The 135,413-nt window shown below is 41.7% G+C and overlaps 1 protein-coding gene across 8 annotated transcripts; it reads right to left on the bottom strand.

Moving 5' to 3' along the window:
• Positions 1–23,364: 23,364 nt before the first annotated feature.
• On the bottom strand, positions 23,365–123,668 carry ALDH1A2 (aldehyde dehydrogenase 1 family member A2). 8 transcript variants are annotated; one of them, XR_006704668.1, is made up of 15 exons: positions 122,854–123,667; positions 86,105–86,209; positions 85,782–85,922; positions 82,612–82,741; positions 70,312–70,373; positions 68,169–68,297; positions 67,929–68,042; positions 37,081–37,183; positions 35,183–35,367; positions 33,662–33,826; positions 32,592–32,749; positions 32,175–32,249; positions 27,541–27,602; positions 25,304–25,471; positions 23,365–25,210 (listed from the first exon to the last, which is right to left on the bottom strand). XR_006704668.1 is itself a non-coding variant. In XM_045449608.1 (15 exons), exons 4-15 carry the CDS (start codon positions 85,854–85,856, stop codon positions 25,138–25,140), a joined length of 1,437 nt encoding a protein of 478 aa, XP_045305564.1. In that variant the 5' UTR covers positions 85,857–85,922; positions 86,105–86,209; positions 119,394–119,521; positions 122,854–122,967; the 3' UTR covers positions 23,365–25,137. The 8 variants fall into 8 exon arrangements, 7 of the variants coding, with proteins under 7 accessions (XP_045305564.1, XP_045305563.1, XP_045305559.1 ...); XM_045449608.1 differs by lacking the exon at positions 27,541–27,602 and adding an exon at positions 119,394–119,521 and having other exon boundaries at positions 122,854–122,967; XM_045449607.1 differs by lacking the exons at positions 27,541–27,602; positions 122,854–123,667 and adding exons at positions 119,394–119,521; positions 121,338–121,475.
• Positions 123,669–135,413: the final 11,745 nt, after the last annotated feature.

The raw sequence follows: 135,413 nt of genomic DNA, 5'->3' as shown, positions 1-135,413 counted from the left end.
TACTTGTGGGATGGGGGTGGGATTAGAAGGGTAGAGGATGAGAAGTAAGGGATGGGGTGGCATAATTAGGTTTTCCTTTCAGACTATCTACCCTGTGTAGGGTAGATAGCAGGGGCCCCGTGGTGGGAAGGTAGATCTGGGGGGCGGGACTACAATGGTGCCTGCAAAAGGTGATGATTCTGCTGGAGACCAGGGCAGTGGAGGTGGAGATACCTAGGGAACAAAATCAAGAGGGTCTGGCAAGGGATTGGTCATGGGGAGTGTGGGATTTGAGGACGACTCCTGGGTTATTGGCTCCCACACGGTGGGTGGGGGTGCTCTCTGAGATGGGTAGGACCCCAACAGGACCTGGTGTGGGAGGCCAGATCATAAGTTCTTCCTGTAAAACCGACCCGGCACTTAGCACTGTTGTAATTAATCATTATCTGGGTAGTGATGTGTTCATTGTATGAATTTTCTGGAAATTATTATCTCCGTGAGGGTGGGACTTGAATTGGTCTTATTCACCAGGAAATCCACAAGGCCTGACTTGCTGGCATTAAGCAAATGTTTGCTGAATAAATTAGTGACCATCTGCCTCACTCTATCTGCCCATGGGAAATCACCGTTTGAAACATTCACCATTTCTGTAGCCTCCATGCATCCCAAACAGAGTTTGTTACTAACTTCACATGTTGGAGTTGAAAAGCACTGGGCTGAGAGTCAAAAGATCTGGGTTAGAGTCCCACTAGTTATGTGCTGTGCTAGCAAAAGGTCTATAGACAACTCAGAAATATTCAGAAATATGTTTCCTCTGGGGTAGAGGAACCTGGAAGCCAGGCCAGTCAGAGTATAAACACGGTGAACCAAGAAGCAAAGATTATTGTTCTGAAGGTGTTAGCTCTAACACGTCCTTCAAGGGCTCATTTTATTTCATTTCATCCTTTATTACTTTTCAATTGTGGGATCCTAGAGGAAGCTGGGAATGGATCAGGGATCTCCCAGAAGGGGGTAAGTTTTCCCTCAGTAGTGGGGCTGCCCCAGAAGGAATTTCTCTAGGAGACATTTCCCCAAGAGACATTTACGTCTCATCATTCTTTCTTTGGGAAGAAGTCGGATGTCAGAGGGTTCAGGGTGTGAGCGTTGAGTCATGGGGGGAGGGGAGGAGCATTGACCCAGCCTCAGGAGTTCTGGCTGCAGACCCGACCTGCCCTATGACTAAGGACATGCAACCCCTGTCCCAGCAGGGCCTGAGTTTCTGCACAGAGAGAATGAAGAATTTGCAGTACTTTAATGCTCATTCCTAGGGTGAAGCTGTATTTGAGGGTGTTGTCACAGAAGCAAGAAGAGATGGTAGTTTACAAGATCAAAGTCAAGGTGGGATGAGGCTGTTGACCTGAGACATTAGGAGGCATCCGTTCAAATTTCCAGTTGCCTGTTAGCTCATCAAGAAGATGCCCCCTGAACCAGTGTAAAGTAGGTCCCCCATTATTTCTTGTCATAGTGCCCTACTTTAGGAATAAACCATAAAAATTACACCATTTTAAATGAAGTATTATTTGTTTGATTATGTTTTAAACATGTCTCTTATGTTTTAAACAGGGTATAAGTTTTATGAAATGCCTGTTCTATATGAACAGACTTTAGCACAGGGCCTGCCAGGCATGGATTAAGTGGAGGTCTGTTGGGTGGGTGGATGGATGGATGGATGGATGGATAAGCGAGCATGGAAACAGTTCCCAAGCCTCAGCATGCCCTATTGTGCTGGGACATCTGCCTTCTCCTTCTTGATGAGTTGACTCCCTCTTCCCCCAAAACTGCTCTCCCTCCCTGAGGGAAAAAGACTCAGAGCTCCTCAGCTTGCTTCCCAGACTTGGCAACCAGACTCTTTTTACTGAATATGTGGCTGCCATCCTGACAGTCTTTGCTTTTATTATTAGAGGGTTAGAAATTAGGCCAATCCTGAAGATTATTTCAGGGGGACCGGCTGGCCCCCGATTTCTTGTTCGCCAGAAGTTTGTCAAGACCTCCGAGACTGTGGTTCTGACAGTGACAGCGGGCCCATTATTTGCGTCCTTAGGTGTCAGGCCCGTGCTGAGCATTGCCATCCATTCTCCCAAGCCACCCTGTGATGTAGATGCCATTCTTGCCTTCGTTTCCCGTATGTGAGAGCACTGAGGGGAACTTGCCCAGGTCACGCAGAGAGCAATGGGCTGAGCTAAATTTGGATCCAGGCAGTCTCGGTATAGACACCACTCCCTTACCCATTAAAATAGATTTCTTCTTGGGGCGCCTGGGTGGCGCAGTCGGTTAAGCGTCCGGCTTCAGCCAGGTCACGATCTCGCGGTCCGTGAGTTCGAGCCCCGCGTCGGGCTCTGGGCTGATGGCTCAGAGCCTGGAGCCTGTTTCCGATTCTGTGTCTCCCTCTCTCTCTGCCCCTCCCCCGTTCGTACTCTGTCTCTCTCTGTCCCAAAAATAAATAAATGTTGAAAAAAAAAATTTTTTTAAATAGATTTCTTCTTGTCCTAAAAGTGTGTTCCTTTCAGTTGAGTTGGGCTCCAGCTGTGAGATTTCTATTCTAGGGTTCATATTGGGTCTCCAAGTAATGCCCGATTGCACAGTGAGCGGGTGTGGAGAGGGCTGCTGTGTCCCAGGGAGAGGAAATATTTTGATTTCTGAGTGTCAATGGTGCATACAAGTTCTGCAGATTGTCCTCCAGGGGTGACAGGCTGTGCTTTCAGGAAAGGCTCAAGTGTCTGCTCTGGATGCAATCAGCCCAGGAAGGAGGGGCAGGTGCCCAGCCCCCGAATGCCCGGTTTGGGCCTGGGCAGCTGTGGCTCCCACACCATGTCTTCTCTGACAGAAGGCCTGATGCTGAAGGTGTGCTGTAGCCGAGGTCACCTCTTTCTCAGTGCATGTATTTCAATTTTTAAAAACAAGGATAAAAAAGGAGCAAATTCAGGAGTTAAGTTCAAAAGTGTGCCAAACAGCAGACTATAGCATGCAGAGGATTGATGAGTTTTTCATACAGCACCATCTTAAAGTAACAGAAACGCTCCCAAATTAGTGCTTTTAACCCTTTTTAAAAAATTGCTTGGATTAAGATCAAATCTTAAACAAGCCTGGAACCAATATGCTGTTGTTTCTTCTGTTTGTATCAATCTTACAGCTGTTGCTTTGCTAGGATTAATTTGTCTCTGAGGGGTTTCAACACTATCCTCCCTGGTGTATTTTCAGAGCCCATAATGTCATGTAATCGGGACCATGTTATTTTTGTCTGAATCTCTAGGAGTGATGTAAGAGGAAAAAGGAAACTAGCTAACTCCCAACCATTTGACCAAAGGTTAAATTAGTCTTGGCCTTTCCCCAGCTGGACAGAATGCTGCTCAGTCAAACATTTATTCCACCCAGCAGAATGGAAGTCCTCTTCCTTTCTCCCTGAATTGTTTTCCTTAGATATCCCTCCCCCATAGTGCCCCCAAGTAATACGGCAACATTCTCGTGCCCCTCCCCTTCCCCACCATCTTCTTGTTGCGCATTATGGGTCATTAGCACTGGGGTAAACTGTGTTAGAAAAGTCAGACCAGGTGGAAACAGATCCTGACGTCAGAACTGGAAATAAGCTTTTCCTTAAGAAAGCCTTCAAGCCATTAAGTGGATGTGAGGAGGATCCCCTGCTTGCCCCTTGGCCTCATCACTTGCGCAGACACCCAGTTTTGCCGGGATCTCAGAAACACCCTGATGACTCTGATTGTAGGTCCTTCTGAAGCTGCCACGCAGGGCAAGTCAAACACCCCACCCAAGCCTGGTAGTTGATCTTCTTGTAAGACACATAGACATGTTGACTTTCATTCTATCAAACTTACTCTTCCTGCAGTTACAGGAAGCTCTCTTGGGGCCTGAGGGTGGGTCTTGAGAAATTAACATCTCTCTATTGACACTATCTGTTTTGTGCTTGGAGACACTTCCCGGCAGGAGTTGTGGCTATTGAGTGATATGCCAGGCCCAGGGAAATAGTCCTGTTTCTTTTTGGCATTTTTCTTTAGCTGGCAAGCAGAAATCCATCCAATGGCAGACTTCAGCTTTCTGAAAAAGTGTCTTCTCTTCCAGGAGTAGGGACACGGTGGTAGAGGAGAGCTGAGGCAGAGAGTCTCTGGTGCTAGGAGAACTGTAAAAGCAATAGCTAACACTTATTAGGACTTCACTAGGTCTGGGCCAAGTGCTTTCTGTGCATTGCTTCCTGGAGCCTGTGCAGTGATCCCAGGAGGCAGGTCCTTTTGTGGTCCCCATCTTCAGAGAAGGAAACTGAGACTTAGAGCTTGTGTCATGGGTCTAACATCACAGAGGCAGTAGGAGACCAGTCTGGGATCGCTGGGACAGGCTTCTAGGCTGCTCCACACAACTTCCCCAAGAGTGGTCTGTGCACTGAGCCTCAGTTTCTTTCTCCCTGAAATGGGAACAGTAACGTTTGTCTGTCCTACAAGGGTGCTTGTAAGACTGGAGTGAGGCACAGCAGAGAAAAGAACAGCACTGCGAAGCAGCATGCAAATGTTTTTGCTTTTATTTTTATGGCTGAGAAATGATGAGCACCAGGGACCCACTGCCTCACAAGCTTCTGTTTGTGGTCTGAGCTTTTATAATTTGCAGGATAGTTTTTGGTGATGGGGGCCCATGTGATGGTGGTGGTGATATTTTAATTCTTAATGGATGAGTGTAAAAAAGTGGGGACAAGAAAACAGAAAAGAGATCTAAGAAAACAAGGGCCGCGTGGTGGCCAGGAGAGAGGAGACAAGATGTTTAAGAATCAACCCTTGATCAGTTATTTTCCCTCTCACCTCCTAGCTTGAAGTCCATTTGGTCATCCACATCCAATCAAATTCTGTCAAGTGCATTCTCCAAAGAGCTCTTAGATCTGATTTTTCTCCTTCCTTTCTGTCACTGTTTTGGTTCTGGTGCCCATCACTACTCACCTTGACTTTTCTTACCTTTTTACCTGCTCTCCATGCATCCAATCTTATTTTCTTCCTCCATTCTGCCATCAGAAATCTTACCTTTGAAGGGCCACACCATCTATCTCCTTAAAAAATAAAATCTAAATTCTGAGCATGAGTCCTTACCCTTAATGCCCTTATGACACAGACCCTGCTAGGACCTGCAGACTCAGGCAAATGACACCTTAGTCCTGTATTCCAGCCACACTGAACCACTGGCCACTGCCCGTGCATGACATTGACTCTATGCTTTTAAGATTCAGAAAGTGGGAAGGATGTCCTTCCCTTCCTTATCCAGCAAACTCCTATGCATCTTGCAAATTCCAACTCATGAATTGTCCTTCTGTGTATTCTGGTGGCACTGTATTTGAATTATCTAATTATAGTATCGTAATTATTTAACACTTGTCATTCCTCCTGAGGGTTTCTTAGCTGTGGGAGCTATTTATTAGTCTCTATCAATCCCCTGTCTTAGAGATAGAAGGTACTTGGTAGAAGCTGTCTGAAAGGTGAATGAACCTCTAATATTGGGGTTGGGTTTGTGCAAGATGGTTGGTTCTTCCTCTTGTCTTTACTCAGTTCACTGGCCGTGTTCTCCTACAAATTTTATGATTTTTCCAATGACTGTAGAGAATGTATTCATGCCTCATGATGTGGTATGGCTATTTCTGATTCTTCCTGAGTTGGGGAGGTGGGTGGTATGTAAAATATCTTAAAGCATGAAAGCAAAAAATGCTTTTTCAAAATGTGATGTTTATGCCCAAACAAACACTTTTATTGAACTCTGAAGAGTCTTGGAAAAGAGTTTGGTTCAGCGCAAGGTTTGAACAAAATCTCTGCCAGCAAATTAATCCAGGGAAATGAACCCCCACACCTCCCTTATTCTGCCCTTCTCATTGGTTTAACAAAAAGGAATGGAATGTCGTTGACAACACTGTGTTATCCCAAGGAGCGAGATTCAGAGCTATTCTTTCCATCAAAAAGAAACAATATAAACTCTGCAAGCTGAGGCATATTTCTGTTATTTTTTCATGAAAACCTATTCCAGTTCAGTGGGTTAACCACAGCTATTTTGGAGATACGCTGCATTAAGTGCACAGCCCCAAAGCCAAAATGTCATAGAGGTTTTAATATTTTAATTGTTCTATTGATATTCATTGATATATATAGATATAGATATAGATAGATGTATACACACACATATACATATGTATATATGTATCTGAATTTTCTCCACCAACCAGCATATATAATCATCTGAAAATAGAAATAGATTTAACTTCTAATTTTTACTAGTCTGACTACAAATGGGAATTAAGTTGTGTGTGGTTAAAAGCAACAGTGACAACTTGAGCCAAGTTAAAATGAATAACTTCCACAGAAAGCTTCTCCTTAGAAATATTTCTTGGGCTTATCCAGAATTCTAGGTAAAACCAATTTATTTTCTGGGAAGTTACTATACTAAGAATAGTTATCTGGTTCAGTGATTCCCAAACCCTAAATCCAGGATTAGCACAGGGTAGTGGACATTTGAATCTCAAAAGGAGATTTTCACAAATTCCCAGACCCCACCCAGATCCATATTGATTTGATGTGTCTGGGGAGAGTCTGGAAACCTGTATTTTGCAAAGCCCCAACTGATTTTGACGCAAAGCTGGGTCTGGGGTCCACCCTCACCCCTCCCTTACCTTGCACAGATATAACTTAAGGTCGAACCTTCGTCATTCTTTAAGTGGCAGCTGTGTCACCGACCCAGAATGTGTGTGGCAATACCCTGCCTGTTGGGGTTCCATAGCAAGAGCCACAGACTCAATGAAAATGTGTTTGTCATTCAGAGAGCTGGAGTTTGGTGTTCATGGTTCAATCAACAGCCTCTTCATATGTAAGTGATTTGTCACAGATTACTCTGGAGTTATTCTGTTGTGCAAGAGAACTGGAATGGCCAAAGTAAAACCACTCCTCAGCAGCATCTGCTCTCACGAATCCTGAAGTTTTTCTCAGATCAGAGTGGGAAGGATCGAGGCTTTCAAGCTAGACTCTTCTCTTCATCTGGTACAGATCTGGCCCATGCATCTAAATGCAAGGGCCTATTCTACAAGGCCAGCAGAAACCAGAGACCTCAGCCCATTCTCCATGCTGCAGGACAGAGCCTGCCTGATGGATAAACTCACTTGGGAAGCTCCTCAGGGGTGAATGGGGGTACAGTTACTGTAGAACACCCAGTAAGGGCTGGACCCTTTTATACTGAAAGCTGGATGAAGCAGAAACATAGCAAGTTACTGGAGGATGGCTCAAGTTCAGGGCAGCAGGTGACCACTGGACATCAAATCATGTCCTTCACTATGAATCATGGAGCATTTTAGAAGTCCTTCTTTGTCATCAGATATGCATAACAGATTTTAAAGAATACTTTAAATATTTAAATTATCCACACACAAAAAATGGAGAAAAAAATGGTTTTAAAAAAATCATTCTGACTGAATGTACTATTCCCATCTAGGCAGAGAAAGTAATCTAATTTTGGAAAAAGATAGCTTAATCTTTATCTTCATCTTTCTTTTAGAGATAAGTTGGAATGGGTAGACAGAGATTTGTGTTTTTGCTGTGAAATTTTTTTTAATGTTTCTTTCTATTTGAGAGAGAAAGGAGCATGAGTGGGGGAGGGGCAGAGAGAGTGGGAGACACAGAATCCGAAGCAGGCTCCAGGCTCCAAGCTTCCAGCGCAGAGCCCGATACGGGGCTCGAACTCACATATTTGGAGATCATGACCTGAGCTGAAGTCAGAGGCTTGAGTGACTGAGCCCCCCAGGGGCCCCTATTACTACTTTTTAATAGCCCCTTGATTTCTTATTATGAAATGCATTTCTCCGGAGGAAAGACAATTATAGACCTTGAAGTAGCACGAATCCAAGGGTTCAGCAGACTTACTCTAGTAGCAGAGACCATTTCAAAACCTCAACAAATTTTACAAGCTTCACCCTTGACCCAGGTATTTATTATATCTAGAGTTGTTTAGAGACAAATCTGAGAAGCATTGGTCTTCAAGGTGAAACGAACCTCAGCAAGGCCCTTATCCAGTCTGAACCTCAGACGAGGTACCAGAGCCCCGAGTGGCTGTGTCCCGTCTCACGCCACAGGGGTGCTGGTGGCCGTCTGGCTCTGAAGTCTGGGATCAGGATAACGCGCTCATTGCATGGCCCTTCCTTTTCAACCGTGAACAGTTAACCCTGCAGTGACAGCTTAAGACCCTTCTACCAAAGGAAACAATTGTGCTGCTTACATGTGTTTGCTGACACATTAAGTCTGACAATTAAGTCTGACAATTAATGCTGACAATTAAGTCTGTCGTTGTATAGTCTAGTTTCAGGATCTCCTGCTTCTGCCCAGTCTCGAGAAATCGGCAATTTTTAAAAGAAGCCCTTTTCCTGTACCATGTTTAAGGCAAAGGAAGTATCTGAACGGCCAGCACATGCTCCATCTTTCTGTTTGGTAGATGTCAAGAACAGTGCCTGCGAGGATTCACCCCCTTTATCTGGTCACCACCTTGTTCTCCGCTTGTCCTTCACATCGGAGAGCAGCTCGGAGTACTATCTTTTCACTCTGAGGAGACCCCATGGACTCCCGCCCTGAGCAGCTGTCATGGAGTGTAGGCAGTCACTGTCTTTCTTGTTTCCCTCTCCCTTCCTTCCTACTCTTCCCCTCTTTCTTTCTGAGAATTTGCTCCACCCCCACCCCCTGGGCCAGATATCTGCAGCCTAAGGTGCATTGAGTGAATCCCACACCACGTGAGGGCGGCTGGAGGCTCCCCTCACACTTCTCCCCACTTCACCTCATATTGGGGACATTTGCAGTACAGCCTGCCACCAACGGGTAGCTCTTGCCATCTGAGTTGCCTTTCGCTGCTAATTTGGTATGCATTCTGCTAACAGCGCATTTCCTGTTTTTTAAAGAACTTAGTCTCTTTCGGTGGCTGCATGAGTACAATTTTCCTCAAGGCTGGGGTACTATCTTCTTTCCTTTTCCTCCTTAGCAGTTTTTCTGTGACGGTTGCTCTGATGGGCCGATGCCCTGGCTCCGGGGTCCAAGCCGAGACAACCACCCCATCCCCAAAGGGAATTCACTTCAGGAACAAGCTTTCGAAACAGGAGTTCTTGTCGGTGGCACTCACTGGTTATTGTTACAAATGTGTCTGAGTTCTTTTTTAGGGTGGAGAATTTCAAAAACCTTTCTGCATACAAAGAGCTATTCCCTGACATCCACTGGCCTCACCAACAAGCCCCGAGTTAGGGGAGAGGTGCTGAAAGTAAATCCCGTGTACCGATGCGTGTGCTCAACCACTGCTGGAGGCGCTCAGACGCTGCAAGAGGAATATATGTCCAACCACACTCTCCCATCCGCGTTTGAAATATGGTAGACCTGACCCAGAAACACAAACATGCTCAGATGCTATTGTGAGAATCTGGTCGCCCAAAGTCCTCCAGGAGGCAGTGGGCTTCTGAGAGCTGGCTGCGTGGAGAGGTCAGGGCTCCATCTATCACCTTCACAGCCGCATCCTGAGCCGGGGTGCTTCCCGGGTGGGGGGTGGGCTCTGCTGGGCAAACAGGCATCCCATTTGCATTTCTTTGTTGCGCTGTTTGCATTTTGCACTTTACCACCTGTCTACCTAAAGGTAGAAGTTCATTAAAATGTCCTCCAGCCTGCGCAGTCCTCCTTCCCAGGAGATAGGGTTTCCCTTTTCCCACAGGAATCTCCTCCTGGGCTCAGTCCTTACTTCAGGGAAGCCCAGACAGCTCTTTTTCTTCCAGAAAGCAGAACTTTCCACTCAGAAGCTTCTCCTTTGTTTTCTGAGCCCCTTCTCCTTCTTCTCATTTATATCGGGAGTTTATGTCTCCCTGGACATGCCTATCCCCACTCTGAGAAGCCTCCCTTGATAAACTTTGTGGATTAGAGTTAAGCTCTCGGCTCTATTCATATAAAGTCTTGGATGGACAGTGGGTCTGACTGGATGCACAGCCAACACATCTCTACATTTGAAAGCTGAGCAACTTTGTTTCCAGAGACTTCTACCTGGAGGCAATGCACACTAACTCCCATAGAGAGGAGTACTTTCTTCTGCGTCCTCTCCAGATGCTTCTGGACCTATCTACAGATGACACCCTGTGAAGGGGAGCCCCTCACATAGTTCACCCTGTGTCTGGATGAGCTTTTGAAACTTTTCTTAAAAGTTTACTTGGTGGTCTGTATCAAGTTATATCTATCTGCCACCCCAAACTAGTATAAAGGTGTAACAGTTAGAAACAATGATCACTGTTTCATAATGATACTTTGGACCTTTAATATATCTTGAGTGGAAACATTTTTCTGTAGGAATGGTAACTGGGGTGCCTGGGTGGCTCAATCGGTTGAGCGTCCAACTTTGTCTCAGGTCATGATCTTACGGTTCGTGGGTTCAAGCCCTGCATCGGGTTCTGTGCCGACAGCTCAGAGCCTAGAACCTGCTTCTGATTCTGTGTCTCCCTCTCTCTCTGCCCCTCCCCCACTTGTGCTCTGTCTCTCTGTCTCTCCTTCATTCTCTCTCTCTCAAAAGAAAAAAAAAACATTAGAAAAAAGGAATGGTAACTATTTTTTGAAAAGCATTAGGACACATACTCTGTCAATTAGTCAAGGTACTTGAAAATGGTTCTGCCAGAGAATATCCGAAGTGTGTGCAGTTACCACACAAATGTATGTTCTCACAACAGATATTTTAACCTGTCTCTGTCCCAACTCCACAAAAACAAAAACAGCATTCCAAACTTTTTCATTGTTTTTGGGATGCCTGGATGGCGCACTTGGTTAAGTGTCTGGCTGTTTGTTTTGGCTCAGGTCATGATCTCATGGTTTTGTGAGTTTGAGCCCCACACTGGGCTCTGCTCTAATAGCACAGAGCCTGCTTGGGATTCTCTGTCTCCCTCTTTCTCTGCCCCTCTCCTGCTCACCCTATCTCTGTCTCTCTCAAAATAAATAAATAAACTCAAAAAAATTTTCCTTTTTTTTTTGAAGTTAATTTTAAAGTTGCCATTTAATTTAGTAGAAAGTTAAGTCCTCTCTAAAACTCTCAGGCATACTACTTAAACTCTGAGTCTCAGCTTCTCCCTCTGTAATTTGGGGATGACACCTGCCTCACAGAGTCTTGGGGACTAAATAAGATAATAAGTGAAAGTGCTCTGAAATGCAAATGTTGGTTGTGAGTGATTTATTTCCTTTGACCGGGAGCAAAAAGATCCCCATAATCACCATTTGCCTCTGCCAACAAGCAAAATATTCATGCCATGAGTCAAGCTTTTACTGGAGTTGTACTTTTCCTAAGGAAGTCTGGTGATACGTATGTAAAGAAAGAGACATTCATATTTCACAGGCACAGAAACGAAGCTGAGTCTGAGTGTTTTTATGCCTTGGAGAATTTGATTTTGTATTCTTAGAGCACTAAGTCTTGGGAACCAATGGAAAGCTCACTAACTGTGTTGCTTGGACAAGCCATTGAATCTCTCTGGTCTTAGTTTCCTTACCTGTAGAAAGACTTTGGGCTAAATGTGGACCTTCCCAACTCCACTATAGGTTGACTTTTGCTGACCCGTTATAGGAAGGAGGGTAATAACGGTAAAAGCTACGTTACTGACCCTTTCCGCATACCATTCTGTCAGCTCATCTATCCGCACAACATTCTCACAATAACTACTATTACGTTTGTATCAAGGATAAGGAAACTAAGGCAAGACAGGTTCTATGACTTGGCTCAATCCACACCGAGAAAGCCATGGAGCTGGGGTATGTACCCAGGCTGTGTGCGTTTTCACCAGGAGTCTCAACCACACTCTATGCTGAGATAAATTTTATCTATGTTAAATTTGTATTCATTTAACTTACCCATTTAAACAAATCTATGGACACGTTCTTAAAAGAAATGAAAACTTTCCTGATAAAGCTTGACTGCCATCTGACAACCCCACGCCTATGCCAACCTCTTCTCCATAGGCAACCAGTGATAGACATTTGGCGTGAGTCTACGTCTTTTTCTATACGTTTAACACAATGCGTGTGCACTATGCACATATATGGCATGTTGGTGCGTGTGCCTTAATCTACATGGCATCGTGCTTCATGTATTGTTTTTGAATAGCTTTCTTCACTTAACATTATGTTTAAGAACATATCGTTTCCCCTCTTCCTGGTACATGGAAAGGAGCCAGTAGGTGTGGTTTATTCTCCGCAGAGCTACACAAAAGTCTATTGAACTAGTATTGATGGCATCACGTCATTGTGAGTCTGCAGTGTCATGATTACTAGTGAGAATGGGGATCTTTTCGTATACAGACTGAACTGGCCTTTTGTATTTATTCTTCTGCGAATTACTATTCATATTATTTGTCCAGTTTTCTATTGGCTTGCTTTTTTCTTACTGAGTTCTAGGAGCTCTCTATATATTCTGGATGCTGATGCCTTGTCACATATATTGCAAATCTTGTCTCCTAGTCTTCCGGATGAATATATTTTTTAAATCCCATCTATTAAAACGCTTACCATGTTCTAGGCTTTGATGTGCATTGACCATAATCCTTGTAATGCTGCAGATTATTTGTTACTCTCCCGCAGGTTCCGAGAACGACATGAGCTGCGAAAGATAAGCATCTTGCCACAAGTCATACATAAATGGCAACACCAGTATTTGAGGCCTGCCTGTCTGAGTACAGACCCAGTCTTACTACCACTCTTGATCTTATCTATTCAAACAGTTTCATGTGGCCAAACACAAGGATCCTTTTTAAAAAAATTTTTTTTTAACGTTTATTTTTTTGAGATAGAGAGAGACAGAGCATGAACGGGGGAGGGTCAGAGAGAGGGAGACACAGAATCCGAAACAGGCTCCAGGCTCTGAGCTGTCAGCCCAGAACCCGACGCGGGGCTCGAACTCACGGACCGCAAGATCGTGACCTGAGCTGAAGTCGGCCGCTTAACCGACTGAGCCACCCAGGTGCCCCAAGGATCATTTTTTAAATATCAGGTCATTCTTAGAACACAACGAATTTAAACTTTTAAATTCAACTAGTAAGTTCCCCTATTTTCCGTTAAGGTCATTTGGTGTGGCAATATGCAAGCAGGCCCCGGAAGTATAAATGCAACCACGAAAGCTTTGCGGGTTGAAGCCAAGTCTTACTCATATGGTGCTATTGCTGCAGTGCCTGGCTTGCGGGGGCTCTCGATGACATGAAAGGTTCTGACCACAGCAGGCAGAATTCTGCCTGCCTGGTGTTGCCGCCGTGGAGGGACTTGCGTTCTTCAGTGTCCCTGGGAACGTGTTTCCACCCTGGATCCTGGGCTGAGACCTGTGGGTGGAGATCCACCTGCAGGGAGCTTCCTCTTCTGTTCCACTCGCTGCTCCTCCTGCATTCCAGAAGAGCAGCTTGTGGCTTTCAGTCCACTCGCCAGCCTGGCACACTTGAGAAGCCTTGATCAAAACCAATGTATCAGGGTCACAGAGCAAAGGACAAGTAGACTGTTGTACTGAGTTTCTCTTCAAGAGCCTCTCTCCCAAAACATGCCCCACCTTCCTCCTCACAAGTTCCATTAGCATTTCAGAGGAGAGTAGGGTAGCCATCATTTTTATTGGCTGTCGTTGACGCCTGGCCACCTTTCCCTGCTTTTCCAAATCAGTCTTCGAGGCTCTACAGGCACGTTCTGCTTTGCTTATATACACTTCGGATCTACCCTTGCCTGATGGACAGATGTTTTCCTCTTGAGGCTGATCCCGGGTACTCTGGGTTTTCTCTTCTTGCTTATATCTGCACTTTGGTTTTTTTTTGTTTTGTTTTGTTTTGTTTTTGTTTTCCTAGAAGCTACTGTACTAGAAGGAGTGTGTATGAGGCTAAGTAAGATTCTGGGCTCTGGACATACCTCTGAATGCTCTGCGAGCCATGTAGCAAGTAAAAAAAAAAAAAAAAGCCTGATATGTAGATGGCTACATAATAAAATCAGAATGTTCTCACTCTCTGGTCCCTGCCCTTTATTCACCCTTCTAAAATCCTCTGTGGAAGCAGGGATGTATTTAAAAAACTCCAATGTCACCTACTCTATAAAATTCTCCCCACCGCCCTCCCCCCAAACTCAGTCTAGCTCCTGCTCACCTATCAAAATTGACCACTTCCCTCCTCTGCCTTCTCACTGCAGTTTTTTCTTCTTCCTGGTACAGCACTTATCCTATGACATTAATGTGAGTGATTTATTTCTCTGTCTTCCACCTTAGAAGGTGGGCTTCAGAGGACCAGCTCCTCCCACCCTCTAGGTGTTCCCAGAACCTAGTACAGCGCCTAGCTCACAGGCAAGGAGCGGTCATCCTGCTGAAAGTATCAAGGAAGGACAGAAGGAAAAGGGAAGTCGGGGAAGCGGGGCTGAGTTCAGGCAGAGGGAGCAGGTGCCAGGGGAGCTAGGAACAATAGCCGTCGGGTCAGCCAGGGCTAGTGGAGGAGACAGTGGAGGGAGGACAGCGGTAATGGAGATGTGTGGCTGGGCAGAGGCCGGCAGGTGAGGGCCCCGACAGACACTCCACCTGCTCGCCTGGAAGGAGACTGGTCCCCGGATCCTGTGCTGCCACTTGTGATTTCTTCTCCAATCTCAACGCCATCAACGAAACAGGATTGGCCAAGCCCCTCATAGCGGGTAGTGCTGGGACTGAAGTGGAACGTTGCCAATGAGGAGGCCGGCCGGCTGAGGGCAGGGCGCCAGCACACGGCCGAGACCAGAGCCCGGGTGCCTGGCCTGCGAGTCAGGGCCCTCCAGCCTCAGGGGGCTGCCCCTCGGGCTCCAGAGCAGGAACCATGACCTCAGGACCTCAGAAGATTCCACGCATATGCTCGCACACAAAGCCGGACTCACGGCCAGCTACGAGGCAGGCCAACTGAATTGGATGCTGAGAAACAGGAAACAACCAAGCCATGAAGTAAGCTGATCCGAGTGTTGAAAAGATAATTTGTCCAGAAACAGACCCCTGGTGAAGCTTCCCTGTGTTATTTATTAGCTAAGGGCAGAAGGCTGTGGAAGTGACGGTTGCTGGGACCATTACTGGGAGATCTTTAAGGCCATTACTGACTCAAGTATCAGGAACGAAGAAGCTTTCGTCTCTAGAATTTCCAGCTCCTTTTCTGGGACGGTTTTTCAGATCTGAAATCGGTCAGCTTTGGGAAAAACAATCCCTATGCGTAAATTTGGGGTGCCACAAAGGATGGGAAGAGGAGGGAAAGAGGCAGGACCCACAGCAGAGCTCGAGTCTTCCTGGGTGCTGGGGAGAGGCAGGTTTTACTTGTCAAGTTTCCCTCCGGGGCAGCGCCGGGATCCCCACAGTCTTCTCCCAGCACCCCTGAAACCATGGCCGGGAGTTGGGCCTCTAGTGCAGGAGAAGCCCTTCCTGGCCTGGCTCCATGCTCGGGGAGAACTCAGCTCTCCTGTCCACCCAAGACGCACCAGAGCCCTCCCGTCCCTGACAGCAGTGGCCGTGAGCAAGACAAGGACACCAGCAAAGGCCAAGCATGGAAGTAAGAGCACCGTGTACGAGAGCCTGTCATTGCCCTACTGCTCCGTGAGGCGTGATGTTTTACTGTGTCTAAGCCTCAGTTCCCTCATCTGTAGGGTAAGGAGGCTCTGGAGTAGACCCCCGTCCCCCCGACGCCTGTCTCGAGATGAGCTGTGCCACAGTCACTTGGGCCACATGTTAACAATGTCCATGGCATCTAGGGAAAGATACCAAGAAACCGATAAGGGGTGTGCTTCTGGAAAGAGGGCTGGGGACTACCAGGACAAGGCTTTGGAAGGAAATCTTCCAATACACAAATCCTCTTTCTTTTTCGTGTATGATTAACGTTTGAGCTTTAAACCGAACACATGCAAACAGCTGTTCAGTAATAACCTGAAGCGATTCATGTTTAAAGCAAGACAAACCACACATACAGATTTCCAGGCCAAACCTCAGTCCCACTGAATCAAAATAGCCACAGAGGAAATGGAGCAGTGTTTTTAACCAATTCTCCAAAGTGAGTCTGATGCCAGGTTCAAGGACCCCTGCCTCTCCCCACCCACGACCCGTAATTTACAGATAGAAAACTAAGCTCTGCGAGGGGCCAGGATGGGGCCAAGTCATACTGCTGCTCAGAAGCAGAAACAGCAAGAAAATCAGATCTCCACACCATGACACCCTCCACCCTCACCCTGCTGCGGCCCCCGGCGTGTTTCCCTCTTCATTCTACTTCTCTTCTCAAGAAAGACTTTCCTCATCTCAGCTCCCTCGCCCTTCAAACCCTGCTTTCTTTAAGCTGATCTGGGAAACTGAGTGATGATGTGTTTAGTGGGTACTAATGGGCTAATGTGTTCTATTAAAAGACTCTGCTTGAACCCTTCTGGAAACATTTGCAATTAATGGCTATGTTTTACTTCTGTAAAGTAAGATTGGGGATTCAGTATAACAAGTTTCCAAAAATTCTATCCCAAGTGGTAGAGGAGAAAAAGCATCGGACTGAAGTTCTGGGCTGAAAGGTTTATTTACCGTGTGGAAGTCATTTCTCTCTTTGGCTCATTTTCTACATCTGTCAAATGAAGGTATTAGACTGGATAATCTCAAAGGTCCCCTTTAACTCTTAAAATCCCATTACATAACCCTGTCTAAATCTTCCCTTTCTGGCTAAATCTGTATCTTCAACGATAGACACTAGAAAATACAACTTCCCCTTTGGAAAACAGTTGCCGGTGACCAGATTTTAATGAGGGTGGGAGGACCATATGTGGTAGGTTGGGGCATTGAGGACCAACTGCATGCTTCAGGTTTTTTCACAGGCTTTCCTTGGATGAATCCTCTGCCCTCAGCCCTTCAGATCTGTTCACACCTTGGCATCCACCCACCAGTGAACCTTCCCTAGTGAGTAGCTGTGTCCAACACCCCCGGGCTCTCCTTCCTGACGATGGAGAGCCCTGGCCCTGCACAGTTTGGTGGCTGCGGGGGCCTTCCTGTCTTCCTCAGCTGAGGACATGGATGTGTGACTCAAACTCACGTATAAGCACATCTTCCAAAGTCTTAACGACCTTCAAAATAGGAAAGAATTTAATTGGAGGGTATGGGAACTTCTCTCCTAGAGTAGGGCTTTAAAGGTTACCAAAACATTTCTGAACAATGTGTTGAATAGACAAGACTAAAACTGTGGTTTAGTTTCCTGAAAAGAATTCCTGACAAGCTAATTTGTTACAAAGTCCTTGATATCGCTGAGGGTAAGTGGAAAAACATAAAGGACAAGTGTTTCCAATATGTATGTGGCTTTGCGCATTAGTTTATTTGTTATCTTTGAGCGAGAAATGAAAAAAAAGAAAAAAAAAGCCAAATCAGAATCCTGGGTCACCATGGCCCTTGGGATTGAGTGAATTTCCAGGGTGGTTTTATTTTCCTTAAGTTTTTTAAGGTTATCTATTCTTCTTGTGGGCAAGCCTTGTAACTAGTTTGGAAGAATAACAGTTTCTTGTGGGAATGAAGCAAACAGAAGAAAGTGTTCTGGGCAGTTTTCAGTTTTGTTTTCTGCGGTCCTTTAGGCTTAGCTGATTGTACCAAGGCCTCTGCTTGGGAGAGCGTTCTTGTTTTCAACATCTGGGCCAAAGCAGCCCCCGCTCCTCTGAAAGGGCCTAGAATTTCAGAGTCACATTTTGTAGCTCTGGGGAGAGGTGAGGCCTTCCCACAGTTATTGCCCTTCCAGAGGTGTTACCATCGCCTTCCTGAGAACCTGGGCTTCAGTTTAAATGTTCAAACAGGCAGGTGACTCCCTCTAGCACACCTAGGCAAAACCCCTACCCCAATGTTATCGGAAGCAAAGATAACAACAACAATAATGTTGTAATAATAACCTCAACATAGCAAACACTTAGCACAAGGCAGCAAAAGCCTCTTCTGAGTTAGTAATTGCCTCCTTCACCAACATGGCCCCACTTGCTACCTGTTCTTTTAAACAAATGGGAACTGGAACCACATCTTCTGTGGGACACAATCTCTAGATCTTGGTGACAGGGCATGCAGAATAGAACTGACTGGTCACAGACATGTGATTTTAAATGATTCTATCCTGCCATCCTTCCAGCATTCACCAGAGTTCCTGGTTCCAATGCCACTATTTAAGGCCACCAGAGTGCAGGTGTCCTCCTGCCTGGCTTCTGCATGGGGGCCCAAAGCCATGGATGTGCTAGACTGAACCTAAGGGACTGTGAAATTTATGACCTCTATGGGACTAGAGCTCTCCTGACTATGGATTTGTTTATTCATCTTTATTCATCACTGCCATTTTTTTGAGCTCTTACAGTGGACCTCAGTAAGCATTTTACACACATCTCTTATTCCACTCTCATGACAACTGTGTGAGGTAGGTAATTTTATTACCCCCATTTTCCAGGTGAGGAAACTGAGAGCTTGGATAGTTAACAAATTTTCCAAAGCACACAGCTAGTGAGCGGTGGAACACTCTAGAATTTTGCTGCTGCTTTGCCCGCTGGGAATCTCTTTATGTTACTAGCATAACTGTTACTAACAGTTACTAACTCCAATTCCTGGAATCAGAGTGTGTCAGATCTGAACTTAAAAGAGTAGTCATGTGGTGGGTGGATATCATGTACACACACACACACACACACACACACACCCGTGGTCCCCAGCCTTTGTCTGACAAGCTCCTGTCCCCACCTCTCTTTGGCAGGGCACACACAATTAAGGGCTGGGAGTGGACATTGCAGCAGCCTCCGGGAGTGTTTGTGGCCATCACACCTCCCTCAGGGCCACTAGGGAACATGAGCTAATTGTATTCACAACTGGCATCTGGAATTTATCCAATTTTACTCGAATTCTGTGTTGTTTATGAATGAACCTAACTTGGGAAATGGAGACTGAGATCTCAGCTGTTTAACCAACAAAACTTCCCTTGGGTTTGCCAAACTCTGGCAAACTTAAGAAGCACGATGGGTGCTTGTTCATTGCTGCTTGGCTCTCATGGGAATCTCTGAAAGTTCTCCCTCTAGGTCCCCAACCAAGAGGAACTGGGAAACGTTCTACATTATCCTTCCATAAATTGGATGTATCTGCTTGGAATTAGAAGAGGTCTTCCCAGAGCCCTGGAATCACTGCCTTTGGCCCCAGATGGGATGGTGCCTGGAGGAGTCTCTATTCTTTGCAGCTCACGAGTGCTTGGGCTTAGAGTACTTTTTATCCTGCTCATAACATAAAATAGGAAGCCTATGGCACATCTCTGAAGCAGACTGGGGAAACCGCTTCATAAAAGAAATTCGGCAACTCGAGCCCACTTGATAATAACATCTATTTTGGGAGAAGGAGAGGAGGGACAGGGACCTGCTCTTGAGAAACAAACCAAAAAAGCAAGGCTCAAAGACCTTGAAACCATGAAGAGGCGCTCATGCTCCAGCAGGAAGGGGGCCCAGGCTGGGCTGGTTTCAGGTTCCTCCTTGCTACATAGATAAATGGCCAAAGGAAACATTATCTAAGCAGTTTCACATCAAAGGCTACATGGCAAGCTGATCTTCCTGTTAATCTGGCCAATAACCAAGTGAGAATTAGACCATGTACGTGTTTAGGAAGAGGGCTCATGCCGTTCTGGACTGGACTTTCCCATGCTCTCACTCCCAGCCAGCACCACTGAGGAGCAGTTGTTGTGTGAGACATTCGGGGAGGCACCGGCAGTCCGGCCAGAGCCTGCCGGCCTCGTCATCACCCCACGTGGCGTCTGAACAATGTGTCGAATACACAGGACCGAAATCTGGGGAATGGCCGGAGTTACGTGCATCCCCCTCGGTCCTAGCTGGCTTGAGGGCTGCACGTGTGGCCCAACTCCAGGCAAGGCGGCCTCCCCGGAGACCCGAGGAATCCCACTCTAGAGAGTCAGGGTCTGGGTGGTGGCCTTAAAGCTGAGTGAGAAATGACAAATTCTGGTGTCCTACAGATTGATCAGCAAAGCAACAGGGTCACTTTGTTATTACTTTTTGTAGCTTAGAGCTGTGTGTGCGCATGACGCTTCCGAGCAACCGAAGAAACTGACCATTCATGATGTTTCATCCCCGCACGGCATGGTGCGAGGCCCACCTAGGTGAAGGGACTTCCCCAAAGACACACACAACTTCCTGTAAAGGGACTACAAGGGAGGGCTGCTGATCACTTTTCTGACCCTCTCATGCAACGTGCTTTTCCCCACACCGCGTTGCTAGTTGGCTGTCACTCTGGATTACCGACAAGATGATGTGAGAAAGGGTCTGTGTGATCCTCCCATAAACTGGATGTATGTGCCCGGCAAGGAGTTACAGTGAGAGAGCAAAGCAGACGTCCCACAGTTATGGTTATCCTGTTAGACTGGAAGCTTCACAAGGTAGGAGCTGTGCCTGGCTGGCTTTGCGCCCCAGCATCCATGCCAACGCCTGGCGTCATAAACATTTGTGGAGGGAAGGTGATGGAGGACAGGGGAGTGGTTTCTTAGGGTCAGTGGTCTGCAGTGTTAGCTCTTTCCTGATCGGATTAACAGCGACCCCTACAAACAGCGAGAGCACCTTGCAGAATGTTATTTTCCAGCCTCATTCTGGCTGCACTTGTTTCCCACTGTTGTTTTCTTTTCATCCCATTTTTAATTCGTGTGATTTTGTAATTGTTTGCATTATTCCTAGTGTATTTCAAGCACTGTGATTGACTTTAAATATCTTGGGGATATTTGTCAACAGCGCTCTCCCAAAAAATACCCTAGAAAAACTAATAATTACAACATAAATACACGTAACTGGCAATGGACATTTGTTCTGCCCTCAGCTGCAGAGGATGCAGCCAGGATGGCACTAAAACTGTGAGACTTTCCCCAACAGTCCCGCTATGCCTCCTCTCTAGGCCTTCCCCAGCTCTACCCACTTTTGGACACTTGTTCCGAGGCCATTCTCCCCCTCCTGACCTCAGCTAGCTAATCCAGCTCTAGTTTCTTCTAATCAAAGGGGGCAAGTATCGAATGGGAGCTCACATCCTCTGTTTCCAGGGGGCTCTAGGGCAGACAAGAGCGCGGAGCAGGATGGAGCAGAGCAGGGCAGGGCAGACGTAGACAGACGCTGGCTGCTTGGTTACGAGCCCGCACCACGGCTCAGGAGAGGCGGGGGCTCTGCTGGCTGCTGAGCACCGTGGAACTCTGAGAGGCCTCCCGGCTCACGGCATGAAGCGTGTGCGTGGCAGTGGCTGCTTATCACCTCTCTCAACTGACGGCCACCACCAGCCTCCACTTTGTAAATGAAGAGATAAATTCAGAATCCCTTAACGTGGGGCTCCTCAAACCATCAGACTCTCAAGCTTTTGGCTGCTTGCCCTCCTTGAATTCTCCCTCCCCTGGGTTTCTGGGGACGACATGGTTTCCTCCCAGTTCTCTGACTGCTGCCTCCATTTTTTTCACTCGGCTCCTCCTTGGCCCTGGTTGTTTCTATTCTTGCATTCTCAGAACCATCGCTTTCATAGTCATGCCCCAGTTCAGTGTCCCGGGCCAGGTTCCAATCTCTTATCTCCACCTGCCTGCTCCTCTGGCTGGATATTCCTTCATCACCTTCAAAATTACATGTCCAAAGCCTGATGTGAAGATCTTTCCCTAAAACTTTGTTCCATGTTTCAACTTCTGCACTGATGGCACTGCCATTTCCTTGTCATCCGGGCTTGAAGATGTACTCATTTACTTTTCCTTCTTTCCTATTCATTCACTGAGTTCTCGTGACTTCCCCACTGATTTGTTTCCTCCCTTTCCATCCCCTGACCAAGCTGGGGTAACACCACACTCATCCTGTAACCAGTCTGCTTCTCTGCTCCAGACCAGCATGCTCTAACCACCGCTCCGTCATTCTCCAGCCCCCATACCACCAGGGACCCCATTTTCTACTACAGTACCTGGAGCTCTGGCTGACCCTCAGGGCCCTCCACAATCTCAATGACTCCCATCTCCTCACAATCACAAGAGCATACCTCTGCCTCACCTCTGCGCCTGTGCAGATTACTGCTTTTACCAAGGACTCCTTCTTCTCACTCCCCTGCCTACTGAAATTGCACTCCTTCCTCAAGCCCAGATCAAAGCCCACCTCTTCCGCTAGCTTCTCCCGGAGTGTCCTCTTTTCTTGGGCATCTTCTTGTTTTACTGTAGTCTAGTGTACTTACTCTTTCTGTTCTTTAGTCCCTACCTTATGATTTTCTTGCCCGTTAGGGTCTAAAATGTCATGAAAAAGAATGAGATCATCAATACGAAGGCGCTGAAAGTGTTTTGGAGGAAAAGGTAGAACGGAAAGCTCAGGGATTAACAGTAAAAAAACGTACAGTGGTGATGACAAGGATCGAGTGTCTCTGTATTAGTTTCATTACTGACATTTGTAATGCTGTCTTTATTTGCCTTTATATTGATACCATAAAGGGATGAGGTTTGAGGATCTTTATGCTTTGAAGAACCATCAAATTATGTCTCTCTTATTCTGGATTCCCATTATCTAGAAGCTCTACAGTGCCAGCTTCCAAAGGACTTTTCAATGATGACTCTATGCCCATCTGGTTCTCATTTTCTTCCTGGTGACTGAAAGTAACGAACATGAAGTAGATTCATAGGGAGCCTGCATCTTATATTTCAGAATACACCCCAGTGCCCTGGGGACTGCGCTCCCCAGACTCAGTTTCCTCCTCTGAGGGACGAGATCTCAGCAGTCAGAGAGCAGTACGACTCTCCACCCAGTCTGATCCCCTTTGCGGCCAAGTCATCAGTTTTTGTTTTGTCTCACATGACTAGGGCTCAGGTGAAGATTCCAAGCGTTGGAAGGAGGGGACGTGCAGGTCTGAAGAGTGGAAAGCACTCCCCCAAAGCTCAACTCTGAGAATGCAGAGCAAACAAACTCTAGCCGGTAATACAGTCACCATTCACAGCTTCCTTCTTACAGCTGCCAAAATACTGCATCAGGTTGTCAGCTTTTGACTTCATTGCACCACAGTAAATAAAAATAAAACCACTGCCAAATACCATCAGCAACGCAAGCTCTGTCATGTAGCCGTGACGGCGAGGACGAGGCCCCGAGGCTCCTTTGCGTTTTGAATGAAGTCATTTCCCAGGCTTCATAAATGATTATACTTGTTTGCCACACAAAACTGTATGTATACACCAATTCTGAATTGTGTCAGAAAACAAGGGTCTTGTTCACTTTACTGCATTCTGTAAAAATACTCGCCCAGACTTCTGGTCAGTAACCAGAGAAAACAGCCCAGCTGAAAGCCCCAGCCACTGAGAGAAGGACCCAAGTGTACTCAGTATGACACAAAGATTTATAAACACAGCCAAATAACCCGAAGGAGTACACAATATAAATGCTTTATTGCTAGCACAGAGGTTTCTTTTTAAGTAAATTAAAAGAAATAAATCTTCATTTTCACATTCTATACCGCAGTTGAAAGGTAACTAGCTGGTTAATGGATATGTTCACTTGGACACAAGCTATAAGGAGAGCATGACAGTCACATGGAAGGGCTCAGAGATGTGGCGTCTCTCAAGGCATCGGGCCACTGAATGCACTGCCGTTCGTAAATAACAGCGAGGAGGGATTTCTTTTAAACATCATGAATAGACAAGACTTATAAATAGAAACCCGGGATGGTTAGAAAGCAGAAACCCATTAAATACAGAAGGCTATATATGTGTTGGCCATATTCCATGTACTCTAGGCTATGTTTGGTACTTTTAAATAAATGATCTCCATCTACGTTACAGACCGGACTGACTTCGGCAGCCAGGAAAGCGGAAGGAGGAAAGGAAGGTGATGCTGTCCATCAACCGGTGGATGCGGTGGATCCGTTGGAAAGCAGGAGAGGAGGGTGTGACTGGAGGGGCGGGAGGGGCACCGCTTAGTGCCTCCCCCTCAGGAGGCTCCTGGGGAGGCTGGGAGGGAAAATGCCGCGCGGACGTGGACGAGCTGCTGGACGAGTCGGCGGAGGTCTGGTGGAGCGTGGCAATCGTGGCACGCTGCAAGTCTGCGAGTGACACGGAATCTGCAGGCTTGCTCAGGTTCTCCAGGGTTACTGCCAGTGGATTTAGGGCAAGATAGGCCAAAGTGACAGCCAGAGCACTGGGAATAGCAGTGCCGGGGCAATGGGGGGCGGGGGACAGAGGCTGAAGAGTCCAACTGCAGAGATAATTCACTTAGTAAGAATTGTCAGCCAGTACTGAAAATGAAATTATTTCTGCAAGGCCCCCAGCATTACCTTTTACCAAATTCTTGAGCCCAGCCATTCGTTTCTGGGTTGTTAAGATAAGCTTTGGAAAAAGATCTTATCAATCTATGAAAAACAACCCCCCCCCTGCCCCCACCTTATTCCAGAATCACCCAGAAGGAAGTAAACACACGCGCACCCACACGCCCTAAAGCCAAGCAGCCAGATCAGAAGTTGTGAACTACATAGGATGATCTCCAGATCTCCATCTTCCTGCTCTTTTGCTCATGTTATTTATGGATGTAAGAAAGCCAGACTGGGTCAGGAACGTCCCCAGTTCTTGCTTCTTGGTACATCTGCAGTGTACCAGCTCCTGGCATTTTCAGTCTGGTCTGGCTCTAACTAAAACCATTTCATGTTTTGCTTTGAAGAAGTGGATAACATGAAATGGTAATTTGGCTGCAAAACCTTGGAAAATTGTTCCCGGCCCAAACATCTGCCCCAAATGAGCTCAGCTGAGATCTCCTTGGAGGGGTGGGAGGGACGGGTGAGCAGAGAGAGGCTGGAAAGGGGAAAATGAAGACAATGGAAGGACAACCTTCCCTCAGGAGGAAAGTTCTTTGTGACAAAAGGCGCCAGCCCATCCCTCTGGAGAGATCGAAGTCCCTGACTGCTACTCCTCTGCTCTCCGTCTCCTTTCCCCAGTATTTGGTATTACTCAGGTGAACCCTTACAGAGTGCCAGGAAATGGTGCCCACATGGTCTGCTTTCATTACCCACTGACTGGCCTGGCCTACGTGTCATTATTTCACTTTAAATAAGGACCAAGTACGGACTTTGGATTCCTGAGAGCCGGGCCCCCCAGGGAGAGCAGAGAGGGAGAGTCCTGCGGGATGGCCTCCACCTTCCCCCTTGGCCTTCTTAGGAGTTCTTCTGAGGGATCTTTACTGTCACCGTCTTCACCTCCGAGTACTCTCGCAAGCCAAACTCCCCCCTAAAAGGCAGAAATAGGCAGTATCAGACACCAGAGGGCTGGGCAGCCCGGCCTGAGGGACAGCAAGAGTCCCGAGAAGGGGAGGTTTATCACCTGCTAACAGCAGGCCCTGGGTTTCCATGTAGAAATGTCTGATGAGTGGACAACCCAGCTCTCCTCTGAGGAGCACAGAGAGCTGTCATATCCTGAGCAGTGACCGTTTCTTGACGGCAAAGACTGATCGTCTCCACAACATTGCACAGAAGGGTGCAGCACTGCCACCTACTCAGAGAAACAGGCATGTGGATTAGCCTGGGCCAGCGGTCACACAGGCCCTGAACTGTGCCCCTGGGTGGGCACCGTGGACAGCAGTGGACCAGGCCCAGGTCTCTGCCACCGCGTCTCTACTGCAGGCAGCAATGGCTCCTGGGGACGATGGTGTGCCTTCCTCCTCTAAAACCTGCTCCTGCCACTGGACACCCCCTCATGTGTGTTTTCCAGTTGCTCCCCTAGAGATCTAGTCTACTTTAGCTGAAAGAAAAGCATGAGATTTCCGGGCTGGGATCCCCTCTGTCTGATGTTCTAAATTCCTTTTCACTGGACCTTAGACTCAACAAATGGAAAGGAAGACCTAAAGGCTCACCAGGGAAGAGCACGGATCACCTGCAACGCTTAAAAACAATCCTGATACAAGCTGCCCACATGCCCACAGAGTAAGGGCAAAGAGGCAGGAAATCAAAATAACTGACAGAAAAGGAAGTGGTAGTCAGCTGGTCCCCCAAGACTCCGGGGAAACGTTTACTGACTGGGAGCTGGGTCACCTGCCTCGGTGGGGACAGGAGATACAGCCCTTCCCAGCCCTCCAGTCACTCAGCTTGGGTCTCCAACCACTGTCTTCAGGATGCTGGGGTGTGGCCACATCTCCTGGCCACAATGTTCCTTTTCTTCACCTGTCTGTATTCCCTTCTCATTTCACTTCATTGTCACTGCCCTTTCCCCCCACCCTTTTTTAAATCTCATTGTAAAATCAAGCACATTCTATTTTTTTCCGTAAAAAAAGTTCAACTTTTTTTCCTCTATTCTTTTTAAAGTCACTTCTCTGTGATGCTTCTCCTGGCTCTCTCATAAGAGCTCCTCCCTCCTCCGTGTTCACAGCCTCTACCACAGCCCCGTCACCTGCAACGGGGCTGCCTGAGCATCTGTCCCCTCCCATGGAGCTGTATCTTACTGATCCTGCTTTCTGCTCCCCCCCCCGCCCCCCCCCCCCCCCCCCCCCACTGCCAAGCCTAGAGTACAGCCTACAGCTCAGGCTCAAATACAGTACTTGTGGAAGGAAGGAAGAGAGGAAGGGAGGAAGGGAGGAAGGCTTCTCCCCATCCCCTCTACCCGGGTGGATATATCGCCTCTGCCAGGAAAACATAAAAGAACACTTAGAGATGTATTTGAATAAGAAAATATTAATAAAGGCCGTCTTTAAGAAACAGTCATGTGTACAAGATACCTTACAGTAACTGGGCTTAACAACCAAGGAACGATTCATTCTGCTTCCTTCCAGGAATTCCCATGCCCTCACAAGGCTCCAATCGCTTTGCCAGCAGCAACTCCCAGCACCAAGGTCACCTGGGTTGTTACGGCCACCCCCTCCCCACCAGGACATCAGAGGCAGCCAAGGAGAGACCAGGACATGTGCACTATTCTCTTATCTGCATTGGCCATCCTGCTTACAGGAATGAGAATAAATCTGGGACTGTCCCGTGCCATTCAGTATAAGATTCCCTCATTAGCTCTTTTCAGGCCCTGAGTCTTTATTACCAGCTCAGCTCTGGCTCTTTCTGGACTTTTTCCTGCCCTTGGGCAATTCCGAAAGTGTCTCTTCATCACAGACATCATCTGCCTCCTGTTTGAAGTGAGGTTACTCCCTTCTTGTTTTCTGACTTGTGCACGCACATGGGGCAGACCCTGAACCACTGTCCTCCCCCTCAGACCTCTAAGTAGGTTGTGACAAATGTAAGAAAGTCTAGAGTCAGAAGCGTGCTGGTATGGTCGCCTTCGAGTGTGGCTGTTGGGTCCCATAATCTTTGGGGGCGTGATGCCATGGAAAACCGTCCCGGACTGGAGGAGCTCTTCCCCTGGGTCCTGGGGCAGCCGTCTGCCACCACGGTCCACACACAGCCCACTCTGAGAATGAGGAGTGGGCTCAAATCTGCCAGAACACCTGGAGCTGGGGAATGCCAGCTCAGCTCTGCCATTAAGTGGCTGTATGACTCCAGGCGAGCCACCACTCCCACCCTTCTGGTGCCCTGTCACCTCATGGGCAGCAGTTCCCAAACCCCAGCAAACGTAAGGATCACCTTTGGAGCTTGCTTCGTTGTAGATTCCTGACCATCCCACCAAAGCTTCTGTCTCAGTAGGTCTGGGGAGGAACCCAAGAGATTATGCTGCAGGTTATTATTTGAGCCACCCTTTGAGAAACACTGCTGTAAAGTCTCTGAGAGCCCCCAAGCTTCTCAGAGCTATTTGACCACCTCATTCCAGGGTTTTTCTCTCAAATTTGCTTAATCCAGTTAAATTCTGTGGCACACAGGGTTCCACGGTGAAGGAAGCTTCAACCACACAACAGGGCAAAGGCAGACACATTGTCATTGATCTCTCTGTGTGGTCGCCTTCATGGCTCCACAGTGTGTCGGGGCTCAGGCACACTGAGATGCCTGTATCCCTACTTCTGAGCCAGACTAGGCTATATTCCCTAACATGAACCAAACTTGGCCTACCTACAGGTAAGGTAAGATGTTACATTTTGGGGTCTCTCAGCCAGACATTTTAGAAAATCACTCCTAAAACAAAAAGGGATTTCTGTTTAGGGTGTATCTTTCCCTGCTCTTTTCCCTCCTACAGCAGCATCGTTCAGAGCAGGGTCTCCAGATCACCTGCATCAGAATCATTCCAGAAGCCTGTTAACACTGCAGCCCCTCAGCCCTCGCCCAGACTTACTAGAGAGGGGGTTCCCATATAGACATGCCCAGCAAGCCCCTTCTCTGACTGCAGGTGACTTTTGGTGCGCATGCATGCTGCGACGCAAACTTGGGAAGCCCCAATTTAGAATACCCTAATAATGCTTCTCATCTTCAAAGCTGTGTCCTTAGTTTTTAAAATGTTGAGGCTCACAGCTTTCCTTCCACCCCCTTAGTTTGTGACATGTATTTTATAGCTTGTCTCAGGGAAGCTTAAATGAGGAGTAAGGGAGAGGACAGGAAGAATGAAAGTGGGGGGAGGGGTAGCTGCAGGCCAGAATTGAGGTGAGCTCGGCCCTCTCTCCGGCCCTGGGAATCAGTGGCCAGCCTATCAGGTAACCTGTAGAGGGCAGTCCTCCACAGCTCTCTGTGTGGGGGGTGGTGGGTGATGTGGGGGACACCTCAGGGGTTCCCACAGCTCTCCCTGGAGTTTGTCTCTAGAAGGTGCTACTTCTCTTCTCTGTGTCTCTTACAAGTGGGCAAGGAGGGGCCAGGAACCAGAGCCACATGAAGTTTGCAAGGCCATGAGATAAACACTACTGTCCAGAAGAAGGTAAGTGGAGTTTTAAGTGAGAAGGAAGAATGGGGGACCACGAGAGGCCAGGTTCGTTGACTTGAAACCTTTGTGACCACTCTACGTCATTTAAAGAAGGGAAAAAAAAAACCCATGTTTTGGGAGCAAGTAGGGACAAAGAATCATATAATTTAGACAAGATGAAGGGAGTCTCATCAAAGGGCACTGTTTCCTAATTATTTTTTAACTGCACTGGGAAGGCCAAATCATTATAGCACCAGGAAGACAAGTTGAGAAAGGCTGCTTTTCAGTCTCCTGGGCCACTGTCCTCTGTGTGGTTCTGACACAGCCAAACCATTCTCTGAGCCATCTTTCCAGGGGAGGGTAAGGTTTCTAGTGGGGACAGACGAGACCTGGACAATGTCACAAGCCTCCATCCTGCCCATGCCGAGGGCCAGGGCTAGCCTGGGACAGGCTCCATCAACCAGTGATTATTTATTATACTTTATGCTCATGATTCACTCTCTCAATGATCTGTAGCAAAACAGTGTGAGCAGCATTCCCAGAGCCAGTGACTGCCCCAACATTTCGGAGACGTGGAAAGCACAAACACAGAAGCAGTACATGAAAGGACAGGCTGAATACATCTTGAGAAGTGGAAGCAGAACGTTAAGGCCATAAGCAAGTTAAGAAGAGATACCTGAAGCACATGAAGACTTTATAAAAGCTGAAAAAATACTAATAACTGAGCAAACAATTCTGGTTCTGGCTGTAAAGCAAGTGGGAAGTACTGAAGGCCAGAAGCAAGGTTCAGGCAGGAGCCACCTCTCCCTGGCATTTCCAGAGATAGAGCGTAAGCGGATGATACTAGCTGGAACTCAGGAAAAGTTCTGCCACACTTCTGAGCTAAGACATGTATTAAGAAAAAGAAGGATTGCCTCCATAGCACTCATCTACTTGACCAACAGTGATGACAGCAGCTAACATTTCAGAAGGTCTGGATGTCTGGGATACTCAGTCCTACCGTTTAATCCTCACAGAAACCTTTTGGGGTAGGTGCGGTGATTACTCCCATTTTATAGATGAGGAAACAGAGGTTTAGTGAGATTAAGTGATTTGTCCAAGGTTGCACAGGTGTTAAGTGGTAGAGCCAGCATCCATCTCTGAAGCAATGTGATACCAGAAACTCTACTCTTCGTCTCAAAGCTATGCCTGACTTACAGTGGAATGGCCAAGGGCTAGAAATGACCAGCTAAAGTATGTGAAGCATGTAAATCCTCTGCACTGGTCTTACGGGTTCACTGTACTTGGTTGCAAAAACCACACTTCTTCCTCCCCCAATGCCTCTACTCACTCTTTCCCCACTGTACCTTGCTTTGCCCCTTAACCCTGCAGACATACTTCCCTCTCTCTGTCTAGTCAAATGTCCCTCTCCTTTATAGGTCAATTCAAGTCTTCATATTTGATCGTATCTAAAGGTTTTCCACACTTCTACAGTTCACAAGGATCTCCCCCCATCCCTAAACTCCACTATAGCTTTACAGTCTTTTCTGGAATTCTTTGGATTCTTTCAATGTTGTAGATTAAATTTATCCGGCAAAATTTCTAGTGCCTTAATGAGCCACATCTTCCCCCACAGGTCAAGCACAACGCTTTGCACATGGTATATGGCTCAATACTTTCAGTAGACTGATTATGGACTATTACTCACAAAAGGATGCATTTAAGAGTGGCAGAGGGGAACGGACATGGAAGATGTCTCCTCTTGTGAATCATAGGATTTTAAAAACATGGAACCAGCTGCTTTCAAAAGGAGGGAAAAATTTTTTTTGGATGGGGGGAGGGGGTGCATCAGCTTAGAACAACCCTGGCTATCATTTACCCTTGGAATGCTGCTCAAAAAATCCATTTATAAGGGCACCTGGGTGGTTTAGTCGGTTGAGTGTCCGACTTCAGATCAGGTCACCATCTCAGAGCTCGTGAATTTGAGCTCCACATCAGGCTCACTGCTGTCAACACAGAGTCTGCTTTGGGGATCCTCTGTCCCCTTCCCACTCTGTCCCTCCCCTGCTCACTCTCTCAAAAATAAATAAATCTTAAGAAAATCCATTTATATATGAAGGCTGCAAATAAAATCCCCTTGAGTGTAGGTTTTCTTTGTTACAGTCCCATTTTTCAGGTCCTTTGCTTGTCAGGAGGACTCTTCCCCACTCTGATCTGATCCCTGAAGACTGTCTGTACCTGGCCTGCCTGCTTCCTTGGTTGGATATCATGGGAGCCACTTGAAACCTACGTTCAAACCTCACATCTGCCACTTACTGGCTGGGTGACCTGGACAAGCTGCTTAACTACTGTAAGCCTCAGTTCCCCGTCCAAACCATGTGGATGTGAGGGGTTAAGTGTATCACTTCCATTTCATCATCGTGAAAGTTGAATGAGACAATGTTAGGAAAGAAGCTAACATACAACCAAATACAGAGCAGGCATTTAATTAATGATATCTATCACGGTTATTGTAAAATACTTGTAACCGGTCTTCCTCCTCTAGTCTTTGCCAGAACATCCTCTATATGCCAGAAATTTTGGCCTGAAGTCCTTTGATATCTCCTCAGCTCCCATAGAACACTTAAGCCCTCTGTGACTGGGTTCCAGCCACCCTTCCCACTTGTGTCTTCAGCAAGCCCCTTCTCGTCATCTTATGTCCAAACCTGTGGTCCCAGACTCAGAGAATCTACAGAGGCCAAGCAGGTGACATGAGCCAGTGGACTGGGTATGTGTAAAATGACTGACCACCAATATTCAGCCCCCAGAAGCCACAGGAGTGGTGGGGAAAGAAACAGACTCCAGAGCTCACAGCTGTAGTGATTTTGCTATGGGGGAATGAAAATAAGCAAGAAATCTAGATTTTATGGAGAGCCTCTTCATTTTTGAATGCCAGTTAAAGATTTTAAAATGTTGTGAGGCAAAACAAAACATTTCTGCAGGCCAGATTTGCCCTTGGGCTGCCAGTTGGTGACCTTTGTTTCAAACACACCAAACTCTGGGACGCTCTGAATTTGCTGTGTCTTCATGCCTGTGTTCCTGCTACTCCCTCTGCATGGGAGGACTGCCCTCCACCCTCCAAAACTGAAATGTTATTTGTTCTGTGAAAAAATTAATGGATTCTTTCCTCAGTACTTGCAAGATGTGTGACACGCTTCTATTAATAAAATAGCCCTTATTGTATGAAATAGATGGTGCATTAATTTTTCTCCATTCCCACTTAAGGTAAGGGAGCTGTGTTCTAGTCATCTTTGTAGCATGTAGTACAATGCTTAGCCTATAGAAGTATGTGCTCAACAAAATGTTTGTTTAATGAATGGATGAGGGTAAGAGAAATCAACAATTGTGTGACTACTCCTCTGTGCTGGGATCTGCAATCCCTATTTCTCTGCAGGCACCAGCAACTTTGGACACTTACATTTCTCTCCCATTTCCAGACATCTTGAATCCCCCAAAGGGGCTCTGGGCATTTAAGGCATTGTAACAATTGATCCTAAGGGAAGAAAACATAGTACCGTTAGTGCTGAATTCCACTTGCACAGAAATAGTACCACTGGCATAGTATTTCCTTTAAAAGTTTTTTTTAATTCCTTTTTTTTTTTTTTTTTTTTTTTTTTTTACATACGGAACATCTTTAATCTAAAATTTGCTTTGATTTCCCGATCTGGCCAGGAATGGGTGTATATCCATTCTCGGGGGGGAGTCTCCTTGCCTTTGGTATTCCCATCCCCCCAGAGAATGTGCTTACTTCACTCAGGTTCTAGAGATTATGAGGTCCCCACACAGTCACTGGCATGCGTTACAGCTAGAACAATGACGCTGACTCTGATCTTACCAAACAGTCCCCGCCTGCATTGCAGAAGACACTGTGAGGGCCTTGTTGATGTCATTAGTGAAGACAGCTGCCACAAGTCCAAAGTCTGAGTTATTGGCTCTTTCGATCACTTCATCCATTGTCTTAAACCTCAGAATCTCCTGAACGGGGCCAAAGATCTGCAACAAAATCATTTGACCCAACACAGGGCTGCTTTGCCAGCACCTTTACAACTGCTTTCCACAATGCAAAACAAGTTTGCTCTGCTTTCATTATTTAAACTTCATTTCTGCTTAGCAGCACAGAACTGTAAAATAACCTTTGGCAGAATAGGACTGTACATGTGTCTAACCTTAGAGTTTGTTCAGGACCCTGACTCCTCCACCCTCCCTGCCATCACTCGATTCTACTGTTAAAGCTGCCTTCTCCATGATTCTCCAGACACTGCTCCAGATCTCAGAACTGCTGGTCTGGACTGTTGGCTGATGTGCTCCTGGTTCCTCTCTCGCATGAACGTGAGGATGCTTGGATGCCTTCTCCTTCCTGGGGAACAGCTTAGTAACCTACATCTGAAGGAACAGACCTGTTGCAAGTGTATTACTAAGGCCAATGATTGGCTATGGTGACTGTCCTCTGGGCTAATAATAATTGCAATCATTTAGCAGGTCACCTGGCCTCCATCTAGCTTGCTTGCGTTTTTTTTTTTTTTTTTCAACGTTTATTTATTTTTGGGACAGAGAGAGACAGAGCATGAACGGGGGAGGGGCAGAGAGAGAGGGAGACACAGAATCGGAAACAGGCTCCAGGCTCTGAGCCCTCAGCCCAGAGCCCGACGCGGGGCTCGAACTCACGGACCGCGAGATCGTGACCTGGCTGAAGTCGGACGCTTAACCGACTGCGCCACCCAGGCGCCCCAACTTGCGTTTTGATTTAACATTTTCTTGAAAGTGAGATTTTTCATAGTGATGTTTATAGCTGTTACAGAATATATATAAAATATAAAGAGCTAAAGCTAGAACATCATGTACTAGAAGTGCTCTGGAAACCATTCCAGAAAGATGTGGCTTTTGTTAGAACCCCACATTGGATACCTCCTCTTTGGCAATCCGCATATCATCGGTGACATTGGAAAACACCGTGGGCTCTATGAAGAATCCCTTTCGGCCCAGTCCTTTGCCTCCACATTCCAGCTTGGCACCCTCTGCCACACCACTCTGGATGAGTTCCAGGATCTTGTTGTACTGTTTCTTGTCAATCTACAAAAGAAATTTCCTAATGACTCCGTGTAAAGTGAGTGGGTTCTCAAGAATCTCTCATCTGCGATTTTGTTTCAAAGCTCCATGATATCTAGTCATATCACATGGAACTGCTGTCACTTACCCATTCTTCACCAACAAAACACGTGGTTTTTTTATGGTTCCACCCAGCATGTTGGGAACTTCAGTAAATTACTGCACTGATGACAGTGTGAGAGCGCCAAATCAGAACTATCAGACATAGGCCATGTTTTCAGATGACAGAGAACTTGGCTAATTGATTAGTCATTGTTTACAAATGGGGGAAAACTGACCTCTACATCCAAATGAACAGTTCAGCAAGTTGTACTGATACTAAAAAGATGAAAACGATAGGTGAGCTATATGGCGCCACACATCAAATCCTATTGGGAAATATTTTTAATTGGACCTCCTATTACACCTGTAGAGGAAAAGATCAAGTCCAAAGAATGAGAACTTTCTATTCCATAAAATAAAGTCAACCTTGCCCCCAAAAGTCATAAGTATCACTCAATTACTATGGTTAAAAACCTGAATTCACTTGGGTTTAAGTGCTCATCAGTCATCTTTCAAACGGTCCCCCAAGCTAGGTGATGTTGTTGCTTATCGGGAAGACCCACACACTAGAGATCTAGATGCAATCTGGTCCAAATAGCCTTTACAAATTCTCGGGCTCTATCTACAGTTTAAAACCAGAATTCTATCTGGAAATATGCCTTCATGATTGTGGAGAACCTGCAGAGCCAAATAGTGTGGACTGCAGGGACTTTTGTGGCCCTCCCCACCCCATCCCACCACATGAAGCATTCAGGGTAAGAGAGAAACATAGAGCAGAGTGGGAAGGAGATAGCCCTCATTTCCTACACATTTACAAGCCACAAGGGACCTCCCCAAAGTAGGTCAGGTTGGTGGAGAGATTCCTCAGCCACTGAAGAAGGATAAGTGGCTTCTGGGAAAAAGAGATGTCCACTCTCCCTGACAAAGGCATTTGTAGAGGGGTCTTGAAGGCCAGTGATTACCACTGGGTCTCAGTTCTCAAGGTCAACATCCATCTTGTCATGCACAGGTCTTTTTTAGAGCTGAGACACTCCAATTTACCCCCAAAGTTCAAAGTATCCTTAAGGCAACCCTAATCCCTTAGTGTTTCAGAGATAAAATTTAGAAAGGAAGAGAGAAGTATGAGAAATAAGAATGCCTCACCAGCTACATTTCTAGCCATGAAGACAAGGTGGAAGAGTAAGGAGGAAGCAGAAAAAAGAAGTTGTTTCTGGGGTACCACTAGAGTGTCCAGTGTTCGCCAAGGATTAAGAAAGCGGATGTTTATTATTTCTCTACCTGGGGTCCCTGCTCAGTGGTGGGATCAAAGGGACTCCCCACTATGCGCCTCTTGGCCCGCTCCACACTTCTTCTCACAAACTCCTCATAGATGGACTCCTCCACAAAGATGCGAGACCCCGCGGTGCAGCACTGGCCTTGGTTGAAGAACACCCCCTGGTGAGCCTGCTCCACAGCATAGTCCACTGCAAGAGGAAAACAGCCACGTCCTCAGCACTAGTTCTCCTGCGGAGGGGTGTGTCTACAGAGTCACCTCCCATCCCTCTCCCCAGAGCCCTAGGTATAAATGCCACGCTCACCGCAGAGCGTATGGTGAGTAGGCAGCACCGGGGAGAGCACTGGATTGAGAACGCAGCTTAGGTGGAAGTTCTAACTAGACCCTGATGTTACTTGCTATGTGAACGTGGACAACTTCACTTCTTTGAGCCTCTTTCTTCTTCTGTAAAAAGAAGGACTGGACCACGTCATCTAGAACAGGGGTCTCAAACTCCAGGATGCCAAGGGGCTAGGCAGAGAATGTAATGGTAGGAATCTGCCAGCTACTGAAACAACCTGATGGAGGCTCAGAAGGAAAGACACTACATTTGGCTGTTGCTCTGCGTGAATGTAAGCCACTGGCTGCCAGATGGTCAATTTTAAGAAAAAACAGAAGTCAGTATTTTTAATGTGCAGTTTTTCTTTTTTCAAGTGCTGTGTGACATTTAGACAGGTAAACATATGTATGCCTGCATCTTGTCTATGGACTGCCAACGTGCAACCTTACCCTACAGAACCTTGTAGCTGTATGCTCAATTTGTATTTTGTCGAATTAATAAGCTAGAACAGAAACTGATCTTCTTGAAAGTCACCAAGTTTCCTCTGTATTTACATGGGATGGTGTAATGGCATAAAACTTTTTCATGTCATAGCGTGTCCTTCAAGATAGGACTAGTAAGTATGGTGTGTTAGTTGCTAAATGACTGACTCCCATCAGTCAACCAGTGGTGTGAGTGGAGGGCCTACTCCCCAAGAGAAATTTAGGTGTGAGAGTTCTGATCCCTCGGACAGCCAGCATGAAGCCGATGCTGAACTCTCTGCGGACTCCAAGCTGGGGCTGAGAGTCAGACAAACTGCTTTCTGCTTTCTGATCTCTCCAGTGATGAAAGGGAAAGCAGCTGCGCCTGGCAGGATGGGAAGAAGAAAAAGAAAGAATGAAAGAGACTTTGGAATTGCATTCCCTGGAAAGCTTTTCTAAACAGAAAGGCCACACCTAGGCAGGATGGACTGCATGGCATCCTGCCTGGAGACATGGGGTTTCCTAGGTTTGCTGCTCCATGCTGCCACAGAGTCCTACCTCCAAGGCGTAATCACCTGATTGAGGTCCATTCATACGGGACTTACCAAAGTAGGTTGTCATTCTGGCTGAAAGTCATGGAAGCAGCAGAGGATGGGGGCACTAAACAGAGAAGGGGGTTGTGGGTTTGGGGAAATGTTGGCAGGCCTAGTGAACTAGTATTTTTTTAATGATCTACAGAGCCACCAGGCACAGTTGAGAAGTTTCAGATTTCTTGCATCTCGGCAGAGAGAGGGTATTTCAGCCGTTCGGAGGTTTAGGCCACTCCCCTTTGCACTGCACAGCCCTGAGCAAGCCATCATCTCTTCTACCCTGCTCTACAGCATCACAGAGTCAAAGAAGCTCATTAGTGTCCAGAAAACAAGCTCTGTTCAGCTGTCAACTGACAAGCGTTCTTTCCCAACATTAGTCTATCTGCTCCTTAGAAGGAAAGGTCCACATTCTTCTACTTAAGTGCCCCTTAGTCTCCCAGATCTTCTTCTTAGTGTCCTGTCAAAGTGGAGATACAAAGAGGGCACCGGAAGGCAGTGTGCTGGCACATGTATGAGATCTGTGGGTGACTTACAATCAGCATCGGCAAAAATAATATTGGGGCTTTTCCCTCCAAGTTCCAGAGTTACTCTCTTCAAGTTACTTCTTCCAGCTGCTTCTTGGATAAGCTTTCCAACCTGAAAGGAAAGGAAATGGAGGAAGGTTTTGCACACCTTGCAGCTGAGACAGTCAGTGGCCCAGCCAATTCTGGGCAACAGTAATTGATCCTGCAAGGCAAACTAACCCAGTGGAGAAGGCAGGAATAACTCCTGTGGTCGGGTTGGGCGGACGAGATACAAGTCAGCTGGGATGCAGTTTAATGTCTGTGCTGAAGTGAGTTGGAAGACTGCTTTAGTTTCATGATGGAAGGAGCATGGAAAGAGGGTTTAATCTGGAATCTTAATCACTGGTCTCCGAAAAAGCCAACTGGCTTCACATGAAAGACATGATACATGATGAATGTAAAACAAAATCTTCATGTATTTAAAAAAAATGCCACATATGACTTTAATCACAGGGCTCAAAGAAAATATAGATGTTACACCTTTGCCTCTGCCTAGGTCTAAAGTAGAAGGATTCCCGGTGGCTGAAGAACTGTCTATACTGTGCAATGCCTATTTACCTAGAAGCCAAGCAAACAAAAGGCGGAGTTAGAGATGGCATTTACCATGGTGTAAACTCACACTTCCAATGAAATTGAAAGTGTCAAGATGGAAACAGAAGAACACACTGCCTCAGTGATAGAAATGCTGTCCACTCTTTCAGAGTCTGCCTCAGCTGAACAGTGTTTCCTTGCCCAAGGGAATACCCTCCCGTGGGTGGCCTATCCACCGATGGCAGCAGGGGTGTAGAGGCCCTTGCTCTCAGCTCACCACAGGACAGCTCTGCAGGACCATGGATGCTCCGCCATGCTGCATGTGGTTGGCGGACGTTGTCAGGCCTGCACTGCAGTTCAGCTTCCCCTGTGGCCACTCCCCTTCAGCAGCGATCCCTAATACATAACCTGCCTGGCAAACTCCATCTCAGCAGCTGCTTCCGGAGAACCTGACTCATAACAGGGTGCTACTCTACTATCAGGGTAGAGGTCACATATGGGAAATACCAAGTCCCCAAATTGCCCATATGGGCAGTTTGCTCTTGTTGGGATCAAAAATGCTACTGACTTCCACTGAAAATAAAATATTTTAAAAGCCTGGAGAAAAGAAATGCTAAATTTGCGTCCCTCCAGCCTCTTGTTGAGATCTTCAAGTAGGACTAACAATTCCTCAGGCAGGGTAGTCATGGTTAAGAGAAAATGTTCTGGAACCTGGAAGTTTTCTACTGATTTTATTGCTTACCAACTGTTTGACCTTGGAAAATTTATTTTTACTTCTTGGAGCCTCGGTTTCCTCCTCTGTACTTGGGGCTAAACATAGTATCTACCTCAGAATTCAGTTGTCCTGAGGATTAAGTGAAGATATTTCGTCCTTAAAACCCTCCTCGTACACAGTGTGCCCACTCATGGTAGCTACGTGAAGGCGGGAGAAGCCAGGCCACTCTCTTTCCATGTTCAGCGCAGAGCAATGGAGGTGATCATAAGAGGAGCTACTGCTAAGACTTTCCAAAGCAGGGCTCCCCCCTCCCTGCCCCCACTTCCCCCAAAATGCTTACGCTTATCAGTTGCTTCAGGAAAATACTGGGGAAACTCTCTGACTTCCTTCAGTTGCCAGTATTACTCATTCACTGGATTAAATGCTTTTATGTTTTTATTATTACTCTACCTTACAGCAAAAAATTTAGAAAATGTACTTTCACTCTGAGGAAACCTAACCATGGGGGAAAAATAGTGATGTCTCTGGAAGAGCTAGAATTGGTGTTTCTTAGTTTACAGGACAATGCTAGTTTCTAAGAGGTTAAGAAATACTGACATCCGGCCCTAAGATTAATGGGCAGGCATCAGCCCACCAGCCAGATGGTGCCTCTCCTGCCGTGCCAGTTTGTCTGTCTTCTACCTCAAGGCAAACTCCCTAGAAGACAGGCTAATAAAGGCCCTGTTCTCAGGAAAACATGCTTCCTCTTCTTCAGGAAGAAAATGTATGTACACAATGGAAAGGAGAATCTGGCCCTCTGTTCTGGCAAGAGGACAGCGGTCAGGTAAAAACTGTGACTGACGCCTGAGATCCCTAGCTTGAGAGGGGAAGCCTTCAGAGGAGGACAGCTGGGACAAGAGCACCATGGGGAGTCCCTGACGGCTGTCCGCTGTGACTGATGATTCTCCTGAGGAATTCTAGGGTTCTTGGCTCTCTCTGCCCTGAGGAATCCATACTGATGATGACTCATCTTTAAGTCCAGGAAGATAAACAGACGAGTGCTTTCTCAAAGAAGGCAATCACTGGAATTCCCGAACTTATTATTAATTATATTAGAAAATGAACGTTTACTGAGCTGATCTATGTCAGACATTTACATGTAATTAGCTCATTTAAGTTGCTCAAAAACCCTACATAGTAGATACTATCTCATTTTAAAGATGACCAAACTTACGAGCTGGAAGTCAATGGATGGTACCATGTTACCCAGCAGGTGGGCTGGCAGAGCCCGTCAGACCCCAGGTAGACTGATGCCAGGGCACGAGCGCGGATCACTCCCTCTATGCACCTCCCTCTCAACTTTCCGCCTTCCTTTCTGTATTTCCTGAGCACCTAATGTGTGCCACTCACCACCAAAACTTTGTCCCTGAACTCCTAATTGTATCCAGGTGAGTAGGAATATCACCTTTTATAGATACAAATGATGATCACAAACCATCAGTTGCAAAACTTACATTTTTGCCTTCAGAATGACATTAAAAAACAAGCAAAAGCAAGGGGAAATCATGGGTTCAACACACAGTAAGATGCTGAATAAATGTTTGGGGTTGGTAAAGGGAGTGCGGGCCCAGCTGGCATTGCATTTCTGTTAGCCCTACTCCTGACATTAATCAAAATGTTCTAGGGGCTGGTATTTTTTGCCACTAGGAATGTTGTCCAGTGATTATTTTCATGGCTACGGTAACTATACAAAAACCTTGCTCAGTCTATGGTCATCAGAGAATACCTAAGAATAATTTTTCCTGTGTCAGTGCTTTGCCAGCCTTTCCTTAGAAACCAAATTTGTGCTAAACATTGTGAGGCAAATCTCAGATGAATAATGCCTTTCCTCTTCATCTTTGGAAGAAGGTCAAGTTGCAGCTCAGAGTCAAGAAACAACTGAATGTGTTAGGCCACGGGAGAACCATTCCCATCTGGAGGGGCCTCAGGACAAGACACTGAGGAAATGCAGTTTTCACTGATCCCCTTCATTCGACACACATATTCCTGGTTCTCCAACTTCGTGCCGGGTGCAATGCTGTACCAGGAAGGACCTCACAGCTAAGAGGACTCCCACACAAACCTAGCAGGTGCTCACTAAGTGTAGCTTTACAGTCCACTGGGACAAAAATCTGGGTCAGATTTAATATTAGATAAGAGTGGACAGAATTATGGCTCTGAGGTACTTTGTTATAAGCCAGAGTCAGAGCTCTCCCTCCGGTCTTTATCCACAGATTAGGGCTTTGGAGAACACATTACTACTCATGAATTCTCTCCGTGAGTGGACACAGGTTAAATGACCGCAAATGGGAGGCACTCCTCATTATCATTACCAAGAAGGGGAAAGAAGTGATGGAAAGGAAAACAGATGCAAGTCCAAAGCAAGAGATTTTTTTTTTTTAGCAAGATTTTCTTAATAGGGAAAAGTAATATTTAAAACTCAAGTGTTCAAGTGAGAATTGACTCCATGTCTGCTTATAAAATTTGACAGGTCCCGTGCAAACCGACCAAAAATACTACCTGTACAAAGCCCATACAAGGGTTCCCAAAATGTATGGAGTTAGACAATGTCAGAAAGAACAAAATACAGACACCACACAAGGGCCTGGGAGAGGCAGTGAGTGGTACTCCTTGGGAGTATGTGTGACCCCGGTCACGGTGAACCCCTGTACGCAGATCAGAAGGCAGAAGTGCACGGAGAGGTAAATGGGGCCGCAAGACACACAGGTCTTGTGAGTGGTTAAAAGTCAAGTCAGTAGGGATAGATTTATAAAACCAAGTCCTATTCTGATCAAATAGGCAACATCTCCCGCCCCATCACTGACAAGCTGGCTAACTGCAACCATATTCAGGTTTATGGATTACCCACAGGTGTCAAGAGACCCAGGTACTACACACTGGCGTGGTGCCCAACTCCTCCTTCAATTTGGGAGTGACACTTTGGCTCCTGAAACCTCAGTTTCTTCATGTGCAGAATGAAGGCACAAGCCAAGTAGTTACTCTATTCTTAGTACTCGAGTTGGCTGGAAGGGTTTTAAAAGACACATAGGGCTCCCGGAGCCCCTGTCTGTATTTAGAATCTGTCCACCGTTCTTCTGCATTTTTCTTGCTCATGGAGCAGAAGTAGCTTTTCATCAAAGCATGCAGCTGCACAGAATGATAGAAAAACCTGATTTCTTTTTTTTAAGTTTCCTGGACAGAGGTCATTATGAAAGAGTAAGTGATAGTGTTCCAGCCACGTGGTTTCTTAACTTTCCATTCCCTGTAGTCAGCTGTATCTGTGTACCCCAAACAGGCAAGAGCGGGAAGTGGGGGCTCCCCCACACATATTGGAACTGGGCTCATTCTCAGCAGGAATGTTGGCACAGATCGACTCTGACTCCCATCCATGTTTTGAAAGGCTTCAGGATTGATATGAGGAGTATCCCTGGAAGAGCCACAATGTACCAGAACACGTTCACGGCAATGTGGCAGGGTAGGGAAATGCAATGTGGTGCTTTGCAAGGGAAAGGATTCCTCATACAGGACAAAAAAGAACACAAAAGGCCTTTCCATGCCCTCTTTATTTAATGCTTCTGCTCCCTGAACAGTGTTCCTGAAGCTGAGTAAACTTTTTATTAATTAGTGAATTACATCTATTAATAAGGGTGGATTCTTTCTCAGAGACATGCCTCCTTAAAAAACAAAACAAAACAAAAATCTCTAGTACAGAGTTCAGTAAGCTGGTTGAAGATGCCTGCTTTTTGGAATATATCTTCATTTCTTAAACTTCTAACAGATTGACTCTATGGCTTTTTCCCTCCTCCCCTTATTTTTCACTGTTGTGTTTACTGGCTAACTATGATGGAGACAGGAATGACAAAAATATATGTCATTGGATATTTCTTGCCTGTCTGAAATACCTAGAAAGAATAGGCCAAATCAGTCTGTTCAGATTTCTACCTGAAAGTAAAAAGACCAAAACAGTTAAGCAGTTCCTTTAATTTCAGTGATAACAGCAATTTCAAAACTGTCAAATTCCAATTATGAAAACCAACATGGCCGCTAACAACCAGTCCCATCGCACCTGTCCCTCCAGTCACATGAAACCATATGCCCTTCCTGGAACATGCCTCTATGTGTTTGTCCAGGCAGTTTCATCTGCTTAAAATGCCTTTCCTCCCCTTGCTTACCTGATAAAATAATTTTTCCTGACCTATTTCTGCCACTTCCTCTGTGAAGCTAGCTTTCCAGACCCATCCTCCCCACAGGTCTGGTCTCTGATCCAACAAAACTCTCACACTGTTCTTAATAGTTGTCTTCTAGCCTGAATTCGTGAACAGAGAGACTCTACCTTCCTACCTCCCTACCGGACATACGTATGGAAGATTTTCCTCATTTGTTGGGTCACTGTACCAGAATATGACACCTGTTCTAGGAGGTCTCTTGGAATCAGAGACCATGTTAGAGAAACAAGTGAGAGAATACAGGATGCTTGTGTCCAAGGTAGTCGTACTTTGCCATAACCAGCAGAATAATCTTGGGCTTCCCTTTCACTTATCTTTGGCTTAAATTTCCTCATTTTTAATGAAGGGAATGACTTCATCTAACATTGGCTGTACCGCTCCTGGAGCACTTAAACACTTTTTCTATGTCTGGGCTCTACCTCAAGAGATTCTGATTATTTTACTCTGGAGTATTTGTAAAAGTTCCCAAGAATGTTCTAATTTGCTGCTAGGGTTAAGAACTATGAGATGAAAGAACCTTTAAGGGCACTGCTCCCATACTTGTCTCTAACCTTGCATCATTGGTTCTATTTTGCAATTGTTCAACATTACTGTTTATTGAACACATACTCTGTACTGCTTGTTCTCACAAACATTACTTTACTTAATCTTCATCCATTTCTGTGAGGCAAAATTACCCCCCCCCCCCATTTTATAGCCGGGAAAAAAAATATGTGACTCAGAGAGGTCAAGAAACGACTTGCTGACAGGCATCCACTGAGAGGCGGAGCCAGGACTGGACTCAGAGTGCCTGTACCAAGCCTAGGGTTCTTTCTGCTCCACTATGGCTTCTCTCTGTGGTTCTTACTTCTCTTCTCCAATGCTCTCCTGGGGATTAGGTCCCCTTTGCTCAGAGTAGAATTCTGACAGCTAAACACTCTATCCACAGCTAACAGATATTCCAGATCAACTGTCTGGGATACTTAGCCATCCTTCTGTTAACTACATAGGACTCTCCCTTTGTATTTCAGATAACTAAAAAAAGTCAAGATTCCGGTTGTTTTGGTTTGCTTTGATAGGAAGAATCGTGGAGTACTCAAGTCAATGGTACTACATTTCCCACTAACTAGGTGAACTGAATGAAGGGATGGGCATCATAGGACCTGCTCATTATCACCCAGAGCTCCAAGGAGAGAAACCCCTTGCAGAATAAATAATCTCGGTGAGCAGGCAGAGGCCACAGCATACTTTTTCTTATTCTTCAGTACTCAAGTTTTGATTTAAGAATTAAGGAAAGGAAAAGAAGATACTTTAAAGCCTGTACATCCAGGTGCTTTTTGACACATTCAACTGGTATTTTTGATTCAAATGCTGGACGGTTTACTAGTGGACCCCTACAATCTTAGAAAGAGGCTAATGAGCTTTTTTTTAAAAAAATAGACAAAACGATAGCAGGGCAACTCCCCCACCTACAAAGAGGGGCGAGGCTACAAGTGGAAAGAGCTGACCCAATTCATTACTCAAGCCGCAGCGAGGGTGTCTACACCATGCATTATGACATTCATCTCACTTAGGAAGTGAAGGAGAACCCCGGCTGCGTAAATTAGAATCAGTGATAATACAGCTGTTAGCCACAAACATTTGTTTGGCACGAATCAATCTGGACTCTCCTGTAGTTTGCTTTGATGGTCTCTCTACTATCTTGTTGACTAATGATGAAATCATGGTTTGTTAATCTAACTGAACAAAGAAAACACCACACCAAGCAAAGTGCAAACTGCTTTCCTGTACTTTATTGAGGTTGTTTATTGACTCTGTGTTTATAAGAGCCCTTTTATATTCACTTATTAAATATTTACATGCATTGCTTATGTATTTAGCTGCATAAGGAGAAATTAATCCTATCTTCCATCTGAGTAACTCTGTTTGTTTTTCAAAGGCCTTTTGCTGAAGTAAAATGGCAAGCAGCCACCTCAAATAAGCTTCTTGTTACTGTTGCAGACATTCTGTGATGTACCAGTAAGTCACTTCTCCCTAGGGTAATCATACCAGGGGCCATGTTCAAATTCATATTTAAGTGACATGTTCCCTCTGGAACAATCTATATAATTTCCCAAGGAGCCTACGAAGTTAAAAGAGAATAGATGGATAAAGAAGTAAAAACTGATGAAAGCAAGCTGAAAATGATTTGGGGAATTATGTGATCACTTGATTTGCCTGTAAAAATTCTCTACCCACCACCATTAATATGGGGAATTATAAGTTGGCTTTCATATTCTAGACAAATGCTTCTCTCTCAGGTCTTCTATTATCTATCTGTCAAAGATACTACTCCAGAAAAGAAACTAGGAGATACTCCAGAGGCCATAGCGGTAGTTCCCCTCTAAGTGAATGCAAACGCCTTTCTAGAGAGAGAAATATCAAATATAGATTTTGTCAGAAAAACTTAGTGAAATGTGCTTTATGCACACTGCAATAGGCTACCTCATGTTGTGAGTATTCCTAAGAACAGAACACTTCACATGGCCACCTTCCACCTCATTCTCTTTCCCGAACTTTTCTTTTTCTGCCTGTCTGTCTCTCTCTCTCTCTCTCAGGTCCCTCCACTGAATATTGGCATCTTTGAAGATTACGTATTTAGTTTTTAATGCTCTTCCTGTTAAGATGAAGAATCTCCTATGTTATATTATATAAAGCTACAGTGACCAAAAATAGTGTGGTATTGGTGAAGGGACAGACACACAGATCAGTGGAACAGAACAGAGTCTAGAAAGAGCCCCATACAAATATGCACAACTGCAGCCTGAGAAAGGCACAAAGTCATTTTAGTAGAAACAAAGACCATCTTTTCAAGAAACAGTACTGGAACTAGTATTATCTACAAAGAAGTTAGTTCCTCACTTTACAACATGCACAAAAATTAAATAGAAATACATCATAAACCTAAGTGTTAAACACAAAACTATAAAATTTCTAGAAGGAAACATAAAAGAAAATCTCTGTCATGTTAAGTTAGGCAAAAGTTGCCTAGGCATGACACCAAAAGCCTGATCCAGAAAATAAAAAAATAATGAATCAATAAACTGGATGCCATTAAAATTAAGAACTTCTGCTCTGCAAAAGGCACTGCTGAGAGAATGAAAGGATAAACCACAGACTAGGAGAAAATATTTGCAGAGCACAATGGACTTGCATCCAGAATACACAAAGAATTTTTAAAATTCAACAATGAAACAAACAACAAAACAGTAAAAAAAAAAAAAGTGGGCGAAGATTAAAACACACTTCAACAAAGAAGACACACAGATGACCAACACACACATCAAAGAGATGCTCACCATCACTCATCACCAAGGAAATGCAAATCAAAACCACAACGAGATATTACCTCACCTCTATTAGGATGGCTACTATAAAAAATACTGGAAATAACAAGTGATGGCAAGGATGTGGAGAAAAAGAGAACCCTTCGGCAGTACTGGTGGGAATATAAATCGCTGCAACCATTATGAAAAATAGTACGGAGGTTCCTGAAAAACTTAAAGATGGAACTACCATATGATCCAACAACAATCCCACTTCTGGGTATCCTTCTGAAGAAAACAAAAACACAAACTAGAAAAGGGATCTGCACCTCCATGTTCACTGCAACATCATTTACAATAGCCAAGATATGGAAACAACCTGAGTCCACCAATGGATGATTAAAGAAACTGGTATATATTAACACTGGAATATATATTCAGCCATAAAAAGGACTAAAATCTTGCCATCTGTGACAACATGGATGAACCTCAATGACATTGTTAAGTGAGATAAATCAGACAGAGAAAGACAAATACTGTAGGAACTCTCTTATATATGCAATCTAAAATAAACATATTATAGATTTATATGTATGTATATGTGTGTGTGTGTGTGTGTGTGTGTGTGTGTGTGTGTGTACTCTTCCAGGACCATAACTGTCAATATGTATGCACTCAGTGTTTTAGCTACTGTGCTTTAGAAACTAACATTACAGTGAGGAGGGCCAGAATCCAAAAATTTTAAATGTGCAATGGAAACACCACATAAAACCAACTAACTCTATATACAAGCACACATATGCACAAGTGATGTGATCCTGAGAATGAGAAAAGCTCCCCAACAGATGCACCAAGATCACCTATAAAATCTGAGTGAATTCAATTTCAATTGTGCCACATGGTATGTTATGTCGATCTACCTCATGATAAGGTATGGGCTGATAATTACCTAATTTCAAATACTGTTAAGGATAATTAATATATACAATGTCTGATTTCATCCCCAGCCCAGAAGAATCATTTATTAGCCAGCAACAGGGTAACTGTGTAACAGGATCTTACACAGATATTATCTAGTTTAATGCTCATAACTGCTTGGCAAAGTAGGTGTCACTCCCCCCTTTTTCTAGAAAACAGACTCAGAAAGCTAATGAATAATCAGGTGGAACTGGCATTAATTACATATCTGTGAAATAAATTTTTAGCAAAATTTTCAAATGGGCTTCTATAATTTTAAAAACCTTTAAATAAATGTGGTGCGTAGTCAAAAGTTCCCAAGATATACGTATATTTAAAAAAAACCACTATGTTGAGATAACACTATTACATTTATTAGGATGGCTAAAAATAAAAATACTGACCGTACCAAATGCTGGAGAAGAGGTAGGGGAGCTGGAAATCTTAGACATTGCTGGGAGGAATGTAAGGTGGTACCACCACTTTGGAAAATAGTTAACAATTTCTTAACCTACCATACAATCCAGCTATTCCATTCCTAGGTATTTATCCAAGAGTTAAGGAAATACACACACACATACAGATGCACAAAGAGTTGTACATGAAATGTTCACAGGAACTCTTATTTGTAGCAGTCCCAAACCAGAAATAACCTAAATGTCCACCAACAGGTGAATGACGAACAAATTCTGGTATATCCACAAAATGGAATATGACTCAGGAACAAGAAGGGATGAATTACTGAGATACACAACAAAATGGGTGGATTTCAAAATTACTGTGTGAATAAGAACAGCCAGATAGAAGAGTATATACAGTGTGTTACTATTCATATGAAATTGCAAAAAGTGCAAACAATCTACCATGGCAAAAAGCAGATCCATGCCTGAGAATGGGCAGGGGGTGGAGGGCAAAAAGAGGAGATCACAAAGGGCCAGCAGGAAACTTCTGAGGGAGATGGACGTATTTGCTATCTGAACTGTGGTGGTGGTCACACAGGTAGATACATATGTCAAAACGTATCAAGTTGTACATTATGTGCAATTTATTATGTATCAATTATACCCCAATAAAGCTGTCAATAAATATACATTAAACAATGAAAGTGTTATTTTATTAGAGCGATTATGTCATACATCTATTTGTTGTCGTTTGGGAACTGTTGGGGGGAAAATTATATTGAATCTACCTGACTATTTAAAATATGATTTAATGGTTTTAATTAAAGTCAAATGCCTTAGGAATAAATTAATTACATTTTAAAATAATTGGAGCTTGACAGGGAAAGAGAAGTGAAGAGAAAAAAAGAAACTTAAAGGAAAGCAAAAGGTGGTGAAAATAAAGAACAGATCAGAGGACAAAAGAAGAGATTACAATTAGAACTAAAAAGAGGCGGGGCACTTGGGTGGCTCAGTCAGTTAAGCATCCAACTTTGGCTCAGTTCATGATCTCACAGTTCGTGAGTTCAAGCCCTGTATCAGGCTCTCTGCTTTAGATCTTCTGTCCCTCTCTCTTTCTCTGTCCCTACCCCCTATGCACCCACTCTCTCCCTCCCTCTCAAAAATAAAACTTAAAAAAAAAGAAAAGAAAAAGAGGCAACACTTGAAATAATAAGTCTCAATAAGAATGAAGCCACCATACTCACTACAGAGGTTGACCAGTTCTCATTTATCTGCACAGAAGGCAGGAAACAATCATGATGCTAAGGACTCACTGGCCAGATTGGGGAGGGGTGGGCACTCAGGCAGCAGAAACAGCACATACTCAGTCACAGAACTGAAAGGCACGGCCCATCTAGGTGTCTGCAAGCAGTCTGGGAAGGCTAGAGAAAGGGGAAGTTGTGGGGCCAGGTCATGAACCAACTTGTCTGTTAACTGAAAGAATTTTGGATACCCAGGTAGAGATGTCTACTCTACAGATAGAAACAGAAGTCTCAAGCTCAAAAAAGCACTTAATAATTACAGTGAGCTATTTCAAGGACATATTCTGACATACTGTGTTCACTCACAGGATTATTTCATATTGACAAATAAAAAATTAAATGGACCAATTAAAGTTAGTACAAATGAAAAACCTTTTGTACTGATGGTCTTATGGGGAAGGAAGAATTAGAGTGGGAAATGGTGGTTAAATTCCAAGTTCAGAAACCAACATTTATGACTGAAATGAAACTTGCTCCTTCTCTTAGGAATAGTGCTTTTCTTTTAATGTTTATTTTTTGAGAGAGAGAAAGAAAGAGAGAGTGTGTGCAGAAGTGGGGGAGAGGCAGAGAGAAGGGGACAGAGGATCCAAAGAGGGCTCCATGCTGACAGCAGTGAGCCTGGCGTGAGGCTAGAACTCACGAACTGCAAAATCATGACCTGAGCCGAAGTCGAAGTTGAATGCTCAACCGACTGAGCCACCCAGGTGCACCAGGAGTAGTGCTTTTATGCAGTAAAAGCTAAGTCAACAAAAATTGCATATAAGAAGAAAATGTGACCAGCTAAGCCTGCAGTGTCAAATTTTCTATGAATTCATCAGCTGATTCTCTGGGTTCTCTTGAACAGCCACTGCAAGGGGCACATGATGATGCCATGGCCTTGGAGCTGGGCTGAAACTAGAAAACCCTCTGGGGAACAAGCCTGGAGCATAGAAGAACTAGCAAAAAGAGGGAGGAGTAAGCAATCTTGTCGATTGTCAGTTCTATGCCCTGTGTCCCAGGGAAACTCCAAGGTCATTTGTAAAATAAGGAGTGACTTAAGGGCATCTTTACTCCTGCAAGGAACACAGTAGAGGATCAAAATACTTACCTATGTAAGAGGACTTGGAGTTCTAAGATTATCAAAGTCCTCTCTTTCTGGCAGCTGGCAAGCCCATTTGCACCCTTCTGGGCTCCAGGGCTGCTCCAGCACATGGGGAGCAAGAAAGAGAGAAATGTTGCCACACACAGATTGAGAAGTGGCAGAGGAGGGCCTGGATTTCTACATACTTTCCTCTTATGACCACCTTTGCTGTGTACCAGAGGTTTTGGGCTGTGGTGTTATCATTTTCATTGGCTTCCATGTACTTTTTTAATTTCCTCTTCAACTTCCTGGTTAGCCCATTCATTCTTTGGTAGGATGTTCTTTAGTCTCCAAGTATTTGTTACCTTTCCAATTTTTTTCTGGTGGTTGCTTTCGAGTTACACAGCATCGTGGTCTGAAAATATGCACGGTATGATCTCAGTCTTTTTGTACTTGTTGAGGGCTGATTTGTGTCCCAATATGTGATCTATTCTGAAGAACATTCCACGTGCACTGGAGAAGAATATGTATTCTGCTGCTTTAGGATGAAATGTTCTGAATATACCTGTTAAGTCCATCCGGTCCAGTGTGTCATCCAAAGCCATTGTTTCCTTGTTGATATTCTGATTAGATGATCTGTCCATTGTTGTAAGTGGGGTGTTGAAGTCCCCTACTATTATGGTAAAATTATCAATGAGTTTGTGTTTGTGATCAATTGATTTATATATTTGGTTGCTTCATATTGGGGACATAAATGTTTATAATTGTTAGATCTTCTTGGTGGGTAGGCCCATTAATTATGATATAATGCCCCTTCTTCATCTCTTATTACCGTCTTTAAAGTCTAGATTGTATGACATAAGTATGGCCACTCTGGCTTCCTTTTGGCGACCATTAGCATGACAGATGGTTCTCCAGTATGATTTGCTCACACTAGCCTTCTACCCCTTTTTTCTCTCTCTTCACCTTCTGTGATTCTTATGATTCAGATGCTTTTCCTTTTTAATGAGTCACTGAGTTCTCTAATTATTTTATTTTTTTTAAATGTTTTTAAACATCTAAGAGTAAGAGAGACAGAGTATGAGCTGGGGAGGGACAGAGACAGAGGGACACACAGAATCTGAAGCAGGCTCCTGGTTGTGAGCTGTCAGCATAGAGCCCAATGCGAGGCTAGAACTTGTGAACTGCAAGATCATGACCTGAGCTGAAGTCAGACACTTAACTGACTGAGCCACTCAGGCACCCCCCTGGCTTTCATTTCTTCCTGCTCTTTCTTTTGGGGTGAATTCCTTCATGTTGTCATTTTGGAGGATTAAAAGAACTAATAAAATAAAAAATTAAAATTAAAAAATTAAAAACAACACAAAACATCAAATAAAAAACAACATCAAAAGCAACAAAGACTACAAAGGACCAGAGAACATCACCAGAAACTCCAACTCTACAGGCAACACAAGGCAATAAATTCCTATCTTTCAGTACTCACTCTAAATGTCAATGGACTAAATGATTCAATCAAAAGGCATAGGGTAACATAAGAAAACAAGATTCATCTATATGCTGTTTACAAGAGATCACTTTAGACCTAAAGACTCTGTCAGATTGAAAGTAAGGGGATGGAGAACCATCGGTCATGCTAATGGTTGCCAAAAGAAAGCCAGAGTGGCCATACTTATGTCATACAATCTAGACTTTAAAATAAAGACGGTAAAGAGATGAAGAAGGGCATTGTATCATAATTAATGGGCCTACCCACCAAGAAGATCTAACAATTATAAACATTTATGTCCCCAATATGAAGCAACCAAATATATAAATCAATTGATCACAAACACAAACTCATTGATAATTTTACCATAATAGTAGGGGACTTCAACACCCCACTTACAACAATGGACAGATCATCTAATCAGAATATCAACAAGGAAACAATGGCTTTGGATGACACACTGGACCGGATAGACTTAACAGGTATATTCAGAACATTTCATCCTAAAGCAGCAGAATACATATTCTTCTCCAGTGCACGTGGAATGTTCTTCAGAATAGATCGCACACTGGGACACAAATCAGCCCTCAACAAGTACAAAAAGACTGAGATCATACCGTGCATATTTTCAGACCACGATGCTGTGTAACTCGAAAGCAACCACCAGAAAAAAATTGGAAAGGTAACAAATACTTGGAGACTAAAGAACATCCTACCAAAGAATGAATGGGCTAACCAAGAAGTTGAAGAGGAAATTAAAAAAGTACATGGAAGCCAATGAAAATGGTAACGCCACAGCCCAAAACCTCTGGGACACAGCAAAGGTTGTCATAAGAGGGAAGTATATAGCAATCCAGGCCCTCCTAAAGAAGGAAGAAAGGTCTCAGATACACAACCTAACCCTACACCTAAAGAGCTGGAAAAAGAACAGCAAATAAAACCCAAAACCAGAAAAAGACAGGAAAGGGGCGCCTGGGTGGCGCAGTCGGTTAAGCGTCTGACTTCAGCCAGGTCACGATCTCGCGGTCCGTGAGTTCGAGACCCGCGTCGGGCTCTGGGCTGATGGCTCAGAGCCTGGAGCCTGTTTCCGATTCTGTGTCTCCCTCTCTCTCTGCCCCTCCCCCGTTCATGCTCTTCTCTCTCTGTCCCAAAAATAAATAAATGTCGAAAAAAAAAATTAAAAAAAAAAAAGAAAAAGACAGGAAATAATAAAGATTAGAACAGATATCAATGCTATAGAAACCAAAATGAAAGGAGAACAGATCATTGAAACCAGAAGCTACTTCTTTGAAATAATTAACAAAACTGATAAAACCACTAGCCAGTTTGATCAAAAAGAAAAAGGAAAGGACCCAAATAAATAAAATCAAAAGGAAAGGACCCAAATAAATAAAATCAAGAACAAAAGAGGAGATACCACAACCAACACAGCAGAAATAAAAACAACAGTAAGAAAATATTATGAGCAATTATATGCCACTAAAATGGGCAATCTGCAAGAAATGGACAAATTCCTAGAAACATATACACTACCAAAACTGAAACAGGAAGAAATAGAAAATTTGAACAGACCATAACCAGTAAAGAAATCAAATTAGTAATCAAAAATCTGCCAAAAAACAAGAGCCCAGGGCCAGATGGCTTTCCAGGGGAATTCTACCAAACATTTAAGGAAGAGTTAACACCTATTCTCTTGTAGCTGTTGCAAAAAGTAGAAATGTAAGGAAAACTTCCAAACTCTTTCTATGAAGCCAGCATTACCTTGATTCCAAAACCAGACAGAGACCCCACTAAAAGGAGAACTATAGACCAATTTACCTGATTAACATGGATGCAAAAATCTTCAACAAGATATTAGCCAACCGGATCCAACAATACATTAATAAAATTATTCACCACGACCAAGTGGGACTTATACCTGGGATGCAGGGCTGGTTCAATATCTGCAAAACAATCAGTGTGATTCATCACATCAATAAAAGAAAGGAAAAGAACCACACGATCCTCAGGACCCCGGAGTGGCTCAGTTGGTTAAATGTCTGACTTCAGCTCAGGTCACGATCTCACAGTTCATGAGTTCAAGCCCCGCATCAGGCTCTGTGCTGACAGCTTCAAAGCCTGAAGCCTGCTTCAAATTCTGTGTCTCCCTCTCTCTCTGTTCTTCCCCAACTCATGCTCTGTCTCTCTCTTTCTCCTTCAAAAACAAAAACATTAAAAAAAAAAAAAAAGAATCACACAATCCTCTCAAACAGATGCAGAGAAAGCATTTGACAAAATACAGCCTCCTTTCTTGATAAAAACCCTCAAGAAAGTAAGGATAGAAGCATCTACCTCAAGATCATAAGAGCCATGTATGAAAGACCCAACACTAATATCATCCTCAATGGGGAAAAACTGAAAGCTTTCCCCCTAAGGTCAGGAACACGACAGGGCTGTTCACTCTTGCCACTGTTGTTCAACATAGTATTGGAAGTCTTAGCCTCAACAGTCAGACAACGCAAAGGAATAAAAGGCATCCAAACCAGCCAGGAGGAGGTCAAACTTTCACTCTTCGCGGATGACATGATACTCTATATGGAAAACCCAAAAGATGCCACCAAAAAAACTGCTAGAACTGATCCATGAATTCAGCAAAGTGGCAGGATATAAAACCAATGCACAGAATCGGTTGCATTCCTATACACAAATAATGAAGCAACAGAAAAAGAAATCAAAGAATAGATCCCATTTACAATAGCACCAAAAACCATAAAATACCTAGGAATACCTAACCAAAGAGGTGAAAAATCTATAGACAGAAAACTATAGAAAGCTTACCAAAGAAATTGAAGAAGACACAAAAAAATGGAAAAAGATTCCATGCTCCTGGATAGGAAGAACAAAAACTGTTAAAATGTCAAAACTACCCAAAGTAATCTACATATTCAATGCAATCCCTATCAAAGTAAAACAAGCATTCTTCATAGAGCTAGAACAAACAATTCTAAACTTTGAATGGAACCAGAAAAGACCCTGAATAGCCAAATAATCTTGAAAAAGAAAACCAAAGCAGGAGGCATCACAATCCCAGCCTTCAAGCTATACCACAAAGTGTAATCATCAAGACAGTAAGGTACTGGCACAAGAACAGACATTCAGATCAGTGGAACAGAATAGAGAACACAGAAATGGACCCATAAACGTATGGCCACCTAATCTTTGACAAAGCAGGAAAGAATATACAATGGAATAAAGACAGTCTCTTCAGCAAGTGGTGCTAGAAAACTGGACAGTGACATGTAGAAGAATGAACCTGGATCACTTTCTTACACCATACACAAAAATAAACTCAAAATGCATGAAAGACCTCAATGTAAGACGGGAAGCCATCAAACTCCTCGAGGAGAAAGCAGGCAAAAATATCTTTGACCTTGGCCACAGCAACTTCTTACTCAAACGTCTACGGAGGCAAGGGAAACAAAAGCAAAAGTGAACTACTGGGACCTCATCAAAATAAAAAGCTTCTGCACAGCGAAGGAAACACTCAGCAAAACTAAAAGGCAACCGACAGAATGGGAGAAGATATTTGCAAATGACATATCAGATAAAGGGCTAGTATCCAATATCTATAAAGAACTTATCAAACTCAACACTCAAAAAACAAATAATCCAGTGAAGAAATGGGCAAAAGACATGAACAGACACTTCTCCAAAGAAGACATCCAGATGGCCAACCGACACATGAAAAAAGGCTCCACATCACTCATCATCAGGGAAGTACCACAAGAGATACCACCTCATACCTGTCAGAATGGCTAACATTAACAACTCAGGCAACAACAAATGTTGGCAAAGATGCGAAGGAAGAGGATCTCTTTTGCACTCTTGGTGGGAATGCAAACTGGTGCAGCCACTCTGGAAAACAGTATGAAGGTTCCTCAAAAGATTAAAAATAGAGCTACCCTATGACCCAGCAATTGCACTAGTAAGTATTTATCCAAGGGATGCAAGTGTGCTGTTTTGAAGGGGCACATGCACCCCAATGTTTATAGCAGCACTATCAACAATAGCCAAAGTATGGAAAGAGCCCAAATATCCATCGATGGATGAATGGATAAGGAAAATGTGGTATATATATATACAATGGAGTATTACTTGGCAATCAAAAAGAATGAAATCTTGCCATTTGCAAGTACGTGGATGGAACTCGCAGGTATTATGCTAAGCGAAATTAGTCAGAGAAAGACAAATATCATATAACTTCATTCATATGAGGACTTTAAGAGACAAAACAGATGAAAATAAGGGAAGGGAAGCAAAAATAATATAAAAACAGGGAGCGGGACAAAACAGAAGAGACTCTTAAATATGGAGAACAAACACAGGGTTATTGGAGGAGTTGTGGGAGGAGGGATGGGTTAAATGGGTAAGGGGCATCAGGAAACCTACTCCTGAAATCATTGTTGCACTATATGCTAACTAACTTGGATGCAAATTTAAAGAAAGAAGTGGCAGAGGAGTCTCTATGGTTCTTGTCCATGAGATATAGCTTAAGGCGACAGGAAGAGTCTCAGCACTTCACGGGCGGACTATAGAAGTGACATATTCTTCTGAGAAATATAATCAAAGCATAACTCTGGCCCCCATGGTAACAGTACCCCTGCGTTCAGTGAGTGTTTTCCCCAATTACCAATACTGCATAGTTGTGTGGTATAGTATAAGCTCTTGGGAAGTTTTGTAAACTTCTAAATAAAATAGAGGCACTTTTGTTGTTTATCTTTTGAGAAGTTCATGGGTGAAGGGAATGCTTGGGATGTCTTTGCTGTGCTAAACTGATTTTGAATTCATTTGTTTTCCCCCTTCCGGTGCTTAGAAGAGCTATCATCGTTGGAATGAAATTACAGACAGAGCAGACACTGGGAGTGGCGGCTGTCAGTTCGCACAGTCTTCCCTTGCACAGGTTAACAAACTCAGGGCTGTAGTTGTTTTCTTAAATGCATCTAGGAACATGTTTTGGAGTATGACCCAAATTATGTATGAATCATAGTGATTCCTGAAAGCTAATGAACATAAGAACCACTAGAAAAGCTTATCAAAATAAGAATACCTAGACCTCATTTCCAAATAATCTAACTTAGAAGCTCTTGGGTGGCGTCCAGGAATCTACATTTAAACAAGCCTCTCGGCCCTCCCCCAATGCCCCCTCTGCATCCCTGTAGGTGAGGTAGTCCTTGAAGAGCTACTGGAAAGCAATGGTAACCACATTACACTTCGCTGCGAAGAAATTCTCCCTGCACCAGATTTTTGTTCTGGCCAACACAGGCTGTGGGAGTGGCCCGTGCTCTAGACCAGTAGCAGAATCGGGAGTTCCTTAACAGGTACTAAGTGTCCTTTTCCGGCACTGCTCTCTAAATCAACTACACTGTTCCACTTAAAAAGAAAACAGGATTCAAAATCAGTTTATCCAAGCAAGCACTTGAGTCATCTTTCCAAAAAGTAAAATAGAACAGCAAAAACAAACAAAAACCTCACATTTATTAGAAGACAAAAATATTCATAAACTCTAAAAGCTATAAAACAAACAAAAGGAAAGTAAAACTGCCAGAGGACAGTAGGAATTAGTTTTTGACAGATATATTCTTTGCAAATGGAAGTTTCGGATTCAGCTAATATTTACTGAGTTCTTAACAATGTGCCAAGCAACAGGACTGGAACTTTCAAATGCGTTATCTCAATTGGTCCACAAATAAATACGTAAGGAGTTATTACTCATAGCCCTTCTTAAGAGATGAAGAAATGAGAGGTCAGAAAGACTAAATAATTTGCTGAAGGTCACACAGCAGGAGATGTGGGATTGGATCCAAGGTTGGTTGAATCCAGCCCCCTTCTCTTCTACCCCACTTTCCCAAGAATAAACTGTTCTATGAATTTCATTTAAAAATAATAGAAAACAAGGACAGCTAATATTTACTGATCCTTTACTAAGAACTACGCCTTGTCCTAAACACTTTACATATACTCGCTTATTCCATCCTCACGGTCCATGAATTAGATACCATCATCCCTTATCTTCAGACAGGAATGTGAGGGCTGGAAGGATAAAATACTAACACATACTGTGAACAAATCCACACCACCATTATAGAGGTTTAAATTATGTCCAGTGTTCTGATATGGATCTGACAGATCTTATTTAATCTTGATTACTTTTAGTATGACTTGAAGACCGTGCTTGGAATTTCTTGTTGTAAACGGGATTTCCTCTGTTTTATTTTTAAGAGGCCAAGTATGGTGTTATGATGCAGTGTTCTTTCAAGCTTTCATTTAGCAAAAAAGGAGTACTTTATTTTCCTTTAAGAGGTTCTAAATAAAGGACTGAAAGAAATTAACTCAAGCTGAACTACATACATTCAAGCTGAACTAAAGTTTCTAAACTAATGTAAGATTCTGGAAGGAGGTCTTTGTTATCATTAGACTGATTGGATTGATTACTAACTGTTTGGCTTAGTTATTAACTTTGCTTTTGATAAGCCACTGGATAGCTTTGCAGACGGAAATTAACCTGGCCTGAATACAGGGGAGAGTAACACAATCTAAGCAGTAGAAAGATGATTTATGAGAAAAAGGTATAGGGGGAAACCTAATATTTTACCTAGCTTTTGCACACTTTTGTGTCCTTTAAATATTAAATACTTCCACTAGGACACTGGGATTATGGGTTTAGCAGTCACTGAACCTCTGGTGTCCAGTGTTGGCTCACTCTACCAAGTGTTTGGGGCACTAGGAAATCAAACACACACCACTTCTCAATGTGTCCCATCTGCCATGATGTAGGTTCTTAGGACTGTTTTTTTTACCCCCATCTCTAGAAAGCTTTTCACTTCCAGAAGAGACTGTTAAGGATACACACTGAATTAGTATAAAATCTACAGCTCTGGAGTTTAAATGCCTGTTAAAAGTCAAGCTGTCTGAAATGACAGAAAAATGAAAACTACATTTGCTTTTGAGGGAAACAGTGAAACATAATCTCCCATTTTACACCATGCCAGCAAAACGTGGAGCGAACTTTTTGAAAGTGCTGGTCCTTAATATCAGGCTTGGGAAATGACCCTGAAGATTGAATGGATGCCAGTATTTGTTGATTATCTGCCAATAGCAAACAACACATTACTCACAAGGGTCCCCGCAGCTGGGGCTACTTTCCTCCAAGTCCTTCTTGTACGTTGGTCCCCGTATGACTATCACTTCATTTTCTTCAAAGAGAAAAGGAAGACAGACCTACATTTCTCTGGGCTGTGAATACTAACAGCTCTGGAATTAAGATGTAGCATTATCTTTTTCTTAAATTATTATCAATCAATTATGGTTACCTTTGAATGAAGCTGCTTTTCATTTGAACTTAAATATCTTGAACTAATGATATTGTGATGGTGTTATATGGTAAAAGATGGTAGCTACACTTTTGAGCACAGCATAATCGTAATCATCACCTTCTGGCTTGGAGAGTAAGCTTTTTTCTCCCCTCAAATTCAGTCTTTATTTTTGGGGCTAACAAATATTCATAATGCATGTTGACTACACATCAGATACTACTTGAGGTAGTGAGAAGAATGCCTAAGATCGACTCTAAAGAGACCTCCACCCCCAAATCTGCATCTATGGCCAGAAAATGTCATCTGAAACTAAAGCTAAAAAAAGTCAACACAAAAGTGATAAGCAAATATTTGAGTTCACCCCAAAAGATTAAAAATGAGTTACCTATGGGACAAAAATAATATACAAATATTCTATACCAAACACACCAAGGGCTTTTCCTGAATCCAAACATCTTTAGGATTGCATTCTTTAGACTTTATAATTGTATCAGCTGAAGTAAAGAAATTGATAACCTCACTGATTATAATATATTCAATTTGAGGCAATGAGGCAATGAGGATGAACCTCACTGATTATAATATATTCAATTTGAGGCAATGAGGATAAACTATGAGAATAAGTGATCTGCCTGAAATCTAAAAGAAATCAAATAATGGTATCAAATTAATCAAAAGATGTGACAGATGCTTCTGCTTTTGGTCATAATGGAGTAACTGGCACCGGACTTGTCCTGCTACTGAAAACAACTAGAAAAGTATGTGACACTGCTTTCTCCAAAGTGGACATGAGGCAGTATAGGACTATGATCCTAGAGATAAGAGAAACACGTAAGGGAAAACCTCTCTGCCAAGACTTTCTCGACTGCAGCAGGGGGTGGGGAGACCAAAGGAGAACGTGGTGGTCTAAGTTGATGATAAATATCCGAGTATACAGGGGCTGCAGTGGCTAAAATGTGAGGGGCTTAGTACCAGAGGGAGAGAATGAGGTCCAGAAATCTGAACAGGGGGGTCCCTTGAGTTCTGGCTGAATGCTAAGCTGGGAATACATAGGGTGAGACTCCATTAGACTGAATAAAGAAGGAAGACCAGGTCATCTGTATGCTGAATAATTCCCAGAGTTCATACAGGGCTGGGAGACATCGGAGTTCAGACCAGCTAGAGTGGAAAGACCTTGCTGAACACCAGGAGCATTCGGCAGAAGCTCCAGAAAGATCTCCATTTAGTAATCTTAGTAAATTTTAGTAGTTAGTAAAAGATAAAGTAGCCCCAAAACAGCTTAAAATTAAGTGTCAAAAAGGTCAAGCGGTCCAGCAAGTGACTTAACCGTTTGTCAAAAAACAAACAAACAAACAAAAACCCCCAACATTCTTTAAAGAAAGACAACAAACTTCACATGGTAACAATCCTTTCAAAAATTAACAGACATGCTCAACAAATGGTGTTGGGGAAACTGGCCGGTGACATGCAGGAGAAGGAAACTGGACCACCCTCTTACACCATACAGAAAAATAAATTCAAAATGGATGAAAGACCTAAATGTGAGACAGGAAACCATCAAAATCCTAGAGGAGAACACAGGCAGCAACCTCTTTGACCTCGGCTGGAGCAACTTCTTACTAGATATGTCACTGGAGGCAAGGGAAACAAAAGCAAACATGAATTACTGGGATTTGATCAAGATAAAAATCTTCTGCACAGTGAAGGAAACAATCAACAAAACAAAAAGGCAGCCTCCAGAATGGGAGAAGATATTTGCAAACGACATATCTGATAAAGATTTAGTATCCAAAATCTATAAAGAACTTATCAAACTCAACATCCAAAAAACAAATAATCCAGTTAAGAAATGGGCAGAAGTCATGAACAGACACTTTTCCAAAGAAGATATCTAGATGGCTAACAGACACATGAAAAGATGTTCAACATCACTTATCATCAGGGAAATACAAATCAAAACCATGATGAGATACCATCTCACACCTGTCAGACAGGCTAAAATTAACACAAGAAACATCAAGTGTTGGCGAGGAAGTAGAGAAAAAGGAACCCTCTTGCGTTATTGGTAGGAATGCAAACTGATGCAGCCACTCTGGAAAAGAGTATGGAGGTTTCTCAAAAAACTAAAAATAAAACTACCCTACTATCCAGCAATTGCATTATTATCTATATACCAAAAGGATATACAAAAATACAGATTCAAAGGGGTACATGCACTTCAATGTTTACAACAGCATTATCAACAATAGCCAAGCTATGGAGAGAGCCCAAATTTCTGTCAATTGATGAATGGATAAAGCAGATGTGGTATATATATATATATATATAATGGAATATTACTCAGCCATCAAAAAGAATGAAATCTTACCATTTGCAACAATGTGGATGGAGCTAGAAGGTATCATGCAAAGTGAAGTAAGTCAGTTGGGGAAAGACAAATACCATATGATTTCCCTCATATAGGGAATTTAAGAAACAGGTGAACATATAGGAAAGGGGGGTGGAAAAAAGAGGAAAGAAGGAAACAAACCACAAGAGACTCTCAATAATAGAGAACAAACTAAGGGTTGATGGAGGGAGGTGGGTGGGAGATGAGCTAGATGGGTGATGGTTATCAAGGAAGGCACTTGTTGTGATGAGCACTGGGAGTTGTAAGTAAGTGATGAATCACTGAATTCTACCCCTGAAACCCATATTGCACTGGATGCTAACTAACTGAAATTTAAATTAAAAAATAATAAATAGGGGCGCCTGGGTGGCGCAGTCGGTTAGGCGTCCGACTTCAGCCAGGTCACGATCTCGCGGTCCGGGAGTTCGAGCCCCGCGTCGGGCTCTGGGCTGATGGCTCGGAGCCTGGAGCCTGTTTCTGATTCTGTGTCTCCCTCTCTCTCTGCCCCTCCCCCGTTCATGCTCTGTCTCTCTCTGTCCCAAAAATAAATAAACATTGAAAAAAAAAATTAAAAAAAAAAAAATAAAAAATAATAAATAAAATGCTATGGCAATAAATAAGAGATCACATGTTTATTAAAAAAATTAACACTCATGGGGCGCCTGGGTGGCTCAGTAGGTTAAGTGTCTGAATTCAGTTCAGGTCATGATCTCACAGTTTTAAAGTTCGAGCCCTGCATCAGGCTCTGTGCTGACAGCTCAGAGCCTAGAGCCTGCTTTGGATTCTGTGTCCCTCTCTCTTATACCTCTCCCCGACTTGTACTCTGTCTCTATCTGTATCTCTCAAAGATAAATAAACATTAAAAAAAATTAACACTCATGAGAAAAAAAAAAAATATATATATATGTATGTGTATATATATATACATTTAAAGAAAATAATTAAAAAAATAATGGTTGAAAATTTCCAAATTTGATGTAAACTATAAACTTATAAGGCAATCTATAAACTCATAGGTCCAAAATTTTTCAATGAGCCTCAACTAGGAAAAAGAGACAAAGAAAACTACACATAATAATCCAATTATTGAAAACTAATGAAAAAAGAATATCTTAAAAGCATCCAGAGAAAAACATTATGTACAGTAAAACTAAGATCATGACTGCTAACTTCTCATCAGAAAATGATGTCAGAAAAAAATGAGAATGACCCCTTTAAAGCATTGATAGTAATAAAACAAAATAAAATTGTCAAATAAGAATTCTAGATTCAGGAAAAGTCATTAAAAAAATGAAAACAAAATGAAGACATTTGCAGACAAAAGCCAAGATAATTTGTCACTGACAGAGCTGCACTCTAAGAAATGTTTAAAGGAAGATGGTAACACGGAAGGAAAATGGTATTGGAAAGAAACCTGGGCCTACACCAAAAAAAGAAGAGGGCCAGAAATGGCAAGTTTGTGAGTAAATATAAAATAATTCTGTTTTCTTGCTTTGAATATGTTTTTAAAGACAGCTGTGTTATCAAAAAGTATATAACATATATAGTAGTAAATTATAGGAAAACAGCATAAAAGGATGGTATGGGAAGTGGAAGAATTCTGTTTTACAGTCATTATATTATGTATGAAGTAACAATGCTATTTAATGATAGGCTATGATTAAGACACATATTGTACTTACTAAAGCAATCACTTTAAAAAGAGGTATAGCTAATAATCCAATAGAAGATAAAATGGAGTATTCATTTCATCCAATAGAAGGCAAAAAAAGGAGGACCAAAGGAACAAAAAAACAGCTGGGACAAGTAGAAAACAAAAATCAGGATCGGAGACTTACACCAAACCACATCAATAAATCTTTCATATTAAACAACAACAACAACAACAAAAACCCAACACAGGAGAGTATATATTGTATTACTCCATTTATATAAAATTCTAGAAAAATATAAAAAGGATCAGTGGGTTGCCTGGGGCCAAGGGTGATAACCACAAAGAGACATGCAAAATCTTTTTAGAGTATGGGAATGTTCTGTATTTTGATTTGGGCGATGATTATGATGAATTTTGTGTGCATCTGGTACTTAAATGGGTATATTTTATTGTGTGTACATTATACTTCACTGAAGTTTTTTAAAAAGTTGAAAAAAATCTTAAATGGCAATACAGAGATTTGAACTCAAGCAGCCCAGAAACAAGTGCTTACGTTCTTGCTGATATCACTAGGCCACTTCTTGTCCAGTCTGAAGGATTAGGTCATGTGTCAATTTAACTTTCTGATACATGATGTTGTGACTTTAAAAACCCTGCATGACTGACAGATATGTGAAGAGATTTGCCTGATGTCCCAGATGAGAAGTCAGTCTTGCACAGAAAGCACATGCCCTCAATATTACACACAGATAATGCAATGTCAGTCAGAATTTCAATGAGAGTTTTTGGGAGGAAGGCAAAGTGTTTAGAAAATTGATTTGAGGGCGCCTGGGTGGCTCAGCCATCTAAGACTCTGACTTCGGCTCAGGTCATGATTTCATAGTTTGTGAGTTTGAGCCCCACGTCAGGCTCTGTGCTGACAGCTCAGAGCTGGAGCCTGCTTCAGATTCAGTATCTCTCTCTCCCTCTCTCTCTCTGCCCCTCCCCAGCTTGCTGTCTCTTTCTCAAAAAATAAATAAAAAACAATAAAAAATTTAATAAAAAGAAAATCAATTTGAAATTTTACCTGAAAGAATGGGAAGAATAGCTAAAAGGTTTTGAAAAACCAAATCAGAGGGTATCTTGCCTACCATACTGCAACATCTTTCAAAACCCTGTAATTAAGAGAATCTGGTACTAGTGAAAAAATAAACATTTTGAGTCCTAAAACAGAAGCATGTATATAAGGAAATTTATCATATAATGTTAATGTTGTATTCAAATTAGCTGCAAAGGGATAGAGTATTTAATAAGCAGTGTTGAAGTAACAAACATTCATTTATAAAAAAAAATAGTCAACATCACTGGTCATCATAGAAATACAAATTAAAAGTACAATGAGGTATCATCTCACTCCTGTAAAATAGCTAAAATAAACAACACAAGAAACAAGTATTGGTGAGGATGTGGAGAAAGGGGAACCTTCTTGCGCTGTTGGTGGAAATGCAAACTGGTACAGCCATTCGGGAAAACAGTGTGGAGCTTCCTAAAAGAGTTAAAAATAGAACTACCCTAGGATCCAGCAATCACACTAGTAGGTATTTACCCAAAGAATACAAAAATACTAATTCAAGGGGATACCCGCACTCCTATGTTTATAAAATAGCAGTATTATCTACAATAGCCAAATTATGGAAACAGCCCAAGTATCCATCCACTGACGAACAGATAAAGAAGAGTAGGGGATGTGTATGTATGTATGTATGTATGTATGTATAGGTATGTATATATAATGGAGTGTTACTCAGGCATAAAAAAGAATGAAATCTTGCCATTAGCAACAGCATAGATGGAGCTAGAGAGTATTACACTAAGCAAATTAGTCAGAGAAAGACAAATACCATATGATTTCACTCATATATGGAATTTAAGAAACAAAACAAAGGAGCAAAGGGGAAGAAAAAAGAGAGAAAGAGGGAGAGGCAAATCAAGAAAGAGACTCTTGGAGTCTCCTGAGGGGCAGCTGGTTAAGTGTCCAACTCTTGGTTTCAGCTTAGGTAGGGATCTCAGGGTTAGGAGATCAAGCCCCACCTAAGGCTCTGTGCTGAATGTGGAGTCTGCCTGAGATTCTCTCTCTCCCTTTGTCTCTGCCCCTCCCCTGCTCATGTTCCTTCTCTCTAAAAAAACAAATGACAAAAAGAAATGGATTCTTACAGAGAACAAACAAAGGGGATGGGTAGAGGGATGGGTTAAATAAGGGATGGGGATTAAAGAGGGCACTTGCTGTAATGAGCCAGGCATTGTATGGAAGTGTTGAATCACTAAATTGTAGAGCTTAAACTAATACTACACTGTATGTTAACGAACTGGAATTTAAATAAATACTTCAAAAAATAAAAAATAAACAAACTTAGGTCTCATCTTTCATTACACGTGCAAATAAATTCCAACCAAGTTAAAGATTTAAACAAAAACAAAACTATAAAAGAAAATATTAAGGATCATTTGTATAATCTTAAAAGGGTTTCTTTAAAGACAGCCGGAAACCCAGAAGCCATGAAAAGAATGAAAGATATGACTAGAGACAAATTAAAAACTTGTGCAGAGCAAACACTTCTATTTAAAAAGAAAATAATAAAAGCAAAGAGAATATATGAGAATATTTGAGAATATTCGCAGAGTATTTGCAAATCCTACAAGGAACAAAAGATTAACATACTTAATATATGAGATCTTATAAATGAAACATCACTCTAATGCATTTTTGGTAATAAGCAAATTAAAGCATAAATATCCTTTTATTTTATAATTTCACTTCTAAACTGTATCTAGTAGAATGTCTAATATGTATATGAACAAAATTTCACTTAGATCTCCAAAGATTTTCATTTCAGTGGTCTGTATAATAGAGAAAAAAAAGTGAAAAAAAATCCAAAAAACTGAAATGTACATTAGCAAGGATTAATTAAACTACGATAAACTGATGCAAGAGTATTCTACTCAGCTATTAAAATGAATAAAAGAGATCTATGAGTACTGACATACAAGGTGCCATATCTCATTTTATATATTACGATCTCATTTTTATTAAAAAAAAAATATTACAGGGGTGCATGAGTGGCTCAGCCAGTTAAGTATCCAACTCTGGATTTCGGCTCAGGTCATGATCTCAGGGTTTGTGAGTTCAAGCCCTGATGGCGCAGAGTCTCCCTCTGCCCCTACCCCCTGTCTCAAAATAAATAAACTTACAAAAATACATTATACTAGAAAGCCCTTAACTGACTCAATCAGGACCACCGATTGGTTAATATAAAGAGGTTGAAGCAGGGAAAGATCCTTAAGTATTTCATTTTAATTCATTCTCTAGTTTTTGATATAGAACTAAGAACTTTAATTATAGGTTCACCTGTCCTTTCTGATGAAACCATACTCCTAAAATACTGTTTAAGGTTTCTGGTTTCAGTTTCCTTAAAGTGGAATGAAGACTGGGGTGCCTGGGTGGCTCAGTCAGTTAAGCGTCTGAGTTGGGCTCAGGTCACGACTTCACAGTTTGCGGGTTCGAGCCCCGTGTAGGGCTCTGTGCTGACAGCTCCAAGCCTAGAGCGGGTTTCAGATTCTCCCTCTCTCACTCATGCTCTGTCTCTGTCTCTCTCAAAAATGAATAACATTAAAAAATTAAAAAAGAAATCTGAGCAAAGACTTAAAAATATTTGCAAAACGATCTAGGTGCACATTCTATCTAGCATTACATTTTCCCCCAATTTTTTTATTATTGCCTTGCCCAGTCCTAACTGACTGCAGTTTCTAAGGCATCTAGCTCTTAGCAAATCTTTTCAAGACACTAGACTTAGTTTAAATAGGAACTATATTTTCCTTTCACACTCACATTTTGGTTTACATACTTCATTAAAATTGCGAATTACTATAATGAGTACAACTAGAATAAAAGGTTTGGAAACAAGATTAACTCTTTACAAACAGAAAACTCAAGATTCTCTAACTATAAGTTAATACTCAGGTTTATTAACCAATCTCTTATGGACATTTTTTGACAGGAGTCAATTTAACCAAGTATCATTAAATGCACTGATATAATCAGGCCCCTAGGCCTGCGCCATCCAGCGTGGTAGTCACTAGCCACATGTGGCTACAGGGCACTCACACAGTGGCTAGACTGAATTGAGATGTGCTGTAAATGTAAAATACATGCCAGATGTCAAGGACTTTGAACTGAAAAGAGCATGCCAAATACTGTGACAATGATGTTTTTATATTAACCATAAATTGAAACGAGTATTTTAGATATACTGGGTTAAATAAAATAATTATTAAAATTAATTTCACTTGTTTCAAAAATTTTTAAATGTGGCTAATAGCAAATTTTTCATTACAAATGTTGCTCTCACTGTATTTCTGTTGGGTGGCACACTGTTCCTCAAGATCTACAAACATGCTTTATTCAAAGGTGATGTCATCTGTGAAGTTCTACTTGAAACAGTGAATCAGACTCTCTTTTTTATTATCTCTATTACTTGAATCTAAGACACTGGTAGTAACATTTTATAAAAAAATTTTTCTAAGCAGACTTATGACTCTGTATCAGGGGTCAATAAACTATGGCCCATGAGCCCAACTTGGCCTCCTGCCTACTTTAGTAAAGCCTGTAAACTAAAAACAGTTTTTGTGTTTTTAAATGGTTGGGAGCGGGAATCAAAAGAAGATTAATATTTTGGGATGTGTAAAAATTATATGAAATTCAAATTTCGCATCTATAAATAAAGTTTTATGAGCCCGTCACCATGCTTAGCTTCTACATTTCCTACAGCTGCTTCATGCTTTACAAGGGCAGAGTGGAGTAGTCGCAACAGAAACGGTACCACCTACAAGGTCTACAACATTTACTAGCTGGCCTTTTCCAAGAGAAGTTGCCTGACCCCCTGCTCTTTACCAATCCTATGGCTCGTGGACATAGTTACAGTTGCCAATGGCACCTACAGGATGTGGTGAAATAATGAGGAGAGAGAACTGAGTTTCCATTTTAATCTCAACTGGAGACTAGATTTCCAGCTTCTTAACCTGCTTCTGCCATTAATGCTCTTGACTCCAAAAAGTGTTTAGAACCCCAGCTTCTGGGACAGATTTTGTTTGTTTCTTTTTGCCTCTGATAAGTGTTCCTTTTATTTCAAAATATAATAGGGTTCCCCACCCCTCCCGGGACAGGTTTATAAAGATGGCATCACACAAAAAAATACTCAACAACCTGCAACATCAAAAGATCAACGCACAACTTTACTTTGACATTCGCGAGCATTCTAGCTATGATACCAATGCTGCCCCTTTGAGGGCTTGGGTACTCGCTGCTCTTTTGGTGTCCAGCCTGTAGATAACATACCCAGTTTTCTTTCAAACCCTCTACTCCTTTGCAGGACTGTTCCTTGACCCATGGTTTCTCAGGTACCTACCTCAGTTGACCCTGTGAATGCAATCTTGTCTATGCCAATGTGAGAAGCTATTGCCGCCCCAGCCGTTGGCCCATATCCTGGCAAAATATTGATGACTCCCGGCGGAAAGCCAGCCTAACAAAACAGAATTGGAGGAAACGTGGCTTGTGAAAGCTGATGAAGCACATTAAATCGGCTATGCTCCAGTAGGCCCCAACTACAAGGGGAGTGGGAGCCACTCCCAAGGTTGGTTTCTCTTACCTCCTTGATGAGGGCTCCCATGTAGAGCGCACTGAGTGGTGTTTGTTCTGCTGGTTTAATAACTACTGTATTGCCACAGCAAAGAGCTGGAGCAATTTTCCAAGCAAACATCAGCAGGGGGAAGTTCCACTGAAAGGAAGAAACTCAAGGTTGATAAATGAAAAAATATTCCTCTACTGTTTTGTTTTCAAGCTGTGACTGCTCAGATTTCTCAGACGAGGCCTCAACATAAATCTTGTCCCACCACCAAGTATCGATGTTCGGATATTTTAATTACTTCATTAAGAAGAGAATAGGACCGACCTGGAAAAGCTCTCCTTTTCTATTGGGCAAATTATTATATCCCAACTGCCCAGCTACCAAAAGAAATCTCCTGGCGAAAAGGGAGTCTGAATTTTTTCTTTGCTTTGTTTTGGCTGTTCATTGCTGTCATTTTATGTTTTTAAAATCGGATTTTGGTTCCAGTTAAGTACGTGTCTATGAAAACTCTCTCTTGCATTTGTGATTTTTTACACCAGGAATTTCAGACTGGCTTCAGAGCTCTTCAGTGTGGAAGAGTGAGATGAGAAAAGTCCAGTTGTGAATTATATTTAAGTTAACGCGTATTTCAAGGTAGTGCCTTTTCTTTATAGACATGTGGTGTCACAAAACACACACAAAAGAAAGCACACCTACTGATGAGGATGCAACAATTTTCACTTGTCTCCCTTCTATTGCAAAATAAAACTAACAGACACTGAAAAATATATGTTGAGTATCTGAATTGGGGGCCTAAAATGGTTTAAAGGGATTTTAAAAGCATATTAAGCTTGTATTGTCATAAGCACAGGGATGAACCTCAGTACTATCAGGTGTCATTGATAGTTTCATTAAGAAAGAAGACAGAAATCCTGGTCCCCTGCTTCAGCCCTTGACCACAGTGTGTTTCTGCCTGAAGCATCTCAGCTGCCACCCTTGAGAGATTCCCACTGGCCCTGGCAAGCTTGCAAAAATATACAAGTGTCTTGCCTTCACCAAACACCCAATTTCTTTTCCCCTTGGTTGTTTATAAACTTGGGAGTCCACAGTGATGTTTTAATTCCATCTACAGTATATAAATCTTGGAGTGCGGTAATTGAGCCTGAGCTGGCTGACAAGTGGCTCTTGTCCTGGCAGTGAAAGCTGGAGCCCCAAGAGTGTGGGGAAGGGCAAGGCGAGCAGGTTTGAGTTCCCGCAGTTGAGGTGACAGACCTCACCCCTGTTCTGATCCAAATGGGATTACCCTGGGTGGTACAGGAGCAGCAGAACTTACACCAACCTCTCATTTTCTGTTCCATTCTCTAATAAATTTCACAGAAACCCACAGCTTGCAGATCAGTTAAAAAAATACTAATACCTCTCAAAGATCTTTGGCCCCCAAAGCCAAAGATTACCTTCTCCTATATTTTGAAAAGAGAAAATTTCTTGTCTATGCTTTAAGAGTTTAATTTGAGCCTCCCCTGAAATCCTTGCCAGAATGATTACTAGTACTGCTGGAAGATTCGGTGATGTTTTGTACAGTGCCAAGGCTGTGTATGAGAGAAAGGGGGAAAAAAAGACAATGTTTAATGTTCCAATCCAAACACTAAGCACTACATCTATTTCCCTTTACAAGACATACAACAGCCCGGCATGGTTTCAATTATGACCGTGACGTTAATTGTACTGCTGTGTCTTCTGTACAGTCTTCTATCTAGATTCTTGTGAAAAGAAACAGTGGGAAAGAATGGGATTAAAAGACCATATAAAACAATATGCCTGGAAAGATGGTGAGTCATAGTTCTAAAAAATAAACAAGCAAATATAACAAAGCATTAATTTTCCATAAGCAGAATGGACATCCATAACCAAGGGCAGGTTATTAATACACTGGGCTTTGCTTTGCTTATTTTAATCATGAGAATTCCACGGCTTGAGAACTCAACTCCTGGTAACGGAGCCGAAACCCTATTAACCTGTTCAAATAAGCATTTGCAGGGAGGCTGTTAAAGATATGTCAACAACATGAGCTCAGTTTTTTTCCCCCAGTAATGGAAAGCACACCTCCTGAGGTCCATGTTTTATGTATCTCTAAGAGAACTGGTTCAAATGAAAATAAATATGAGGCGTGAGGAGATACACTCACCGGGATGATCTGTCCACATACTCCTATGGGTTCGTGTCTTGTAAAAGTAAAATAATCTCCATCTGAAAGAAATGAGCAGGATCACGACAAGAGAATTCAGATTAGGGAAAAAAAAAAACCCCACAGAGGGAGAATTTGGGTGGCAACCACAAAACCAGAAATAAAGTTGAGAAAACATCCTACTCAACCATATAGGAAAGCTGGTAGAAGAGCTTATCACTTGGCCTGGGGTAGCTCCAGATATGGCTCCTGGACACCCAGGGTACTGATGAGGGAACCTTAAAGGCGAAATGAAAGACAAGTTTATGACACTAGAAGCAGTCTTCTGAGGAGGTGGGGGGAGGGGAGAGAAGATGGGAAGAGGGGGGCTGGGAAGTAGAAAACGGTAAGTTCTAAATTTTATGTTAAGTATTAAAATGATACTTAAATGGGGGTGCCTGGGTGGTTCAGATGGTTGAGTGTCTGTCCAACTGTTGGAATCGGCTCAGGTCATGACCTCATAGTTTCATGGATTCGAGCCCTGCGTCTGTCTCTGCACTGGCAGCACAGAGCGTACTTGGGATTCCTCTCTCTCTCCCTCTCTCTCTGCCCCTCCCTTGCTTGCACTGTCTCTCTCTCAAAATAAATAAAACTTTATAAACAATTTAAAAAAATTAAAATGATACTTAAATGCAAAACAGTTCTTTAAAAGCTGAGGTACCTTAACATTTTAAATAACTTTCTGCACTATTAAAAAAACAAAAACAAAACTAAGTAACACGTTACTGGGTAAGTTTAAAATGGCAGGCAACTAGAAAAGGTGAGTAGTAAAAGTAAGGTCTTTTTTGTAACTCAATCCAGGTGTCAAAACAGATTTTCTGGGCACTGGGGAAGCTAGACATCTTCAGGCATCTTTCAAGAAGTCAAAAGTCCGCTTCAAAGAAGATTCCATCAAAAACCCAAAGACTCTGCCCTCAAATTAGCCATGGAAATGAGGACAATATAATAACCTTATTTTCCCTATAGGAGCAATAGGCAATTGGAATAATTACCCAGGAAATCCAAACCAAATTTTTCTTTAGAGAAATGCCATTATATTTATCTGAATTATTTTAAATGGTTAATTGAAATAACCAAAGAATGGCTTGCTTTTAGCATATGGCTCTTCAGTGCTGGTACTGGACAATGTCTTTGTTTTTCCCTCACCTGCCAACCCTGTGGCCACTTCCCTCATATTTGTTTTCTGTCTCAAAAGTTGTTCCCAGTAAAGCGAAGACCCTCAGTTACTACTCGTGACGAACACTCCTATTAAGGATGAAGTAGGGACAGGAGTGTGTGGGTTGGGGGAAGAGAAAGAACGTGATGGTTTATCATTGTCTCTCAACACAACTAAGCCACTCATAGTTCTCACACAGAATTGTTTTAATTAAATACAAAATTATGCATTTAAAAATAATTGAAGGTCTCTCTCCCCTGAACCTCGTTTCCCAGAATCTGCAGCAATCTGTTGCTTCTGGGTCTTTTCACAGAACTTTTTTTCACATACAAGTATATATAGCATCCTTTTATTTCTGCCCCGCCTTTTTAAAAAATATAAATGTGATCACATTACTCACAATCTTCTGTATTTTGTCTCACATGTTTTCATATATAGCTTACACATCTTTTCAACTGCTGAATGCTATTCCATTGGCACACTGCATAACCGTACTGCTGTGAACTGTCCTGAGGGGCACAGAAATTGCTTTCCCTTTAGGCTAATATAAATAATGCTTTAAACAGGCTCATTGTATATGATCTTTGCATATCTGGAGAATTGCATGATTAAAGTGAATATGCATTTTACATTTTGATAAATACTGCCAAATCACTCTTCAGAAAAGTCACACAATTTTTTAAGAAAATCTTTAAATGCTTATTCTTAAGAGAGAACACACGAGCAGGGGAGGGTCAGAGAAAGAGAGAGACACAGAATCCGAAACAGGCTCCAGGCTCTGAGCTGTCAGCACAGAGCCTGACGTGGGGCTCGAACTCACTAACCACAAGATCATGACCTGAGCCAAAGTTGGACGCTTAACTGACTGAGCCACCCAGGTGCCCCTAAAAGTCACACAATTTGTAACTCCAACAACATGGTATTTTTCCCTATCCTTCAACATTGTGATTTTTCAAACATTTTAATTTCAGTCAACCTGACAGGTGCAAACTGGCAACCTGTGTTGATTTGTGACAAATGGTAGATATTTGGCTTGAAAAGCTTTTCATGTTTACTGGCCATTTTCAATTTTTTTCCTTCAGATTGATATCTTTTGCCATTTTTCTATTGGGTCATTCAACCTTTTGGTTATTTGAAGGTCTCTACATATGTATATTAAGGAAATCAGGTCTCTGTCACATGCATATGTGAAGTTTTTTCCTAATCTGCTGCTTGTCCCTGAATTTTGCTTTACATATCTTGATTCGAATGGAAGAAATTAGGAAATATGCAAGCATTCAACAACTATAGAAATTACTTTAGAACATATCTCCATTAAAACAAAGAATAGCCCAAATGTGGAAACTGCCATTGGATGACAATAAGTCTGAGTGATATTTTAAAAATCAAATCAAATATCTTAGCTTTGCATGCAGACAACTCAAGAAGTTTCAGATATCATTCTTTTTTTTTTTTTTTAATTTTTCAATGTTTATTTATTTTTGAGAGGGAGGGAGGGGCAGAGAGAGAGGAAGATACAGAATCAGAAGCAGGCTCCAGGCTCTGAGCTGTCAGTACAGAGGCCAACATGGGGCTCAAACTCACAAACTGTGAGATAATGACCTGAGCTGAAGTCGAGCCACCCAGGCGCCCCCTCATAGACATCATTCTTCACAAAAGTGCAAGTTACTACCCTTCTTCAACTTAAGATCTCTGAAAAGGTTCTTTTTTTTTTTTTTAATATCAATACCTTTTACTGCTTCACTTCTCTGTGTGTGGAAGATATAAATATGATGCCAAGCTCTTCCTCTTGGAAGCTTTTTCATGAGGAGCAATAACCCTTATCAAGAGGCTAGAGGGATTCATTCGCATGGAAATCCTTCCCAACTGTAATTTGGCCAAGGTGATGGCTTCGGATGGATAATCACAGATGACAGAATCAGTGTCAGGTCAAGAAGGCATGCGAATGGGCTGAGAAGATGGGAACCTGAACTAAAGGACAACACAGGCGTTTCCGGGGGCAGCACATGTGGGAAACTGGAGCGGTTCAGATGGAGCGTGTCCCCCTCTATATTCTAATGACTGGAGAATTTAGTTGCATTCCTTACATAATTTTGAAAGTTACTGAAACAATGAAAGAAGAGAAAAAAAGTAGGCAAAACCTTACAAAGCTGGCCTCATAAGGAATTGAACTTGACTCTGTAAGTGTGTCCCAGGAGAAACTGAGTTATGGGGAGTGAACACTTCTGGGATGAACTGTCCACAGACTTGACATTTAGCTAAAGGCTGGCACAAAGAATGGACTAGAGAATCTTCTATCCCCACAGCTTCTCTAAGCAGGAAATAAAGAAATAAAAGGTATTTCGGTGCTTGAACTCTTCCTCAAAAAATCCTGAGTGAAAGACATAAAGGGGCCCTGGCCTTGAGCTCAGTCTGTATTCTCATCTGGTTAGTGGAAGATAATTCTAGACACCCCTAGTCTGACCTAGGATGCCTGGCAATCGTGAGAGCTATGCCTTCTACGTGGGCCCTTGGCTAGGGCTAGTGGCACCACAGGTCCTTCCAGCACTATGGCCCTGCCCTGAATCCCACCAAGCTTCTACACTGACGTTACCCAAAGGCCAATCACTTGAGAGACACCCTCATAATTTCTGTCGCATCCAAGTATCACTTACTCTATTAAAGGTTTGTTAAATCAGCTTTTAAAAATATGCAAATAGCTACTTGTTAGACTCATCTTAAAAACATCTATGATGCAACAGGTTTCGTGAGCTAGCAATATTTGCTTCAAACCAAATAATTTAGATAAAAAATGTTCACTACTGTGTGGAATCACCTTGCATGCTCCAGTGCCAGGTGGTATAGCCCATTATGCTTCTCAAATTTACATGTGTACATGAAGAACCTGGAGAGCTTGTTAAAATGCAGATTTTGAATCAGTAAGCCTGGGGCAGGACCTGAGAGTCTGCATTTCCACAAGCTCCCAGGTGATTATGGTGCTTCTGATCTACAGCCCAGGCTCCAAGTGTATCATGATGACTTATAGCTGCTTTATAGTTGCTGAGTTCATTTCTATTTACTCGCTGTTTGCTTAGCTCTGGTAACTCTCCTCATTTGCCGGCAAGGAGTTTAAGTGGAGGAGAATCTGATCCATCTTTTTAATATTTAAAAAATACTAAAATAAGAACAAAATACATGTATTTCTATAAAGCTTTACAAACCATTTTCACATTCTTATCTCATTTCGTGCTCAAAACAACTCTATGGAAAAGATAGGGCAACAGTTATTATCTATATTTTCTAAGTCGAGAAAAAAAATGGCACACAGTGGTAAGGTCTATAGTGATTTAACTGGCTAAACTGTGGCTTCTGGACTTGAATCTGGGTCATCAGACTTGCAGTTCATTGCCCTTAGAAACATTGTAAGACTTTCCTGTGAACAGAGTGTTGGATTTAGACGGGTATCACAAACCACAAAATCAAGAGTATGATGTGATGTCATGGAGTGCAAATGAGGGGGAAAAAACAATGCTTTTGTGAAGAGTGAAGATTCTGTGGGGATTTGGTATGTGGACACAGAGAACTCACATAAACTCCAAGAGGTAAGATCTAAAGGGAACACTGCAGTGCAACACCACGTCCCCTGAGATGGGGCAGCCCAGGACTGAGTGCCTCTCTCCTCTTCATAGAAGCAGAGTCAACTCAAAGGGGTCACAGTGTTACTTCTCTCTGTCTCTCATATTCCTAAGAGGGTACACACCGAGAACTCTTCCCTGCCTAAGAGAAAGGAACAGCCCATTTTCCCACCTTTTATGTTAATAATGTCCTCTAAATCTGGCAAGATGACTTAAAAAGCTGTTCCCTTCACTTCTTTAGCTTTGTGCTATAAAGTGCTTCAGCTTGATAGAGAAAAAAAATCGCCACCCAAACTCAGATACTCCGTTTTAAGGCTACGATGATCTTAGGTCTTCTTACCTATATGGGGTATTACAGAGAGAGCTCAGACTCAGCGAGAAAGGGCTGTATTTGATGAGAATACCAGAAAAACGTTCTGAGCCAACAAGTTAGAACATAACTATGGTGCAGAAAACTAAAGAAGAGATGAGATACCAAAATAGAAACACAAAATCACATGTATAGGAATTTTATCTCTCAGCCTCTTTTCTATTGCACTCAAAAAAGTAAAAAAAAAAAAAAAAAAAAAAAAAAGAGTAACAGGTACTTCTCTTAGAAGTTTATTTTAGGGGCGCCTGGGTGGCTCAGTTGGTTAAGCGTCCAACTTCAGCTCAGGTCATGAGCTCACAGTTCATGAGTTCAAGCCCCACGTTGAGCTCTGTGCTGACAGCTCAGAGCCTTGAGCCTGTGTCTCCCTCTCATGTTCTGTCTCTCTCGATCTTAAAAATAAATAAAACATTAAAAAAATGTTTTTTAAAAGTTTATTTTAAAACACACCAAGAGGCAACTTCTCTGACGTGTTTTTATATTTGAATGTTTACACCTCACGAAGAATATAAAAATCTTACAATTAAATACTTTATTATACCATTAATCTGGGTGAACTATGGATCACATTTTATTGACAATGTTTAGACTGAGCCATTTCTAGAACTGTATTAAGAAAAGTCTTTGACCTTAGAAATGAGGAACAGAATCAGCCTCTTCTGTATTTGGGAAAATATCATGCCACTGTTCTATGTTCTTTGATGGGAACTTGTCTAATTACACAGAAGAGACAGCAATTATTCAGTTACTTAGAACAACTTTATTATTTGTATTATTCCTTCAGAGTTATCATTACCTATGTTTTTATTTTAAAAAAATTTGTAATGTTTTTATTTATATTTGAGAGAGAGAGAGAGAGAGAGAGAGAGCTTGAGTGGGGCAGGGGCAGAGAGAAGGAAACAGAATCTGAAGCAGGCTCTAAGCTCTGAGCTGCGAGTGTCAGCACAGAACCCGATGTGGGGCTCAAACCCACAAGCAGTGGGATCATGACCTGAGGTGAAGTCAGATGCCCAACTAAGCCACCCAAGTGCCCCTATCACTACTTCTTAGGGCAGATTTTATCTTTGCTTGAAATAATCTTTTTGTTTGTTTGTTTTTGTTTTTGTTTTACAGGATGTTTATTCTCATAGGAATATCTGCCACTGGCAGTCTCTACATGAACTACAGTATGTTTAGAAAATCTGTATTGTCAATAAAATCATAAAAATCTAAAATGTGCCAGAAATTGAGGAGAAATTTATCTAATAGAGACCTCAAGAACTAGATCCCAATTACAATACTAAGAGTATTTCAAGAACTGCAGCAAATTTTATATACCTGTTAACATTAAAAGTGAGTTTATTTAATAGCATAAAAATATGTAACACAATTCAGTGAACGGTAGGTCATCTTCCAATCTCTAATCTGGGTGCACAGTTACCTTTTGAAGAGCTGGTAACCCCTCTGATGATGCCAGTATTAAACGATTAGAGCGGGAACAATGCGCTATTCCATCATGTGCCCTAGTAGATACCTATGCATTCTGACACTGAAAAGACCTCACTGAACATTTACAACTATCATGATAAGCTCTATAAATGCCTACACAATCACTGAGACTTCATGCTAGTACACAGCAGTGTTAACGCTATTCTTCCGGGAGTCTGCTGGTAGCTTCTCAGGAGTCAGATGAAGCGTTCCTGAGTCTGTCGTGAAGATATCTTAACTCCACCACGACACTATTATGCAGTCTTGAAAAAAAGATGATTTCTCTGGACCTCAGTTTCTTTGCTGAGAAATGAGTGGACTGGCCTTGGGGCCCAGGAGGTCTTTTGTAGTCAAACCTCCTCAAAGAGGCTACGTGTGAGGCAGACTTCATAACCTCCTGTCGCCAGCAATTCAAGTACCACTGAGGACCCTGCTTCTCCTCAAGCTCAGTGAGTGAACAAAAGATCTCACCATATGCATGCTTTGGATGTGCACACTAGAGTCAGCTGTTGAAGGCAACACCTTACGATTTGAGTCAGTGCCTTGCACATCTGAAGCCTTTTCTTTAGTTTAAAAGGTAAAATTGATGGGGGGGGTGTAGTGGACAAATAATTACATATGATCTGGGTGGAGTTTTTAGCTTGTTCTAATGTATCATTAAGGCTATTTTGATGTCAGGATTCAGCTTGAAGCACGGACTACATTTTCCCTGCTTACATATCACAAAATCAATAAAACCAACAATTGTTAAACAGAGAAAAATCGTACGTAGTGCAGATCAATTAGTCTCCCCCAGTAAACTGGAAACGTGCTTGGATCATTCCTCCATCACAAGGAGTCTGTGGACATGAGAAGAAGCAGAGGATTTTGATTTAGGTTAAAAATAACCAAAATGGGGAAAATAACATTTCCCCTGCAGGGCTGCTATGAGATTAGAGATGATATAATGGGCACAAAGTGATCAATAAATCACAGTAATGATTATTATTTATCAGCATAATTAGGAGCTGCCATAGTAAAAGGGTCAAAGCACAGGATTTATGGTCAGAAAGAAGAGCTCCGTTGAATACCATGGCAGGAAATAAAAGCCAGTGCTGTCAAGTGAACAACACTGAGACCCTTGTCAATCACACTGACACCGCACAATTCTGTGGTAATGTCCGACCGTGGGCCTTGCATGAGAGGGAAGACAGAGGGATGGGAGAATCTCTCGATTCAGAAGGAGAAAGAGCTGTCCAGTGGAGAGTTCAAAGTGCTAATGCCATAACTCACTTCTCTTCCCAAATATTCTAAGCTACCCTTCAGGGGGAGGGGAAAAAGCAGGTCCTTGTTCTAAGTACCCATTATATAATCAAAGTGCTCCTTGTAAAACGCAATTTGGTTCAAGGCATTTGTCTATTTCAAGTGATTCAGTGACTCACCATTGCTGTGATAAAACTTGCAGCATGGTTTACCAGGCCCCAGAGCCCCAGGGTCTTCTCAACCTGGCTACGCTTTCAGATCCACTACCGCACCGTACTCTCCTCCCTCCATGCTCTGTACAGGCTATTACCACCACCTGTGATGGCCTCCTCCATTTTCACTTACGTGCCCACTCATCTTGTACGTCCCGCTTCCCTCTCCAGGAAGCCTTACTACTGGCTGAACTGCCTCTCCAGTGGAGAACTTCATGCCTCCATAGCTGAATGAGCTATACTATATCGCAACTGTTTGTCCATTGGCTTGTTTTCTTTACTATTCTTTGAACATCTTACTTACTCACCTTTGTATCTCCAGGGCTTTATACAAGACATGAAACACAAGAGATGCTCCAAAACAAATAAAACACAACAAAACAAAAAAATGAATGACTGTATGAAGCAAAGAGTGAATGACTAAGAGGCTAAAGTTGTTATCTGATACAGGAGATGAAGGAAGAGCTCTTCCCATTAGCTGGCAGACTGTCCTGCCTTCCTAAATGGGAAGGAGTGAAAGAGACAATAGTGTAATTCCTCCTGCTCTTTTTGGTTCTCATGCTTTAGTGTCAGAGATACTAAACTGGATGAACCACAGAATATCCTTCAATGAAACTAAGTAATCTTATATTTTTGAGATCAAAAAAACACTTTCTGGGGCGCCTGGGTGGCTCAGTTGGTTAAGTGTCCGTCTCTTGATTTTGGTTCTGGTCATGACCTCAGGGTTGCGAGATGGAACCCCGCACCGGACTCCACGCTGGGCACGGAGCCTGCTTTGGATTCTCTCTCTCCCACTCTCTGCCCCTCCTCCACTCGTGGTCTCTCTCACCTGTGCACGCTCTTTCTCAAAAAACAAAACAAAACAAAACAAAACAAAACAGTTTTCCAGTTTGCTTTTTACAGGTGACCAGACAGAACTGTGCTTTTCATTAAACTGTGCTTTTCATTCCCATATGTCCTCTAGAAGCAACGATTTGGTATTTGCTGATTCAGTGTGCAAGCCGACGTTACATAACATAACTACCATGAATAACAAGAATAAAAAGCAAATTGATCTAAAAATCTTCAGAGGGTTAAAGACTTCACCAGGGTGACTGGCCTCTTCATCATCCTGTCCTGCTGAACCAGTCTCCATAAGAAGAGGGCCTCCAGTAGAGACCTGGGTTTGAATCTCTGGCCTGCCACTTACTAGCCATGTAACCTTGTTCAAGACACTAAATCCTTGCTGTCTCATTTTCTTTTCTGTAAAATGGAGTACCTTTTAAAACCCAAACTGTTTCACAGGGATCATACACAGAATCACATAGGTCCTGGGGGTGAACTAGTTTACACAATCAAGTACTATGCAAATATATATTATTCCTTTATGTTGTAATTCCAAATGTAAAATTAAGGTATTTCACAGAGAAATGTATGTAACACAATGAAGACCTCATGGTTAGAGACTAATAACCTTATGTTCTAGATTTCAGTGGAAAAGCCTGAGAAGGGACAAAACCAAGCTGATGATAAATTATGGAGTTACAAATGACAAACACAAAAGGACTGACTGAACATATCTGAGAATAAATAAGTGATTAATAATGACCCCTCCCCCTTTTCCTGATTTTCCCTTATGCTCTCCCACCCCAGGTTCAGTCCAGCTAGAATCCCTAAGTACTGAACTAGCCAGAGGGGACTATGAGCAGAATTCTCAGTAGCCTACGACAGGCAAGCTCAAATGTACCTAAACCTGGAACAGAGAGGAAAGCTGGCAAGTTCATGTTTGCCTCCATCCTTCCCTCATCTGCTTGGAGCACCACAGCCGGAGCTCTTACATCTCAGACCCCCAGCCTCCTAGGGATACTGCCTTCTCCTGACTCCCTTGAGAATCACGTCACCTCTAAACACACTTTAAGAAAACACAGGGAAACTAAAAACTACTTAGCATATAAGAAAATTCCTCATTTTTTTCCTTCACAGGCTGAACACCAGTGTGTGAGTAAAAGTGAGAGGGACTTCTGTGAAAGCCTTTTCTGAGCCCTGTATTCCTAACTCCTAGGTCAACATCCTCAGGAACTCCCAAGAGCATCACATGAAAACAGTGAGGCTTATACACACACCACCTCTTGCCAGATAGAATAAGGCATCAAACATCAGAGACTCGATAATCTCTATCTTATCAAGGTCTTCTCTCCTAAGAAAGCAAAAGACAACCAAGATATTGTTAGGCCAAATAGAGATTTATGTGTACAGCCTTCTGTTTCACCTCATTTCTAAGATTATTTATAAGTCATTACAAAAGATATTTAAATACCTCAAACACATTTGTTTTAATAGTGAAATGGCGAGGGGAGGGGATGCAAAAAAACACCAGGACCTTTGGTCTTGTTAATTTGCATTTCTGCCTTGAAACAGGAAAGGCCAGCTTAAAAAGGAAGACACATGTCCTGTTTTTAACAAAAATTGTAATTCTCAGGCCCTCCAACAGATATGCTCACACTACCTAGTAACCCTGCTCCACTCAGGCCATTCCCAAATCCTGACAGCGATGCTAGAGAACAGGAATTCTGTAAAATCTTCACAGCCAAAACTGAACCAAGAGTCTGACATTCCCTAAGAGCAATCTTCTCCATGCTGAACAAGGAAAACCTATGGGTGGCAAGGAAGAGTGCCTGTAACTGCAAACCCATTTTCTAAAGGCTAACATTCCACATGTTGCTGTATATCATAGAGGTAATTTTAAAATAGACCTTTGAAGTCTCATCTCTGCCCCTTCTCCACTCTTACTGTGACTCCTCCTCTTGCCCCATGCCTAAATGAAGCATCCCAACAGCCACTTGGCTGGTGCCGGTCTCCGTATCCTCCCCTCGCTGCTCGAGGCAGAGAACCAGCTGCACAGGCATCACCTGGCAGCTGGTTAGGAATGCAGAACCTCAGGTCCCACCCCAGACCTATTCCATCAGAAACTGCATTTGACAAAGACCCCAAGTGATACGTATGTGCATCGAAGTTTGAGAAGCACTGCTCTAAGCCCACTGCACTATCTGCCGGCCACCCCTGTTCCAGGTAAACCAACCCCTTGGCCTAGGAAGGGCCTCAGGGGGCACTCCAAAGTGTCCAGCCCTGCTTTCCACACTTCCTAGGATGCACACCGAAAGCAGGCTGTTTTCGAGAGAACCTAGGTAGAGGCCTGGGCATGGTACTTAGCAGCCACCAGGAGCCACTGGTGAAGATATATTTCCTGTCCTTATGTCTGCTCACCACTACCAACACCCTCACATCTCCTGCAGTCATTCCCTTTCCTGTCCTACCTCTTCCTCCCAGTATTGAAAACGGATCAGCTAGTGAAGTGATTCACCAGGCTCTAATGTCAGAATTTCGGCTCTACAGCTTGCTTGCTGGTGAATTAGGAAAACTACTTAACCTCACTAGCCCTCAGTTACTTCCTCTGTCAGTGACGATGCTATAATAGTGCCTTCCCCTTGGGCTTGCTGTGAAAGCTCTCAATCTGGCATTCGGATGGCTGGCACCCCACGTGCAGATCGGGACCTGTCCACTGACTTAGTCTGCACATTCGCCCTCTCCTTTAAAGGACTACACCACTGACAGGCCAGGCCACACAACTCAGCACCTAACTGTAACTCTCCTATAGAGATCTCTGTGCCGCTGGTTTTCTCTCCTAACCTGGATCTTAAAAGAAAGGATGGCTGTTGTGTTTACAGATTGAAAAAGTAACTCATGCTTATTATAGAAAATACAGAAAAATATAAAAAAGAGAAATAAGTTATCCACAATCTCTCCTCTAGAGACAATTGTTAACATTTAGAGTGTCCTCTTCCAAATAAGTAGATCTCACGGTCAGGAAGGAAAGGACCAAGTCTTAATGTCCTTGATAACTTCCCCGACTTCCCCATGTCCAATACCTCTCCACACTCCCAGCACCTAACGTAGCACAGTGCTGAGTACTCAGCAGCAGACAAACCCATACGTGTATCTCAGCCGACTGCTGTAGTGACGTAAGTGTCTTGTCCCTGCACTTATATGTACACTGTCTACATACAGAAACAGGGACATTGTCAGAGTTAGTGATGTAATATGTTTGGTTCATATGTAATGTGTCTGACACGCGTTGCTCCTATCTGCATTCTATGGGGCTACTGTTTGTGTTGGATGGTGAGTGTGTTTCTGGTTTCCCTTTCGATGTGCTCAGATTTCACTTACCTACAGGAATGGTCATCCCGTGAATTTTATCAGCCCAGCCTGCGTAGTACCGAAGAGTTTTGATGACCCCCTGCAAATCCACGTAAAAAGCTTGCAAGAACGGTTTGCCACCATTTAGGGATTCCATGGTCTGTACGAAAAGAAATGGAGAGAACTTTCCAGTGACACACAAAATAATCTCTAGAGCAGAGGAAAATGGAAGAGCGAGAATGTGAATGAATACGAATTGTGATTCATACCTGATCAGTTCTGATTTCCCAAATGAAAAGATTTTTTAGTACTGCCAGTTTAGGTAAGTCTCTAGTAAAAACCACAATGAATATGGATGCACATGTTTTTGTGCCTGTGCGTCTCCAGTAACCACTATCCAAATGCATAAACACAACGTTTCTTCAACTAACGATAAAGAAATGTTCTGCCTGTCAAACCAGCTTCTGTTATATTAATGATCAGAGCTGCGTGGGGATGTGTTGGAGTCTAGACCAGTAATCTGAATCCATAAAGAGAAGCAGGGACATGGGCCTTTATGCAACTGATGAGAATATAAAGCGTTTTCCACCGCTGCCAAGACCCCTGCTGAGAAATGGAATATCCACCGTGCACAGTGACTTTATTTATTACCATCAAATAAACAAGAGCTCCTCTAGGGAAGCTCACACTTTAACAACTTCAGGGCTGCTTTTTGGTAAATATTTATGTTAACAACCATTACCTATTAAAAGTGAAGTATCTGTTCCATTGAATAAAAATAGACATATCGAGCAGTTGTAGATTACAAATGTTTCTATTTGAACGAGGTGTTCCTAAACTGCTTGAATTGTAGCAACAACCATAAAAAGCCACATGGACACACTGAAATGAGAAAGGAGTATTTAGACTTCAGAAATATTGAAGGTGTTACAAGTTTAATGAATTAAAAATAAGCAAAAACATATGTTTATAATCTCAAGTCCTTCTCTGTGAGGACACTTTATTACTCATACTGGTGTGAAAATGATGTGAGCGCTGACAAAACTAAGATGGAAATATTCTCCATTCGATGACATAAAAATACAATCACTTACAGGGCAACATACCCACTCACGTGGGTAAGGATCTGATGGGACTCACGTGCATATAAGATAGGACTCATTTTAAAAGATCCCATCACTTATCACTGTACATTGGTTCACCTTTACCAACGGGAATCCAATTATTTCCCAGTACTTTTGAGAACATGTATATGTTCAGGAGATGGGCATTATGTTCTCCAGGCAGCCAGCACAGAGCCAAGCTCCACACAGTATAGAGTGAAGTGCAGTCAGTCACCAGAATCTGAGCCACCTACATGGTCCCAATGAGCTGTTGACAACAGCCAATTTCACCTGAGGGTTGCCAGCCCTATGTTTATTTTCGATTCATTATATTTACTTGGATGAGGTGTTAACTTCATTTTCTGGTCAGAAGCTCCCGTCTATTCCAGAGGCTATCTCTTATTAAAAATCACTCCTCCCATGGTCTGAGGAGTGTTTAAAAACAGAAATCTCATTTAAGTGTAATGGCAAAAGGGAACTGATCATGGTGAGGCATATGTCCGAAAAAGAATGGCATGTGAATTTTATGACATGAAAATATAACTGCAGTATGTGTGTGTGTGTGTGTATATATATATATATATATATATATATATATATATATGTATATATATATATGTATACATATATGTGTACACATATATGTATATATATATGTGTGTGTATATATATGTGTAGACATATATATATACACATACACTCTAGTCTAATGTTGTAAATACTGTATAGATTTCACTCAATTAAACAGACACTTACAGACAATCTATATGCCCTCTCTACCTGACCATTTATGTCCCAGGAACACAAAAGAAGTAAAATATAGTCCTCACGCTTGAAGAAAGCATAATCCAGTGAAGACATAAGCCTGCAGACCACCATTTCCCCCCAAGTGTTCCAAAGAATTCAGTTTTGCACGATACTGATAGATTAGCCAGAAAAATAGTGTTGAGGCTTAAATAAATCTGAGAAATAGTGACTAGGGCTTTTCCGAGTCTCTAATAGGTCAGTGTCTCGTGAACATCTGAGAAGGAGCTACTTTACCCGGAACAAACACCTTTATTGCAAAACGCATAAACACCTCACTGGAACAGTCTTCCTTGAAGTACCAGATTAGATAATGTTTTTATAGAGAAGTAAATGTTACAGGGGCCAGAGTTCCAAATAATCTCCATAAAGGATTCATTTTTGTTCCCATACTATGAACAGATCCTGGAAGGGGATGGCTGGAAGAATGATGGCAGCAGTGACACTGAGGAAGGACATAAGGCTTCTCCCTCCCAGAGCAAGCCCAATTGTGCTCTGTTTTCCCACGTGAAGGGTAGGATACAGTGTTCACAGTTTGAACGCCTGACGAACAAGGACACCCTAAACGTTAACTGATCAACAGTGGGTTATCCAGGAGGAGATCCCTGGTGCGCAACACAGACATTCCCAAATGGTTCCAGTTTCAGGCAGTTCGTATTCCCTAAGAAACGGACTTTTATTTTATAAATAGAAAAAACAAACAAATACAAAAACCACTAGGAGAGAGGATGCTCCTTATGTGAGAAAATGATTTAGCGAAAGACAGTTGCTGTCTCCTGCTCTCTCTCCTATCCCCTGGTTCTAGAAAGTGGCAGAAGAACAAAGGGGGCAGAAGTGCCTGAGAGGCCCTCTGCTTCTGAAGGATTCTCTTCAGTCAAGAGAGGTTAACTCAGGGAAGGTAAAAAAACAGTCCAATTGATCCTCAAATGAATCATTTGGTGTTGGTTTTCCCTAAGCTTCATGGTGACTCTCCTGCTGCTTAACTGTTTTTGTTTTGATTTGTCGGTCGAGGGTGGGCTAAGGTTGGAAAGGATGGCAAGAACGTCCTTTCTAGTCATGGGAAGCTATGGTTTTGTTCTTCAAAATTTACTAAGAAGAGATCCTCAGCTAGTCTTGCACCTCCCCATCTGATCCCAAAAGCCAAACACCTCTCATTTTTCATGTGTATTATGTTCTCTTCAGCTTGTCCCCCAAGTTGACTTCACACCACATTTTCAGAAAGGCTGAGGAATCTAAATTTCAGTGGAGTAGTAAATTTAGGGTAAAGACTTAATGTTTTTTTAGGCTACTTACTGCAAGAACTGCCCTGTCTCGCTCCACCAAGTCTGCAAGCTTATCCAACAGACGGCCTCTTTCTGAAGCATCCATCCTTCTCCACACTGAACCAAGAGAGAAAGCCAGGCGGGCTGCCTGCACTGCTTTGTCTATATCTGCCTGTTAGAGAGGAAGAGGCACAACTAAAGAGAGAGAACACTCCAAATAAAGGAAGAACCACCTGCTTCGATGAAAAAGGTGATGAATGAATGTCAGTGCTGGTGTCTGGGGAGGATAAGCTTAGTGCTCTGTTGCCTGAAGGCAGTTATTTCATAGGGAATCTTTTTCTAAGAAGGACATACCTTGTCTGCTTCTTGAACTTCACACACCGGCTCTCCTGTGGCTGGATTATAGACAGGGAACACTCTCCCGCTCTCTGAGTTCTGCCACTCGTTGTTAATAAAAATCTACGGAAGTAGACAACAGAAGGGGATCGGTGAGACACGTGATAGGAAGCCAACCAATGGTGAAGGATTATGGAAGTGCCATGGTAGTGATATTTGTTCTATATGTTTGTTGACACGTAAGTGTAGAATTTGAAGCATTACAAGAGACCCTTAACAGTATGCAGTCCAGCCTCTCCCCAAATTCAGAAATTTCCTCTATGATATTTTTATCTCAAGTTTATCCAAAGATTAAACATAGTTCTTACCTTTAGTGAACCTGCCAACCAGTGAGGGAGTCAAACAAAGATGGAAGCACAGAGTCTCACATACATACAAACAATACACAAAGCTGAGAAAATATTTACTGACTGTCCAAATTCTGGCCAATATCCAAAAGGAGTAAATACCATGGAACAAACTGAGAGTCACCACGCTTTAGATCCTAGTTTCTCTCTCAGAGGCATAAGTAACTTCACAGGGAACTTGAAGGGTGCTGAAATAAGTAAGCATTCACTTAATTTATAGTCAGATCCTGAACTGTGCAATGACTCTAACTGGTGAGTTAAACAAGTTACGTGTGTAAATCCAAGTTAGATTTCTTCCCCTTTGCTGGGTAGGCTACACGACTCAGCAAAGGGAAAAGGCCTGTCTTTCAAACTGGTCTCTCAAGAATTTCTTAACAGTCTTGTTTTCCTTATAAGGGAAATGGAGATTATATTAAAATGGCAAAGAGACTTATAGTTAAAAAAAATATTCAAGTTAGTATCTCAGAAGATTTGTAAGGACTGAGTTGAAGAAAAGGAGAAAATATAGGCAAAGAAATGTAAAAATTTTTATTGATATTAAAGAGAGAAACCCAAACAAAATGTTTGGACTATGACAGCTCAAAGAATACACAAAGATATTTCACTCTATAAAATTTATAGCATTACCATGAAAATTTCTGAAGTCAGAAGCCATCAGTCAATTTAGAACAAACACAAGGATAAATTGATTTGTTATTGTCTGCCATTTTAGTAAATCACAGATGAGGCTAAATGAAGACAGATCTACAATTTTAAATACTAAGTTCTAGATTATTCCAAAGCTTTATTTTGCCTTGATTTGATAAAACAATGAAGCCTATGTTTCCCCTTTTTAAGACAAAAGAGAAAAAAGACCTTAAATCTGCATAAGCACTTAATTCAAAAGTAACAAGCATAAACACAATGGCCTTGTAATTGTAGAAATTTTAAGTGTACGATTTATAAACATGCTTTATAATTTACAACAATTTATAAACAATTTCTAAATGTAATGTATTCATTTATTCAATAAGTACTTAGATACTCCTAGACCTAGGACAGGCCAAGAGGACTAGCAGTGCCAGCCCTCCAGGGTCTTACAGTCTCTAGTAACTCACTAAATATTCACAACCTTAATGGCAGAATTTTATTACCACTACCAAAGATGAGAAAGTTGTGAGGATGGGAGGTTATGAGTCTGATGAAGCAGGTTCTCGTTGTGGCTCTGACTAGTCTACTGCTCCTTCCAGTGTTATCAGAGTCTGTGGGATTGCTCAGTCCAAAGAAACGAGTTCGTGTCCAAGCCTAAATTAGATCTATAGTTCTTGGACTCCTGGTCTAGTTCTCTTCCCACTCCATGTAACAAACTTCCTAACAGTTCACAGTTGATCATATCTGCACACTGCTTTGAAACACAGTATGACCTCCAAGGTAACAAAGGTCAAAAATTGAGAGGTTAGTTTCACTTCTAGAGCATTATCAGGTTTAAGGAAGAGGGGTCTTGCCAATATGCCTTATTCTCTTTATTCACAATTTGACAGAGACTTCTTAACCTTTTTAATCCAATTTTAGTTTTTAAGTTTCTTTACTGAGCAGTTCTAACTATCTGTAAGAATTGAGATTTCATGACCTTTACTGATTCTTAGAGGTCTTCCAAAGATCAAAGAGAAAAATTACTTATTTTTTAACAGGATAAAACTCATTCATTCTCTTACTGTTTTCATTTAGGTGCATGGATCATCTTATAAATTTAAGATACACTACAGGACCTTAGTGATCTTTTGCTATTTTGTCATCCTAGGAATTACTTCATCATCACTCAATTATTTCCAACCATGCTAAAAAAGAACAAAACAAAAAATTGTGGAACTGACATAGAATGAATAAATAATTACAACTATTTCATCATCCTTCAGTTTTCATATTGTGTTGTCCAAACTAATGCATCATCTTTTGAAAGCACATAAAAGAAGTCTGGAGACACCATCTTTGTTATATTCTTTTTAGATTTCATTGAATGCATTTAGGAACTCAGAATTTTTCATTTCAGTCCATCATGAGTAAGAGAAGATTACAGAGAAAGATATTTCACAACCGTAAATGAGTCAGAAGATGAAGGCAAAGAGAGAGAAACACTGGAGACTCTACTGATGAGGGTGAAGTTGACGAAGCAAAAGTTTGGACTATTTTCTCAAACTCAGGAATTAAAGAGCAAACAAGATATTTATGAATACACCAAGAAAACATGATATTCTAACTCAGTCATTTAATAGGACAGAGTTAATTATTTAGTATTTTGCAACAAGAACCTGGACCACCTTGTTTTGCTAAAAGGATATGTGATAATTCTTTTATCTTTTATGATATCTGTGTGTAAAAATTTACTTGATAGGATTCATAAGTGGACAAATACTGAAGGTAGGTGTATACACAAAGGTGACTAGAGGATACATATTATGTAGAAATAAAATTTTTCATTGATCAATCTAATCTACGTTTAAATTAGAAATTTAAATTAGAAATTAAAAACAGGGGCGTCGATTGAGCATCTGACTCTCGATTTTGGCTCAGGTCATGAACTCACGGGTTCATGGGATTGAGACCTGTGTTGGGCTCTGTACATTCAGCACAGAGCATGCTTCAGATTCTCTCCCCCTCTCTCTCTGCCCCTACCCCATGTACTCTCTCTCAAAATAAACAAACTTTAAAAAAAACCTAAAAATGGAAACATCCTATAATTATGGAACACAAAGATAGCCATCCTCTTTAACACAAAATTATAAGCACTCAAACTTTTCAGTAGCATTACATTGTGAAAATGCACATACAAGAACCAGAAGTAACAATAAGCTGTAACCTATTAGAGATATGTTTAAAATCTGGAATCAGTATTTATGACATGAATATTTCCTGTTTCATACATGGTGGCTGATAAGCAGATAGTTAGATTCAAAGGCCCTTTACCCATTCCTGGCCAATACCTCTAAATATCCAGGAAAATATGGAAGAATAATTTGGTTTGCTAGGTTTAAGTTCTAATTTTGTGGGTTTCACTATTACTACTGCTGTACATTTTTCATAAAATAACTTAAAATTTTAAGCATACAAAGGATCCAACAGACCCAGATGGTAAATGTGATGACTATTTTTCCTGGTATGCTGAAGGTTAAAATATTTGATTTTTACTAGGTTATTCTTTTTGTAGACCTAGCCTTATGACACTTAAAAAACTTGTACTGGTAACTTTGTTGGTACACCGACTAGCAAATACCTCTAATACTTGAAGATTTTCAGCTTCTCTAGGCTATTTCAAAAATTTTGAATACTATATCAATAGTTCTTCCCTAACCAGGCTCCCAATGGCCAATACTGACATAATTTAAGCAACAAAATAAATAATGATAGCAATGATTACTTATAGAATGAAAAAGGCACTCAAGAGCCCATAATGATACAAATTATTTTAATGAATATATAAATGGGGGGATAAGATGAAGTTCTGCTTCGTAGGAGAATTCCAACTAACAGTTGTGAAGGAATGGTGGAATTAGATAATCACCATTTGTCAAACATCATAGTAGTAATTGCTGGAGGCAAAATCATCAGTGGATGATAAAATTGGTGGGTAAAAGTATAATGAAAAATTGGATGTTAATGTAGTCTCAAAGTATATTCCCACAAGATACTTCCTAATTACAAAGGGGAAAATAGACACTTTATTAGAGAAACTTGACAGACAGCACCTTAATCAAGCAATCAAGGTTAACATCACCAGTAATGCAACAAATGAATTGTTATTAACATTTTATCTGCATGTCCTACCAATAATTAAAAAGCTGTGTTGAAATCTCTTGCTTTGGTTGTGGATTTGTCAGTATATCTCTTACAGTCTTCATTTATATCTTTATAAATTTTAGGTTATTTTATTAGTGAATATAAAATGATTTTTGTACATTATCCTTATATCCTATAATTGTTTATTAGTTCCAGAAGGGTTTTTTTCTCTTTTTTGTGTGTTTGAATTCTTAGGGATTTTCTACCTAGACAATCATGTTATTTATGAACAGAGACAGTTTTATTTCTTCCTTCCCAGTCTATATACATGTTATTTCCTTTTCTGGTTTTACTATATTAGGTAGGACTTTCAGCACAATGTTCAACAGGAGTGGCAAAAAGGGGTTTCTTGTTCCTATTCATAGAAAGCATCTATATAATTTCTTGTCATTAAGCATGATGTCAGCAAGAGGTTTTATGTAGGTATTTATCATCCAGTTGAGGAAATTCCTTTATTTTTAGTTGTGGAGAGTTTTTTTTTTTTTTTTTTTTACCATGAACGGGTGTTGGATTTTGTCAAATGCTAATTCTAAATGTACAGATGCTATCGTATGAGTTTTTTTCATTAGCCTGTTGATGTAACAGATCATAATAAATGATTTTTGAATTCTGAACCAGTCTTGTATACCTGGAATAAATCCCACTTTGTTGTGGTGTATAATATACTGTTGGATTTTATGTGTCAACATTTTTTACAGTATTTGCATTTATGTTAATAAGAGGTATTGGTCTGTAGTTTTCCTTTCCTGTATGTCTTTATCTGGTTTTAGTATTACAGTAATGCTGGCCATATTAGATGAGTTAGGGAGTGATCCTTTTGCTTCTATTTTCTGGAAAATACTACACAGAATTGGTATGTTTGCTAGAAATCACCACTAAAACCATCTGGACCAGGGGCATCTGGGTGGCTCAGTTGGGTGAACATCCAACTTCAACTCAGGTCATGATCTCAAGGTTCATGAGTTCAAGCCCCACATTGGGCTCGCTGCTGTCAGTGCAGAGTCCACTTCAGATCCTCTGTCCCCCTCTCTACTTGCCCCTCCCCTGCTTGCTCTCTCTCTCAATAATAAACATTTAAAAAAATCTGGACCAGTGCTCTTTTATTTTTGGAAGGTTACTAATTACTAATTCGACTTATTAAATTTATATGGGCCCATTTAGGGTTAGCCAATATGAGTTTCCATCCTTGGTTCCCACCAACAACTATTCCTTTTTTGTGCATCTCTTAGGTCAACCTCCTGAGAAGAGCACTTGGTTGGTTTCAGGACATTTTTTGAAGCACCTCCAGATGTAAATGAAATAACTACCCTTGGGTCCAAATATATGTAACCATAAAGAAGAAAGCCACGTATGTTTGAAGCCATTAAAGGGCCAAGTTTGGGTCAAGATCATTTCTTTTCAAAAGAACCATGGAGAGGCGGGCAACAAGTGATGAATATCTCAGGAGTGGGTGCCAAGTTGGTAGGTGTTAAGATTTTAAGAATTTCTGTATTTTTAAAATGTCTTTGGTATTGGTATCTGGGTAATTCTGGTCTCAAAGAGTAAGATGGAAAGTATTCTTCTCCTCTCTTCAATTTTCTGGAAGAGTTTTCGTAGAAGTGGCATTATTTTGTCCTTAAATATTTGATAGAATTTGCTGGTAAAAGTATCTGGGCTTGGAGTTTTCTCTGTCAAAAAGGTTTTTTAGCTATGTGTTCAATTTCTTCAATAAATACAGGGCTTTTTATCTATTTCTCCTTGTGTGACTTTTGGTAAAATCTGTCTTTCAAGAAATTGACCCATTGGAGCATCTGGGTGGCTCAGTTGGTTAAGGGTTTGACTCTTGATTTTGGCTCAGGTCATAATCTCCTGGTCATGAAATCCAGCCCAGCACTGGGCTCCATGCTGAGCATGGAGCCTGCTTAAGATTCTCTCTCTCCCTCTCCCTCTCCCCTATGCTCTCTTTTCAAAATAAAATAAAAAAAGACAGATAGATAGATAGATAATTTGCCCATTAGTTACCAAATTTGTGGGCACAGATTTGTTCACAAAATTCCTTTATCATCCTTATAATGTCCATTGATGGTCCCTCTTTCATTTCTGGTATTCAAAATTTATGTCTTCTCGCTTTTTCTCTTTGTTAGACAAGCTAGATATTTATCAATTTTATTGACCTTTTCAAAGAACCAGTCCATGGTTTTAGTGATATTCTCTATTGTTTTCTGTTTTCAATTTCACTGATTTCTGCTATAATTTTTTTATTATTTTTCTTCTGCTTGCTTTAGATTTATATAGCTCTTCTTCTTCTAGTTTTCTAAGGTAGAAACTTGGATTATTCATTTTCTAATATATGCAACTCAATGCTGTAAATTTTCCTCTACCATTTTCACTGCATCCCACAAATTTTGGTAAGTTGTATTTTCATTTAGTTTAAAACATTTTAAATTTCTCTTGAGACTTACTCTTTGATTCATGTGTTATTTAGAAATATGTTCTTTAATCTCCAAATATTTTGGGATTTTCCAGTTTTCTGCTATTAATTTATAGTTTTACTCTATTGTGGTCTGGGAGTATTTTTTATATGATTTCTACTCTTTTAAATTTGTTGAAGTGTGTTTCATGGTCTAGAATGTGGTCTATCTTACTGAATGCTCCATATGAACTCGAGAAGAATGTGTACTCTGCTGCTGTTTGATGGAGGCTTACTTTACTACTCTTAGAACTAATAGCAGCATTTGCTTTTATAGAAAACCCAGCTTTTACATTTTCCTTCCGTTCCCAACTCATTTTAATATCACTGTTCTTTCAATTAATATATTAAAATTAATGTATGCATGGATAGCTGTTTCAATTACATATTGTAATAATATTTCATGCCACACCGTATAATAAAGCAGAAAAAATGAAAGGCAAAAAGGTTGAAAATAAAGTGATATTGTCTTTTTTTCTTCAGACATGATTGCCTGTCTGGAAATTCCTAAGAAATCTACAAAAAAACGCTGAAAGTAAAATTTAGCAAAGCCCCAGGATACGAGATCAATATACTATCAATAAATCATTGGGAAATGAAATTTAAACGCATATATTTATACACACACATTAGTTCATGCAAGATCTGGTTGCGCTGCGACAGAAGGGTCCATTACAGTATATTGCTTACCTTACAGCCAGAAGTGGAAATCCTGGGCAGCAACTTTTGGCAGCAACTATTAACCCATTAAATTATGTGACTTTAAAAATTATACTCTAAGAAACAGTCTCAAGAAGAGTTATGGCTCTTAGTTGCAATGTAACCTCTTCACAAAATTGAGGGACCTGCAAAACTCTCTCCCAATCCTCCCCTGTAGAAAAAGATTCAGTAGAAAACAAAACAAAACAAAAAAGGTGGAACTAACAGAAAAAGGAAGAGCTGAGCAGAAATTTGATTTTGCAGGAAAAAAACTGCCAAATGTTCACTGAAAGCCTATTTTAAGGGCACCTCACTGGCTCAGTTGGTGAAACATGTGATTTTTGATCTCAGGGTTGTGGGTTCAAGCCCCACACTGGGTATGGAGATTGCTTAAAAATAAAATCTAAAAACAAAAAAACAAAAAAAAAAAACAAAAAAACAAAAGGTCTACTCTAAACACAGAGTTGTTTTAGATTCTACTGAAAACCCACAGAAGACATGTACTCTGCTCTCTGCTGTCCTGGAACTTATAATTATGTTTCAGAGACAAGATTACTTTCAGGAAAGTTAAATAATGTAAGGCACTCTATGATTTAGTGCCAAGATGAATGGTAGAGATAACCACTGCAGGAGTGTACCTCAGAGAAGGGAGATAGCGGTGTGGGCTGACATGTTAGAAGAACACTTCAGGAAAACAAGAAATAATGAGGGAGTATGACCCAGGGTAGGGAAAGGATAAGGTAAAGGAAAGAAATTCTATCCCTAATAAGATGATTCAGCTGGCCCGATCTACCCCTCCTCCTCGACTTCAGCTCCTCTCTGAAGATTATCTGATACACTGGTTTAGGAAGTGTGACAGAGAAGGAAGAAATCCAAGTTTAGCTGCTCTCCTTCCCTCCAGGAGTCCCCAGACCCTAGCAGCAGCTCCAGGGGTTGAGCGCCCTGGAAACCCAGCCCCAGCCTCTACCGCGGCACTGGCTTCAGAGTAAGCAGGGTGCCTTCCAGCACGCAGGTCCTCCAAACCACGAAAATCCAGAGAGGACATAGGTCAGAAAGCCGGTCACACTCACAGAAAGAAGGGAGACATGAGAAAAGATTCTTTCCAATGTTGTAAATTGATACATTTAGAGAGAGCTGTGTCTAAAAGGAGTGAAAAATACGGCAGAGGATACAGGAAGAAGAAACTTTGAAAAGATATGGAAAATAAATACTGAAAAAAGTAGTGTTAGAAAACAAATATTTTTTTAAAATGTAGTTGTTAGAATTGAAGAGTCTGAGAAAAATAAGCTTTACAGATTTCCCACTGAGAAACAATGAATCGAAAAGGGAACCATGATGAAGAGAAATGGGGGTAGTGGGAAAAGAAAACGTTGAGATAGGGAAAATAGAGCTGGAACTCATGTCCTATGAACATTCAGGTGTTCAATATTTTGAACTGTTCAAGACTGGATAACTAGATTTCTTTCCTTTTTTCACATGAAAATACAGTTAGAAAAAGCATTAAAGCAAGACCAGCCAGAACACATACAGAGCCCCTGGCGGAGAACAATTTGAGACCCAGCCATCGACTTGTGTCATCACAATCCTGCTATTTGCAGACACGTCTTGTGTTTGTGGTTTTGGTCAATACCTGAATTTCACTAGTAGCCCACGGAGTGGAGAAGGGATTACACTGTAGGGGAATCGTGGTATTCTTGGGTAGCATAATCCGGAATCCTAAGTATGTGTACTTGGGCCAAAACGTTCTCAAAAGCCAAGCAAACGATTGCAGAGATAAAGACAAGGAGTCCCAGGCAATCAGTAAGGACAATTTTGTTATAAAAAGTCTAGTCTAAACACAGCTGAACTCAAGAGGATGAGTCTCTTAAGATGCAGGTTTCCATGGACTCTTCCTGTTAACACCCTCCCATCCCATCTTCCCTTCCCTTTTCTTCCTCAAAAGTTTGTACTAAGTAGGTGCTTAGTGCCTGCTAGTGTCTCCTTAGATTTCCGGATTGTCTTTCTTTTCCAGGATGAGCAAATTACGTCTTTCAGGTTAAATATACCTGTCTGTCTCCAGTATATGATCCCAAGGGTACAAAAGGGCTAAAGGGGTACTTGCGCCAGACATCCCAAAAGACAAAGGCCACTGCTTCCATGTAGCGCGTCAACCACCAAATAATTCTTTAAAGAGAAAATAAATCATTCCAATGACTGACTCACTTGTAGAGAACAGACCTGGCTAAAACAAACTCAATTATATATCATCAATCCTACCTACCCCACTGCCCCATGATCCCCATATTTGAGAATGCTCTTGACATCTGTTTTAAGAAAAGAGTAAGAAACAGCCAACTGGTCTGAGCCGCCTTATCAGAGTCACATTGAATTACAGCATTTGTTACTCTGTTGAAGCAACATGGCATTAAAGCCAAGTGCACACCAATGTCAGTTGTGACATATTCCCAAATCGGAAGAAACTATACTTGCCATCAGTGTTGTGGTAGAAGGCAATGGGAATTGCTACTGGTAATGGTTAATGTTCATTTCTTCCTGTTCCACTTTCTATAAACAAGGTAATGCCTATACAAGCTCATTACTGTAAACTGAGCACATTTAAATTGGCAGTAAAACCAGAGTATTTACTCTAGTGCACATATAAAGTGCCTCATCCAATGTTTTGGAAATGTTTCAAGTTTTGAAACCAAGCAGCTGGCAGCTTTACAAGCCAAACCTTACACTTAAATCACTCACTCTGGAAAGTTTTTTGGTGTCCCGTGTCAGGTAGTACCATTCAGCAGACGTTCATTCCCCCACCCCTTGAATTCTTTTGCAATAAATTTGCATTCACAGGGCTCTTATAACTCTTCCAGCACCATAGACTCCAATGGCTGTTGATTAAATGTATATATCCTGTGCATTTAATCTGACTTACATTATGGCCACTTCGTAAAAATGCCACAGACTGGACAAGCGATGACACATAGCAAGAACCTGGAATCCCTGCAAAGCCTCAGATTAGGGTTTTTTCTCCTTCTTTATTAATAGTGACCATTTTGTGGCCCGGCTCTAAATCAGCAAAAGTATTTGGCAGCAAATGCTCCTATCTATGGATTATATATAACCCGTCCTACACACCAGATGAAAAAGGGATAACCCTGGGAAAGGAAGGGCTTGTTCCATGTAAATCATGTTACAAATTGGACAACACCCAGAGAGTTCATTGTTCAGCCTCAATTGTGAAGGCCGTTCCCATTTACTATTCTCCTAGAATCGATGTTAATTAAGGCGGACTGAGACCATAAATCAGCCTGGGAGTTTTACAATGTAATTCAGCATTAAGCATATATATTTAAATTAAAAGTAACTGATTAACCACTACAGTTTTTCCAGAAGTGGCTGGGGCCATTTCTTTATAATAAAGACACGTCACCTTTCATTTTTGTAAGGGGAGAGCATGAAAGAAATACTGTATTATCTTCTAAAATGGTGAATAAGGCTGGTAAGTGACTCACGACACTGGTTATTGGGAGGAGGCGCTGGAAAGAGAGAGAGAAGAGAAGAACAGGAAGGAGAGCTGCATGGTGCGGGGCAGCTGGCATCTTTTCTCTACCTCCCTTGAAGTCGTGGGCTCTCCCTCTAGTCACAATCATCCATTACCCACCTACCATTCATCAGGCTCTGCGCTAGGCACTGGGGGTGACAGAAATAGGTAAGAACCAGCGCCCGCCCTTCAAGTGAGCGTTCGGCATGGCAGAGGGCAGGACTGTCACAGCAACGGCTCTAATAATAGGACATGACAACAACATTCAAAAGGATTTATGGAACACCCACTAGGAATATGCTTCAAAGATACAATACTTTATGTTCCAACTTTATAAAACACTAGCACGGTAATTTGTGTGCCTCCAGGAAACCCAACCAAAGAGCTACACCTGCCTGACAGAAGCCAGGAGAACATCCTTCTGAGAACAGGACTTGGGCTTCATCAAAAAAAAAAAAAAAAAAAAAAAAAAAAGGCAGAAGAAACAAAGCAATGGCTCTGTGAACCCACAGCTGAAAAGACAGGATTGTCTGATGAGTAAGTCCTTCAAGAGCTGTGCTAACACAGCCCATCTACACATGCCTCCCCACACAGTAAATATGAAAACCACGTGCAGAGAGTGAGCCTGGGAGAGGAATTTGTTTTAACCCAAAGTACATGGATAACACATATTCGATGAGTAATTCAGATTTATTAACATTATTAGATGACCACTGTATACCAAGCATTTTTACTATTTCATTTAATCTGTGTAACATACCTGTGATGTAGGTATTTTCCTTCTAGATGTGTAAATGAAGGCTCATGTTACAAATGCAAGTTTACACTGCAAATAATGTACAAGGCAAACACTTGAACGTAGGTCTCTAAATGCTAAGTACAGAGCTTTTCCATTCCTCGTAACATTACCAGTTCCCACCTCCCACCGTCCCCAACTCTACTAGACTACAACTTTAAGTGAAAGATCTATGTTCAGTTAGGCCAAAAGCAGCAAAAAGAATATAATTAGGACTTTTCCTGTAAAGTCAGAATTGAAAACCCAACCAATCAAGCGAATAATAACAAAAGTTAACATATAAGGCTTACTATGTTCCCAGCACTGTTCTAGACACTTTACATATATTAACTCATTTAATACTCAAAATTATCATCTGAGGTCAATACTATTATTATCCCTGTTTTACAGATGACAAAGCTAAAGCTCAGAGATATAGAGGAGCTCACCCACAGCCAGGCATGTGGCAGAACTGGGACTCAAAACCCACACAGTCTGGCACCTTCACCCTCAGCCCTGGACACTGGTATCTATAACAAACTGGCACTCTGATGTCACTTCCTGAATTGCTACATAACCTTCAAGTGGCCATCTGCACTGTTCCAAAAGAAATAAACATGCTTCTTCCCCTAGGGGTAGGTTTCTTCATAATCTGGTCCCAACCAACACTTCTGGTCTCCTCTCTGGCCATCCCTCACCATGTATCTAGGCAGGAATAACATCTATAGGACAATATCATTCATGAGAAACAAGCAGTGACAAAATAACACCACGTTTCCCATCAAGGATATGTCCCTATCTAAATGTAGAATGGAGTGTGTGCCTGTGGAGAAAACCAGACTGGTCTTGCATAGACCAGTGTCTTATAGTGTGCCATAAAATGAGGAGCACAAGCATTCAAAATCTGTGGATCTAAGTTCCTCCCTTTGCCCCCCTATACTTAAATCACACCAAAAATGCTACGAATTGTTATGAATGAGGATCTCCGAGACTGCTGTTTCCTCCCTTCTTTACCTGACACAACATTAGAATTTTAGTCATCTTTCAAAACTCAGCTCAAGGGGCGCCTGGGTGGCTCAGTTGGTTAAGTGCCCGACTTGGGCTCAGGTCGTGATCTCACAGTTGATGGGTTCGAGTCCCGTGTTGGGCTCTGTGCTGACAGCTCAGAGCCTAGAGCCTGCTTCGGATTCTGTCTCTCCCTTTCTCTCCGCCCCTTCCCCGACTCGTGCTCTGTCTCTCTCCCTCTCTCTCTCAAAAATAAATAAATATTTTAAAAATCACAAAAAACCCCTCAGTTAAAATACTTGATAAAGCTGTCCCAAACTCTTCAGAGTTGTCTGATCATTCTCTGACTTCTGCCTGTGTATCACATCGATCTGTAATACTTTACATATGTCCCCCACTTAGATTGTGGGCTCCTTACGGATAAACACCATGTCACTATGTCATCTTTGTTTTTTGATCTCCAGGACCTAGAAAAAGAATAGTGAAATGGTAGATGCTCAGTAAATATTTATATGCATTTGTATTACCCAAGAAGCAAATTCTTTTTGTCAACAAAAACCAAAACAATGTATGTTTTAATTCCAGGAATCAGATCCTTGGAATCCTAGAACCGTTTCTATCTATCCAGAGAAGCAGGTCCCCAGTCAACACTGAATACTACCTAATACTGGATGCTTCCTACTTTTTCTTGTCTGGATTGAAGCTACGCAACAATCAGTTTTCCTCTAGAACATGGCTTTGGATAGACACTGTGACACCAAGATAATGGAGTTATTTACTTACCTAAGAAGATTGCAGAACCATGCACCTGGCTAAAACTCTTTAGAATAAAGGTGGTTCAGAAGTAACCCTTTTACTCTGGGGGCACTAGATAATGACACCGGAGTTCTTGGGAGGAACCTGAAACCCAGAACTGCAGTCCCTTCATCTCACCACTGCCAGTAGTGTGGTTCATTATTTAACTATGCTTAGGGGCTTGTTTATAAAGGGACATCACTTTCGTGGTCTTATTTTCTATTACAGCAAAAGGAAGAGGGGGAGGAAGAGTGCTTGCGTTCTGTTCTTGGTTTCAAACTAAATGTTCAGCTAGTCTCCTAGCTTCCCCAACCCTCAGTTTCTTTATCTATGATAAAGAATGATGATTTATCTATAATAAGTGAAACTTGGTAACTGAAGATAGGCTAATCTATGGCACTTGTGATAAAACTTCTGTCCAGCCCCTTGACAGATATTGATAATCACAATATCTTCCAGTTGAATTTCTGAAAACTTTTCAACATGGCATTTTAGAAAGCTACTGCCAACTGAATGGAAGATGTCCCTGAGGACGTAAAAGTTCTAACTCTGTGAATCTGACGTACTGGCTACAGAACACATATGGCCACCAGTGGGCGCTCAATAGGAAAGTTTATCAGAAGTTCTGGGACACCGTAGGTTTGTCTTGCTTCTCCAAGTGCATGTTGACATTTCTATAACCATTTCAACAACACCTCTCTATGTCCAGAGCAGAGTCCATCCTCTGGGTTCAAAAGTGGCGGTCTCCTTTTCCAATTATGTCTAGCACTTGAACATGTAACTGATGAACTAGAAAGATACCATTTTGAAAAAGCACAATTTGGGTGGAAAAAAATCCTGCAACAAACATTTTAAAACTTAGGCAAGCTCATCACCAAGCACAATTGGTAACTGCCCACCTTCCCCCCAAACAGTCTTAATGCTTGTTGTGCAACTATGAGGTTCGACACGATCACACTTTACCAGCCAAATCTTACTAAAGGATCACTTTAAAAGACACTAATGGGGGGCACCTGGGTGGCTCAGTTGGTTAAGCATCCCACTCTTGGTTTCAGTTTAGGTCATGATCTCACGGTTTGTGAGTCTGAGCCCGCATCAGGCTCTGTGCTGACAGCACACAGCCTGCTTCAGATTCTGTGTCCCCCTCTCTCTCTGTTCCTCCCCAGCCTGCGCTCTCTCAAAAATAAACATTAAAAATTTTTTTTAAAAAGGAACTAACAAGTGAGTATCTTTTTCTTGCTCTAAACATAGTTAGTGGAGGCTGCTTGGGTTAGGAAGAGAGAGATTCACAATGCTGGAAGGGGCCCTAGATATAATGTATGCAAATGAAAAATGTTACTAAATAAATTTCTCAAAAGAAGCCAATGACTTGCACAAGGCCACATACCCCACTAGTGGTAGAATAATAGGGACTGGAACCCCCATGTCCTGATTCCCATTCTAGTGCTTTTTCTGAATTTCATCTTTGCTAATGTTTCTTTGGAAAGCAAATTTGATGGTTGACCAGGGAATCAGAGCAACCCTCACTGCATTTCTTCCACAAGGTCTCTTAAACATTACTCTGCACAAGGAATTTTGCTCAAGTCCCTTTTTTCTTCAATACAATCAATGCAGATGATAGCGAAATAATTTTTAATTTCCTTTCTTGAAAGCAAAACGTGTTAGGGAAACAGTGGTGATTTACATTCCTAATGTGATTCTGCTTAGAGATGAGGTCCTGGGATATTTTCTGCAGCCTCCTGAGGTGCAGAAGCAGGAACTTCTGGCAGAGAACAGACAGCAACCTGACTATTGTGATCTTCAGATAATAAATTATTTCTTGGGCTTATTAAAGAACAGCTTTGTGCTCTTACAACAACAGGGCTATATTTGAGGGTGCAGGAAGGATACTTCAAAATCATCCTAATGACTTCCCACAGGCCAGCAGGTCTTGGATAAGAAAAGAAAGGGAATGGCCAGCCTTGACTGATTTAGGAGCTGGTTACAATTTCACTGCATCAAAGTGATTCCTTTTTCATACTTTCCTTTCTCCATAGAATCTAGGTATCCACGGCTGAATAAGAAAAGGGCATCAAATGCCAAAATCTTTATAAAATGGTCACAGCTGTTTGATTCACAGTCACTTCTCCTAGCTAAGGGAATTAAAGTAAAAATTCATGATGGCACTTTGTTAGGGACACTACACACAAGCATTTGGGGAAAAAGAATCTCTAAGTGTAATTCCCTCCTGTAAATATTTCATAATATCCTAGATTCTGGGCAAGAAATGTCACTTATTTCCCCACCTCAGAAATTTTATCCCCTTCCTGAAGGAATGTGTTTAAGAACTCTAACAAGTACAATACTACAACAAAGTCTTCTGCCAAACATTAGTGTCCTTTTCCAGGGCACCTGGGTGGCTCTGTTAAGCTTCTGACTCTTGATTTCTGCTCAGGTCATGATCTCATCGTTTGTGAGTTCAAACCCTGCATCTGGTTCTGCACTGACAGTACTGAGCCTGCTTGAGATTCTCTCTCCCACCCCTCTCTCTCTGCCCGTCCCCAGCGCATGCACGCTCTCTCAAAAGAAATAAATCTTAAAAAAAAAAAAAAAAAAGTGTTCTTTCCCAAATCTGAAAGGAACAGGTATCTCAGTGTCCAAGAAGGGAGGTCTGAAATATGAGTGGAGTATATGGTTGTGTCTCTGGATTAAGACAGTAAGGACCATAACGACAGGCTTTCTGAAAGCCAATTCAATGTGACTAGGCTGGTTTATACTTTTTGTTGTTGTTTGTTTGTTGTTGTTGTTGTTTTCCAAATAAGACCATCAGGATAGCAACATGCAAGTCTGTTCTCTCCTCAAGACAGGTATAGAGACTGAAGTTGCTTAACGTATTCAATCATAATGATTAAATGTCATGAAGGTTGTGTCTATATGCAAAATGAAATAGAGATATAAGGAAATTCACTGAGGACTGAGGTGATTAACCTTGCACATATTCCTTTATTTGCCTTATAGAACAACCAGAGTGGAGGTGCTAAGAGCCAAAAGATCTCCATGTAAATACCACTCTGCCTTTTACCACTTACACAATCCTGAGCCATCTTTAAATAGACTCTCAAACTCTTTGAGCTTTGTTTCCTTCTCTGTAGGAACAGAAATAAGGCTCGTCCACCTTGCAGGGCTGTTGTACAATTAAGTGAGATAAAATGTGACTGTGCCTGAGGCTTAACTGGCTAGGATGAACTTTCTTCCCTCTCGAAGATCCTTGAAAAGAGCTCTCTTGGCTTCATTTGGTTTTCTCCGTACTCTAATAGAGCACTTAACATGCAGTCAGTGTTCAAAACACATAATGGATCATACTCCTGGGACAGAAGTGAAGACGGACTTCGGATTGGCTGTCTATAGGGATCCGACCCATCTAACAGTGGCTTTCCGTGGTTTTCTAAATCTCAGTAGTTACGTGGAGAAAGACCCAAAACAGGGAACTTAACCACACAAGCCAAGCCACACCACTTGGCCACTTTTGCACCAGGAAGATAACAGAAGACAAATCAGGCTTGCCACACTTTGCAGCCCACAGCAAAGTGGCTGTGACAATACAGAGATGCTGCCATGAATTTTCTAATTGGGGAATCTGACCCCCTGAGGAATTCTGAAGCAGCAGGCTTTAATAGGAGTTAGGTGTAAATAATTTCCTATCCTCGATGAATCTTTGACATAAAGCTGTCATGTTTTATTTCAGTAATAAAATGTTTTGTTTTTTTAATAGTAAATGCTTCAAATGATTTGTATTTAAACCCTGCAGTAGATGGTGCCTTGGAGAGTTGAATTTTACTCGGCTTGCCACTAAACTGCTTTTGGTTCATCAAGGGAGAGTACCAGATAACAAATCAATAACCAGAATGATGTATCTATAGAAAAAAGTTCAATTACTTTTAATTGAGCAGCATAAGGAAGTAGTTTAAGGACTTGCCATATGTTGGTTATCTCCTTTTACATGACTACTCCATTGTTTCTATGGATATACTGTACTTTAAAGAGATTTGTGGACAACAAAGAACACACAGCATGATCATTTAACTGTACAAAATTAAATTTCTATTGTAATGAAAAACTGTACTGATGACCACTTCAGTATGCTACTCTACAAAGCTAGTAGGCTTTTGAACATTATAATCAAAGGTAAAAAGGTTATTTTTAACTTCAATGAAAAACATCCCCATCTTCTTTTACTTCTAATTAAGAGGCTACCTATATAAAGTAAAATAATGAAGCAAATACTCAGAACCTTTCTGTTGAAACATTTAGGTAGGTAGAGCAAAAGTGGTTCTGTTGACTTCCATTTTTTGCTCTGCTTCACGCCAAAACATCTGGCTAAAAAGTGAAAAAACACCCAAATGGCATTGTATAGGAAAACACCTAGATGATTGATTGCATTTTGCACTTTAAAGTCAGTGTTTTGCGGGGCGCCTGGGTGGCGCAGTCGGTTAAGCGTCCGACTTCAGCCAGGTCACGATCTCACAGTTCATGAGTTCGAGCCCCGCGTCAGGCTCTGGGCTGATGGCTCAGAGCCTGGAGCCTGTTTCCGATTCTGTGTCTCCCTCTCTCTCTGCCCCTCCCCCGTTCATGCTCTGTCTCTCTCTGTCCCAAAATAAATAAACGTTGAAAAAAAAAAAAAAAATTTAAAGTCAGTGTTTTGATATTATAGAGACATGGCCTTGGTTCAATAGGTGTAATCTCTTACAGGCAAAAGCATGGTTTCATAAAGCTTTGACAAGGACTAACGTACCAGTTCTAATTTTAAAGTAATTAACTGTTTTTTAATAACTGACCCAATTTGTATTCTCTGAACCCCACTTACCCTGAGTCCCAGGCTGAAAGGCAGGAAAAAGGAAAAGTCTTCACTAGGAAAGACTGCAATCTTGACTTTCAAAGTATGCAGACAGCACAAGGTCAAAAGAAATGAGAAATGACAGGCAACATTTTAAAACAGCTTTAAAATATTAATCTAAAGCGATTGTGCCAGAGTATTTTAAAATGAAGGTTGTACGCCCAACACATTACACTAATGTGCAATAATTACATGAATTGTGTTAATCCTGGAAACAAATAAATTATAACATGAGCAGTGAGGTAGCAGAGATCCACCCAGCTTTTCAAATATCCATCTAATCTCAAGGTCTGTTTCTGAAAGTGAAAGGACACTGATGAGAGCCCAGAGACAAAAGGTCATTCATTAGTCATGTTCCCCAGAGGACAGTTCAGTTTGGGGCAGCCTTCCAGGAACAAGGCTAGATCTGAATGAACTGGAACATGAGGGAAGAGGTGGGGAAGGAGGCTGGCCTCTTTGTCCAAAGGAGGCTGATTGGATCATTCAGATTAAAGAGCTCTGGGGTTACCTGTGATACAGATTAGGGAAGGCATAGGGTTCCATTTGACTCAGGATTCCAAGGGTCATATTCCAAGGGCAGGATATTTCTACTACAGACTAAATTGTGGCAGATAACAAACTGTTATCATATGACTGGTTTGACTAGCACCCAGGTTGAATCTCATGAAGGTCCTTTTTAGTCTTCTTTCATCACAAAAATGGGCAAAGGTATCCTAAAATCACGTTCTGCCTCCTCATTTCTCTCCTGCCATTTCATAATGGGTATAATTCCCATGTGTATAAAGATTCCTAGATGGCGTGACTTGGGTATGGCATTTAAATTTTCTGTGGCTCAATTTTCTCATCTGTAAAATAAGATAATAAAACCACCTTGGGATACCTGGCTGGTTCAGTGGGTAGAGCATGCTACTCTTGATCTCTGGGTTGTGAGTTCAAATTCCACATTAGGCGTGGAGCCTACTCAAAATATTAAAATAAAAATAAATAAAATAAAATAAAATAAAATAAAATAAAATAAAATAAAACCTCCTCATCCAGTGAATGTAAGAATTAACTAGATTACTGAAAAGTCTGGAATAGTGTGTACTCAGAACTTCTAACTGATTCAGATTCTGAATGTAAACAACCAATTCCAGACAATTTATTAGTGCTCTTAAAAAGCTAGTCACTGATTGTTCTGTGTTTACTCATTCATTTACTCTTCTCTCCGTTGCTAGTAACTAAGACCTCTTCGAGAAACCATCAGAGACAAACACGGCGAAAGGATAGGTGGAAGAAGGTAATGATGGTGAAGGCCATCCGACATATTAACTGGTCTCCCGTAATTTCTGATTGCTACTCTCTTCTGACTACCATAAAGACAGGTCCGTGCAGGCTGGTTCACACATCCCAGGGTTTCCTGGGCGGGAGAGGGTCTGAGCGGTGGTGTGGGAATGTTCTTTCAGAAGAGGAAACTCAGCAAAGGGCTTTCATGCCGTCCTGTCAGTCTTGAGAAAGCAGGAATGTAACATGATTTCTTTTGTCTTGTGCTTGGAAACAAATGTTCCTTTGCCTATCTTCTCTAGGTTTAATTAGTCTTCTGTCTTTCTCAGAAATCAGCCTGTTCATTTGCAAATGGCAGACATCAGAAAGACTAGTGACTATGAGTGTAGGTGTTGGGGGGGAAGGAGGCTGAAGTGTTTATTTTCAAAGCCACAGGGGTCCCCATTTGAAAAAGCACCCAGCTTATCTCAATGTTTTTGTTTGTATGATTTTGAATTAAAAGGTTGGAGCAATTCATTTAGGAGATTAAGCTGTCTTTACAATGAGCCTAGCGGCCCTATTTATTCACTAGTATCGTTATGGTTTTTATAAAAGGTTTTCTACTACACTCTTCATTAGTGCAACAATTTTTAAAGACTCCTTGAGTCTTTGATTTTTAATGCCAATTAATTTTACATTAAAAATGATGTTCATTGCTGGTCGCCAATAAAAATCACAAACCATATGTATAATAACAGTTTAGGGTTGACAGTTTTAGCAAATGAAATACAGGATGCCCAGTAAAATATCAATTTCAGAAAAACCAATTAAATTTCAGTATAAGTATGTCCCCAAATCACAGGGAAATCATGGTGCATTCTTATATTTAAAAAGTATTTGTTATTTACCTAAAATTCAAATTTAACTAGACGCTGTATATTTTATCTGGCAACCCTACCAGGTTTTCATGGAAATTGTACAAGCTCCACAAATGCCAAGTGGAAACTAGGAGAAACTCCATTTCACTACTTTATTATTATACTTAAACTTGCTTCTTGCAGAGCTCAACTTCATCAGTCAGAATAATACTCCCCAGTATGTGAACAAATAAACGGATACCTTGGGAAATCAAGTGAATTGTGACTACAGGATGGGACTGAGTTCTAACCACCAAAGGCCATTCATTTATGGTAATTTTCTCATTGTGAAAAAGTGAACCACAAAAGGGACAACTGGTATCTTTAGCTAAATTAGAACTTAATGTCATGAACTACTACATTTAAATGCCAATGTCATCTTTCATTTATGTTACAAAGCAAACATCCTATGCAGAGAGAGGCTGAAACACCCCAGCGCCCATCCTAAAGTTGAAGAGGCCTTTGAAACAATAAATGAGTGATTTCTCCACACTAAACATTTGCTTGTGACAGTAAACAAAAAGCAAGCTGAATTTTATATAGCACAATCATTTTCGTGTATCTGTTGATGCAGTTAAAAGAGAGCAATTACTGAATTTTTTCTTTCAATTAAAATTATAATTATTGCCCTTGACTCAAATCTTAGCAAATACTCTCAAATATAATTATATCTATGTTGTATATGATTAAATTCTTCCTTATTGCTCTCCACCCTTACAAATACGCGAAAAGACCTGTGTGACACCTTCCTCTACCCCAGGAATTTAATTGTAATATTTACAGTAATTAATTCCTAAAACCCGAGTTAATAAAATGTGATAATGAACTAATAAACCTAACTGTGCATAGCTTATAGAGTCAATTTCATTACCCTAAAGCCACATCTAATATTTAGGAAGACAGATTTTTTTTTTGCAGACCTCAAATCGCCTTAATTTTTCTTTCCTTTTTGTCTTTCTTTTTAAAATAGGCACCTTCTTGACAAAGGAAAAAAGGAAAGGAGATGTCAAATGAAAAGCTCAAATTAACCTTCAAATATCTAATCAAGAAATCCCTATTTGCCACTTAAACAAGATATTAGAAAAATCTTGCTAGGACTTAATTTTGAAATAAGCTCACGTTGGAGGTAAGTCTTGCTAACACTTGAAATTGCTAAGAATTGCCACCAAAAGCCGCCACTTGACCCAGAATTCCTCTCCAAGAAAAACTAGCCATAACTACATGTGGGACCTTGTATGAGAAACTGCCAGAATGTCAACTTCATTTGCAGTGGCCCCATATGGCCTGATCGCTCTCCCTGGCATGATAAATCACTGGCAGAATCCTTACCTTCCTACGTTTGATCTCTGCTCAGCAAGATGTGGTTTTGATGTGAAGAACTCCAGATCTCTTAGGTCAGAGACAAATAGCAGTGGCACTGACCTGCAAAGTGCTAAGTCTCTATTAGACTCAAGTGAAAAGCCATAGGCTTCTGACAAGCTCCCTCGCCACAGACTTTACTCGACCCACCGTGGTTTTCAAGAGCTCAGCCTGACAGAAGAACTGCTGAGATGGCTGGGAGGAAATGCCAACAAACCTTTTCTTTCTACCACTATTGCCTAGTATTAAAATCAATCTTCTCTAAGATTTGAAGAAGGAATTCTCTTGGGAGTCACTGGTCTGATTTCTAGTACTCTAAGTCTTTAATGAACACAATGTTTTTTTTAATTTCCGGTGGCTCTTTATGACACTGTGAAATCATTCATATATGAAGAATCATGAACAGATTTCTGTGGACTGCTTTCCAGTAATTATAAGGAAATCCTTGGGAAAATATTTTAAACATTGCTTCGAGTGAAAATTTGGGGTCCAAGAATAGGGGTTTGCAAATAGACGTACAAACAAGTTCAGTATTTTCCTTCTGATCCTCATAATCCCAGGTTCGGGCCCAGGAAATGAAAGAATTCTGAAGGGTCAGGGTGGGGTAAGGAACTCTTACAGCTCTTTTCCTCCAGTTCTTTTCATAAGTAGGTGGATTAATAATACACATCTCATTCTACCCTATGATTTTATAAGTAATAAAACTGATGTCCAAGGAATTTAAGTAACTAACCCAGTATCACAAAGCATTTTCCTATTCCCAGAGCCTAATATAGAAGAGAGTACTCAATAAGCTATCCAGTAATCTGTTATTTGTTAATTCCATGAATCTTTATCATGTGCCTACGTATACAAGGAACTGTTAAAAAGCATACATTAGTGGCAGAATTGGGCTCATTCTGCTTCCTTGTTCATTACTCCACAATGCACCCTAAAGATCTTATGTTTCAAAGAAAGGGGTAGGTGAGTGGGACTGAAGGAGGGAAGTTTTTCAACCTAAAGTATGTGTGTGTGCGCACGCACGTGCGTGTGTATATATATGTATGTTGCTCTCACTAGAAAGTTATTCATTTCAAAACACTTTACCTGGAATTCACTTTCTAGCTGTGGTATTTTGTCTATTAGTCACCATGCAAATGAAATCACAATTTTATTTTCTAGTACTCATTTACTTATTAATTCACTCAAACACAAAAATATGTGGACCACACTTTGTGTCAAGACCACCATGATAACCGGCTTTTATGAAGATTCAAATCCAGGAAGGAAACTAGTCTACACATCAAGCAAAAACTGGATCCTTTACTTTGGCATTGTCAAACACACAAGTTATTTAACAGTAATAATAAAAATGAAGATCTGAAACAAGCCTTAAAAAACCACATTTGAAAGACTTCTTGCAACAAGTTCAGAAGCTATTTGTTATTGTAAAAATAACTACACAGTCATTCCAAGAATGGTAAGACTGAAATTAGTATAAAACTTTAGTTGGCTGAAGTGATGAAGAACGCTGAGAAAGCAGTGCGCTATCACTTTAACAGCTGCATTATCTCAATAGCCGCCCCCTTTACACCACTCACAATTAGAGACACTCATAAATAAGCCCCTCATTAGCTCGCTGGAGAACGAAGTTGGTGACTCTGCAAGTGTTCATTCAAAGCAGAATGTTTGGTTTATTTTTTAGCTAAATGTAGTTTATGTACCCGTGTTTGTACGTACACGTCTATACTAAGTGTTGAGCAGTAATCTCTCTCCTTAAATCAGATCATCAAGAGTTTCAAAAATCACTGTTTAGTGTACTTCTTTTCCAAGCCTTCTCTTTTTCTCTGTTGGAATTCCTGGTAACAATACCAGAATGTGGGCAAACCTCATTAGTCTCCCTGCTGTTTACAAGACAGGATTTATGCTCAATGTGCTGAACACAAGGACACACATCACTAAATGGCTCCAACTACCACCCAGGCTCTAATCTGAGAAATTTTTCACTCAGTACAAATACCTATCGGCACGGAGGAACACGGAAGAGCAATTACGGCCAACACATGTAGTCTTTTAAGAGTACACCAATAAATACCCATTTGTGAAGGTTAATTTAATGCAACCCAGGCTGTTATCTGGAATAGTGTGTGTCACCAATTCAATCCATTAAGTAATTACTAAATTCTCAGGAGGGCTCACAGAAGTCAAATGTGGTTATTCCAGGTTCATTGCTTCTGGTGTCCCCGAGGACCATTCGGGCCAACAGCTGGAAGAGCTGACTACAAAGGTTCCCAGGCATAACTAGACATTTTACGAAAACAGGTAAATGAATCTGACCAAGGAATGAGGGTCATCAAAGGCTTGCCTGACAGAAATACTTAGGGAGGCAGAAGAGAAGCAGAAGAAAAGAGAAAAAGATGGAAAAGGTGAGAAGGGGTAACTCTGAGAAGCAGAGGAGAAAGGGAAATGCGTTCTCTCTAAAAGTGAAGACAGAGAAATCGGAAGACTACTGGGTTTGGCTTAAAGGAGACAACTTGTCAGGAGATTCTTTAGATGGGATTTTTGAGCCATTTACGATAAAACATTAATCGTGCATTCCAACCACCACCCTCTGGGCACTGAAGTTCTGTTACAGTATAAACACTGCATGAATTTCTGGGGTCTACTGTCTATTTCTCTATTCTGCATCCCCGCTGAGGCTCCATACAATTGACAAATCTAATCGGAGTAAGATTCCAGTTGGAAGCTTTAAGTGGAAATGACTGCCCATAAAAGGCAAGGTGGAACACATCCACCTAAGTCGTTCTGGCAAGTGTCTCTACCACATAGGTTATAGTCAAGTTACACAAAATGATGGCCCATGGAAAGACAGAAAGCATTTGGAGCGCCTGAGTGGCTTAGTCGGATAAGCGTCCAACTTCGGCTCAGGTCATGATCTCACGGTTCGTGCGTTTGAGCCCCACGTCGGGCTCTGTGCTGACAGCTCAGAGCCTACAGCCTGGCTTCAAATTCTGTATCTCTGTCTCTGTCTGCCCCTCCCCCACTTGCATACCACTCTCTCTCAAAAAATAAATAAACATTAAAAAAATAAAATAAATAAAGAGGAAGCATTAGAAAGAATATGAAATATATTCGTTTTCAACAGTCTCATCCGTACTCACTGCCAAGTAAATCTGAAGAACCATAACAAAGAAAAGCACTGTTTGAACTGAAAAAAAAAAAAAATACAAACAAGCAGGTGTTATTAAGGGCAGTATATAACTGCCCAACCAGTGGGAATCCAAAAACACAGTTCTTTACCACAGCCTGAAGAATCACACCTAAGTATTGATTATATCAATTCTCTGTTTTTCCTTTTTTTAATGAACACTTTCACTTTTATGTCAAGTTGAAATTGTTACTAATGGTAGCTCTCATACCTACTGTGACTAAGTTGGGGATCCACAGCCATAGAACTGGGCTTGGGATTATCCTATACAACACTCAGCAGAGCATTAGGCTGAGTTCAAATTTTACTGTCTTTGTCGTCGTGGTTCTTAAGCTTGTTACAGTTGTTATGAGCAGAGAAGGAAGACAACCAAGTCTTGGAATTGAAACCTACTAACTCTTGAGCCTGAAAAATTTGTTTAACTTTAATATGCTTGACTTTCTCACTTACATAGTGGGAATATTAATATAGTATCGGTATCATAGGTTGTTGCAATTATTAAATGTAATCATATGGGAAAAGCACTCTGGAAATTATAGTATTAATAATAAAAGGAACTATCAGTAGCCAGTAATGATAATAAAATCTAACAAGTATTCATTCAACAAACATTTCCTAAGCATTTCACTATAAGGCACTGAGCTAGATGCTTCAGAAATACTAAGATGAATAAGAGTTTATAATCTAATACACTGTAGGAACAGGGAGTTACACCAAAAAATATAAGCATACAAGGCTAAAATTGTACCATTCAGGAGTAGTGTAAACAAGTAATATGGACATTCAGAGAATGTAGGCTCATCCCCCCAAAATAAGTGTGGGACCGACAATGTCAGGTACTATGTAAGCAATAGGCACAAGAGGGCTAGCTCCAGTTTTAAGATTGGAGAATTTCATTCCTCCTCAGGTAGCTTCTTTAGAGTTAGAGATCAATAACTTAGAAATCCAAACACAAAAGTGAATGTGTAACACCAGCTTTGAGTTTAAAACACAATGAGTTAAAACATTAACGAAACATAAAGCAATGTTATTTTCAAGCCTGGTGCTAAGGAATGACTGAAATTCTCTAAGCTAACACAATGAAGCACAGTATGGAATTAGTCATTCAAGGGAAAGGTCCATCAGAAATTCTTTCTCACATTATGTTAGCTGTCATCCCTCAGGTTTTCTCCAGTCCTATAAACAAATAGCACACAGTGAACCTGGTAATGCCCCTTCAAAAAATGAGTGGTGTGTGTGTAAGTGTGTGTGTGAGGGGAGGGGAACAACAATAACCAACATTTGAGCACTTCTTCTGTTCTAGGGAGTATAAGAAAGGTAGGGAAGTAACTCTTGACATGGAAAACTTACAATGATCATATCTCATTTTATACAATGACTCCTTAAAGGTAGGTTTACAGAATGCCCTACTGTTCTTAGTTTAGGGAAACCAACAAGGACTAAAATCATCCACCAAAGTAGGACTAATTTCTGATATTTTCCCATTACAGAGAAGATCAGGCTTAGAGAAAAACCACACATTCTGAACCTAATATTATTCCAGAATTGCACAGAATATAATTCTGAAAAATTCTTTACACATTAATATCATTTGCTTTTCTTACATGTTACATCATTTGTCCTTAAGATTTACCTGTGTCCTTATACATAAACAAATACAAATGGGATTAATTACAGGTAGATTAAGGCACAAATGAGAAAGGTAAATTTTTTAGTAATAAAAGTAAACTTCAGAAGACTATGTAAAAGAATACCTTGAAAAACTTGGAATAAGAATGGATTTCTTTAAAAAAGACACCAATGGGGCGCCTGGGTGGCTCAGTCGGTTGAGCGTCCGACTTCGGCTCAGGTCACGATCTCGCGGTCCGTGAGTTCGAGCCCCGCGTCGGGCTCTGGGCTAATGACTCAGAGCCTGGAGTCTGCTTCCGATTCTGTGTCTCCCTCTCTCTCTGCCCCTCCCCCGTTCATGCTCTGTCTCTCTCTGTCTCAAAAATAAATAAATGTTAAAAAAAATAAATAAATAAAATAAATAAATAAATAAATAAATAAATAAATAAATAAATAAATAAAAAATAAAAAAGACACCAAAAGCACTAACCATAAAGAGAAGATACAAATATTCCTCAGAGTTCCTGGGCGCCTCAGTCAGTTACGTGTCCGACTTCGGCTCAGGTCATGATCTCACAGTTCGTGAGTTCGAGCCTCCTGTTGGGGCTGCACTAACAGTGCAGAGCCTGCTTGGGATTCTCTCTCTCTCTCTCTCTCTCTCTCTGCCCCTCCCCTGTGTGTGTGTGTGTGTGTGTGTGTGTGTGTGTGTGTAGGTGTGCGCTCTCTCTCTCAAGTTAAAGAAATAAATTAAAAAAAAAAAAGAAATATTCCTATTTGCATTTAAAACTACATGACAATTACACTAAAAAAGAAGAAGAAAAAGCACAAGGGGGCAGAAATTTTTCACACTGTATATAACTGTCAAAGAATTATAATCCCAAGTACATAATAAAAGGCTAAAATCATTAAAAAAAACATACATATGCAAACAGAAATGAGCAAATGATATACTAGCCAACTCACAAAGGAGGACAGCCAAATGGCCAATACACATATGAAAAGATACTCAACCTCACAAGAAATCAATGCAATGCAAATTCAAATAGCAATGAGATACCATTTCACACAGACTGGCAAAATTTCAGAAGTATGAGAACTCCGTATTTCTGAATGGAAGTGAGGTGACGATAGAGAGTAGCAGGTACTTTGATACCTGCTGGGGGTAGTGGCAACTAGTGTAACTGTGTTGGACAGAAATTTGGCAATCCCTAATTAAGATGCAGATCCACATACCCCTTAAGCCAGCAATAATATCACTTCTAAGCATACATCCTAGAAAAGTCTCTCACCCAGGCAAGTAAGGAGATATGCTTAGGAACATTTAGTGCAACATCACTGTAATAGCAAAATGCTGGAAGTATCTTAAATGTCAATTAGAAAGAATGAATGAAAAATTGTAATATATTCAAGGAATGGAATACTCTGACAATGAACGAAGGACAATGTAAGCATTGCAAGTACATCCAGTAACACGGAGGAATCTTGAAAATAGCATGCTATGAAAACAAAGCAAACTGCAGCACAGTTCCCTTTGTGTAAAAAAATTTAGCATGCGAAACAACAGTACATATTGTTTATGAGTACATGCAGGCGCATAGATACGAACACCTATGAACACCTATGAGGAAGATACATGCCTCTGAGGAAGGAAGGGGGAAGTAAAGAAGGGAATGGAGGAAAGCCACAGGTGGAGTTTCAATGCAGTATTTCTTTAAAAAAGAACAGAAGCAAATACTGCCAAATGTTAAGAGCTAACAAATCTGGGTATAGTTATACGTGTTTGTGATATTATTGTCTGTAATCTTCTACAGGCTGAAACATTTCATTGTCTGTCAAGTATGTCCTACAAAACAGCGCTATTGGTCTGCAGAACCTGAAACATCTCTTTACCTTCTGAATACTCATGGTGCCTTCAGGACATTCATCTCAAGCATTTGCACCTTCTATTATGCACCATGTGTGTATGTTCTCACCCCATACCCAAGTGGGAATCCTCTCCAGCCTCTTCAGGGCAAGCCCCACAATCTATGTGGTGTTTCATGCCAGACAGTGACTGACAATGCTTTGTACACAAGCAGTCCTAAATAAATGTCAAAGGAATAAACAAATTAATAAATTCAGACAAGCAAAAGGGTAGCTCTGGCTGTAGTTAAAAATGACCTCGAAATAATAGAGTTAGATACCGTTCCCTGTGAAAATCAAGTTACATTGGTATGTTGGGGATCAGACTGTAAAATATAGATGAGCACTGCAAGTCACTAGTTTCAGGTTTTGCTAGGGAATTTAACCAGTCATACTGATTCCTGATCTCCCAAAAAAGGATTCAGTGTAAAAGTCAATTTCTACACCTAGGGAAGTAAGACTTTAAGTTATCCTCTGGAGATTTCTATAGATATTTCCTAATTTTATCTTATCAGGCAAGTTCTTATTTCCCCTTTCCCTTCCCACCCTCAACACTCCATCAATACACACACATCAGCCCAGAGATCTGGTGTGTGTATTGTTTGTGGGCACTGGGGAAAGAGGGAACCAGGTTACATCTGCCTGTTACTAGGTTTACTTAAAACCACAATATTTTGCAAGATCCACTTACCCGGAGGTAGGTTCCATCATACGTGTGGGAAGAGCCACCCACTTATACCACTTTTTGTTTGACTAAGTTTAAGGAGTCCCTAAAAATGACCTGGGGCAAAAAAACAATCCCTAAGAGTCAGTGGACTTGAAATCAGAAGACATAGGCTAGAGGAATGAAAAGTATGTACAAGGAAATGTATAAAAATATAATCTTTAATTATTTGGAAATTTCCTCCTTATATTTTATAATCAATGAAGATTGGAAAGTGTTTGGGTACTCATGATATCCTAAATTCTTTGTAAATAAGAGACAGGTATGTCTAGTTTTTAACTGGACAAGAGGTTTCATCTTTCCAGAGATCTAGGAGTAAAGCAACTGTGACTCCAGCTCTCCAAAGGTCAGATTGTGACGAGGAAAGGAAACAGAGCAGATAACTGCTTCTGGAGGTACCAAGGCTGAGCTGAAGTGAGAAGAAAGGTTCTTTCTACAATAAAAATTAAAATGTTCACTCACAGACATTCTAATTTTTAACCACATTCTACAGAGGTCAACAACCCCCCGTGTTTAGCCCCAGGGAAATTTTGTTGAGAGCCTAGCAAAAGTCTAGGTGGTGAAGCACCCAATTATTATTCCAACTGGAATTTTCAAAGGCTGGAAGTATTTCCAAATCATGTGACACAACAGAGCTGTGCTGTAAATAAACTCACTGAGAGTTAAGATTTTGAAGGGAAACAATGTAAACCTGGCTTCATCTTTTTTATTTTTTTTAATGTTTATTTTTGAGAGAGAGACAGAGACAGAGTGCAAGTGGGGAGGGGCAGAGAGAGAGGGAGACACAGAATCTGAAGCAGGCTCCAGGTTCTGAGCTGTCAGCACAAGAGCCTGACGTGGGGCTAGAATTCACAAACTATGAGATCATGACCTGAGCTGAAGTCAGACCCCTACTCAACTGAGCCACCCACGTGCCCCTTTAATTTTTTTTAATGTTTATTTTGAGAGAGAGAGAGAGAGAGAGAGAGAGAGAGAGAGAGAGGGAGAGAGTGTGCGCAAGTGCCCGCATGAGTGGGGGGTGGGCAGAGAAAGAGGGGGACAGAGAGTCTGAAGCAGGCTCCAGGCTCTGAGCTGTCAGCACAGAGCCTGACTCAGGGCTCAAACCCACGAACCATGAGATCATGACCGGAGCTGAAGATGGACACTTAACCCACTGGGTCACTCAGGTGCCCCAAACATAGCTTCATCTTAAAGGCCAACAAACAAGCAATGGAGAAATGCCAGAGGTAAGAAATTCCCAATTTGGATAATCTCATATATCTGAAAGGTAAAATGGAATGGAGCTCAAAGATAGATCTGAAAAAGCAATTAAAAATTATCCAAAGTGACATTATGGCAATCACTTCTATATGCATCAGATTTGGTGTTTGAGGGGAAATGACTGGTTTTGAAATGATTTGTTGCAGCAAATAAAGAAATTAATGAAATGCTAGAAGGGCTTTCAAAATAGTCACTGCATTTTATTTTCTGGAAGCTGCCAAACTGGGCAGTCAGAAGCAATGAAAAGTCTCTTTAGCTTTAAATTATAGGAACTAAGATACTTCCCATTTCTAAAAGGTATATATACCATCTGAGAATGTACGCAAATGCTGCCATACCTCCCAGATTTATGTGCCAAAGACTTGGCAACACCTTTGCCCAAACTACTTAAAATGCCAGAAACGGTTGTCTGCCATCTGACAATTAGGGCAAGCCACCTGGGTGTACTGAGGCATATTAATGCCAGATTTCGCCACAGTGTCAGATATCTAATTTGATTCTTTAAAAACCGGCTGGGAAATTGATTTAGTGACTTTTTAGTAAAGAGAAGACCTTAGTAGAGAAACCGCCAAGGGATCTCATTTGATGGAAATGTAGGGAAAACATATAAGGGACCCAGAGCTACCCAGAATATTAAACTCTCATGGCTAATTAAAATAGTAAACAATGGCCTGTCTTGTAAAAACCTTACTGACTATACAATTCTGATCTTTCTTAAAACGGGCCTGCATTAATTCGTAACTACAAATGTAAAAATGAAATGGAATTAGCCCTTGGCTAACTATCATTACATGTACTTTCACACAGTTTTTCATTTAGCCCTCACAACAACCCCTAGTAAGTACATATATGACCAAGGTTTGAACAAAGACCTACTTTAACTCAGAGCCTTTCTTTTTCCAAAGCAAGAACTTACAAACTTTTCCTAAAATATAGGCCATATAGTCTCTGTTGCAACTGCTAGACTCTAGCATTGCAGTCTAAAAGTAGCTCCAGACAATATATAACTGAATGGGTGTGTCTGTGTTCCAATAAAGTTTTTTTTTTTTTTTATTTTTTTTTTAAAAAATTTTTTTTTTCAACGTTTATTTATTTTTGGGACAGAGAGAGACAGAGCATGAACAGGGGAGGGGCAGAGAGAGAGGGAGACACAGAATCGGAAACAGGCTCCAGGCTCTGAGCCATCAGCCCAGAGCCCGACGCGGGGCTCGAACTCACGGACCGCGAGATCGTGACCTGGCTGAAGTCGGACGCTTAACCGACTGCGCCACCCAGGCGCCCCTCCAATAAAGTTTTATTTACAACATCACGCAGATAGTCTGTAGTTTGTTGACTACCACAAGCTATCACTGAGATAATTAAAGCAGACAAAAATATACACCAGTATTTCTATTTCATTATCTGACTGCGAAAGACTAGAGACAGAAGTGCATATGTTGGTATTTGAGATGTTTTTGGTCTGCTCATATTTGAGATGTATTTGATCACTGTGCTTGTGTAATGCAACAGAGAACTCATATTATGCATGCCTGGCTTCTCTTAAGTCTTGCTGCAAGGAAATCAGACCTCACACACAGAACAGGCTTCTCAGAGTATCTTCTGCCCTCAAATAGAAAATCTATTATTCCTCATTTTATAGAAATAGACGACAGAATTGCCTCAGCAAATGATGATTCCATATGGTAGCAGAATCCTGTACAGAAGGCATCAGGGCAGGACTCCAAGAGAATTATCTATTTCAAGCCCTACAATAAAGTTGTTTAGCAATACAGTTCTTTTGCAAATCTGAGGTTCCTATAAACATGAGGTGTTATTCATAATTTATGATAAAAACAATCTTGATTAGAGATTTGGAAACAATTAGACCCACACCATATTTTAAGAAATAATCTCTGCAAGGCACCTGGGTGGCTCAGTTGCTAAGCATCCAATGGCTCAGGTCACGATCTCACAGTTCATAGGTTCGAGCCTCAAGTCTGAGCTGTCAGCTCAGAGCCTGGAGCCTGCTTCAGATTCTGTCTCCCAGTCTCTCTCTGCCCCTGCCCCGCTTGAGTGCTTGCGTGCTCTCTCTCATTTAAAAAAAAAAAAAAAAAAAAAAAAAAGAATCTGATTTAAAAAAAAAGTAGAACATAAAAAGTAGTTAATTTAAAGTCAGGTAATCAAAAGCCACATGATGTAGCTTCTTCCTAACAAGAGTAGACCAGCACATATTCTCCCCATGTTTGCAACAGAAAGAACACACACGAAAAAAAATAAAGATGTAAACTCTCTCTCTGTCTCCAAAAAAAAAAAAAAAAAAAGTATGTTACTGTTAGGAAAAGCGAAGTGTATTATGGTCAGGAAAGATCCATCAGTTTTTTAAAAGTCAAGGCCAAGGTCTTTCTTATCAAGTATTTCTACTTCTTCCTATTCGCTCTCCTTCAAAAGGTTTTGCAAGGATCAGATATGGTACACATTAAAGTGCTAGGTAAACTATTAGACCCTATAACCAATGTAAGTGGCATTATGTATTTTTTATCATTATTTGTTACTACATTGATCAACTGAACTACTGCCATGCTGACAATTTTTGGCGATCAATCTTTCTAATAAGATCCTAAGCTCCTGGAAGGGAGATGCCCAATTAGCTTAACAAGGAACACTGTTGTTAGGAATACTGACAACACTCAGTGGTCACCCAAACATCCTTTGGACAGAATTGAAATTGACAGCAGAAAATAGAAAATGTTCAATAATAAGATTTTAAACAAACAAATAAGTAGAAGTTACCCAATGCACATTTGCTCTGATTTTCAGTTGTCTTTTATTTTTTCTCTTCTAGTTTAGTAGTTTAGTAGGTTAGTACTCCATTAATGTTCCTTTCTTCCCTCTGTTCTAGCTCCTCACAGAATCAGATGCTGGAAGAAAACACAACCCTTTATGTTACTGTCAATTATAGGCATAAACTGTCACTGAAAAAATGCTCAACACAGAGACAGCACAATGCCTCTGCGTGTGTGCACGTGTGTATAATGGGGATGTGGCAGTAGAAAGAAACTAGTAAAGACAGAAGAGACGACAGAGACAACAGACAAGGTAGGGGTGGGATAAAGACATAAAGATTCCAAAGACCTTCTGGGAATCTGGAAGAAATCTCGCCTGCAGTTAAGGGCAGTCGGTAAAGTGCTAGCCTTAATTTTACAACGTGTGAACTCTGATAATATATTCAGCCATACAAAGTTTGAAAAACCAGACCGATGAAACAGAAACAACTCAGAAAAGTTTTAATTCATAGAAACACACCTAAAACCAATCAGATTCCTGCAATAGCTGGTAAGCAGTCTTCTGAGGATCCGAGCAGGAGAGTATACGCTGTCTTGGCCTTAAAGTGGTCACCTCGCTACTTCTTGTTGGTAAACTTAACGCTTTCTTGACTAATGCAGTCTTTTCTTTAAAACAACAACAACAACAACAAAAACACCCCATATTCCTTAATAAGGAATCATTTTTAAAACATGGGATCTAGATTGCTGCATTAAGAAAATAAAACTAGATCTATACCAATGATGGTATTGCCACTGATCATTAGTCTAAATTGGGTACTGGAACTTCAGACAGGTAGGCTTATTTTAAGAACTAAATGTAAAGTCACTACAAGAGCACAAGTTAAGCCCTTTCAGTATCTATGGAGACTGAACTGTAATTCTGGAGTATTTTCACTGGACCTTTGACAAAGATGTAAGTTTTATTTCTAATAATCTCCCCCACTTCCCCCATTCATAAAAAATGAAAAATACATAAGATCATAGATCTTAAATGCAAGATCATAAATGCGAAGTTTTCTAAATGCATGCAACTTGAAATTCTCATAATATGACATTTACACGTAGGCAGTGGCTTTATGTTGGTCCCCAAATCACATTTACAAATCTTATCGTGATACCCTTAAAGATGCATTCGTTCAACAAGACAAAAATGATGAAGGATCCATCTTGTTTATCCTGCACGGCTTTGTGACACAAACATGGGATTTGTTTCCTATGTGTTCTTCAACCATTACTCTTTCAAAAATCCCTCTCATGAATGTGGTACTACTGTTCTAAAGGACGAACTGTCATTCTACCTTGTTCATTCTTCTGCTTGAAATTACCAAGATAATATCCCTCACTTCTGATCATAAGTGAGTTTTTAAAAACCTTTCCATGGATCTTATTTTTCCTTTTAAGTAAAAAAAAACATTAGCCTCAGCTACCAAAAGAGCAGATTCTGCTCTTCACATTAAAAAAGCTGCTCACCAAAGACCCTTGTGTCAGAAAATTTAGAAGTCTCACTAAAAAGCTGGGGGGTGGGGAGTAAGCTGCTGGGAATCTTCACAGATACCTGATTTAACAAGGTTTTGTGAAAAGAGCTTGCCTTTAGATTAGCATTACTCAGTGTTTATGAGGGTTGTTTGTCAAACCAAAAATAAGGCGCCTCCTCCCCACAAATTAAAAGAGTCAAGTTTCGATCCATTATTTCATTTCTGATTGTTTTTCTTTGCAATAAGTGGGAAAGTGGATACTGGATAAAAGTCTCCTCCGAGCTAAAAGACTCCACATTAAAGGCTTCGTTTAGCTATAAATCAGTTGTCTTTCCTACTGGGGGAGAACAAGAGAAAAAGGGAGCGGGGGTAGCTGGAGAAAAAAGAGAACTGGAAGAGCTTCCAAATTAAATTCCGAAATACCTACTGCATACCTAAAACTCCTTTCCGGGGCTGTGAGGAAAATCCCAATGAAAAGCTAAGACTAAAATCGAACCTTCCAAAGTATGAGAGTAGGGTCCCGTCTCACCGGGAGATCCTGAATCTTAAGATCTTTAAAGAGGGGCTGGAGAGGTTAGCGACCCTCATAAAACAAAGCGTTTATGCTGTGTATTTCCCTGCTCGGTCCCAAACCCAGAGATGTGCCACGCACTGGTACTATTGTTATGCAAACAATGCCTAAATGGCTGTAACCACTAACGACCTCCCATTAAAATGGCTTTCAAAAATTTGTCACACCATCTAAAAAAGCTAACAGGTACATCAAATCCATCATGAATCAGGCACTTAGAACACGAATCACCTTGATTTGCATCCTAAAACTCAATGCAAGTAAAATTTCAAAATTCGGATATTTAAAAAATTTCTCTTTCAACCATTAAGCCAGAACCAAACAATACACTTCTCAACAAATTTAGTTTATCCTGTAGTAAAGAATGATGGAAAACAACTTTAACCGTATTGTGTGTCTGGGAAACGCGCTTTGGTTTATCGGGAACAATTTGGGGTAGAAATCAATTGAAAGTAATAGAAAAACAAGAGAACTGTAAAATGAACCCCAAGGAACATGACATTAAATCCCATCTTTCTCCCCCCACCATGTTATAACTTTATAATCACCCCGTGTATCTAATCAATATATTTTTTTCCATGTGCAATTCGTAGAAAGTGAATTCAATTCCCATTAATGAAGGTAGCGCATGCGTGTCCTTTTTTATATGGCCCAGCAACAAATCCTGCTTGGCAAACCCAAAATGTCAGGGTTCGTTATAAAAAATGATTTCTTTTCAGTCCGAGAGCGAGGCCGTTAATGCACACCAATTTCAAGAGTTTCTGCGTTGTCCAGCAGAACTGCCACTGCCTACAAATGCGGAACGAAATGCCCAAGCCGGAGGCGCCGGGAGGCAGCGTCCAGGTTTCGGCGCAATGCGTTAAGGGCGGCCCGAGCTTCGCGCGCCCTGTCGGCCCCTCCCGAAAAGCCGCTCCGCACCGCGGGCTTCCGAGGACCGAGCGGGGACTAGCAGCCCAGCGGCCCCTGAAGGCACAGGGCCGCTGGGAAAAGCGGCCGGGTTGCGTGGCCCACCTGGCGGGAACCCTTCTAACCCCCATGAGTCGAAGCGGTGCCGACGCCTCCCCCGCGACAGTCCGGACCCCGAGAATCGGATCAGGAGGCAGCGGCAGACGCGGCGTGGGTGAAGAGCCGTTGACCGCGACCCCGAGCGCCGCGTTCAGGTTGGGGCGAGTCCCCGAGGCTTCCCGAGTCCCCGACAGGCCTTCGGAAGCCCTAATCCCGAGGACGGGGCGTCCCTCTGCTGCGCGGGGATGAGAGGCTGGCCCCGGACGCCCCGGCCCCTGACCCCGTCACGCCGCCCTCCTCCCCTAATAGATCAGGGACAGGAAGGAAGGTTCTAGAAAGCCTCGGTGGACGGCAGGTTCTCGCCGGGCGCTTACCTTGGTGTACTTGATTTCGAGGTTGGGCGTGGGCGACGGCAAGAGGTGCAGGGACGCCATGAGGGCGGCGGGGTCGGCCTTCACCTCGCCGGGCATCTCGATCTTACTGGAAGTCATGGTGGCGGGCCGAGGTCTCGCTCGCCCGCGGCGTGGGCTGTGCGGGCTGTGCGCGCGGTCGGCGGGCCGGGGGCGCGCTCGCCTGTATATAGGCAGGTGTCAAGCTGGGGCTCTTCTTATTGGACGTGAGGGCCGAGGCGCGGGGGGCTGGTCCATCCTACCTAGGACGCCCGGGCGCAGCCCCGATTTACATAAAGCCCGCCGCCCGCGTTGCGCGATCCGTTCGCTCCGCGCCCACGGTCAAGTGCGCCTGGCGACTACCTCGGCCGCGGGGACAGGCCCAAGCCGCCGCCACCGCCGGCCTCGACGGCCAGAGCCCGAACCGCGCTGCGGCCGCTCGGGGCTCCGAGAGCGGGACCGGCCTCGCTCCCGTCCGGGCGGCGGCGGTGGGGGGCGCACCTTAGCGGATGTCGGGCGTGGGTCGTAACCCCAGAAGCCGCACCGGCGGGGGCTGACGCGGTGCGTTGGAGTTAGCTCTCGGAGCTCAAAGGGCGGCTCTCGGCGAGCCAAGCGGGCTCGGCAGAGGAGGGCGTGCGTCAGGGGGCCCTCCCTCTCGCGTCCCGGGGCCCTTCTCTCCCGGAGACCCCGGGGGCGCCCTCCGCTCTCTTTCTTCGGGCAGGCGGCCTAGCACACACCCACTCCCCTCAACGGAGCCGGAGGTGCACCGCGGCCGCAGGGTCCTGGTCAGGCAGTGATGAGTGCGAGTTCCTCGCCCCACACTTAAAATTAAGTATCCCCGCCAGGCAGTCGACTCCGCGCGGCCCTCGCCCAGGTTTTTCCGCCCAGCTGCTGCCCTCTGCCGGCCGGGACGGCCCCGGGCGGTCCGCGCTGCGCCCCAGGATGAGGGCGTCGGTCCTCTGAGGGAGTTGGCGTGTTTCCTTGGCCCCTCTGTCTTTCTTCTGGGATGCCCCCTTCTAGCCCTCGTTCTCCTCGCCCCCAAATAACTCAAGGATATACTTGTTTTGTTTTTCTGTTGTTTTTCACGCCAACAGGTGAATGTCTCTCCAGACATTGGGTTCCTCGCTTTACTGCCCCTTTGGGTTTGAGCTTCTGTATTTATACCCCTTTAATGTAGATGTTTACCTAGCTCCAACAGGCCTTCTTTTAGTTTGTGGGATCCTAGAGGTCAGCATATAGGTGTACGTCAAGAATCCAGAGATTCCATCCCAGAATGGGCTTTGGGCTACATGGGCCAAATCTGGGCTTCAGATAAAAAGACCTTTATAGGTCATGTCTGCTCCTCGCTCCCAGTGCAAGCTTGACAGGGGCCTACTGATTCTTATCTTAAATGCCATTTTCAAAGCCCTTAGAACCTCATTTCTTTGGCTGTTAAGGGTGAGCCTGAAGAAATTTCCCCTTGGATACTTTTCCTAATTAAAAGTGCCTAACACTCAGTGCCTGAATGCTAACCAACAGTAGAAAATAGACAAAAATATTTCACTTTAGTATTAGGTCTATAGAAATAAATTCCAGCCTCTCAGAACCCAAAGTATCTACCCAAGTTTACGTGAGTGAATTACCTCAGCCTAAGCAATAGGTAGATCTCAATTCACAGAGGATCGCTATGACCAAAAATTGTATTTTAGTTGACAGTATATCTTCATGAGCTATAGTTTTTTTTTTTTTTTAAGGCTTGGAGAGTTGGAGATACAATTGAGGAAATAAATAAATAAATAAATACATAAATAAATAAATAAACGAAGTCCAGGAGTTAGTTGGGGAGAGGGGGAGAAGATACTAGCAAGGGGAATCAATGGTGCTTGTGGAACAATTCTGCAAACATGTTTTGCAAGGTGCCTTACTAGAGTTTGGGTTACAAACAAAATGGATAGCCTTTGCCATCAGTGAGCAGGAACCCTTCCCCGCAGGGAGGTAGATCACTATGAGGGACTGTGGGAAAAAGTTACAACCGTATGATCTGGGACTCTACTAAGGAAGAGGTCAGCTCTCTGGGAATGCTAACCTTGGAGCTGGGCCTTAAAGGAAGAGGTGGAGAGCACCTGGCTGGCTCAGTCAGTTGAGCATCCCACTCTTGATTTCGGTTCAGGTCATGATGTCACTGTTTGAAAGTTCAAGGCCCACTTCGGGCTCTGTGCTGACAACACGGAGCCTGCTTGGGATTCTCTCTCTCCTTCTCTGTCTGTCCCTCCCCTACTCATTCTCTCTCTCTCTCTCTCATAAATGAATGAATAAATAAATAAATAAATAAATAAATAAATAAATAAATAAATAAATAAGGTGGAGCTTCCTTCCACAGGGGAGGAGAGTACAGAATAGGTAGGAGGGTCCACAAGAGCAAAGGCATAAAAATTGGAGAATGCTTTGGTGGGAGGTGGAGAGAGAGGCATCAATGTGGCTGGAGCAGCAGCAGATGAAGCTGGCAAGGCAGTTGACTCAAGGTTGTAAGGACCTTAATTCTTGAGATGCTAAGAAACCATCAAAAGAGGGGCATGTGGGTGGCTCAGTTAAGTGTCCGTCTTTGGCTCAGGTCATGATCTTGAGGTTCGTGGGTTCGAGCCCTGCATCAGGCTCTGTGCTGACAGCTCAGAGCCTGGAGCCTACTTTGGATACTGTGTCTCCCTCTTTCTCTGCCTCTCACCTGCTCTCTCTCTCTCTCTCTCTCTCTCAAAAACAAATACACATTTTAAAAAACCTCAAAAGATGTTGAGCATGAGAAAAGGGGAATCTGTATAATTTAAACAGATAAATGAATACTGTCAGGAAAGACTCACAAAGTAGAAATAGTTGAGGTATATTCTTCTCAAAGCATGAGACAGATTTGTTCATCCCTGAGGCATCTCTTGCTTGTGGACTCTAGTTCTAGCACTGTGGCTGGAAAAGCTCTCCCAGGGAAGAAACAGTATGATGGAAGTATTAGCATTCATTACACAGTGAGGTAGAGCAAGTAAATAGATCCCTCTTCCTGGAAATACATATCAAAACCACAATGAGATATCACCTTACAACTGTCAGAATGGCTAACATTAACAACTCAGGAAACAACAACAGATGTTGGTGAGGATGCAGAGAAAGAGGATCTCTTTTGCGTTGTTGGTGGGAATGCAAGCTGGTGCAGCCACTCTGGAAAACAGTATGGAGGCTCCTCAAAAAACTAAAAATAAAACTACCCTATGACCCAGCAATTGCACTACTAGGCATTTAGCCACGGGATACAGGTGTGCTGTTTTGAAGGGACACATGCACCCCCATGTTTATAGCAGCACTAGCAACAATAGCTAAAATATGGAGAGAACCCAAATGTCCATCGGTGGATGAGTGGATAAGGAAGATGTGGTATATATATATACAATGGAGTATTACTTGGCAATCAAAAAGAATGAAATCTTGCCATTTGCAACTGTGTGGCTGGAACTGGAGGGTATTATGCTTAGTGAAATTAGTCAAAGAAAGACAAATATCATATGACTTCACTCATATGAGGACTTTAAGAGACAAAACAGATGAACATAAAGGAAGGGAAACAAAAATAATATAAAAACAGGGAGGGGGACAAAACAGAAGAGACTCTTAAATATGGGGAACAAACAGAGGGTTACTGGAGGGGGTGTGGGAGGGTGGAAGGGCTAAATGGGTAAGGGGCATTAAGGAATCTACTCCTGAAATCATTGTTGCACTAATTTGGATGTAAATTTTAAAAAATAAAATTAAAAAAATAAAAAAGAGATCCCTCTTCTCCAGGCAGGAAAGGGATCTCTAAGCTTTTCCTCATAAACAGTTCCAAAAGGTCTAGTGCATTTTTATCCAATTCAAGATGGGGAACAAGATTCAGCATTTATATTATTATAATTATAATTACTTTTAATTATAATTACTTTTTCAGCATACGTTTTCTTTGTTCCTGTTCGTAGGACTTACTCTGCTTTAACTCCCTTGTAAGGCTGCTTTAACCTCTCTTCTCACATTCTTAGTCTTCCCTTTTCTTCTCTTTCCTTCACTATCTTGTTATTTTCTCATTTTCTCTTTGGATTTCACAATGGTTAAAGTGGTGATCTTCCCCACCACTACCTTTTGATATCTAGCATTTTGAATTTCAGTCTTTTCCATGATTTGGTTAAGAAACATTTTTTCCCACCCTTATAATGTTTCCTTCTCCCACCCTCTCCCATCTGTAATTATTTATTGTTTAGGATACATGTTGTTTATAAAACCCCTTGCACAACGGAACACAGGCTACAGCATGATCTATTTCCTTGTGAAAACAATTTATTAGGCCTGGTGGAGCCAATATCCTGGAGTTGTAGAGGAGAAAAATAAATTCTTGCCTCATATTTCCTCACCTAAATAATAGAATGCAAAGTTGTAATTTTAAGGTATTTGCCTTATGTGAGGTTTGGTTTTTTTTTTTTAAGGTATGAAACCAGAGCAATTTAGGATTTTTTTTTTTTTTGCAGTTATGCAGGAACAAATTGAGAAACATGCTTTAGAAAATCAGTGAAGGAAACCAAATGGAGCACAAAGATTCCTCCCAACCAAGGAACACTTTTGGTTTTGACAATAACAATGTCCAGCTTGAACTTCGAGCTTCCACATTCAGAGGCTATCGCAGCCTCAGGTGGCCCTGCTTAATTGCCTTCCTGTTCCCATTACTAACCATGATGACAGCCTACCTTTTCTAACAGATATACTCGCATTTTAATTTATCTGCAAAAATAAATCACACATTATAGCATTTCTCTCTTCCGGGTTAATTGAATCAGTTCCTTAAATGTCTCTAAGTCTAATGATTTAAAAGGAGCACATTGTTTGAAATATTTAAAAAATTAGGGGCCTTGGGTTGTATGCAGAATGATCTCAGTGCTTATTTCAGATATAAGTGTTTCCTAATGATCTCATTCATCTCAAACGGGATATATGCTCAGCTACTTTATTTAAAATGTTTCCTGAAAACTCTAACAGGAAAGCTTAATGCAAAGTATATTTATAGAGAAATGGTATTTAATTTATTTAAAAAAATCTTCTAAAGAATTTTACATGTTTTTATCCAGAAATGCTTAATGAAGTATTTTAGACCCATTATAAATACTTCTGTAAAACAAATTCACTTATATTTTTATTTAACGTGAATATTAACTTTTTATTTAGGATCTAAACACTCATTTAATTATCCGGTTCCTTCCAACATTTAGAAGAAAAGAGGCTGAGATTGTGGCATTTATTAACCATAAAAATTCTCCACATATTAAGTCCTTCATACCCCAGTGTGGCCTCTGGTCACTGTATTCTATGAAAAGGGGTATTTATGGTTGCAGGGATTAGATTCCTAATTGGTTATGACTCCAAAAATAATATTTTGATACAAAACACACTTCTTTCCCTTTAAAATATATCCTCCACCTTTTGGGAGCCTCGAGAGACTATTTTAAAAGTGGAAACTAGATTCGTCTTTGTTGTAAAGCCCAGTTCTACCTCATATATGTTTTAGAGACTTCAATCTAGGGGCAGGGATGAGCTCAGCACTTTATCAATAATCAAACTTAACAGGCACAGGGAGAAATTAAAATCCCAGCTATGCAGCCTTCTCTGCAGGGCCGGAGGAAAAGGGCATTAGCGCCCTCTGCAGTTGATGGCATGTATGTGCAAATGAATGTGAAATGTCAAAAAGCAATAGTTTGGCTTTAGTGTATTTTATCTGCTACTGATGAGATATGTTTGGAGATGTTACAGTTTTAATTTGAATTAGGTTGGAGGGGGATGAATCTCAGAATGCAGAAAAATTTCAAGCTGCAGTTAATTTAGGAGAGGGACTTTAATTAAAAAAACTTTTGAGTTTTAGGAAAAGAATGGTGGTGTTTATTAACCAAGTTTACCACAGAAAGTGAAGTACTTAGACCCCTACCGTCCTCCTCACGGAGTAGTTCAGAGCATGCAGTATACCACAGCAAGTCATATGGGTGTGTCTCAGATTGGAAGCAGCTATTTTATCATGGGGAGTGAGAAAGGGTTGCTCAGGGTTGCACGCTCCAGAATTTTTTTTTCTTGCCCACATTAAGTGCTTACTTTGTAATTAAGTTAAGTTGGCTTTTCTGTTTTCCTTTCATGTTCCGTAATTTGCGGTTTTGCTTTTACTTTTAAAATTCCTCACATCTACGCATAACTCTAACTGCTATGACTTCCTAGCCCTTCCTAGGGCTCTCCCATTCTTAAACATAAGCTCCTTCCCCAAGTCTTTCTGCCCTTATGCGGTCATTCATCCAAAGGGTCTTTGTTCATATAGAATTGTCACATGAACGTTGATGATATCTGGGACAGGGATCCGTATTCATGTTCACTAGAAGATGAGGTAACTGAACAGTCATTGTCTCTCTCTTTCACATGCTAGAACAAGCCATTGAAAAGACAATGAGGAACACTTTAGATGTCTTGACCACAGAGGGGGAATGCCACTTCTTTCTTCCCTATCACCCAGTTCAATCTGTGAAAGCACAGGGCAAAAATGGGAGGCATTCAGAGCCAAGACACTGACATCCAATTTGGATATCCAGCCCCAAACCAAGAGGACAGATCTCTTGCTTCAGGCATACATATTCCCCCTTTCAGGGCATCTGGGACTCCTTGGTTGCTGGTGCTAAACATAGATTTTTCCTCCCTCTCTCAGTCAGATAGCTCCATTTGAACAAATATTTACCGACAATACATTATGAGCCAAGCATTGACATGGAATCTATGAAGAACAAAAAAGAAGTGTGTGGAATGATGGGGAGGCTGCATCATTCAAGGGCCAGATGAGACAGGAAAGAAGTCAGACGATACAGTGTAGAATAAGAGGGAAAGGTGGTGGCAGACAGGCAACAATCTATTCACAAATACTTTTATCAGCCTTTTCATGGACCTCACACTCTTCTAGGTGCTATGGGGGTTATAAGACACAAGTGGGAAAGATAATAGCTTCCAAAACATGGGCCCAAAAGGAATTCCTTTGGCATCTTTTAGTGTTAAGCCAGCTAATGGGTTGTTGTTGGTTTTTTGTTTTTTTTTTTTTTTTAGTTTTATTTATTTATTTATATTTTTTTTAAATTTTTTTTTTCAACGTTTATTTATTTTTGGGACAGAGAGAGACAGAGCATGAACGGGGGAGGGGCAGAGAGAGAGGGAGACACAGAATCGGAAACAGGCTCCAGGCTCTGAGCCATCAGCCCAGAGCCCGACGCGGGGCTCGAACTCACGGACCGCGAGATCGTGACCTGGCTGAAGTCGGACGCTTAACCGACTGCGCCACCCAGGCGCCCCTAGTTTTATTTATTTTGAGAGAGAGAGAGAAGGTGCACATGTGAGCGGGGTGGGGGCGTAGGGACAGACAGGGGACAGAGAGAGAAGAGAGAGAGAATCCCAAGCAGGATCCACACTGTCAGCGTACAGTTTGACGTGGGGTTTGAACTTAGGAACTGTGAGATCAAGACCTGGGTCAAAATCAAGAGTCAGACGCTTAATAACTGAGACCCCAGGCACCACCATCCCCCCAGCTAGTGTTATTGGAGAGGTTAAAATAGCTATTTGTAAAATTGTAATTCCCAAAAGCAAATACTCAGAGCTGAGATTCCTCCTACTTCCCAAATCCAAGTTAAACGTCCTCAAGTATAAAACCTTTTGGTACAGACCTAGCCAGAAGAGAAATTAGAGGGACCAAGGGCAGTTGATCTTTCTCCCTCACTTAGGAAGAAAAGAAAGTGTGTGTGACATTAGGTCATGTATCTAATGCTTCCATACCTACTGTGGATTGATGTTGTCACCTCACTTCTGCTTGGTTGGTGGGGGGGGGGTCAGATATTCATGGAATAGTCCAATGGTTTTCAACCCAGCTTCCAATTATAATCATTTATGGTGCTTTACAAAAATATGGAGGCTGGGTCCCACATCCAAAGATTTCAGCGAGTCTAAGGTAGGGCCCAAGGCACTGCTATTTTTAGCAAAGCTTCTAGGTGTCTATTAAGGCACAGCCTATTTTAAGAACCACCGGTTAACCCACAGAAGGTTAATTCAGAGGAGTTACTTGAGTCCACTCTGCCACCTCTGGATTGGAAAAGTGGATTCCATGCCTCCTACTCTGTAGTGCTCTTTGATTTGCTATTTTTAATTTACTATTTGAAAAACACATCAAGCCTCAAATGGATTGACCTTTCTGCTAATGTATTTCACCTAAATTAACAGAGGCAATTAACTAATTTATATTGGGATTGTGCACTTTCCAGTTCACATTTATCAACTCTTAAATGCTCGATCTGGTGTTGCAGTTTAAATTTTTTATTATTACCCTTTAAATCTGAAGGAATGTCTTACATCTAATTAGCCAAACTTACATATTCAATTAATAGATTCATTACAGGCTAATGAATATGGAGGCTGCACTAGGGTAACATCTGCCTGCCAGTTGAAAGGACTCAAACTTTGCTGCTGCTATGAAAAAAGGAAAGCCTGCTATAGAAGTGAAACAACTTGAACTCGCAGTTTTAACATTTCTGTGCGCTATAATACCTGCAAGGAGTTTTAGGGGCCGGCTGACGTAGGAAATGCAATATGCGGTCCAGAGATAACTGCCTGTCCAGAAATATGGGAATCAGAATTCCAAAAGAAATACACCTCCACAGACCCTTCTCAGTATGAAAACTGTGCAGCTCTAGATTTTCATCTCAGGTCATCTAGTTTTTCTAACCTGAGTTTTTCATGAAAAATGCTTAAGAAAATAAACTCTGAGAAAATTAATACCACAAATTAAACAGAATTTTAACTTACTGTAATATTCTTTAGGATCATTTTAAAATCATGGGATTTTATAGATTTGAAAATATAAGCAGACATTATTTTGGGAACTGGATATTCCAGTAATATTTGAATTCTAGGTAAATCCAGAGATCTAAAATGAACTTCCGCAATATTTTCAGTTATTAAAATTCTGGTATTTTATTTCTCTGGCTAGGAAAAAAATAGATATTTTTAGTAATTATGAAAAAGCCACGAGTTTCAGGAAAGGTGGCTGAGAGCTAGAATTCATTTGAAAAACTCTTTTTAGAGATGGCAAGATTGTGGGGAAAATAATCAGAACTCCCTTCCCAAGCATGTGATAGGTCCAACATTGGCAAGAATTGAACAAGTGACTTTGGACTCATGTCTGTGACGTGACAGTAGGAGTGTTTCAGGACATGTGCATGCTACTGTATTGGGGCATCATAAGTCTTTTTTTTCTTTTTTCACTTCATACTCCTTACATTCAAGCTGCCACTTGACTTATGAGAAGGACCACATTTCTTACTTTCAATTACAGAAGTGCGTAGTCCCAATGTCCTTGCTATAGAATCAAGTACACATTTGTCAAATATTCTTTTTTTTTTTTTTAATTTTTTTTTTCAACGTTTATTTATTTTTGGGACAGAGAGAGATAGAGCATGAACGGGGGAGGGGCAGAGAGAGAGGGAGACACAGAATCGGAAACAGGCTCCAGGCTCTGAGCCATCAGCCCAGAGCCCGACGCGGGGCTCGAACTCACGGACCGCGAGATCGTGACCTGGCTGAAGTCGGACGCCTAACCGACTGCGCCACCCAGGCGCCCCACATTTGTCAAATATTCTTAAAGTGAATTACTGCGATATTCATTATGTCTACTACTGAAGAAATTTTCTAATGTGCCTAACACTGGCCAGACTCCCTGGGCTATGACAAAGAAAACCTTAAGGTCTGGTCACACCTCAAGGAATTCATAATTTGATCCTCAAAAGGAAAATCTCTATGATTGACAACACATATACCCAGGCCCACAAGATTTACCGTGTTTCAAGGATGGCTTATTCTCTTCAGTATCTGAAAAACAGTGCCTGTGTGAGTAAATCTTCCCCGTGTTGCTCCCAGTAGAAGAAACACAGGGGGGGGAAAAAAGGCACCAGGTCTGCTCAGGGGGCCTGGAAGGAGAAAACATAAGCAATACCTGGGTAGGAGGGATGTCTGTCTTGGTACCCTTGCTATTGAGGGCCCTGGTGTTACAAATACAGAAAGAGCAAATTTAATAAAAATACCCAGGCACCCAAATCATTCAGGATCTAGCTTTCAGTGCCGGTGAACCCTAGACATCCACTGTCACCACTAACACAGTTCAGGGCCCAAGAAAATGCTCTTCCTCATCCCTTGTCCTGTGTCCTGAAAACAAAAGAAAACATTTGAATGCTGGAAGGTTAGTGTGTTAAGCATCGTCATCATTAACACACAGGCAGGGTCTGAGCAGTGCAAATGTGGAGATGAGGAAAAGGACAATTAGCTAACTTGCCAAGTCCTTTTTCTCAGAGAGTATGAATATAACAGGCTTCCAAAGTAGAAGTATTTCCCAAGAGGGCCGAGTGTCCGTGTTCTTGCTTCTCTTTGTATTCTACTGGGTGGCTTTTCAGGTAGTCACAAATTAACATGGTATTCTTATCAGTTGTGTGTATTAACTGGGATATTTTGCAATATTAAATAATTTATAATACTATAAAACTTGTATATATGAAGGTCTAGAAATAACATACATTAAGTATGATATTCTTTATCTTGGCAGCTAGATGGACATTAAACTCTAGAATTTCTAATAGTTACATTTTTTAAATTAAAAAAATTTTTTTAACGTTTATTTTTTGAGAGACAGAGAGAGACAGAGCACAAGAGGGGGAGGGGCAGAGAGAGAGGGAGATGGAAAATCTGAAGCAGGCTCCAGACTCTGAGCTGTCAGCACAGAGCCCGACACAGGACAAGAACTCACAAACTACCAGATCATGACCTGAGCTGAAGTCAGACCCCTGACTGAGCCACCCAGGTGCCCCTATTTCTTTAATTTTTAATTCCAGTATACTTAGCATAAGAGTTATATATTAGTTTCAGGTGTACAATATAGTGATTTAACAATTCCATGCATCACCCAGTGCTCATCATGACAAGTATACTCTTTAATCCCCATCACCGATTTTACCCATTCCCTTACTCACCTCCCCTCTGGTAATCATCTGTTTGTTCTCTATAGTAAGAGTCTGTTTCTTGGTTTGTCTCTTTCTCTGTCTTTTTTCCCCTTTGCTCATTGGTTTTGTTTCCTAAATTCCACACAGGATGAAATCATGGTATTTGTCTTTCTTTGACTTATATCGCTTAGCATTATACTCTCCAGCTCCATCCGTGTTGTTGCAAATGGCAAGGTTTCATTCTTTTGGAATCATTATTTTTGGAATATTATTTTGGAATAATATTCCATTGTATATATATACCACATCTTTATTCATCTATCCATGGACACTTGTGCTGCTTCCATAATTTGGTTATTGTAAATAATGCTGTTATAAACATAGAGGTGCATGTATTCCTTTCAATTAGTGGTTTTGTATTTTAGGGGTAAATACCCAGTAGCGTGATTACTGGCTCATTTTAACTTTCTGAGGGACCGCCATACTGTTTTCCACAGTGGCTGTACCAGTTTGCAATCCCACCAACAATGCAAGAGGGTTCCTTTTTCTCCACAACCTCGCCAACCTTGTTGTTCTTGTGTTGTGGATTTTAGCCATTCTGACAGGTGTGAGGTGATAGCTCATTGTAGTTTTAATTTGCATTTCCCTAATGATAAGTAATAATGCGTGTATTTTCATGTGTCTGTTGGCCATCTGGATGTCTTCTTTGGAGAAATGTCTGTTCATTTCTTCTGCCCATTTTTTAAGTTGGATTATTTGGTTTGGGGGTGTTGATTTGTATAAATTCTTTCTACATTTTGGATATTAACCCTTTATCAGATATGTCATTTGCAAATAACTTCTCCTATTCTGTAGGTTGCCTTTTTGTTTTATTATTGTTTCCTTCGTTGTGCAGAAGCTTTTTATTTTGATGTTGTCAATAGTTTATTTTTGCTTTCCTTTCCCTTGCCTCAGGAGACATATCTAGAAAAATGTTGCTGTGGCCAATGTCAGAGACATTATTGCCTGCACTGTCTTCTAGGATTTGTATGGCTTGAATGTGAAGTGTCACATTCAGGTCTTTAATCAATTTTGAATTTATTTTTGTGTATGGTGTAAAAAGTGGTCCCATTTCATTATTTTTTAGGTAGCATTATTTTTTAACTTCATTCTTTGCATGTAACTGTCCAGTTTTCCCAACACCATTTGTTGAAGAGACTGTCTTTTTCCCTTTGGATTTTCTTTCAGCGAAACAGGGGTTTTCTCTTGTGTTCCTGACCTAGGTGTCCCTGTTTGTGTTGGTACCATACTGTGTTGATCACTACAGCTTTGTAATAAAACCTCAAGTCTGGAATGGTGATACCTCTAGTTTTACTTTTCTTTTTCAAAATTCCTTCGGCAATTCAGGGTCTTTTGTGGTTACATACACATTTTAGAATATTTTATTCTACTTCTGTGAAAAATGGTGTTAGTATTTTGATAGGGATTGAATTAAATCTCTGGATTGCTTTGGGTAATATACACATTTTAACA

Source organism: Leopardus geoffroyi, chromosome B3 (assembly GCF_018350155.1).
Source record: "Leopardus geoffroyi isolate Oge1 chromosome B3, O.geoffroyi_Oge1_pat1.0, whole genome shotgun sequence".
Lineage (NCBI taxonomy): Eukaryota > Metazoa > Chordata > Mammalia > Carnivora > Felidae > Leopardus > Leopardus geoffroyi.
This window is presented reverse-complemented; position numbering and strand designations above follow the sequence as displayed.

Bases quoted from the DNA above. Each gene is read 5' to 3' on its own strand.
- ALDH1A2 (XM_045449603.1), bottom strand. From the start codon at position 122,970: ATGACTTCCAGTAAGATCGAGATGCCCGGCGAGGTGAAGGCCGACCCC. The intron at 35,368-37,080 runs GTAAGTCACCCA...TTCCTCTTGCAG, and splicing joins TATTTTTGCCGATGCTGATT to TGGACTATGCTGTGGAGCAG. The intron at 25,472-32,174 runs GTAAGTGTCCAA...TTCTCTGAGTAG, and splicing joins TCTGGAAATGGGAGAGAAAT to GTGGCAGTGCTGCACCCTTC.